The 144,179-nt window shown below is 32.2% G+C and overlaps 5 protein-coding genes across 6 annotated transcripts; 2 read left to right on the top strand and 3 right to left on the bottom strand.

Annotated features, from left to right (window-relative positions):
- The first annotated feature begins 41,405 nt into the window (after positions 1–41,405).
- LOC134686851 (DBH-like monooxygenase protein 1 homolog) lies at positions 41,406–60,443 on the top strand. The gene is made up of 11 exons (XM_063546662.1): positions 41,406–41,817; positions 42,409–42,555; positions 42,856–43,035; positions 44,436–44,519; positions 45,050–45,220; positions 45,902–46,004; positions 46,638–46,804; positions 51,822–52,010; positions 53,433–53,492; positions 58,024–58,269; positions 60,240–60,443. Exons 1-11 carry the CDS (start codon positions 41,509–41,511, stop codon positions 60,318–60,320), a joined length of 1,737 nt encoding a protein of 578 aa, XP_063402732.1. The 5' UTR covers positions 41,406–41,508; the 3' UTR covers positions 60,321–60,443.
- A 3,460-nt stretch (positions 60,444–63,903) lies between these two features.
- Positions 63,904–79,325, bottom strand: LOC134686847 (synapse-associated protein 1-like). Its single transcript, XM_063546659.1, has 8 exons — positions 78,813–79,325; positions 75,548–75,630; positions 74,323–74,469; positions 72,868–73,007; positions 72,231–72,322; positions 70,847–70,912; positions 69,207–69,377; positions 63,904–67,537 (listed from the first exon to the last, which is right to left on the bottom strand). Exons 1-8 carry the CDS (start codon positions 79,084–79,086, stop codon positions 67,401–67,403), a joined length of 1,110 nt encoding a protein of 369 aa, XP_063402729.1. The 5' UTR covers positions 79,087–79,325; the 3' UTR covers positions 63,904–67,400.
- Positions 79,326–79,393: 68 nt separating this feature from the next.
- On the top strand, positions 79,394–89,159 carry LOC134686850 (proteasome assembly chaperone 1-like). 2 transcript variants are annotated; one of them, XM_063546661.1, is made up of 6 exons: positions 79,394–79,591; positions 84,420–84,526; positions 85,238–85,449; positions 87,398–87,596; positions 88,317–88,453; positions 89,021–89,159. In XM_063546661.1, exons 1-6 carry the CDS (start codon positions 79,500–79,502, stop codon positions 89,093–89,095), a joined length of 822 nt encoding a protein of 273 aa, XP_063402731.1. In that variant the 5' UTR covers positions 79,394–79,499; the 3' UTR covers positions 89,096–89,159. The 2 variants fall into 2 exon arrangements, with proteins under 2 accessions (XP_063402731.1, XP_063402730.1); XM_063546660.1 differs by having other exon boundaries at positions 79,395–79,591; positions 84,417–84,526; positions 89,021–89,158.
- Positions 89,160–92,099: 2,940 nt separating this feature from the next.
- Positions 92,100–103,626, bottom strand: LOC134686846 (uncharacterized). The gene is made up of 6 exons (XM_063546658.1): positions 103,575–103,626; positions 98,591–98,982; positions 97,715–97,867; positions 95,987–96,113; positions 94,116–94,307; positions 92,100–92,438 (listed from the first exon to the last, which is right to left on the bottom strand). Exons 1-6 carry the CDS (start codon positions 103,587–103,589, stop codon positions 92,256–92,258), a joined length of 1,062 nt encoding a protein of 353 aa, XP_063402728.1. The 5' UTR covers positions 103,590–103,626; the 3' UTR covers positions 92,100–92,255.
- Positions 103,627–113,110: 9,484 nt separating this feature from the next.
- On the bottom strand, positions 113,111–121,403 carry LOC134686845 (uncharacterized). The gene is made up of 3 exons (XM_063546657.1): positions 120,818–121,403; positions 115,158–115,382; positions 113,111–114,150 (listed from the first exon to the last, which is right to left on the bottom strand). Exons 1-3 carry the CDS (start codon positions 121,272–121,274, stop codon positions 113,480–113,482), a joined length of 1,353 nt encoding a protein of 450 aa, XP_063402727.1. The 5' UTR covers positions 121,275–121,403; the 3' UTR covers positions 113,111–113,479.
- Positions 121,404–144,179: the final 22,776 nt, after the last annotated feature.

Here is a 144,179-nt window from a genome sequence, read left to right as displayed (position 1 = left end):
CCATTACTAATTTATCCTTCGTGTGGAGATGGTTCCATTATTAAGTTATCTTTCGTATGCAGATGGTTCCATTATATATTAAGCTATCCTACCCTTGAAGATGGTTCCATTATTCAGTTATCCTGCGTGTGGAGATGGTTCCAGTATTAAGTTATCCTTCGTGTGGAGATGGTTCCATTACTAAGTTATCCTTTGTGTGGAGATGGTTACATTATTAAGTTATCCTTCGTGTGGAGATGGTACCATTATACATAAAGTTATCCTTCCCTTGACGATGGTTCCATTATTCAGTTATCCTGCGTGTTGAGATGATTTCAGTATTAAGTTATGCTTCGTGTGGAGATGGTTCCATTACTAAGTCATCCTTCGTGTGGAGATGGTTTCATTATTAAGTTATCCTTCGTGTGGAGATGGCTCCATTATATATTAAGTTATCCTTCCCTTGGAGATGGTTCCATTATTCAGTTATCCTGCGTGTGGAGATGGTTGATTTATTAAGTTATTTTTCGTGTGGGGATGGTTTCATTATTAAGTTTTCCTTCGTGTGGAGATGGTTCCATTATTAAGTTATCCTTCGTGTGGAGGTGGTTCCATTATTAAGTTATCCTTTGCGGGGAGATTTTTCCATTATTAAGTTATCCTTCGCGTGGAGATGGTTCACTAATTTAGTTATCCTTCGTGTGGAGATAGTTCCATTATTAAGTAATCCTTCACGTGGAAATGGTTCCATTAATAATTTATCCTCCGTGTGGAGATGGTTCCATTATTTAGGTATCCTTCGTGTAAAGATGGTTCCATTATTAAGTAATCTTTCGTGTGGAAATTGTTCGATTATTAAGTTATCCATCGTGTGGAGATGGTTCCACTATTACGTTATCCATCGTCTGGAGATGGTTCTATTATATATTAATTTATCCTTCACTTGTAGATGGTTCCATTATTCAGTTATCCTGTGTGTGGAGATGGTTCCATTACTAAGTTATCCTTCGTGTGGAGATGGTTCCATTATTAAGTTATCCTTCGTGTGGAAATTGTTCGATTATTAAGTTATCCATCGTGTGGAGATGGTTCCATTATATATTAAGTTATCCTTCCCTTGAAGATGGTTTCATTATTAAGTTATCCTCTAATCCTTCTTGTGGAGATGGTTCCATTATAAAGTTATCCTTCCCCTGGAGATCGTTCCATTATTAAGTTGTTCTTCGCGTAGAAATGGTTTCATTATTGAATTACCCTCCGTGTTTCTTTGGTTAATAGATATAAGAAGATGTGGTATAAGTGCAAATTAAACAACTCTCCATCCAATTTACTTTTTATAAATAAACCGTTATAGGTCAAAGTACGGTCTTCACAACGGAAGCTCACACCAAACAGCGAGCTATAAAGGGCCCCAAAAATTACTTGTGTAAAACCATTATAAGGGGGAAACCAACGGTCTAATCTATGAAAAAAAACCGAGAAACACTTATGAACCACATCAACAAACGAAAACTACTGATCATCATATTCCTGACTTAGGACAGGTGCAAATAATTGCAGGGCAGGTGCAAAGACTTTCAGGGGTTAAAAGAGGTAGTCCATTGCGTCTGTACTTCAAGCGTAATGGTTAAATCAATAAATTATCTCATTGGCTGTGACCTCCTATTTTGATTTATCGGTTTGATGTGTCTAAATTTTAAATTTATTTTGTCGTTCCGGTACTGTCAAGCGTTTTACATGCTCTTAGTTCTGTTTAACGAAATAAAGTGTCATGTATATTAGAACTACCTAGTACTTATTTAACAATGACAATCAATATACTTTAAATCAACAAAATCATACAAATCCATGACGTAACCATGAAGTAACCAAGAATGTTTCAAATTAACAAGAATCAATTTAAAAGACGTTATAATTTGATAATATATAAATAAAGACACTTCAAAAGCAGACACTACAAACTGCTCAGAGTCTGAAAAGACCAAATTTTGTGCACGACCAGTAAAGTCGAGCCCACATTTTACTCGACTAGTCTCGACATTTTCTGGACCGTACTAAACCGTACTTAATTGTACTCGAATAGGTCTCGACGACTTTACTTAATTAGTCTGATTCAGTACTTGATGATCTTGATGTAGTCTGAAATGGTCTCGACCAATGCTTGACCAGTCTTGACTTGTCTCGACTAGTCTCGATTCAGTCTCAAATATCGACCTGTATCGACTAGTCTGGAACTTCAAATTTAGTCTTGACTGGTGTAAATCAGCCCATCTAACTATAAATTACATATAGATCTTATAAAATTTTAGTTTATTTGGTATTTTGGTTCATTGCTGTAAAATTTAAGGATTTAGTTAAAAGGTAAAACAAATGATTAAATTCAGATAGGCACCTTTAATTATTTTTATAACTATTGTCAAATTTAAGAATTGAATTAATCTAGGTAAAAAGAGCTAGGATTTGCAGTTCGGACAAAATTCAGATCTAGTATACTTTAATTCTATTTTATAACTTTTTCAAATCAACTTGGATTTTCATCAAACTATGCAGCTATCTTAGTAAGATATTGATCTTACTGAATTCCAGGTCATTATGTAGTTTGGTGTATTGCTGTCAAATTTTAGAATTAAAAAAATCTAGGTAAAAAAATCTAGGACTTGCAGTTAGGACAAAATTCAGATAGTACACTTTAATTTTTTTATAAATTTTTCAAATCATTTTGGATTTTCATCAAACTTTACAGCTATCTTGGAAATATATTGATCTTACTGAATCACAGGTCGTTATGTAGTTTGGTGTATTAAATAAACTGGAATTTTGTAAGATCTATATTAAATTTAGTTAGATTGACTGATTTACACCATTCAAGACTAAATGTGAAGGCCCAGACTACTCGAGACAGGTCGATACTGGTTGAGACTGAATCGAGACTAGTAGAGACAGGTCTAGACTGGTCAAGCCTTGGTCGAAATCATTTCACCTAGATCATTAGACTAATTAAGTAAAGTTGAGACCTAGTCGAGTACAGTTAAGTACTTTCGAGACTTTTCGAGTAAAATGTGTGATCGACTTTATTGGTCGAACACAAAATTTGGTGTTTTCAGACTCTGAACAGTTTGTAGTGAGAATGATTTTGAAAAGCACTACATGGATAAAACAAAAGAATTCCAAGTATCTTGAAAAAAATCAAAATCAATAGGAGCGATCTTAGAAAATTGATGAACCATGGGAATGTCATAGATTGATTTCGATTTTTTGATTTTTTTGTGTTTTAACGCCTCTTTTAAGCACCGCATTTACACTATTTCGTGGCGGCCAGTGTTATTGATGGAGGAAGCCGGAGTGCCCGGAGAAAACCACCGACCTTCGATTGGAAAACTGACAATCCTAGTCAATTAAGATTAGAGTAGAGTGCACCCGCACGACCGGGGTCGGAACTCACAACCTCAGTGTTGACTGGCTAGTGATTACAGTAGAAGCTACTTAGACCACTCGGCCACCAAGGCCCCGAAATGTCATAGAATATCTCGTACTTTTTCTAAAAAAGTTCATCGGAAGGTACCACGACCTTGTTGATAAATATTCCGTATCAAGTTCACAAATTATACACGATGGTCTTGACGTATAGAGTCTGGGTACTGTCGTTGTTTGTCATCTTAAATACGTGTTATAGTATTATATTATTGGTCGTTGTCAATATTACTTTTACTGCTCAGTCTGTTTTTGGTGATATCAATTTGACGTGACTATGCTCATACATCCCTTCATTGTGTTATTGTTCTATGATAATATTTGACTTCTTGTCTGCATTTTTTCTAATGTACTTTGTCTATATGGTATTCCGTTTCTTTGATACATAAGTTATGACGTGGCGCTGTACTTATACATCCCGTCATTGTGTTATTGTTCTATGATAAAAAAAATAATTTTGTCTTTCATTTTTGCTTATGTGCTTTGTCAATATGCCTTTTTGTGCTTCTTTGTTACATATTTATTTGTTTTCATAGTAATAAAGATTATACCATAATGTTGACTGCTGTACCCCGATTTTGTTTACAATTTTACATATTATGTATGTTTGTTTTGTTCACACATCGTTGTCAATAAAATGAAATTTTACTTTGCCATTTGATTTTGGACTTTCCGTTTTGAATTTTCTTCGGAGTTCAGTGTTTTGTGAGTTTACTTTTTAATAACTGTAAGGATACATGTAAGTTCAAACAGTCATAAATTCAGACCTCGATAATAGTTCCTTTAATAAGTCCACATACATTGTTTCTTTTCCAGCAAAAATTTAGTAAGTTAATGAAATTCATTTCTCTTAAACAAGCATACCCATAATTTAGATAAATGCAACAGTAGTATTCCAGTGTTGAAAAATCATAAATCGATTGAGGGAAAAAATATCTGGGTTACAAAACAAAACCAAGGGAAACAAATCAACTATGTGATAAAAACATAGGAACAAAGGAACACCGAAGCGCGAACTGCACAACTGTAAAACGGTTATAATTTCCCCTTCAAAACACATTCATAGTTTATAAATTAAAATTTTGATATTCAGTTGTACAATATTTTTAGACATACTTAATGATAGCATTCTTTTAACATGTTTAAATGACTAATGCATTTTGAAGTTATCAGCAACAATTAACGTAGTAATTTCATGTAAGAAGGGAGATTCAGTTTTTGTACGTCACGAGACAGGAAGAGGTGTCGAGAACATCCATGGGTACGGATATACAGCTTTTTCTGGATTTTTAATTTACTAGTAATTTTAAACGGAAGATGATATCATAAGACAGTGTATTGCAACTATAATTTCCCAGCTGATATTGCATTAACCTTACAAATCATCCTATTATTTCCATCTTTGTCGAAATTAAAGAACTAGCAATTAATGTACATTAAGTAAAGAAGATACCAAACTGTACAGAGATAATTCATGATAATCGGTCTATTTGCATTTGAGAAACATTACGGAATAAGACTAATTTGAATAAATCTTGAGCCGTGTCAAAGAAGCTGTCTCAGGACTAGAACGCGTCTTCGGAAGGCCTTTGGACGCGTCTTAGTCCTAAGTCATGTTTACGAAAGTCTCATATGTCCTACATATGGTTCTAAAGTGAGGATATATACATACAGTCCTTGGATGGTGTAAACTTCCCACTAACACCATACACCATAACACCATACACCATACACCATTACACCATACACCTTGTACCATTACACCATACACGTTACACCTTTGCACCATACACCTTACACATTACACCATACACCATTCCCCATTCTATCTACACGATCCGAAATTACCCATAAAGCAATTAAATTTCAAATATTAAGATTATTATGTATTGCTTATGTTTACAATTCGATAAAATAAAATAAAAAGAACTTCGTTTTCAACCAATGAAATGTCGTACACCATCATTCACACCATTCCCGATCGCACGTTACACAATCACACCATTCCTCAAACACCATTACACCATTCCCCTTACACCATACACCATAGCACCATACACCTTACACCATTGCACCATATGCCATACACCATTACACCATACACGTTTTTTTGGGAAGTTTACACCATCCAAGGGCTGTAGGTGCCTTAGGATGGTCTTAGGATAGTCAACGATTTATATTAAGTAAAAGGACATGAGCAGTTACTTAAATTTACCAAGTATTTTATTTTAAGATAAAACTTCACAACTCAATTCAATACTTTTGTCTGCAAAAATGCTTCAGAAATATATAGACTTCTGTAATTTGTTAATCGACTAAAGTAAGAATCTCCAACTGTGATGTATGTAGAACGGACGCGTTCCCCATTTACCATACTTGACATGTCTAACTTTATCTTCTATTTTTAGTTTCACAATAATGCTTTTTGTTGCAGTATTATCTTTTATAGCTGAAGCACACGTAGACATAAACATTGCAGTCTGTTCATTTATTTTTAGTGCCGATTCCAATGTTGATCCCCTACTTGTAAATATTGTAGAGGTGAAATAGTATGCTTGATACTAGGGCCATAACAATACCAGTAGCGGCGTTGTAAGAGTTACCATCGTTAGCAATCACTTGATCAAATATAACCGTATTCCAAGGATCAATATCTTTAAAAGAGGTTCCAAGTCTCACAGAGAACGATATGCTATTGTGTTCTTCAGGGTTTCCCCTGGGTCAATTTTTTTTTTCGCCACCTCTTTCGCCAAAACAATATATTTTTCGCCACTTTATTATTTTTTTCGCCAAGTAACACAATTATTTTTTTCTTTTAAAAATTTCCTTTTTTCCAGCCCCCCCCCCCCATAATAAGAAGTGGTTTTTACAACAATACAAAGCATCTTATCACTTGGAATTGATCCCTTTTGTAAGGTGTGGTCATTACATTGAAGGGTTACTCTCATGCAAACCTTTTGAATAGATTTCTTCATAACGACAGTTTCCTTTTTCTAGACCATCGTTAATAAGTAAAACTATACGCTTGAAACACGTGTGTAAGTGAAACTAATTTGAAGTACAAACTCAAAATAATGATCTATTTGAAAGTTGAATGATAAAGTTTTAAATCAGAGACCTTTCTTGCATTAGAACATTTTCGTCATAAAAACATTTTTTTTTCTGACTATCATTTCAAAGAAGGAGAGGAAGCGTAAACACGTGCGTCGTAAAATAGTTAAATTATTCCCTTTTGTGACATGTGACAGAAGCCATTTAACCTTATCATTTGTCATATTATACAATCAACACCTTTATTAATTAGTCCTTTGATGTCGATAGCTATGAATGCAATCAGCTGATTATTGATTTTCTGTCAAAATCTTAACGAGTTCAAGGTGAATTCGAAGTATTGAATGATCGGTAAAGTTAGAGAAGACCGAATAAAGTAAATAAACAAGATGGCTGAAAATAAATCGTTATATATATTTCTTTCGCCAAATTCTTTCGCCAATGACGAATTTTAATCGCCACAATTATTATTTTTTCGCAAATTGCGAAAATGGCGACCGCCAGCGGAAACCCTGGTGTTCTTTGTATTCTGAAAGATAATGACGCATAAGAAAATATACGGAATTTCGAAAATAATTCAATTATCTTAGGGAAATCATAAAAATGCTGATATTATTTTTTTCCGAAATTGACTTTTGTTCTATCAGGAGATTATTCTGGAAATATGTAATACGTTGTTAATCGTTGATTAAAGACATGTTTCATCCACAAAAAAAAAATGCTCTCAATGATAAACAATTATCAAAATATACTACATAAAGTCCAACTTGCATTTTGTCATTAGTGCAGGAAATTGTTGAATATGTTGTACTTGTTGATTAACAATCATTTCTTGAATGATTAAACGTGTCAATACCAAACAATATATACTTGTCTTGAACCTGTTGATTGTTAAAAGACAAACGAGAACAATCCTAAAAGAAAAACTGGTTACTTGTCACGTCATTGTGGCTCGGTAAATATTCACGTTCCACAATTACAAGTTGTGATAAGTTGATTTATATAAAAAAAAATTATAAGAGTTCATTTGCAAATATTTTATGCATGTTGGGAACAAAACATCAATTATAACTTATAAAATATTTTGTAATAGTTGATCAATTGACTATTTTAATATGCACATTATAAATTATGCAAAAACTGATTAAGGTACCAGACTAACAACTTGATTCGCCATTAATGCGTTCGTCTAAACATATAACACAACAATGGTACTTAAATCAAAACAGTACGAAGTCCTAATCAAATACGAAGTTGAAGACCATTTAAAACTGAGAAATATGTTAAGCTGTATTGTATAATAGACTATGTTTGTTAGCTTTTTGAATGTCCTTCAATGTGTGAAGACCATTTAAAACTGAGAACATCGTGAATATGTGTTATAATATAGACTACGTTTGTAACCTTTTTTTATGTCCTTTAATGTGTTAAGACCATTTAAAAATGAGAACATCGTGAAGATGTGTTGTAATGTAGACTACATTGGTTACCTTTCTGAATGTCCTTCAATGTGTGAAGACCATTTAAAACTGAGAACACCGTGAAGATGTGTTGTAATGTAGACTACGTTGGTTACCTTTTTTAATGTCCTTTAATGTGTGAAGACCATTTAAAAATGAGAACACCGTGAAGATGTGTTATAATGTAGACTACGTTGGTTACCTTTTTGAATGTCCTTCAATGTGTGAAGACCATTTAAAACTAAGAACATCGTGAATATGTGTTGTAATATAGACTACGTTGGTTACCTTTTTGAATGTCCTTCAATGTGTGAAGACCATTTAAAACTAAGAACATCGTGAATATGTGTTGTAATATAGACTACGTTTGTTACCTTTTTGAATGTCCTTCAATGTGTGAAGACCATTTAAAACTGAGAACATCGTGAATGCTGTATGTGTTATAATGTTGCCTACGTTTGTTACCTTTTTGAATGTCCTTCAATGTGTGAAGACCATTTAAAACTGAGAACATCGTGAATATGTGTTGTAATGTAGACTACGTTTGTAACCTTTTTGAATGACCTTCAATGTGTGAAGACCATATAAAACTGAAAACACCGTGTACAATGGTGAAGATGTGTTAAAATATAGACTACGTTTGTTACCTTTTTGAATGTCCACGAATGTATGAAGACCATTTAAAACTGAGAACACCGTGAAGATGTGTGGTAATGTAGATTACGTTTATCACCTTTTTAAATGTCCTTTAATGTTTGAAGACCATTTAAAACTGAGAACTCTGTTAAGCTGTATTGTAATATACATTTGTAGACTACGTTTGTTACCTTTTTTTATGTCCTTTAATGTGTTTAGACCATTTAAAACTGAGAACACCGTGAAGATGTGTTGTAATGTAGACTACGTTTGTTACCTTTTTGAATGTCCTTCAATGTGTGAAGACCATTTAAAACTGAGAACACCGTGAAGATGTGTTATAATGTAGACTACGTTGGTTACCTTTTTGAATGTCCTTCAATGTGTGAAGACCATTTAAAACTGAAAACATCGTGAAGATGTGTTGTAATGTAGACTACGTTGGTTACCTTTTTGAATGTTCTTCAATGTGTGAAGACCATTTAAAACTGAGAACACCGTGAAGATGTGTTATAATGTAGACTACGTTGGTTACCTTTTTGAATGTCCTTCAATGTGTGAAGACCATTTAAAACTGAGAACACCGTGAAGATGTGTTATAATGTAGACTACGTTGGTTACCTCCTTCAATGTGTGAAGACCATTTAAAACTGAGAACACCGTGAAGTTGTGTTGTTATGTAGACTACGTTGGTTACCTTTTTGAATGTCCTTCAATGTATGAAGACCATTTAAAACTGAGAACATCGTGAAGATGTGTGGTAATGTAGATTACGTTTATCACCTTTTTAAATGTCCTTTAATGTTTGAAGACCATTTAAAACTGAGAACTCTGTTAAGCTGTATTGTAATATAGACTACGTTTGTTACCTTTTTTATGTCCTTTAATGTGTTAAGACCATTTAAAACTGAGAACACCGTGAAGATGTGTTATAATGTAGACTACATTGGTTACCTTTTTGAATGTCCTTCAATGTGTGAAGACCATTTAAAACTGAGAACATCGTGAAGATGTGTTGTAATGTAGACTACGTTTGTTACCTTTTCGAATGTCCTTTAATGTTTGAAGACCATTTAAAACAGAGAAATTTTTTAAGCTGTATTGTAATATAGACTATGTTTGTTACCTTTTTGAATATCATTTAAATTTTTTAACGTAACTGTTGTTAGTTTCTGTGAGTAGCTTTATAGTTTCGTTGTGTAAACTCGAAACATTTTCGTGCGTTTGATCTATTTCCTTCCTGTATGCATTTTCTTTTTGAATAATTTCGTTAAGATGTGCATTCACTTGATTACTTATCGATTTCAATTCTACATGGACTTTCTTCATTTCATTCTTGTGATGAATTTCTGCATTAATAAACTCGTCTTTAAACGTCATCACGCCTTCTTCTATTTGATTTAATTTTTTTCTGCACTCGTTGTCTTTTTCGATCATTTTGTTACGATGTTCATTAATGTGCTCACTCATTGATTTCAATGTTGCATTAACGTTTCTCATTACCTCCTTGTGTTGAACTCTGTTTTAACAAAATCGTTTTTAATTTGAACAATTCTTTGTTCAATCTTGTATCCATAGAATGCACTCAACAAAACTAGTTCAGACAGTAGCAAAATGGTAAGATAATTCTCAATTACACACATTCTTAAAAACACAATATTTCTATACCAGTAATGACACGGGTGAGTGACTTGATGTTTCCACACACACATATTCGTTTAAATATATAGTCTTGATCACCCAGACGCATTATGATTATAGCTTTTGGATTATTGTATTTTTGGATTTCGTCCCTAGAGGGCGTTTTAAAATTTAATAATCACTTTGACCAACACTTCAAGAATATGGACATCCCATGTGGCAGTGGTTGACCATAGTTGTAGGTTTCAGTCTAAAATGAGACGTAAACAAGCATGGAAACTAGACAAGTATCTACAAAAATCAGGAGTACAGAAGGTTCATGTTTACGAATGTCTCTAAGAGGACAGTTAAAAGGTAGTTATTTTACACATGTATAGGTAAACGGGTGTAGAAAAAGTCATGTAAGTTGTAAAAACTACATGTAGTATCATAAAATAAAATGTTTTAAAGTAAGTTTTGGACTTTGAAATATCTAAACCCGTGTATCGATCACTGAAATGCACATTTGTTATGATTTGGGACAAGAAGACAAGTTATTATACCGTACATAATTTATATAGTAGTTTATACTTGATTAGCTTATACAGAATCGTGTGTCATGGTTTAATTTCTATGTTTTTTTTGGCAGGAGCGATTAATTACCCTAACAAATTGAAGCTTACACCGAACAACCCTATTATTCCCCAGGGATTTACATCGACAAATTGAAGCATTCATCGAACAACCCTATTTTTCACCGGTGAATAACCCTTGTCGTACTCAAATTCAATGATAAAGAGTTGACTCCATTTAAAGTATGACGTCACTTAACGTCATATAAACAAAACATATCTGGCAATGGCAAGATGAGAAGTCCACCATTCGAGTCACGAAGAAACAAGACATACACGACTTGGAAAATTGTAAACGGTCCTTTTCAGAACAATCTATATTTTACATTAAGAATCTACCTTTGTCCTTCTTTCCTACCTACATTTTGAACATACGCGAAATGTCAATCATTTTGTCAATAGACACAAAATAGTTTTCGAACGTAAGTGTTTTGACAATCTGCTACAATTTTTCACTTTTAATACTAATATGTGCGTTCAATGTAATAAAACAATTATGGCCCATTGTGACGATCAATATCCAAAATTGTCAAGCCCTCGTGTAATGAATGTAGGACAGAAAGTCACAGGACAAAAAGTCACAGACAAAAAGTCACGGACAAAAAGTCACAGGACAAAAAGACACAATTCATTTTTTCTGATTATTTTCTTTGAATAAAAACGCTTATTTCTACAAAAATATTTTTGTATTTTTCTTGAACTATTGTACATAAACCAACTTTGTAAATAAGATTTATCAAAAAAATATCAAAGATAATTAAATAATTGTTTAAAAAACAAAATGTCAAAGTGGCTTGGCACTTAAATGGCTTCATGGTGCCAAGAAATCTTTCTTTTGCACGATAAAAATTAAACAAATCTTTATTTTTCAAGTATAATGACACATTTCCTAAACTTCAATATGAATATATGTATTAAAAAGTAAATATTTCAAGATATTTCTCTTACATATTCAAACAATTGTTAACAGATTATTTGTGACTTTTTGTCCTGTGACTTTTTGTCCTACCAAATTTGTGACTTTATGACCTGTGACTTTTTGTCCTCTGACTTTCTGTCCGTTTACCTCGTGTAATAACCCTTACTTAGGTTGACCATTGTGGATATTCACATCCTTAGCTGGCCATAATTATATGATTTCCTTGTATTATGTATGGGCTTTACTATTTAGAATGGATAGTGTGGTCATAATTTTCATAAACAAAACATGCAAAGTAGGAATTCAAATGATGTACAAAAACATTAACCTTCATATATAATTATATTTTTTTTTGTCCATTCAAGGGGAAGCTGTAATCATTCAACCGAGCTGACTGTAAAACTAATCATGTAAGTATGAACACTAATGAAGGGTTAGAAACAAAAAAGCTTATATAATTACAAAATATACCATGTATATTGCTGGATGGTAAATAACTTCCTTTGATGTTACAATATACCTAATTCAGGTGTAATGAAATGCAGACTTGCATGTATTGTTCTTCGTTATGTATTATATCAATAATTACAAACCTAGCTATTGCTATCATAAAATCACAAAACATGATTGAATAAAATGGAGACAATTTTCCATGATGAAAATATAAAAAGTTGTACCCTACAAGCAACACCAATTTGTTTAATGAATACATCTTCGAAAACATAAACAAAATCATTATAAATTCCTGTAACATACATGTAAGAGTGATACCATGAAACTACTTTAAGGGGACGACCTTGCTACAATCGTTATAATTTTGAATTTCTATGAATGCACATTGAAATGTATACAACTTCAAATAAACGTATGAAAGCTTAGGTTCTTCATCTTTGTGAAATTAACAATTACATGTAAACAAAGTATAGGTTTAGCTTTATAACAATTGTTAATTGTCATAAAAAGGCTGATTAGTATTGAGAATAAATTAAACAAATATGATCAACAGAATACAGTATATTATAACTATCTAAGCATAAAGTATATGCATTGAGTTGCATTCTAAATAGTAAAATACTGACATATTAAAATGTTTTCAGATCAATAGTCTATTGAATAGCTGGAGAAAAATAAATGTATAAACAGTAATAGAGAGACATCACAGATAACTGACTGTCATTGTGTAATTTGTATTATCAACAAAACATTGAGAATGGAAATAGGGAATGTGTTAAAGAGACAACAAACCGACCAAAGAGCAGAAAAGAAACGAAGGCCACCAATGGGTCTTCATTACAGCGATAAAATATCGCTTGAGCTGGCCCCTAAACAAAAAATTGTACTAGTTCAGTGATAACGAACGTCATACTAGACTCCGAAATATATAAATGAATAAAAATTACAAATCTTACAAGTTAAGCAAAGGCCAGAGGCTCCTGACTTAGGACAGGTGCAAACCTGAGGTGGGGTTAAACATCTTGTGTGAGATCTCACAAAATGACAAAAAGAAATCTTTGGTTTTATTCCTAAACATACATGTATGACCAAATGTTTTGAACCTTGCATATATATCTAAAATTTCATGTTATAAAAGGAAGGAAAATTATATTTCAGTAAAGGACTTTGTTATCCAGTACACGTATTTCGTCTTGGAAAAAGAAAAAAACCCAGTCCTGACGATGGTGACAGGTCAAATTAATCTAACAGATATACAGCATCCCAAGAATTATCAACTTTATTAGTAATGCCTCTCTGTTCTTAATTAAATGCATTTCTTATATAAGGGTTGTGTGATTTTCTAAAACGACTTTATTGTTTTTAAATGAGTAGAATGTTGAAAAACAAATGACAAAAACTCCAATTGCTGAATAAAGTGCAAGTACTTTTTTTTTAAAGTTTTTAATCGATAATTTACATGGTGTTTGAGTGTATTGAAATACATATTCCTTTCAATATACATGATAAATGTTTCTTGTCTATTACATGTATATAATTTCTTTAATTCTGTATGTGATAGGATTATCAGGAAAAAGATAATATTTGAGTCCTTGGCTGTAGTAAATTTTGACAAACTAACATAATAATATATGATTGATTATATTACAGACAAAGAAAATTCAAAGTACATTAAAGCAGTTTATCATCAGACCATGAACATAAATTTCTATTTTAAAAGGTATTTGTATTTTGTTTTCTTTGCTTTTTTCCGACATAAAACCCCTAATTTTTACAGTATGTATCATTAGGAATAAAACAAATTGAAACAAGAAACACTATTTATCGTCTTTAAAATTTGCATTTTAATTTATACTAAAACCAAAGAAAATGGGAAAAGAGCACTATCAAACGTACCTTAATTTTACTTTAAAAAATGATCATTCAATTAAACGCTCATATTATAAGAATAATCAGATATGTTATGATTGACACTGAGACTTATATACACCAGAGTTCAAATATTGTGTATTCAATTAATAGGTCACCTTTTGACCTTCAACGATGAGCAAAATCTTTAGCATATGGTAAGCTTTTAAAGGCTTTGACATGGCAAAAAAATATTAGGTTTGACAAACTCATATTTCTAAGGTCCTGTACGTTCAAGTATAATGATGGAAAAATAAGTGCCATTCCAGTTTATGTCATGGCCACAAAGACCATCTAAGAGTTTTCCAAATGCCAACTTTGTACAGTCAAAAGACAGAGAGGATTCCGTAGGAATAACACAATCTACTTGGGTTTTGAATATATAAAATTGAGAATGGAGACTGGGAATGTGTCAAAGAGACAAAAGACTCATTAGTGACGCTCGAATCAAAAATGTTTAAAAAGCCAAATAAAGTACGAAGTTGTAGAGAATTGAAGACTAAAGGAGACCAATACGTCTTCAACGCAGCAAGAAAATTCAGCACCCTGACACAGACTTCATCTGGCCCCTAAACAAAATCTTGTGCTAGTTCAGTGAACATGGATGTCATACTTAACTTCAAAACATATAAATAAACTATGAGGCTTGTATGCTTGCCAATGAGTCAACTATCAACCAAAAAAACAAACATGACATACATGAACCAATGACAACCACTGAACTAAAGGCTCCAGATAGTACAAGGAGTAAATAATACAATTAATTTGAAAGCATGCCATTTATGACTTTATTTGTAAATACCTAGTTATCTATCTAATTGCCAACCATTGCAGTAATACATAAAAGGCTATCAGAACCTATGATGCTGAAAATATGTTAAAACACTTGACCAAACAAATAACTAACTCCTTAGAAAAAAAACAATTAACCAAAAACAAATATAGCAGAAACATAAATGGTAGAGCAGGATCTGCTTGGTTTTTGGTGGGGTTTGTGTTGCTTTGGTTAGTTTTTCATTGATCTGTTGTGTATACTGTTGTTTGTCTTTCGGTCCTTTTCTTCATTTGCCTTCAAGTTGGCTTTTTAGTTAATTTTCAACGTATGAGTTAGTATGTCTCTTTAATAACTTTCGCCTCTCTTATTTTTTAATATTGACAACATCCGTGCAAACTTCCTCCCCATTAACAACATCAGTTCACACTACCTTCACACTAACAACTTCAGTGCACACTTCCTTAACATTTACAACATCAGTGCACACTACCTTCACATACAAAACATCAGTGCACACTACCTTCACATACACAACATCAGTGCAAACTTCCTCCCCATTAACAACATCAGTTCACACATACCTTCACATACACAACATCAGTGCACACTTCCTTCACATTAACAACATCAGTGCACACTACTTTCACATTTAATTTAACAACATAAATGCACACTACCTTCACATTAACAACATCAGTGCACACAACCTTCACATTAACAACATTAGTGCAAACTGCCTTCACATTAACAACATCAGTGCACACTACCTTCATATTAACAACATCAGTGCACACTACCTTCACATTAACAACATCAGTGTAAAATTCCTCCCCATTAACAACATCAGTTCACACTACCTTCACACTAACAACTTCAGTGCACACTTCTTTAACATTTAAAACATCAGTGCACACTACCTTCACATACACAACATCAGTGCACACTACCTTCACATACACAACATCAGTGCAAACTTCCTCCCCATTAACAACATCAGTTCACACTACCTTTACATTAACAACTTCAGTGCACATTTCCTTCACATTAACAACATCAGTGCACACTACCCTTACATTAACAACATCAGTGCACACTACCCTTACATTAACAACATCAGTGCACACTACCTTCACATTAACAACATCAGTGTAAAATTCCTCCCCATTAACAACATCCGTGCACACTACCCTTACATTAACAACATCAGTGCACACTACCTTCACATTAACAACATCAGTGCACACTACCTTCACATTAACAACATCAGTGCACACTACCTTCACATTAACAACATCAGTCCACACTACCTTTACATTAACAACATCAGTACACACTACCTTCACATTAACAACATGATTTTACACTACAGTTACGTGTCCAATATCAATGTACATTGTGGTTACGAATAAACGGACCAATGAATTTGTCAGTCGCAAACACGACTTTAATGTATTCTTCAGACACGTGTTTAACATGGAGTCATTTAAATAGAATGATGTTTGTAGACAACAGCCGCACCAACACATAATTGACTTTGAGTCATTGTCTGAAATCAAATTGACATTTCAAATTAGTTTTTATACACCGTAAGATACACAGCTCCATTCATCATACCACCGGTTGCACCAATAAATACTGTTGCATATCGAACACCAATTGGTGGTTCCTCAATCGCAATCCATACTGCTTCGACGACACCCGCACCAAACTGGATCACGTGGATCAACACATACAGGGACAGCTTTAGAGCAAGACGTCTAGCGTTGACAGCTGATTGTTGTCCGAAAGATGCATTCATCGCAGTTGTTTGTCTTATTATATAAATCATTATTATGGTGTACAAAGCCGTAATAAAGACAAGTGAAACAAGGAATAACAGTCCAATTTGTAGAAAATGGGAGGTCAAAAATCCACGCTCTTCTTTCAATAAACAACTGAAAAATTAAAAATTGAAAACAAATCAGTAAAACGAATGTTGTTATTCATGCAAAGTTGAATTGATAAAATTGTGTCTTCATGAATTTTAAACTTCTATTAATCAAATTGATCATTTTGTCAACATTTAACAATTCAACCGAAAGGACAATGTTAAATACGAGCCTTGTTTTGGTCCCTGAAATATCAAAAATAGTAAACTTATCCTAACCTTTCAAATTTATTTCAATTTTATTGATAGATGAACAGGTTACTTTAACTGGATACTTCAGTGCATAAAGTTGACGAATGACGACACTATGACGTCATACGCATGTTGAAATATTGGCGTCCGGTGTAACAATTATACGCCTGGTATATTACATGAGTTTTTGATTTTGTAAAATGGCCTTTTCACGCATATGTTTTGGTGAAATTCCATATATATTAGCAACTCTTTTATCCAAATAGATATGTTAAAAACATTCACACTTTTGTAAAATACATCTTGTGGCAAAATATCTTTTATGGGTAAAGCTGTTGCTCATATCTTAATATGACACGATTCCAAAATGAGTATATTTTGACAGTGTTGTTGTTTACCACTGAATATAAGAAATTTAAAGCCTTAATACTAATATTTAAGACAGAATTCAAAATTCAAATACTGATGTCTGACTGAGTAATGTCGTTTGCACATCTGGAGGATTTTATTGAATAGATTGATTATATTAACACATTTGTAAAACACATTTTAAATCTACTTATCTTTTTGACAAAGCCTAGACTAATATCGAAAAGTTAATTACATGATCTCAAAATGAGGCCATTTTTGCAGTTTTTCAGCTTTGTAATCAATTGAAGAAGTGTTAAGCCTAAAAAAAAATACGTAACACAATATTCCAAACTGAATACTAACATATCTCAGACTCGTGTCTTATGAACACACGAAGGATGTTATTTGGTAGATTTACAATGATGTTTTAATTTTTATTATATTTCATTTCCAAATTTGGAATCTATTTGTGACATAGACTTTTAAAATTATTTTTTTACTTCATACGTCTCTATATTACAACAAAAAATTGTCATTAATCAATCGTTTCAAAAAAAATATTCAACATCTATATTTTCAATGACAAGTTAATATGCTGTCCATTTAAATCTGGAATTAATTCATTCAGCATCTTACATAGGAGTGACAGAATTTTTTATATAACATGGGTCAAATATCAGAGAATAACTGTACTTACGATACTGGGTTTCTTTCAAATTGATTAAAGAATGCTGCTACGGTAAGTAAAACCAATGGGATTCCAAAAGCAGGACACAAGAGATAAGCATCCCACTTCCCTAACGGCATATTTCGACTTCGCATCACAAGATTAAATGCATACATGGCTGTTGTTACATTTAAAATCACTTGTGAAAGTTGAAACTCCATGATGAATACCCCGTAAATTGTGCATTCCAACTGGCTGATTTCAATGTCTAGGAATCTTTCTAACCAATCATGAGTTCCATATGCTGTTTGAGAAAAATAAAACAGGATGTCACAGATAACGGTATATAGACTAAATCTATCGATGACTTTCCATTTGAAGAAATTTCCCTTTTTTGTCTTCAATAGGACAATAAAGACTATAGAGGAAATAACTATACTACAAAATGTAATAACGATCATTGGTATACCAACTTCTTTTGGTGTTGAATAAACATTATCAGTGCCATTTACCAGTTTGGTTCTGTGCATCGTTCTTCAGCTGTCGATTTTTTTTTCGTACAATATGATCGATTGTCTTGGATATGAAGAGTAATTAAAATGCTTCTTCCACTGTCTTCACATATATCCGGGTTTAATATGAGTTGCGTACATGGGCAAAAACTAACACAACATCTTCATTTATATATTGGCGAGTACAATTGTGCGATGTTAACATGTTTTATATCACCTTATAATAGATCCTGTTGGGCGTTGTTTTGTCTTATCGTAGCAAATTAGAATCTCCCATTTTAATGTGATCGGTAAACATGGATACAATTTTAGGAAATGCTGATACGATAAAACATTAAAAAATGCACTATCTATGATATAATGTACGTGTTTGTGTTTAGAATATTAAAAGTTCGAATTCCACAAGAGTTATTCCCTTATCATAATAATTATAAAGTAAGAAGTATTTTTTTTGTGTTCTAGGCTAACCAGAAAAATACTTCATTTCTTTAGAGAAACCTATTTAGGTCGTTTGATATAAGTCAGCATGTATTCTTTCAAATGCGCTTAGAACATTTCTTTAGAGAAACCTATTAAGGTTGTTTGTTATAAGTCAGCATATATTCTTTCCAATTTGTTTAAAAACATTTCTTTACATTTCACGACGTATAATCATAATAAAACTAAAACAATATTAATTGTATTCATAGTTAGTTCTTACCACGTCTATCAAAAATTATAAATCAATATTAAGGAATATGGCTTGTCATGTTTTGGATTTTTTTGTCAGATTTTCAGAATTCTCTGTTTTTTTCCATTTAAATGCCTTGAAAACATTTTCCCGGTGACCCCCATTTTTTTTTTAAATTCTTTAACATGTATAATGATAAGCCATCTGTAAAAGTCTTATAAATTTTAATTACTTTTTAACAGTTTTAGGGAACTTTAACTTGTCAATGATAAAGCTATGAAAAGTCAAGAGACAATATTTTCCCGCCAAAATTTGAATGGATCATATCTCGAAAACAAGCACGGTGACCTATATATTTTTTTTGCTTTTTGGATTACTTTATTAATTCCCTATCAATATACACTAGTGTTTTAAAAAGTTAATAACTTTGTAACTGAGACGCGAGCTCCCTTAAGAGAATTTGGATGACTTATTTAACATTCAGTCAATGACAATGCATATTGAATTTGAAATCTGAAAATGCACCCTTAAAGCAGTTGCCCTGCTTGTATTGTCAATTGACGTTTCAAATGTTTGTCATACACATTCATTGTTTGAATTTTTCAAGCAATTCATTGACTACACATACGCATTTGAAAATTTGGTTTCAAAAATTGTTAATAGTACCGTGCGTTGTTGTAATTAGTCAACAACTAAAAAGAAATTTAAATTGAGAGTTTTGTTGGGCTGTTTAAAATAAGGAATCGTATTAAGATATGTAATGTTTCTAGTGACCGGTTATTGATATGTTGCAGTTACACCTTATTTCAGTCTTTATCGTAAATAGTATTTTTAACATCAAACTATTCATCATGATTCGTAGAAATAATAAGACCAATCAAGTGGTAAGGATCTGATTATTGTTAAGTTGTACAAAATGATGTTATTAGCTTTTTCAAAATCACATTTAATTGCGAGATTTTTTTGACTATTCGAAATAAGAAATCGTGTTAAGATGTGTAATTTTTCTAGTGACCGGTTATTGTTATGTTGCAGTTACACCTTATTTCAGTCTTTATCGTAAATAGTATTTTTAACATCAAACTATTCATCATGATTCGTAGAAATAATAAGACCGATCAAATGGTAAAGATCTAGTTATTGTTTTGTGTTGTACTAAATACAATATTTACCTTTTCCGTCAGCATATTTAATTGTGAGTTTTGTTTGGCTATTCAAAATAAGAAATCGTATTAATTGATGAATTCTTTTTTATTACAGGTTATTGATATGTTGCATCCACACTTACTTTCAGTCTTTATCGTAAATAGTATTTTTAACATCAAACTATTCATCATGATTCGTAGAAATAATAAGACCAATCAAATGGTAAAGATCTAGTTATTGTTTTGTGTTGTACTAAATACAATATTTACCTTTTCCGTCAGCATATTTAATTGTGAGTTTTGTTTGGCTATTCGAAATAAGAAATCGTATTAATTGATGAATTCTTTTTTATTACAGGTTATTGATATGTTGCACCCACACTTACTTTCAGTCTTTATCGTAATTATTATGTTGATGTATCAAACTATTCATCATAATTCGTTATTACAAGATTAATAAAGTGGTAAAGATTTAATATTGTTCAAAATGCAGTTGTATATTATCCAAAAAAAAAAAACAAGATTGATCTAGTATTTCTGCTCCCGAAAACCTTAATTAAATAAAGAGTAATTTTTCTTTTTGATTTAGTTTTATTATTATAAATATGCAAATGCAATGCTATGATGAAATTTGCTTCTTTGTTTTGATACCGTAACGAAGAATTCTAATCACTGCCAAAAGTATCTCAAATGAAGGAGGAAGATACTTACAAATCTTGTATATTTGAATAGAAAGAAAACAATATGTTCCCAATAGTTAGACTGTTCTGTTCTATATCGGGGGTGACGTGTAATTAAACCGGGTAAATCCAACGTGCATTGAAAAAAGCAAAATGTCATCCGATCAAATCTTGATTGGATGTCAAAATGTAATAACTACAACAGACAACATACAACAACCTTAAGTACGATAGCGAAAACAAAATGTGTTCAATAATACGATTTCAAATACAATGTCAACAAAATGGAGACAATTAAGAAAGTAAAAAAAAAACCTAGAGGTTGATATAGACCAACACACACAAACATTGGTTTGAACTTCTATAAAACTTATTTAACTTACTAAAATGCACAAATACTCATACGACATGAAGTAGAACATACATTTATAGACATCAATGTGTCAAAATCACTTGTTCTAAGTAGGCATACACAAGAAAAGAATACTGTCAAGACTGTTGAAAAAATTTAAAAAAAGGAATAAGGGAAAATATAGATTTCGAAAGAGTGAAAATGTTTAAAGAATACATGTGTAGTTTAAACTTTTATCAAATTTTATAATATTTCTAATATAGTTCAAAAACTTGAAGTCAAACAAAAATGATACATTTTCTAAAGTGAAAAAACAAACTGCTAAAAATATACATACGTGTTAGGTTTAGACTTTCTATCTTTTTCAAAACATTTCTTATATCATTTTTCTTCATCATACATAATTTCTTTTCTCACTGATGATCTAAGCAGAAATAGTCATCAAAGGTACCAGGATTATAATTTAGTAAAACAAAATTACAGAAAGCGATTTGTTGGTTCATAGATATTGATCTCTATCAAAAGAGGGGCAAAAAATACCAAAGGAACAGTCAAAAACATAAGGCAAATTGAAAAATAAACTGACAACGTCATGGCTAAAAAGACAAATAACAGTACACAAGAATCAACATAGAAAACTTAAAACTGAGCAACACAAACCCAACAAAAAACTGCGGGTGATTTCAGGTGCTCCGAAAGGTAAGCAGATCTTGCTTCACATATAGAAGTCTGCATACGGACAGTTTAATTACAATATCTGCACAACATATTTGATAGATATCAAGTAGGATACAACAGTTTAATATGAAGGAAAAAATAATTTATCTATTTTACCTATGTAAATCAATATTACAAGAAGTTTGGAATGCCAGTAAGAAAGAATAGATAGCAAAACTAGACATCATGTCAATGAAGCGATAGTTGAAACTTACATCAGTGATGATATTGGTCCGTTATTTTCTGAACATATTCAAGACAGATTGTGGGTTGGCAGATCTTTAATATTGTTTTAACCATTTTTAAATCCTAATGTCATGTTTCAACATATCTGTATTATTTCGATAAAACGAAAACTGTGTATATGCTTTTGTTATCCCTTTGACCATGGAGGATCACTGGACAATATTGTCTGCAAAATTGGAATGAACTGAGTTCGAGACAACGAGAGTTAAATATTAGTTGTTTATCTGGGTTTTTTCTTCTAATTCTATGATATTTCAAAGTTGATATATAAATCGTGAATGACGAAAACAGAAAGTTGATTTGTTGGTTTATATATATATATTGGTATATACATTGTTGGGTTGATGTTTAGACGAGTTGTATATACATTATGTACACAGCCATGTATCACCATCATTGATGGCGATCCGATGGATACATCTGTTGTAGAGTTGTCACTGACTCAGACGTACTTATGAATATAATTATTTTCTGTGACTGTATCTTTAATACATCAATTTTTAGGATCCTTTACTATAGATAATTTAGCTGATCTGTAACAATAACATCTTCATGCCTTATATATCATGTACTGTAGTACGCCGCTAGATTTAAACTGACGTGGAAAGGTAACACATGGCCAGCGGAAGCTCTATTATTGTAGAGCTCAGGTGGTCCTGTGGTCTAGCGGGACGGCTGCAGTGCAGGCGATTTGGTGTCACGATGTCACAGTAGCATGGGTTCGAATTCCGGCGAGGGAAGAACTAAAAATTTGCGAAAGAAAATTTACAGATCTAACATTGTTGGGTTGATGTTTAGACGAGTTGTATATATATATTTATATACACGAGTCTAAATTGAAAACTAAGTTCAAACCTATGATTGCGTTGGATAAAAACCGCATTTTTTATACGTGTGCATGTAACACAAATTTCGTTGTAGAAGGGTCTAAAAACAGCACAAACAACATTTTCCAAAAGACCAAAAAAGTGAAAAAGTATATTAAAACAAAACGCATTTGACTAACAGGTCGAACAACCCTGCTGACTGCCATTGGCGATTGCCAAATAAAATTGATCACAAGATGTAACAAAATGAATCTTAATATAAATTTAATACTAAACAGAAAAAGTTTTTAACTTGTGGCCACGATGTTAAGCCACAAACATACGGTGTCAGTATATTTTTAGTATACCAGATCCGGATTTCGACAATAAATGTCTCTTTAGTGATGTTAGGGATCGAAACGATATTTGGGAGGCCATATAAAAAGTACCCTCATTTTTAGATAAATTCTTGAATTTTAAAAGTCAATATAGGATGAACGGATCATATTAATCGGAGGGAAAATATGATATTTGCCCGAACAAAAAATATAAACGAGTCTAAATGAAAACTAAGTTCAAACCTATGATTGCGTTGGATAAAAACCGCAATTTTTTATACGTGTGCATGTAAAACAAATTTCGTTGTAGAAGGGTCTAAAAACAGCATAAACAACATTCTCCAAAAGACCAAAAAGGTGAAACAGTATATTAAAACAAAACGCATTTGACTAACAGGTCGAACAACTGATGTTCTTTAACCCTGCTGACTGCCATTGATGATTGCCAAATAAAATTGATAACAAGATGTAACTAATTTGATCTTAATATAAATTTAATACTAAACAGAAAAAGTTTTTAACTTGTGGCCACGATGTTATGACACAAACATACGGTGTCAGTATATTTTTAGTACACCAGATCCGGAATTCGACAATAAATGTCTCTTCAGTGATGTTAGGGATCATATATATATATATAAAGTGCCTAGAAAATCAACCTAACGATGTTAGAGTAGATTTGATTCGTAACTTCCTCCCCGGCGCCAGGGCTGGAACCTGTACTTTGTTTTCTAACTTCTACGACATTGTGCAGAGCCCTTATCCCCTCTTCTAACTCTAGCTTATAAAAAAATAAGCTTTCGTTTCGGAAGGTGTTACCTGCATATATATATTCATTTACATGTATATAAGTACGTCTGGGTCAGTGACAACTCTACAACAGATTTATCCATCGGATCACCATCAATGATGGTGATACATTGCTGTGTTTCCGGGTGCGGGAATTTATCGCTACATTGAAGACCTGTTGGTGACCTTCTGCTGTTGTTTTTTTATTTGGTCGGGTTGTTGTCTCTTTGACACATTCCCCATTTCCATTCTCAATTTTACTGTGTACATTATGCATATACAACTCGTCTAAACATCAACCCAACAATGTTACATCTGTTTATTTGCTTTCGCAATTTTTTTGTTCCTCCCTCGCCGGGATTCGAACCCATGCTACTGTGATATCGTGACACCAAATTGTTGCACTGCAGCCGTCCCGCTAGACCACACGACCACCCGGGCTCTACCAAAGTACTGACAATTTTTTTGTCCGTCCCTCAGCGGGATTCGAACTCACACCTTTGAAACACTACAGCACCAATCGCTCAGCCTCATGCTTTCTCCTCTTACCGGAATTCGAACTCATGGTACTGAGATATCGTGATACTAAATCGCCTGCACTGTAGCCTTCCCGCTAGACCACACGACCACCTGGGCTTCACAAAAATAAAGCTTTCAGTGACCGTGTTTTATATCTCCTCGTCAGTTTTGATCTAGCGTCGCACTACAGTACATGATATATAGACATGAAGTTATTGTTACAGATCAGTCCAATTATCTAAAGAAAAGGATCCTACAAATAAATTCAAGATACAGTCACAAAAAATAATTATTTTTATAAGTACGTATGAGTCAGTGACAACTCTAGATCAGATGTTTCCATCGGATCACCAGAAATCATGGTGATACATATATATATATATTGGTGCAGTTGTGTTAAAAAGACAAATAACAAAATATATAGATATTGAGATACAGTTGTGTATAGTATATTATGTATAATACAGATTGAATAAAGGATTAAAGGATTGAATTTCAATGGACATTGCTTATAACAAAGATGAAGTATAATGTTGAAAAACTGATGTCAGTATAAAGTTAAGCCTATTATCAATATGACATATCAGTATAACTATGATTTTCTTGTTTCTTAACCAGACAAATAAACATATATATTGTGTACCGTTGATTTTCATTAATGATTGACCGATGTATGTATCCATTCTCAAAATTACTGATTCCTATGAATAAGCTTGAAACTATGGTTGTTAATGTTTGTGTCATTTTGGTCTTTTGTTGATAGTTGTCTCATTGGCAATCATACCACATCTTCCTTTTTATGTTGATGCTGTATAATTTTTATTATTGCATATCCATAAGGCTTTGTAAGATTAAAGTATTCCTATCTTATTATTTTGAACAATAACATATTTTGGAAAATAGACCTCTTTGTGTTTATTAGAGGTCTTAAAAAGGTGCGAAAAATACCAGAGGGACAGTCAAATCGATAGATCGAAAATAAACTGACAACATTACGGCTAAAAAAGGGAGAGAAAAACAGACAAATAATAGTACGCAAGACACAACATAGAAACTAAAGACTAAGCATCATAAACACTATCAAATGAGAAGACAGGGCGATAGTTCAACAATTGTCTGCTTTATGATTCAACAGAAAGAACTTAACCGACATTGGTAATATCTGTTTATTTCTATTTGACTACTGCAACTTGGGGTACACGTAACCCATCAGTGGATGTATCCAATTTGATGCTATAGTATTAGTAACGATACAATTTCCCTGCGCTACTGAATTTTGTTTGATACAATTCTTACTTTTATCAAAGTCGGAAATGACGCAAAACAAACTCTCGTGTAACAACACTAAGATTGTGATGCAAATGAATGCAATGAACACAAAGTGAAAGTGAAACTGACAAGTCCGAGACTGATGCTACCGATGTCTATTTGACATTGGAATAGTTTATCAAACGGTAAATCGACCTAATAAGCTTTTTAGTATTAAATTGACTACAAAATATGAGACTTCTTCAGATTTGTGGATTTGTAGCGTCTGACTGAAAAACTATTAGAACTGAACAATAAATCAACAACACCACTAATAGATATTTTCACAATTCGACATACGAGGATATGTAAAAATAAAGTTGAAATAATACTTAACGGTCGAAGAACCACCACTTTCTTGACTTCATATTGACAATGTATAAAAAAAAGTTCCTAACAACGATCGTGCAAAGTTATAAAGTTTTTACGTTTTGTATGTATCAGTTTATTATACAAATTTATATTTAGACAATAACTTTTACATGTAATATGCTATTTGTCAATTCCCGTAATTGACCCTGTAATTAGAGATGCATTTTCTTAGTTGTCTCCCTTATGAATGACATTATACACTTATTTCCCGTTCCTGAGGGAGATATGAAGATTTGTTCACCCAAGAATAGTCATATGTCACGAGGGCTTTGCCCGAAGGAAATGTGATTTTTCGAGAGTGAACAAATCTTCATATCTCTCGAAGCTTAAAGAAATTAATGTTTTAATCCACTGCCTATGCTTCGTTTTCTTACTGAATATACTATATTAATTTGTATACGTTTGTTTTCTTATCTGCTTGATTGAATAGCTAAACGCGGATGAACAGTAAATAAATAGTCTTTTTATTTTTACACTTGAATAAAATAAAACACAGTAATGACTTATCTAACGCTATTTTAATTAAAAGACTCTCAAAACGGTATGCACATTAACCGCGCGTAACGTCATAGTAGAGGTTTCTCAACATCTTACGAACGAACGAAAATCGCCCTAACTTGACGTAACTTGCCGTAACGAGCCAAGAGGGAGCACTAATTTATCTTATAATTTTGAATTAACGGCTGTGCTCTTCTTCCCTTTGAAATGTCTTTTACGTGTAAAATATGCATGCTTGATTTTTTAAAACCATTTTGAATCAAATAAATATTATATTTATTTGATATTATATACTATATAATATACAATTTACTGTTTAGTCAACACAGTTGAAAGTCTTATTGATCTATTAATTTAAGTGAAGAATATTTAATCAAAGGACAGTAATTGTACAAGAATTTTCAAAAACATGATGACAACATCACTATTTAGTATATGTGGAAAAGGTAAATATAGATTCATGTATATGGATCGAAAGGGAAGTATTTTTTTTTATCTTAGCTAGAAGCTGATTAACGGTAGAAATTCTTTCGTGGACACGAGGTAAAATAAATCTAGGAGTGAACGCCTTTCGATTAAAATTTGAAAAGAAAACATCCCGATAAGTTCCGGGATAACTTCTTTGTCCCAACCACTTATATCCAAATGATCTCTTCTTATTGATATATTGTGATAAATTAGTAGACTTAACAAGAAAAATAAAGGAAAATACTGAAATACATATTTTAACTTATATATTGTGGTTTTTTTGTAGGGATGGCAACGAGTACTCGAGTACTCGGGTACTCGATCGGAAGACCGAGTACTCGAGTACAGTTTTAGTACTCGGATACTCGTTTGTCTGCTATACATCTTGAAATATTATGTTCTCTTCACATTTCCACTCTCTTTAGTTGCGTTGAAATATCACATTCGTAAAACTAAATAAAACAATTAAGAGCATACATATGTTTATCATAAGGCTTCTATATGTTATAGTAGTACCAGCAAAGTTCTTTTCTCCCAAGGGAATGTTTTCGTGTGCACTACTTGTAACCAAAACAAATGTAAAGTCTGGAAATTGTTGACCATATCATATTATTAAACAATTCATCTTAGAACAAAATCAGAGTGAAATGCGGTAAACCATACGCAACTGATAGGAGACATTTTTAACGGTGTTTGTACATAGATTAATATTTTCTTTTTTTTTTTTTTTTTTCAACTTTGAATATTTTATTTCATTCCTGGTTGTGAACAATGTCCCTTAGCGCTACAACAATGACGCTAAGGTTCCTCCCTGTGTTGTTAATTGCTAATAAAACCAGGGGATTTGATTAGCAAAATATGTACTTTATATTTATATCTTTTGTTAGTTGCATTTTACAAAGTATTCATACGAGCACACAATACATACATATTATTCAGTGATCTTATATATATAAACAATCATATAAGAAATAAATTATAATAATAAAAAACCCAAAAGACGGATTTTTGTCCGTCATTTGTTTTGATTATATAAAACTAGTTTAACCGAAAGTAGAATGATCAAGAATGATCAAGCATGGTCGACCTCATGGCTAGACGAATAATTTCATAAAGTGGTGAGTAATTTATTGCAGTCATCAAGTGACTTATCAAATGTGTAAATTTCTAAACTTATAATAATCGATTATTTCTGGTAAGTAATAATGAAATATAAATATTGAAGAGATCAAAGAAGGAGCTATTGACCCCTGATCTTGATTGATTTGTAAATTATTGATTGATTGATTCTTTGTTATTTTTAAAAATACTGACTGAAGTATTTATATTAGATCTAATTCTCCCAAAAATAGATATAATCAAAGTTTGGACATTTTCCTCTGAAATTTTTTCAAAAATAGACTTTCTGGATGATATAACATTTGTGTTTCAATCTCATTTTTTAGAACTGACAACATGTTCACAAATTTAGTTCTCTTTTCTGATAAATAAAAACATTTATAAATCACAAAACAAATCATTGTTATGACATGATTAAGAGAATTATATTCAATATCTTCAATTTTATATCCAAGCACAAGATTTTTAAGACAAAAGACATGTTGGTCTATACTGAAATACATAAATATGTCATAAATTATTGACCAATAATTTTTTACCCATTTACATTCAAAGAAAAAATGATTATAGTTATCACATTTGGAACAAATCTCACAATTTGGATTATCAGATATTTTCCAGCGGTGCAAATTAGAATTAATTGCTGTAATATTATGCAGTAATTTCCATCTAAACATTTTCATTCTGTTATCTTTTAAAAAATGGAACGTAAAAATAAGGTTCTTCTTTATAAAATAAGTAACGTTATCAAAAGTGAAATGATTTTTCCATACATAGAATCCTACTGGGAGCTCTTTATTAGATATAATTAAAATATTATATATTTCTTTGAATGAAATTTTGTCCAGATTGTAATACAATCCATGGCTATTCATCTTTATATCATTTTGAAAATGAATTTTAGTATTTAAAGATGTTTTACTCTTTAATTTTTCTTTCCAAGATTTGGGTATGGCTTTACGTAAAATACATGTTTCTGCTATCCAATTTTGTTTCCTTTTAAGTTTGTCTAAGATTTGTTTGGAAATTTCTCCTTTATCGTCGATTATATCGTTTATAAAAATTATATCTTCTTCTATCCAATGTTTGAAGTACAAACTTTTGCCTTGATTCTTAATATATTGATTTCCCCATATAACTTGTTTTCTGATATCTAAATAGGTTTCAGGTTTTTTTGTCTTCCCGCCACCATTTTTAATCCAGCATTTTAAGATTTCTAAATAAAAAGTAGGCAGGTTTTTTATGTTTTCTAATGATTTATGAGAACCCAGATTCATTTTAAATATAAGGTTTTTACCCCCAAACTCACTGAAATAATAGGTTGGAATAATTTTCCAGTTTGCCCAAGTTTCATCTGTAAGTCTTTTTACCCAATTTATTTTCATTGCCTCAATGTAAGAATCTATATCTGTCATTTTTAACCCCCCTTCTAAATAATTTTTTCTTAGCACTGAGCGTTTAACTTTCTCACTACCACCCTCCCATAAAAAATTATATATCATCTTCTTAAACTTAGATATAGTTTCTTTGCACAGATTTATTAGTGATGCAATATATGTTATATTAGGTATGATAAGTGTTTTGATGATAGTGATTTTACCAATCATGCTAATTTTCCTTTTTTTCCAATCATTAATTATTCTTTCAGATTTTTCCAACTGTTTTTCTGTATTAAGTTTTTGACATTCTTTCTTATCAGAGCCAAAATAAATACCAAGACTTTTTACGTTATTTTTCCAATTAATATTTTCAAATTTGTCTTTGCAATGTTTAAGTTTACCTAGCCATATACCTTCTGTTTTGTTTCTATTGAGTTTGAGTCCTGAGAGCGATCCAAAGGTTTCAATAATATTAAGTGCATGCTTTATTTCATTTTTAGATTTTAAAAAAAGAGTTGTGTCATCTGCTAATTGTGAAATTTTTAGACTATGAGTTTTTTTATCAATTTTGATTTGTATTCCTTTTATATCATTAGAGTCTCTTATTCTGCAAGCAAGTAATTCAACTGATAAAACAAACAATAAAGCGCTTAAAGGACACCCTTGTCGAATTCCGCGCTCAATATTAAAGGTTTCTGAAATCCACCCGTTATTTAAGATACATCCTTTTATGTCATAATATAGGGTTTTAACCCACTTCTGAAATGATTCATTAAACCCAAATTTCTTTAATGATTCCAGCATAAAATCCCACTCCAGTGAATCAAATGCTTTAGAAAAGTCAATAAATAGTATAGCTCCTTCAATATTAAAATTTTCAGAATAATCTATGATGTCCTGAATTTGACGCACATTGAATCCTATATAGCGACTTTTTATGTATCCATTTTGGTCTCTATGGATTATTAATGGTAAGATTTTCTTAAGTCTTTGTGCTAAAGTATATGTTATTAATTTCACATCTATATTTAATAAAGTTATTGGACGGTAGTTATCCAGGGACAAAGGGTCATTTTTCTTATAAATTAATGATATTATCCCAATCTTTTGGGTATTAGATAAAGATTCTTTATCATAACAAGTATTAGAGACTTTCAAAACTATGTTCTTCAATTTTGGCCAAAATTGTCTGTAAAACTCGACAGTTAAACCGTCTTTCCCAGGTGTTTTATTTAGTTTCATTTTAAAAATAGAGGATGTTAACTCTTCTAGTGTTAATTTACCATCTACTTGTTTACTTTCAGAAGATTAATATTTTCATGGATTACTAATTAACTCATCACACAAGCCGTAAAACTTATTTTTGTTTGTTAATCAAGACTTCTATGTAAACGTGATTGGTATGCGATTAACACTTAAATTAATTTGATTACACAGTATTTGAAATATACCTATAATTGTTTAATTTACAATTAAAAGATAGGCGAATATATGAGAGCGGCATTCAAACTCAAAAGTCGAAAAACTGCTGACAACGTCGTGGCTAAAAAAAGAAAATCAGACAAACGAATGGTGCCAAATAAAACTAATCAACACAAAACAAGTAATACTGAGAGGCACGAAAAAGCACAAGTAATTTGAAGACGAATATTCTTGATGACTAGTTAATGAACAAGTCGTATCATAAAAAATACCAACTTCCCAGGAACAGATTATACATATTTATATTGTCTACTGTGTCGGACCTTATATTCAAATATTTTTTTTTTATTTAATTGAAATTTGGTTCATGTACACGTACACAAACAAAGATTGGTATTATGATAGATATGGTATTTGTAGAAACGGCGGTCTGTAATTCATTGTGAAATTGTCACAAACAAAAACCCAGAAGAGCAAGCTATGTTTGTAAATCGTTTGACTTATGGTTATGAAAGGTTATAACAAAAACACTGCATCCCACCTTAAATGTAAACTTTTTACTAGACGTTTCAGATTCATCCGAGTACTCGCGAGTACTCGAGTATCTTGACCGAGTATCCGAGTAGTAAATTTCAGATCTTTTGACATCCCTATTTTTTTGTTATCATGGCCTTGCTTATTCTATGTGTGTATGTTTCCTCTATAGTAAAATTATGAGTATATACATATTTTTTGGCTTGTTTATTGTCTCCGTTAAGCTTCTATGGCATACTGTGCATGTTTCCTCTATTTTTCATATTTCTAATTTTTCTTTTTAGTTAGGGGTGTAATATATTGAAATATACATTTTGATAACTATGTGACTACCAGTTGTGTTAGGGCTGTAGCACTCATACTTTCAACAAGAACACACAAAACTCTATTTCTAACGATAGATCGAGTGCACCTTTGAATTTCTTAAACTGATTCCCAATAAATATAAGAAATAAAAAAGCTATGTGACGACTTATCTTTTCAAGATACTCTCCGATACGAAATAATGAAACTCATAGTAGCTTAAACCGATTGGGCCCATAGAAGGAACGTGTGGGTATATGAAATATTATAAAAATGGTGTTATCTCGATCACTTATCAATCCTTTACCAAACGCTAATTTCGCAATGAACTGAATGGAATATTTGCCACTGAACGTTAAACATCAAACAATCAATCAAACAATTGCAAACTACATTGTACATGTGTTGATTCTTTAATCAAGGACGTTATCAAAAAAATAATCTTTTTGAATGGATAAGGGAGATAAATCGAACGCATATATACGACATGTCAACAAACGGAACTCAACGTAAGAAAACGAAACAGTCAACAACAGAAAATAAATTGGAACACGGATGTTTAACGACAACAATAAAATTCTAGGTTGCAAAAAAGGAGATTTAATTGTTAACTATTGTCTTTTAAACACACTGCAGTATCGTTAGACATTTATTATGGATTTTATTATAACAAAATTACTGCTCCATAACGATACGTTCGTAGTGTTTCGTCCGTTCGTAAGATGTTGAGAAACCTCTATTACGAGGTCCCGATCTACACAGAGGAATATGATGTTCATAGGGAAAATGAAACTTAGAGGGGAATATGAAGTTTTGTTCGACGTCACGTGTGATAGTTTCAACCAATCAAATGTTGATTTTACCATCAAAAGCAACATTTATTTACAATGAGAGAGCTAGCAGAAAGAGCAAATCTACATGTGCGTAATGTGAGAAATCTTTATGATTATAAGGTTTTCAAGTCTTTTAATTATATTAACTTGTTGTTTAACTAAATACTTTTGACATTGAAAATTATTTTTCATGAAAATTAGTTAAACCGCCTATACATCATAATTTCAATTCACCAAACTTTGCATTGGCAGAAGCCAATTTTATCCGGTATGGAACCAGTCTACGATTGACAAAGGGAAGAACTAGTAATTTAAAAAGTGTGAAATAACAGAATCAAATCGGCAATTGGCAAATGGAATATCTATCGGGCATCACAAGACATTAACTTCCTGTCATAACGGAAACCTGAATATACCAGCCCACTGTCCAAACCAGCCGTTTTTTATAGTCCAATAAACGTATTTACACTTTCGGTATTTAGCTGTATCCTGCCTCCAAATGACCTTAGATCGACTCCAAATCACCTTTTGACGTCAAGCAACAAACAATTTTAAATTGTGACGTCAAATATTTTAAATTATGATGTCAAAGTTTACGGGAACCTGTGTGACTTTATGTAATGGCGGACAAATTTGCATACAAGTGTAAATACGTCTATAGCCGGCCGGTTTATACAGGTTTTACTGTACCTAAATTGTTTATTTGTAGTCTTTCGTTTTCCGTAATCTGTCTATCTGTTGCATCTGGGTTTTTTTAGTTCTTTCTTTTTTTTGTCATTGTTGGATTTCAAGTAAGTATATTAAAAAAATGTTTAATATTTTGTATTTAGGGAGGATTGTAAACTGCAGAAGAGATGTGTTTAGCCTTCATCTTCTACTATCCAAATGCTGAAATAAGCAACTGTCAAATATTGCCATTGTATGATCAACTCGGTTCAAACCCTGGTCATAATGTTGATATGATGAATAGTTGGAACTGACGGAACCAGGATGTGAAGGCCAAATTTCAAGATATTATCAATATGTCAAATGTTTACCATATATGATATGCAATAGTCCCACACATCCTGATAGCACAAAGTTATTTATAGATTGTTGTTGTATGTTGATATGGTTTTTATGATATAGTTGAAATTAACGTCTTACTAATAGAATTACATATTTTGTACACATAAAAAGGACTTACGATCTTTTCAAATTCACTGTTTTTTGGCAGAAATGGTATGAATGGGTTTATATGATACTTCAAATTCAAGTGTTAAATGTTGCCTTCAGTAAAAACATGTTGTCTTTGATACGGTTGGTTTTGTTAAGTTATTTTGTACAAACGACAAAGAAAAAAAAAAGTATTTAATATCTTTATTTATATTTTATTGTGTATTGATTACTGTTTATAGGAACAATTGTGTATCTGTTCATTTGTTTTTAATAGGCAGTTATTTTTTTTTATAATATATCATTGTGTGCATTGTCAGAAAATATTTTCTTTTTCATTATCAACAGAATATGTACGGTGAACCGGAACCTCGAACAAAAATACACACCACCTCCTAGACAGTGCACAAGTAGCCAATAAAGGAACAGATTGGGTTTTTTTTATTTTACGCAAGTTAACAATAGTCTTATCTTTTGATGGATTTATTTAATGCATAAGATTCTGTTTCGAATTGTAATAAAAGAGTTAAAATTCAAATGTGTAATTTTATTTGTTTAAGATCATAACATTTGTGAACGGTTAAAATTTTATTTATATAGACATTGATCTTTCCGAAGGTTTGAATAAATTGAAAGGAGAATTAGTTAGAAGAATCATTAAAGAGATGAACTTGTTTCAATCTTGCTTAAACTGGCCTACTCTTTGTTTTGTATGCAACTTTACACTAGTTGTGTACTAGCAGTGCTACTATATTGGGCAGAATTCTGGAGAATGACAAAATAAGACATCAACAATCTCTTCAGTTTTCATAACAGTTACATTAGAAGGATCTTAAGGATATTCTGGCCGCGTAGAATCACCAACAAAAACCTCAATGAATCAACAGGATCCAACAGCATGGAGACTCTTTTGAAGCAAACAACAGATAGAGATGGACTGGTCATCTGTTTAGAGGACTAGCTGAGGACTTGACCAAAGTCATCCTATGATAAGCACCAGAGGATACAAAGAACGACCCAAAACAACTTGGAAAAGAACAACAGTTGAAGCTGAAATGTAAGAAACATGGAATCAGCTGTGACGAAAAAAAAAGAAAACACAGAACTGAGATGAGTGGACATATCTATTCCTTGCCGTACGTGCATCCGGGCATAATATTAAAAAGAACAAGAATTAAGAGAGAGAAAGAATAATGATAATTATATGATGTAGCAATTTTACAGAGTATGTTTTTGGGCGAAAGTTTGACATAAATCATTTATGCAATTGTTCTATTCTAATTTTTACAATATCTCTTTAGCAAAAAATGAAATGGTATCAAATCTTAAAGAACGACGAAACAAAAATAAATTGTCTCCCGGTCGGCTATAAGATGAAAATATCTCCCTCGGTTCAACCTATCAAAATCTGACATTTTAACGTTTTTATGTAGAATAAAAGAAATATAGCATGTGCATAACTTCGTGCCACATTTTTGTTACGGTTCATAGAAATAATTTTAAAATGTCACCATAAAATAAATGCCAATAGTTTACAATATCAAACCTCATATCTTATACATAAACTTTAATGTTCTTACTGATGTTGCTTGACTTTCAGATGTGACGTAGCTTTCAATTTGTAGTTCTGGCTTGTACTATTCTGGCTCTGATGTGTTTGTCTGCTCCTCCTTTAGATGTTACAATGCTGTCCCAGTAAGTGAACAATGAAGTGTAATCCAGGTGTGTGCCCCTGAATGCTATTACAGGAGGCTCTGAGATGTTTAGAGGCCTGACTGTTGATTTCTCGATGTTGATATACAGTCCAATCATACTTGCATTCTTTAATGGTTATTGTTATACCGTGACTTAAGTTTTAATTTTTACGGCAAATTTCCATTTCGCCGATATGCTTTTTTTTTAAAATGAGCAATATCCAAAATCTGAGCTGAAGGAAAATGTTTTCTTTATATATAAGTTTACAATAAAAGAACAAAATTGGAGGAAAACCCCTCACTGTACCATTTCGTCAGAAAATAGTTTTAAAGTAAGGAACACAATGCTTATCCCAATTTTGTAGCTATAAGGTATCATCTAAATCATGTTAACAACATGCCTGTACTAGAAGGTTAATCAGCAAATAGATCAAAAACAAAGGTGAAACGTATATACATATACCTATACCGTATTATAATCTACAAAAGGGTCATATGGTAAAGTACGAAACTATTCAAAAGCTATAACCAATAAATAGTATATTTATAATACTTAATCAATACAGAAATAATACGATAAATAAGATAAACATCAATTACTTAAACACAGGTTCTTGCCTTAAAACATACACATAAAAGACACATAAAGGAAATAAAATAAATGAATTGCAGAAGTCGTAATTGCCACTGTTATCCTCAACTTCGCACATACCTTGTAACCACCGGCTGGTTTCCAAAAATCTACCATTAGCCGATGAACAGGTTAGTTTACCTTTCTAAATGATTCTTTGAAATCGACTTTTGGGAGGGTTGAGATCTCACAAACATGTTTAACCCCGCCGCATTTTTGCGCCTGTCCCAAGTCAGGAGCCTCTGGCCTTTGTTAGTCTTGTATTATTTAAATTTTAGTTTCTTGTGTACAATTTGGAAATTAGTATGGCGTTCATTATCACTGAACTAGTATATATTTGTTTAGGGGCCAGCTGAAGGACGCCTCCGGGTGCGGGAATTTCTCGCTACATTGAAGACCTGTTGGTGACCTTCTGCTGTTGTGTTTTTTTATTTTGGTCGGGTTGTTGTCTCTTTGACACATTCCCCATTTCCATTCTCAATTTTATTTGTTATCACCTAACTCAATTTGCACATGACCCCAATTAATGAAAATTAAACAAGCCCAAAGGTTACTTATAGCTTCGTTTTCACTGCATATTTGTGCCAATCAGGAATATATCCCATCTGCTATGCTGGTGTTTTTTTTAGAGGGTAAGGTGATGTTTCATTTTCTCGCGGTAGGTCGTACAGTAGAAAAAAAATAAAAATAAAAGAAATAATAAAAAAATGTTTTAATTAATTTTTGTGTAGATTTTAATGAAGAATATATGAGAGTGTGATACATTGACTTGGTCGGAAATTTGTAGCGTCATTTAAAGTGTTAACGATTAACAATCTCAATAATTCTTGACCATATCTACACGAAACAAATCATATACATTCATTCACGATAAAACTTTGCTAATGTTGGCAATTCTCTTAACACGATAATTTTGCTAACAATGTTTCATCGCCTAATCAACGAAAATCGACGTTACTAAGAAAGAAAGAAAACTGATTTTAAAAATGCCCGTATGTTCGGATAACAGAGTTTCATACACGTATTTTAACAGTTATTATTCATGTTATCTTTTATCTATTTGTGGAAGAGAAACGCATGTTAACAAAGACTTTTATCTACATTCCAGTTACCAATTTGTCTCGTTATTATTCAATGTTATTCATTATTTGCTTTTTGCGGTGTTTTTTTTTTATCTCGATTACTCTGTAAATCAAAGGGAGGCAATCCTCGTGTAATTTGAATACACTTAAAAGTACTTGACAACGATTCTATTAATGAACAGACGTGAACTAAAATGTACTTAACAGTACCGGATTTAACGCTATGCGTGTTTTCTAGATTACCCGAACCAGTACCGGCTGGTACCTGATCGATCGCGATAGTTCGTGTATTGAAAATGTACTGAACAAATGAAAAAGATCTTGACATTTGTTTTTGCGGATATTTAGGCATTTTAGAGTTGTTCAGTTTAAATGATCGTTTCAGTAGTAAAACAGTTACTAGTGAATTCACAAGGCTCCGTCCAATGACCGTTACTCTTTGCATATATAATATTATATTATATGTTACTTTTCAGATCCACAGAGACACAAAACTAATGACATTCTACAAAAAGATCTTAAAAACTTAAAAGTATTGGCTATACACAAGGAAATAAGGTTCAACGAAAAGTAATGTTTTGTTTAAAGCATAAAAAGAAGAGAATTAAAATTATATGCTTTAAATGGACACATTTTGCAAAAGTCAAACATAACCGGTACATAAGATAGCGACTATGAATCTTAAGAAGACCTAAAAATAGACCGTTCATGGTTTTACCTAAGCGAAAAAGTAGAACTAACACTAGGTTTTCTGATAAGGAATTAGATATAATGTCATCAAGAATGCAAAAAAAAACAGAATATAGTTTTTTGTTCAGGTCAACAATAGAGTATGTAGCGAAAAAAGGGACACATACACACCTACACATGCCAACCGACGTGTAAGAATTCAGCAACAATCAGCAACATTTACAACAGGATATTTCATATTAAACGAAGATGGTTGTTTCCCTCATTTGCTTTCCTACCTGAAACTTCTAAATCTCAAGCAGAAAAAAAGGTGTTTGTGTGTTCAAAATTAATTTATAGAACCAAACAAATATTCAAAGGCTGCACTTTGCAAATAAAGTTGTTTCACACACCAAGTTTATCTAAGGATTATCTCCCCTTGGGTTGATTCAATGCTAAACATATGGAAATTTATGGAAAAACAACAGCCTTTCCTTTTGTACTTTCATATTTGTCAATTTAGTATTTGATAGATAGAGGATTATTGCGTGCAGTGCTAGCAATCATTTCCTTTAAACAGACTCATAAATTTAGATATTGATTAAAATAAATATAAATATGGACCTATTCAAATACACCTTCTAAGGTGCGCTCGAATTTAGTGACTCTACGCGAGGTGTTTTGAAATTTAAAGGTTGTTTAGGACTTTGTAAACAATAAAAGCTAGCTGATCATAGAAAAACAAGTTAGTAAACTATGTTTTAAATTTTATAATAAAATTTTTTGTATTTAAGCCTGTGGATTTTCTAAAAAAAATCTTGATTTTATTTCACCAAATTCCCTTTTTCTATTAAACACAATGAAACTATAAATAATTATGCTTTGAACAAAGTTTCCCTTGGTATATGTACAGAATGGCTCAACTCTATTACTCGTTATCTTTGTTGTTTCGAAACTATTACAGTTTGAAAAGTTCATAATTTACAGGCCACAGAAGGGATCATAATTCTTTAGAGATATATATAACATTTATAGATAATTTGTTAAGTTAACTACTGGTTGCAAGACAAGATCTCTATATATTTCATCTCATAGAGACATAACTTCTAAGTATTTAACAGTATCAATTAACATGAATAATAGCGGCCAATTTGAATTAAAACAAAAACAAAGAAAAGGGAGAGTCTGCACAAACATTATGTACAAATTTAAATTGTGAAAAGTGTAGGTGTGGGGGGGGGGGGGGGTAAAAATGTTCAAAATTTGCCGCATGTACCTTAAAATAGTTAAACAAAACAAAACAAAAACAAAACAAAAAAGATAATACATTAACCTAATTTGACTTTTGTAAATGAATCTTTTAACATGTAAAATGTCCTAAAATAGACAGATATTTATATTAAATTTGAACTATTTCTTTTGAAAGCATTGAGGCGATTTACAGCTTACTTTATGTGAATGCTTTGCATTTACAAACATATTTATTTTTATGGAGGAATATGTACGTTTGTTAAAGGTTCGGTTTACTTGTACTAGCGAAATTTCAAACTGTGAAATCAAAGATAACACTTATCTGAAGAGAATATTGATAGTAATACACATTCCATTTGTAACGTAAACAATCGCTTTGACAATCCAAATTCCGATAAACTATAAAGTATCCTTAACTAATAAAAAATGAACTGAGGAAACACTTGTGTGTTAGTCAATTACTATAACCCCTTTATAGACATTATATATGAATGAATGAATATTTTCAATTTTCCACAAAAAAATGGCAGTGAAAGTTTCCTGCTTATTGTCCCTTTGTTTTGTTTTTGATAACGTCTGGAAGTTAAATGTACAAGGGAACTACTGACTGTTTTGGAAAACGATACGCAACACACGTAATCTTCGAGACACACATGAAGACTAAAGGATATGTTGGTTTTGGGCTTTCATCTGATGGTTGAATGTTTCCTTCAGATCTTGTCATCAGATGGGTTGACAGCAATATATAACCGCTTCATTTAATTTTTGCAATCATAAAATGAGATTGTTTTTGAATAGATGAAGATTATTTTTAATATAGATGCATAACAGTCGATAATATTATAGTTTAAATGTCTAGGTTGGTACCAATGTGAAGTGTATTGAAACTAGGAAAACATGGAAATAACAAAAAAGACTACAATACGTTTATTTGGAATTCCCTGAGCTTGTTTTCCAGAAAATGCAACAATCATAATTCATAATCGAATTTAGAGAGTTTAGTAACAGAGGTTTGAAATTATGCGATACAAATACCTTGTAGTTATAAAACAAGCCTTAAAATACAAAAAACTTAATATGCCTGTCATTTTGCATTTTGTGATAACATCTTTCGGACATTATTACTCAACAAGTCAATTTCCCTGAATGTTACAGAGGAGAATGTACACTAAGGAAATATGAATTCGTAATAAAAACACATGCAACCTGCTAGGAAGATTAGAACAAAAAACACAGAAGAATATAAACGGAAGTTAGAAATCCTTTTGGTCTTTATTGCAAAAAAAAAGACTTTTTGATTTACCAGAACATTCGCAACCTCAATCATAACAGCAAAAACAATATGAAAGTGCATGAAGGAAGATCCACATAGGGTGTGATATGCACCAATGAGAACAGTTATGCTATACGGCCATAAAATTTAGGAGTGAGGTCCCTTTATATAAAATACTTTTCATGACCCACGTACGATAGTAGAGGGGCATCATGTTTTTTGGTCTGTGCGTCCGTTCGTTTGTCCGTCCGTCTGTTCGTTCGTCCATTTGTTACACTTCAGGTTAAAGTTTTTGGTCAAGGTAGTTTTTGATGAAGTTGAAGTCCAATCAACTTGAAACTTAGTATACATGTTCCCTTTGATAAGATCATTCTACTTGTTTTTTACATTAATTTAGAACGATTTCAAACAAAAACAAAATTATGATGCAGATGTACTGTAAAAAATACTGCTTTACATATACAAACAGTTTCTTGTTTATAAAGGTAATTGTTCACATGCTTCGATCTTTATTCTACATTTTGATCTGTTAAGTTATCTCTAAAGATAAAATTGATACTTAAACATTCCATTTGTAACGTAGTAGACAAACGTAACCTTAAACAATCAGAACAATCGTGTGATAAATGTGTGTGACAGTTAGTCACCATAACCCCTTATAAACATCAGATATCGTCTCAAGTTTGCATTTTCTGCAAAGAGATGGCATTGAATGTGTCATATCTATTGTTTCTGTTAGTTGCAATATGTTTTGGAAAACCTAGTCCAGAGGATAAGGTTCCGACAACAACATCAAAACCAACTCCTACCGAGAGTTTTGGTAACGTGTGGAAGTTAGATGTGCAAGGGAACTTCTGGTTATTTTGGAAAACGAATGTGACACACATAACCTTCGAGACACACGTAAAGACTAAAGGATATGTTGGTTTTGGACTATCGTCTAATGGTAAAATGTTTCCCTCAGATATTGTCATCGGATGGGTTGACAGCAATGGAACAACACACTTTAAGGTTTGAGTTTGATAGAATTATAAATTAAATCATAATTCGAAAAGAGAAATAGATACAGAGGATAAGCCAAGGTTAAATTATACGGTTTTGAAATACTAGAATTAGGAACATTTGCATTATTCAGATTTTCAATTTGACAATAAAACTTCAAGGAAATGCATTTTTTTAATAAATTTTGTAATCTGTGTTTTTATAAATAAAAAAATATCGTAGATACCAGATTGTCAATTTTATTCGCAAGAGGAGGGTTTCATCTACAAAAGACTCGTCAGTGACGTCAAAAAAAATTAAACTTTAGACATCGAAAAGAGGCAAAAGAAACCAGAGGGTCAGTTAAACTCATCGAAATTAAACTGACAAAGCCATGCGCTAAGTCTTATTTGGAAAAAAATTATCCTGATTTTTTTTTATTTGAAACGAAATACTCAAAACAGACTCAAATGTTGCCTTGTGAAGAATAATGTGTCTTCAAATTTCTAAAATACGAGCGTTGGACGCTGAAATCAAATTACAACACAAAATAACATGCATGTTAATTGTTAATCAAATAAATATCTAATATAGATTTAATGACAATGAATTAATTTGTAGGATTGTCATACAGAAGGACATTATGCACCGATAATTGATTCTAGTCAGGACTGGTTTTTGTTACTTGGCAAAGAAGATAATTTTGGAACAGTTTTAAAATTTACTAGAAAGTTGGATACTTGTGATAATAACGATTATCTTATAACGGTAATAAGTACCATATGATTTATAGTAATTGAGTCTTTATCAGCTATCATAAAAATAAGTACACCATATCAAATGATTTTGCAGCCCATGAAGTTTATACCCATGCGAGATTTACATATCTACATATTTGCTTATATAACCTATCAGAAAAAAACTCAAAAAATTATTACACTTGACAAATCGTTAAAGAGCATCTTTTTTTCATCAAATAATAATCACGATGTAATCTATGCAATCATGACTGTCCTACCCGTTAGCAATTCTTAGATATTAAAATTCAACTTGCATCCTATACTTCAGGAGAGTACTATCAAAGTAATCTATTCATACCATCCTGATGATCCTGCTTCGTTTAGTTCCTTAACTTGGCATGGTGCAGAAAGACGAGGGGCCAAAAGTTTGATGTTGCTATCATCTGTAAAAGCAAATGAATACATTCCACCCTCTGATGCAGAACAGTTTGATTTGCTTCACAATAATGTAAGAAACGATAACAAACATGCTTAAATTTAGTAGTTATCACTTATATGCATTAATACCTAATACTTTGTTTAAGGCCCGTTGGATACGACCATGCAGTTCTTCATAAGAAAACAAATATTTTATAATTATTTCTTATGCAAGATACTATCAACAGATTTAGTTTACTGGAAAATTACTTCTTGGTCTATTTTTGTTCCTTTTGTGAACGCCAAGAATTTTGAATATGACAATAACGTAACTTTACAAAAAATTATCAGTTTGTACAATTTACCAGACCAGAGTGCAAACAGTTATGATTGTAAACAAAAAAAATACCAGATATACTTTGATGGCAAAGTACTAGTCATGTGTCACAAGTTGAGCAGGATCTGCTTACCCCTCTGAGACAACTGGTATCAAACCGGGGATTTTTATAGGATACATTGTTATCATGAATTGACCGTAACATACTTCGACAAACACGATAACAAAAATGTTTTTGAAGCTTTATAAATTCATAGACAAATATATCTTTACGACAAGACTGTAGAATAAGTTTTAACGTTATATAGAATTTAAAGAGAGACAGAAAGTCCCAAAAGTATAGTCTTACCTAGAAGTCGAAACAAACTGACAATGAAATTGTAAAAACCGAGAAAAAAGAATCAGAAAAATAATAGTACACAGAGCACAATATAGAAAACTAAAGTATAGGGGTGCTCGCATTTGTTTAAGAAGGGTTAGTATATTCTTCTCCAGATGTGACCTTAACGTTTTTAGCATACACGTGCAAGTATGACACCACTGACGAGTATAATTCAAATTTTAGAAAAAAAGACGGAATAGTGGTTTTCATATACTTTCAGTTATACACTTTGTGTTAAAATACAAGATTTTGATTGGTTAATACAAATTGGACAATTGACCCTATCCATTTGCAAATACTCTATTACCATCCAATGAGACGCTTGCTCAAGCGTGCACTCTGATAAATACGGATGATTGTTATGTACAAAACGGCATAGTTCATAACTTTTAATTTCAAATTTAAAAGACTCTGTAATAACAGTCCATTAAGTAAAAAAACTAAATAAAATATATCTGAGAGGTTGATAGAGCAGATTGTAAACCCTCGAAAAGACATTGTCAACGTTTGCCTCGCCTATGCTGATAACCTTTCCAGAGGTAACACTCTGCTCTATCACCTTATCAGCTATGTGTTGTTTTTATAGTGACAAGTGTTATTCACATGACTATTTCACTAAAAGTTTCCCTAAGAAGTTCATCATTTAAACCATTTTTGTGTTAAAATACAAATAAAATGGGAGGGCACACAAGTCCTCGGGTATAACATCAACACCGCCAACAGGTTATAGTTTTGTATATATGAAGATATGATTTTCTTTTGAATATTGTAGTTCCATGTACCAGCAAGGGAGACGACTTATCAATGTAAAGTTTTTAAAGTTCCGCACAAACCCCAGAAGTATCATATGATCAGGGTAGGTACTTTTACTTGTTTCTTTTCAAAATTCATACATGCGTAATGCTATTAATCAAAGTGAGTTTCTCGTTTACAGTTTAGTTAATTTTAAGGTAGTTGAGGATGTTATTTTATCACTCTCCAAAATAGGGCAGCATTCTGCTTTATCCGAGTCGATTCGTCCGTCTCATGAAAGTCTTGTGGCATTTTTACCAGGAACTTCATACCATAGCTACCCGAAGTTTTATATTATTCTTTATGTGAGCACGTTATACAGTGAATTGTATTTTCACATCTATCAATCAAAAACTTTCGTCTTACCGAAAATTTAAAATATCCTTACACATACAGCTATTTATGAAATTAATATGAGATTTGGATGTTTCTAAAACTTAAAATCACTTCTTCCTGAAAATCAATATTATGCTTTAAGTGGATATGTTTACCATATGATGCGTTTGGCATCAGTCGTACATATTGTATATGTGTTTATTATACTAAGTTCCTGCCACTGAATTTGACTATAGTTGATTTATTTCATTATTTCAGTATGAACCCGTAATAACTCCCGGTAATGAAGCATACGTTCATCATATTTTGGTTTATAGCTGTCCGACCGCTACAGATGCAGACGTTGGCAAGGTATATGAATGCTATAGACATCGCCCTCAAAATCTCAAGTGTAGTGATGTGGTGATTGCATGGGCCGTTGGTGGAGTAGTGAGTAAACTTACTGATACATTTTATAGATTAGATCTTGTTAAACGTTAATGTTGAAAACAATGCATACACATTAAAAAATAAAAACACTATCTTAAATAATTTTATTCGTTAGAGAACTTTTCTAGATTGTATAAAGCTCTTCGCGCAGATAGATGCTTATACATACTTAGCCTTCAAATTTTGAATTGAGCGGTCCTGGTGATCGTTACTGAAGAAAGCGTTTTTATCATATTAACTTTGGGAAGCGTTATCCAAACTTAAAGAACATTTTTGTGGGATTCAGTTTAAAGTAAATATATTTACATATTTAAAATCAAAATTTTAGCGCAAGATACATGTGATCTGAACACTGTGCTTATTAAGTTTGAGTAGTGAAGTTGTTTCTACGAAATTTGTTAGCGAGAAACAATATCATTCGATGATAAATTGATAAAGGATTATGCAATTTTCGAAAAGAAAAAAAAAGAAATTTAAATAGTGATTATTCGTAATACATGTATTTATATTTATGTTTTTGTGTTTCGTACTACTTTAATTTGTGGAAAGCTTACTATACTAATGATTTTGCTTGCTTATTTTTGTCTTCTAATATTCAGTCACAGAATTTAAACTATATATCTTATTAATTTTCTTAAATACTTTCTTTGTCTCAATTCAAATTTTGATATATTAACGTAGGCATTTGATTTTCCATCGAACGCTGGATACTCTTTCATGACACCTGGTGACCCACAGTATCTTGTAATGGAGACTCACTTTAATAATCCAACAATGAAGTCGGGTAAGATTCATAAAAAAATCATATTTTTACTTATTGTGTAATAAATCTTTTGTAACTAATTCAGAGAAGCCGCCATTGTTAATGTATGTAATCAGCTTAATACTATACACCTTTGTGCTGGCTTTATAATATATTTATTTGTAGTTACGAATCTGAATCCGAGGCATTTGAATATTCAAATTATAATTTAAAGAAGCAGGTTTGTCGTTAGAATCGTATTGCATTACATTTTGTGTTATGTAATACCTCAACAAAGTTTGTCTTTCGTTACCTTCACAAGGGTTGACTTGGGTAAAGAAATCCTGATTAATAAGAGTTTCTCACTGGGTTTCAAAATGTTCCCTCTTGAACCATATCAGCCTTGTGTTGTTTAATAAATATCATCCCAAATTTTAAACATTATCATGTCATCCTTTCGTTTTGACATCAACTGACCAGATGATTTAGCCTTAATATCATCAACTCATACTTTTGTGTGTGTTTTTTTTCTTTCCATTAGTTGATGTTTCTGAACTTTAATTTTAGTTATATTCTTATTAGGGTACTCTGACATCAAAATCATGCTTCAACTGAACATTGATATGTATGGACGTGCCTCATTTTTTCTTTAATTTCTTTTTATTAAAAATGCAGGTATTGTTGATAGTTCCGGCTTAAGGATTACAGCTACGCACACAATACGTCAGTATGACGCTGGGATTTTGGAAGCAGGTGCTGTTGTTAATAAACTTCAGTTTGTTCCTCCACATGAAAAAGATTTTTTATCACGACATTCATGTAGTCAACAGTGTTTACAAGAGGTAAAACCTTTTTTTTTTTAAGTTGCCATAAGACAGATGACGCCATACTAAAATGCACTTCATTTATTCGTTTCTAAATTGTGCTAATTCTTGCTAATGAATACAAGATTTTACATATCGTCTAACCTGTAAAGTTATCGTCATATGTTTCCGTCTAAAACACACTAGGCCTCAGTGAACTATACTCGGTAACGAATAAAGATCGCCAGAACTCCTTGCATACAATTTAATGAAAATCCCATAAACCTTAACTGATTCCAATTATAGATCATGCATATTTTAAGGGTTTTCTTCTCGAAGAACACTCTGAGGTGCGTTCTATGACAAGGAAAACTTAAAAAATATGCATAATTTGACTTAAATACCGTCAAAAAATATTATCTTTTATAAAGATTTGTAAAATTTAGTATCCTATTTTACAGACAACACTAAAGTGGGATATTCCTTTGGAATGTGTTCAGGTCTTAATACGCACTACGGCTCATTTAGAAGAATGTGAAATAAAACTCACTAATAACCTAGATATAAACCTTTTTAAAAATTATTATCCATACACAATAACAATATTACTGTAACTGTGTGAAGTAAGACAGAAATGTATTGTGACCATCCGATAACGGTGTATGACAAATGCAAGACACATTGTAAGTCATTCATTGTACCACTTAGTTTAGGGAAAAGGGGGAGTTTTTATTGTCTCTTTGTAATGTCATTATTATCGAGGAGAAGTGGTAATTTTTTTAAGAATTTTAATTGAATCGAATGAAAAATTCAGAAAGATTGTCTTTTGAATAGCAATACATTTTATTAACAGATAATCAGGCTATAATTATATACCTTCCGCACCCGACCCTTTTGTGAGTTACGTTATTGTTATTCAATAGAGCATAAGATTATCTTATTACTAGTAGTTGATCATTTGATAGAGTAAAAAGTAAAAATAAATTTTCAAAAGTTAATAACTGACACGAAGACAAATATAAATGTGTGTAGGTCACAGCATCTTTTCCTATTCAGTGTGTATCATGATGAACATGCGTGAAATATTTGCCAAATCAACCTATTCAGTGTGACTCAATGAGATTTTAATATCATTATGATATATTTCTATTCTGAATTACTATATACGTTGAACCACAAACGTCAAAATCATTCAATCGCGTAGTGGTATTTTAAACTATTTTTGAATTCTCATAAATTCTACCTATAACTTTTGGACTAGTTTGAATATCGGTCTATTTCTGTAATTTATTCTTACATACTTTTGATTTTTTAACACTGTACGCTTACATTGCCTATGTAAATTTTAAAACTGTTTGTATGCACATTGAACGACAAATTTATGTGACGTATAAAATTTTCTGACGTCAGACACTCAAATCAATTAATGTGTTCGTAGATAAAAGGTGTTTTTGTGTTCGGTTAAATTGTCCCCTTTTAAAATTGTTATACGATGATGACTGATGTACCCATATTTTGACTATTTTATTAATTGTGACTGTTTATTTAACGCATCATGTAAATATAACGGAATTTGATGAGACTGTTATTAAAGTGAGAGAGTTAGTGCTATAGAACCAGGTTTAATCCACCATTTTCTACATTTGAAAATGCCTGTACCAAGTCAGGAATATGACAGTTCTTGTCCATTCGTTTTTTAAGCGTTTTGTTATTTGATTTTGCCCTGTGATTATGGACTTTCCTAATTGATATTCCTCTGAGTTCAGTATTTTTGTGATTTTACTTTTTACACATTAATATGTTAAATCTTGCTTTTAAGAAAGTCTACATTAAGATTTATTTCATATATAAGATAGTAATTCTTTATTGTCGCGATAGAGAAACAAAACTTCACGTTAAATGTTTCTAAAATTAAAATGCGAACAATGACGGTGACGTTTACACCATCATTGATTGAACTTTAAAAAATAAATTGTCAAATCGGAAACAAAAAACTATCAGAAGAATAAAATTTTGAAGAAAGTTATAGATTGCATTTCTATCAAGGAAAACAATGAGCTCGCACAGATCATTATTGTATGCCTTGGAGCATATATCATTGAAACATGGTATCGGCTGGGTTGATTTTGAAAAAGAATGACCTGTCGTTCTAAAAGAAAATAACTCCATATAGGTATGACACGGGTTATGTTCTTCTCATATATGTTATGATGGTATGATACTGAACCTCTAACGGGTAGGATTGTGCCTGATATGCATATGATGCAATTATAATCTTTCAATCAGTTTAATTTATGTCTGGAGCTGGCATGTCAGTTAACTGCTAGAAGTCTGTTGTTACTTATGTATTTTTGTCATTTGGTTTATTTTTTTTGGTTACATCTTCTGACATCAGACTCGGACTTCTCTTGGACTTAGTTTCAAATGTGCGTATTGTCATGTGTTAACTTTTCTACATTGGCTAGAAGTATAGAGGGCGGGTTGATATCTCATAGATGTGTTCAAAAAGTAAAATCACAAAAATACTGAACTCAGAGGAAAATCAATTCGGAAAGTCCATAATCACGTGGCAAAATCAAATAACAAAACGCATCAAAAACGAATAAACAAGAACTGTCATATTCCTGACTTGGTACAGGCATTTCGCAACCCAGCAGCATTTTTGCGCCTGTCCTAATTCAGGAGCCACTGGCCTTTGTTAGTCTTGTATTATTTTAATTTTAGTTTCTTGTGTACAATTTGGAAATTAGTATGGCGTTCATTATCACTGAACTAGTATACCATATTTGTGTAGGGGCCAGCTGAATGACGCCTCCGGGTGCGGGAATACTACAAGAACTATTACTCAGTGTGTCTATTTATCTAGGACTCAAACGCATATTCATTTATGAAGTATTCTATATAACACAATTTCTGCATTTCTAAACACACTAAAATATTGCCGTAAAGAATTTTGTGCAATTTTCAAAATTGGAATTTTGGTTATTATTGCCAATAACACAGCTCTCCATATCAGTCTTATTGGTGTAGCATTGAAGTTAACTACTATATGTTACAGTGCAGCCTTTGAACATGAGCAAAACCAATCCCCTAAAGTAAGCTATAAAAGGTCGCGTAATGACCAATGTAAAACAAATAATAATATAAAACTAACTGCCTGGTGTCATTGTTAGTTTTATATTGTGGCTTTTACGGATTTATAAATGTCTTGATAAAGATAAAGAGCCTTTATTACCATGAATAGAAATTCTTTATCTTATCTCTGACTGTATATATTATCACTCAGTCTCTATAAATAAATTCGTTGTTTTATCCCTAAGCCTGTATTAGTATTTCAACACTGCTATTACATATGCATATACGATTTCACAGACCTCAACCCAAACATTTAATTATTCTTTCAGAGTTGTCTTCATATCGCGTAAAGAAATTATAGCATCTGTTATTTGCATTTTCACATCTCAACGATTCTAACATTGTGAATGTTTATCTTTAATTTATTTGCTATTCAATTTAATTTGTTTTTTGACGGCGACAAATTATAGTTTGCTACGATATTTTACCATTAAGGGAGCACCGCTTAAGTTCAAGATAAAAGAGGGATGGCGTTTTGTCTTTAGACAAAAATGTTATGTTCTTTTTTCAGCGCAAAGTGTGAACATGTATTTTGTCGTTTTACGACGCTATCAATCAAATTGTTTGTTTTTAAAAAAAAAAAAAATTTCAAAAATATAAGGTATGGGGAAAATCTACATTCATAACATTTTTCTGTCTTCTTTTTGACCGCAATATTTTTTCATCAAATTGTGGATCAGAATCCTTTTTTGTTGTTGGAAATAACCATAATCTCGCCCAATTAATTTGAACGTTAACTACTTTGAGTACTGGGTAGTAAAGTAATGGATTAATGATGATTTTATTTTTTCTATTTCTATCAAAAATAGGGACAGTTTTGAAAACACCTTATATTTCCTTTTTGTTATGTTTGTTCAATGAAAGTTAAAACACTTTTATAGTCAGGTCCAGAAAGAATTAAATACTAGCTCAACGTAATAAAGTTTATAAAAAGGTACATGTATAGGCGTTTAATGAAATTTTTCCAGGCAACAGGCAATAATTGATTTTACTCTTTTAAAGGCAGATAGGTTACAAATGAGCAGTCAAGCAGTAATTGAAAGGGTTATTCCGGTTACAACACAGGACATAGAATATTCTAGTGTTCCAATAGTATTGATCAGATAAAATATAACTATGCACTTATCTATATACTTGTAAGTCATTTTGAAGTTAATTCCTGATCATTTCAGGATGTACTTAGGTGATCTGAGGTAAAATAAATAAATCAAGAATTAAAAATTAATACTTTAAGCTGGAAGAGTGTTAGTTAAGGATCACAATAAGCTAAAAATAGTGATAGGTCATGGAGCCCCTTTTCCAGATATTTGTTTACAAATATGGCGGGAAAAAGGCTGCCTCAGACTTTAACCTTTTATTTTCATTGGTAATATTTAGGTCTAAAATCAAAAGAAAGAAAATCAAGAATCTGCCTTAATTTTGTCTAATTACCAATTATAAACTATTTAAAAGTCTTATGTTAAAAGATAAATATGTGTTATGGGACAAAATATTTAAACTTGTATCTTTTGGAAAATACTGAAGAGTCCACACATTTGACTCTTATTCTAAAACCTCACCGAAGTACATCCTCAATCAATTACTATTGGTGATTAAATAAATTACTGCGTTTAGTATTATATGAATTTTGTTATTGCATAGGCAAGCATGTTAGCTAGCTATAAAACCAGGTTCAATCCACCATTTTCTACATTAGAAAATGCCTGTACCAAGTCAGGAATATGACAGTTGTTATCCATTCGTTTGATGTGTTTGGACTTTTGATTTTGCCTTTTGATTTTTGATTTTCCTTTTTGAATTTTCCTCGGAGTTCGGTATTTTTGTGTTTTTACTTTTTACTATGATACATTTACTTTAATTTTCTCAATTATATCATTTGAATAATTTTTTGAAAGAGGAAATTCACATACTTATGTTTTAGGCTTTGGTGACAAAACAAAACAGTATGAAAGCTTTTGCAACACTTCTTCATTCCCATTTACTTGGAACAAGTATTATTGCTCGTCATATTCGTGGTGACGTAGAATTAGAACCTTTGGCACAAGACCTTTCTTATGACTTTGACTACCAAGATACTAGAATGTTTCCAAAAGAGAGAGAAATTAAATATGTAAGTACTCAATATTTGATTCTAATGCAATTTGGATGTAACAATTGTTTTCATTGGCTAAAAGTTGCCGTCAAATCCACAGTTGACCAGGCGTAACTAAGGAGGAGCCCGCCATTTCGAATTGATTGAGTCAACAAATGTTCGATTACTACTATATAATCGAGAATAAAACAATAACTACCTCTAATTCGCCGTTTTAATGTAATTTTATCCGAATTTGAAGCGTACAAGTAACGTAATAACCGCCAGTTTGTAAGTTTTCATTTGTATGACGTCACGTTTAGCCATGATGTCTTTGTGCCAAAATCATTCGTGAAGTTTCGCGGATTTTTTTCTTTTTGTCAAATTTATACATTTGTTCAAGTGTTATCGGGTTTTTTTCTTTTTGTAATGCATAAGAATCGGAATAACAGTACTGTAGTTGAAGAGTTGCCACCGTCAATTTTGATTTGACGGTCTCAAATCTCCGTTTTACTGTCTCCGCTACGCGTCGCCAGTAAAACTGCATTTGCGACCGTCAAATCTACAATTGACGGTGGCAATTCTTCAACTACAGTACTGTTATTCCTTAAATCTTGGCGCATGTTGTGTGAAAAGATCAATTTAACTATACTCAATATTAGAATATTATAGTTTATCTAAAATTACACGTTACAGCCATGTTAAAATGAACATTAATCATTTTTTACTGTTAAATTTCTTTTCTTGTTTGTGTTGATCAAGCATACATGAACGTACGAGTGTGAAACGTCGTGTCAGCATTTAGGGAAAAGTGTATATGTGACTAATTCAGACAAATGTAGCTATGACTATGAGAACATTTAAGTAAAAAATAAATGCATTCGGTAAGTAAAGGCAACAGTTGTATATCAGTGTTCAAAAGTCATAAATGGATTTAGAAAAAACAAATCTTGGTTACAAACCAGAACCAAAGGACACAAAAAACCAGGATCACCATGGTGCAACAAAAATTAACGTAACACACACAAAAAATGAACTATTTGATAACAACTGCCATATTCCTAACTTGGTAACGGAGTGGTTAATCTTCATTTATGTTATTGTTTCCTAACCATAAAAATATGTATAGTATGTATGTATTTCTGTACCGTTTTAAATTTATAAATGAATTGACTGTACTCTATCCTCCAAATCATTGCTCATAAAACTAGTTTAGACCAGACACATTGATACTGAATAATTTCTTTTATCACATATTCAGCATCGCGTTATGATATTATCATAGTTTTGTAAATACGAACATATTTTTGAGATAAAAAAGAGATAAAAAGAAAATATGAAGTAGCAATATATATATTCAAATGATTGGCATCTGTTTACGTGCGACAAATTTAGCAACCCAGACAATCTTAATATATAGTGTTTTACTTTTTTCCAATAGATCTTGTTTTATTTTTTCAGGGCGATAGATTAATCATTGACTGCCATTACGATTCAACAGAAAGAACTAAACCGACATTGGTAATATATGTTTATCCTTACTATAACTAGCTATATGGGTGGGGCAGATATACATAGGTTAATGCGTGATATACATGCACGAGACATTGCTGTGGAAATAAAAAACAACCCTCCCCCATTATTGTTTACTGATATTTGGTTTTAAATGTCGGCAAAAAAAATCAACATGTAGCGACATGAATAACTTTAATCCAAACGCAAAGCTATCATGAACTCTACGAAAAGGGTAAGAGTATAAATATTAATATTTTATGGTCAAGGTCTATTGTTATCTCTATTTTTAAAAATTCGGTTATCATGGTTATAGAAATATGTTTTGAATTAAGTATTTTCTTCTTCTTGTATATATTCCATCGTACATTCTTTTATGTCGGTTTTGATTATCTACTAACCAAAATATAAGCTAGAGAAAAGTAAAATCACAAAAATACTGAACTCAGAGAAAAATCAATAAGAAAGTCCATAATACATGACAAAATCAAATAACAAAACGAATCAAAAACCAATGGACAAGAACTGTCATATTCCTGACTTGGTACAGGCATTTTCAAATGTAGAAAATGGTGGATTAAACCTGGTTCAATAGCGCTAACCCTCTCACTTCAATAACAGTCTCATCAAATTCCGTTATATTTACATGATGCGTTAAATAAACAGTCACAATTAATAAAATAGTCAAAATATGGGTACATCAGTCATCATCATATAACAATTTTAAAAGGGGACAATTTAGCCGAACACAAAAAACATCTTTTATCTACGAACACATTAATTGATTTGAGTGTCTGACGTAAGAAAATTTTATACGTCACATAAAGGAGTAGGTTCAGTAAGACCCCCTTTTGGCCCCAAAATATAGCCGTTTTACAAAACTGTTAAAATGTAAACTTTTAGTTATTTATTGGATAGTAGACTGGTTCTGCTACATAAATATGGGCTGTTTTTGACATTACAATGCACATATATTGGGTACTAGCACCATTAAATCATGCTAAATTACTGAAATCTTAACAATTCCAGCATTTTACTTAAATTTAAGACGGTTTCCGTGTAAAACGAAAGTGGCCGCATCCGTGTTCATCCAAAATATTGAAATGGAAGTTGTATTTGATGATAATACATAACATTTATAAAGATTGAGGATGAACACAGATGCGGCCACTTTCGTTTTTGACAAAAAAAAACATCTGAAAAGTGACATTTTTTCGCATATTTGGTAGATTTTTCATTTTTGAGCTTGAATCAGATCGTTTTTAATGACTTAATAAGTTAAAATCTTTCACATTAATTAATTGAATCATATGAAATAGACACTTAAGTGTTTAAAAAGTGGTAAAAATCTTTCGTCAGATGAAACTGAAACTTGAGGCCAAATCGGTCCTTACCGGACCTACTCCTTTGTCGTGACTACAAGGAGCCGGTGTCGCTCACCATATATTTTTTATTTACAATTGGTGCATGAAATAATGCAACCGTTCTACTTTTTTGCTTTATGCTTTAGGTTAAGAGACATAAGTCAATAAATGCATTTCCCCCCTATATTCTATTTTCTACCATTTTTGACATGATGGTTGGCAGGCAGGGTTATCGGACACTTTTTTTAACAAGCAACCTTATGATAAATGTGGCCAAGCTTATTTAAATTTGTCTCAGTTGTCTCTGGAAAAGACTTGCAAAAGACTAAAAAAATATCAAGAAAAAATATTAAATTTGACTTTAAAGGGCAATAAATCCCGTTGGACCATTTTGATCATGTTGACCTTTTTGTAGATCTTACTTTGTGAACATTATTGCTGCGTATAGCTAGTTTATCTCTTTCTTTAATAATATTGAAGATAAAACCAAAAACTGCAAAATTAATTAAAAGTACATATTCAGGTGTAGCAACCCTACAAAGGCTTGTCTGATACACCTGAAAATTTCAGGACAGATAAATCTCAACCTGATGAACATTTTGACTCATGTAAAATTTGTCCTAAATGCTTTAAATTCAGAGATATATGTGAAAAGCTCCATTAATCTCTACGTTCTATTTTTAGTCATATCGGCCATGCTGGTTGACAAGCAGGGTCATCGGATACATACAATATGTAAACTAGATACCAAAATATTGATTGTGATAAAGTTTGATTTAATTTCTCTCAGTAGTATCAGAGAAGAAGTGATACGAGAAGCTCAAATATTTTCTCTTGAGATGAATTATATAAAGTGTGCTTCATCATGCTTTCAAATTATAATATAAATAAGAAGATGTGGTATGGTTGCCAATGAGACAACTTCCCACAAAAAGACCAAAATGACACAAACATTAACAACTATAGGTCACCGTACGGCCTTCAACAATTAGCAAAATCCATACCGCATAGTCAGCTATAAAAGGTCCCGATACGACAATGTAAAACAATTCAAACGAGAAAATATAAGGCCATTTTGTGTAATAACATTTGAATGAATCAGACGTGTATTTCAAATAATGTCTCTTGACTAATGCTCGATACCAAATTTTTGGAAATCCATAACATAACTAAAGTATAGATTACGTTATATGAAAAGTATGATTTTCTAGTTCACTAAGCTCTAAGAATATAAATTATTAAAAAAAGAAACGACACGAGCAGCCTTTAATATTAATAACTATCAAAATACTTCAAACTTATATAAAGTCCTTCACTATGAATTCAGGCAAGCAAACTGCCGATCCCATCATATACTAGCTCAATCAAGATCTACAGTATCTACAAAAGGGGTAAAATATATACTTGTCACCATTGTTCCCTTGTCCCCATCTAATGGTGTTTATATATCTCAACTTGTACGATTCGCTCGTGTATGTAACAATGTTTTAGATTTTAACGAGAGAAATTTATGTATTACTGAAAAATTAGTACACCAGGGTTTTCGATATCACAAACATTATGAAAACATTTGCTAAATTTTATCATCGGTATAAGGACATCATTCATAAATATAGCTCAACATGCAGACTTCTTATACGTTCAGGTATTTCACATCCAATTTTTTATGGAAATATTCTTTATAAAGCACAAAGGTGTCAGTATTCACCTCAGAAACTTAACAAAACCTTTGAATAGACTTATTAAGAAGGGATATAATTACGATACTGTTGTCAAGTCATTGAAGATTGCATATTTTGGCGTTAATATTGAGTCACTGATAGGGTTTTTGCGTCGGAACTAAACACATTTATTCTAAAAACAGTTGTTGGCATGACACGGGTTATGTTCTTCTCATATATGTTATGATGGTATGATACTAAACCCCTAACGGGAAGGATTGTGCCTGATGTTCATATGATGAAATCATAATCTTTCAGTCAGTTTAATTGAAGTCTGGAGCTGGCATGTCAGTTAACTGCTAGTAGTCTGTTGTTATTTATGTATTATTGTCATTTTGTTTATTTTCTTTGGTTACATCTTCTGACATCAGACTCGGACTTCTCTCGAACTGAATTTGAATGTGTGTATTGTTATGCGTTTATTTTTCTACATTGGTTAGAGGTATAGGGGGAGGGTTGAGATCTCACAAGCATGTTTAACCTCGCCGCATTTTTGCGCCTGTCCCAAGTCAGGAGCCTCTGGCCTTTGTTAGTCTTGTATTATTTTAATTTTAGTTTCTTGTGTACAATTTGGAAATTAGTATGGCGTTCATTATCAATGAACTAGTATTTATTTTTTAGGGGCCAGCTGAAAGACGCCTCCCGGTGCGGGAATTTCTCGCTACATTGAAGACCTGTTGGTGACCTTTTGTTGTTGTTTTTTTTATTTGGTCGGGTTGTTGTCTCTTTGACACATTCCCCATTTCCATTCTCAATTTTATTATTGTCATTTTGTTATTTTCTTTGGTAACATCTTCTGACATCAGACTCGGACTTCTCTTGAACTGAATTTTAATGTGCGTATTGTTATGCGTTTACTTTTCTACATTGGTTAGAGGTTTAGGAGGGAGTTGAGATCTCACAAACATGTTTAACACCGCTGCATTTTTGCGCCTGGTCCAAGTCAGGAGCCTCTGGCCTTTGTTAGTCTTGTATTATTTTAATTTTAGTTTCTTTTGTACCATTTGGAAATTATTATAGCGTTCATTATCACTGAACTAGTATACCATATTTGTTTAGGGGCCAGCTGAAGGACGCCTCCGGGTGCTGGAATTTCTCGCTATATTGAAGACCTGTTGGTGACCTTCTGCTGTTGTTTTTTTTTAATTGGTCGGGTTGTTGTCTCTTTGACACATTCCCCATTTCCATTCTCAATTTTATACTAATATAACCATATGAACAATAATCAAATGGTTGGTAATCATAACGATCTGCTGCTACGTTGATTAACGTAGACAAACTTCGTATAAATTAACTTTCTAAAACAAACCCCTTAGATAATACTTAATCATGCTTTTGACGAATCTGTTTTGTTTGATTTCTTCTCTGGTCCATTGTTTGACTATCTCTTTTACATGGGTAGTTTATATTGGTCATTGTCAATTTGTATATAAAAGTTTAAAAGTTTCTTTTCAGGGAGGATTGTCAACTGCGGAAGAAATGTGTTTAGCATTTATCTATTACTATCCAAAAACTAAAATAAGCAAGTGTCAAAGTATGCCTTTGTATGATCAAATCGGTTCAAACCCTGGTCATAATGTTGATACGATGTATAGTTGGAACTGGCAGAACCAAGATGTTAAGAACAAATTCCAAGATGTTATGAATAAGACAAATGTTTACCATAAATGTGACAGTCACTTGCATCCAGGAAACCCACATGTATGTATATATTGTTTTGTATGTAAAATTACTTCGATAATATCAAAGTAAAAAACCTCTTACCAATAACAACAATTGATTACTAAACGCAAATAAGACTGTTTGAAATAACCGGTATAATTTGGTTGATATGACAACTAGAAATTTAAGTGTAAGTGTTGCTTTCAGTAACTGCATGTTGTCAACGAAACGGTTGGTTTTGTGTCATAATTTGTGTATATGGCCACAGAGGGCAATAATTGTTTCTGTTAGTTCTTTATCACTTTTTGTCTCAATAAACACCATGCCAGTTAGGTTAATCTTTTGTGTATGCAATGTATAGTACTAGTCTAAAAATATCTCCAAATTTCAGAACGATTGAAGTTTACAAATTTAGCCAATACACATCCTTAACCCTATGGACAAGTCAAGAGATGTTCCGAAAACTGTAAATATGCCCTTTTTGCACTTGACCTAATCACTCTTTCCATATCAAGATCAGTTAAAATGCAACATCCAAAAGTTTATTTCACCTCTCTTCTTGAATTTCCACCATCCAAAGAAAGAAATGAAAGAGGAAGGGAAAGAAAAAAATCAAGAAAAAATAAACACTCGAATTCAAAGAAACTATATGGACAACGAAAAGTTGGGCCATTAATTGTTGACTTTGGCCTATTGCGTCATTGTGCAAAAAAGGTTTTTCAAAAGAACCAGGACCAAAATAAAAACGAATTAGCTATATACCATATATTTCCTATATTTGCTTAAACGACGCCTTTTCGTCCAATCACTCCATCTACAGACCACTAAGCGCAGTATTGATACAAAAACTGTGTTGTTGTTTAAAAATTCCATTTTAAACGTCTGTTTGTACTATTTGAGCCTAATGCTAAGTTATTGCTTTACTGCCGTATACAACGTATATTCGTTTTGTCATAGTTCCATTTAAGAAAAGCTTAGTATATTTTGTATCAATGAAATTGTTTTTATATAATAAGTACATGTATAAATGTTTATATGGGGACGAAGTACCCTATAACAGTAGATAATTCAATAAAAAAAAAAGAAAATCGGGAAAATTTCTTTTTCATTGTTCTAAAATGAACCCAAAATCGTTCAATTATTTTTTTGTCGTGTTTTTGAATTTCCGGATCGGCGCAGAAATCTACTTCCGTTTCCGGTCTTGTTTACATGAGACTTTGAATAACATATATATTTATCAGTCTAGGAAAGGAACTAATACTAATTCATTTTTAAAAAAAATGTTTGTTATCAAACAAATGTAACCTGATGACAGCGTTTTTTTGTTTACATTCAATATGACGTCATAAATTAAATAACGTCACAACTAGATTCCCTAACAACAGAAACAAAATCGGAAACGTTACGGTATTTCCGTTTCTCTTTTTAACATTGTTAATTTAAAAAAAATCATAGACTTCGTCCCCATTCACAGGTAATTCCTGCCTCATATTACTACTTAAGCCTGAACCTTAAAATGGACCATAATTGGCTAGGTGTCAAATTCATCGTTTCGACTCAAATCTCATATTCTATTTATAGCATACGAAAAATTCTATTCACATAACAATAAATTAAAAAAAAAAAAAAAAAGATATAATGCACGGACCCATTATTATGTATCAACATTTCATTCTTTTTGTACACACTTTTGCATTTCATTAACTAATGAACTAATTTACGTAGAAAAGAGAATATTTATTTCATCTCCTTTCTTATAAATTTTTTAAACCAAAAAATCAAAAACTTATTTCAACTTTTTTTCTCAACTTCGTTGCCAATGTCTCCTTTTTTTAAAAAGTTTTAACAAATATATAGGCGAGATTTGTGTATACTTGAAATTGATTCCAAGACTTAATTCTAATTTTATGGTGTATTAATTTATGTGTGTTTGTTCATTTGATATTTTATTTATCTTCCTTATTTTATAGTTTATCATTATTAACGTTATCAGAACATTTTTTCTTCAGTATCAACAGCATGTTTTCCGTGATCCAGAACCTCGAGTTAAATACACACCACCTCCTAGACAGTGCCCGGGGAGTCAGTAAAAGAGCATAGTAATTTTTAATATGTTTCTTGCAAATATGCAATACTAGTATTATCCTTTTATGTATTGATTTAAAACATAAGATTCTTTTCTCGAATTGTAATAAAATGAATTAAAATTCAAATGTCTTATTCCTATTTATTTACGATCACATTTGTGAAAGGATGGAAAATGTTTTGTATTGACGTCAATCTTTCTTATTTAACTTTCCTTACTATTGGTTTGCGTCTGAGGTATGAACAACACTGAAAGTCTGAGGTTGAAGGTATTTGTATCCTTTCACAACTACATTTTTTTTTTGTCATGTGATTATAGACTTTCCGGATTGATTTTCCTCTAAATTCAGTATTTTTGTGATTTTACTTTTTACAACTGAAAGTCAGGACTGGGAGAACAAAAAAGCAGCGTACTGTATCGTAATAAAACAATGTTAAATTATGGAACAAAAAGCCTATCTTAATTTTGTAATTATACGGTGGCATCTGAATAATGTAAACAAAAGGTCGACCAAGAAAGTTAACTCATTAAGCAGATCAAGAAGACTAGAAACTTGTGTACAAAAGCTGACAAAACATCAGAGGAGAACCAATTAAGTGTTTTACTACTTTTCAAGTCACAGCTGTCCATTCGTTTTTGATGCGTTTTGTTTTTTGATTTTGCCATGTGATTATGGACTTTCCAAATTGATTTTCCTCTGAGTTCAGTATTTTTGTGATTTTACTTTTTTCTGTATAAAGACACGATGTTTTTTAAATATTACTCACTATTTATTACTTAATACAATGCCATACATAATAGACGGCACATTCTTGCATATTTTGCTACACTTAATACACATTAAAAATACCAAATAAATCGTATATTAAAAGTAATTGTTTATTGATTTGTTAAGAATTTATGTCTGTTTGTTTTGTTCACAAATCGTTGTTAATATAAAGGAATTTTATGCTACTGTCATACAAGTAAGAGGTTTAGCTAGCTATAAACCCGGGAAAATTCACTATTTTCTACTAACGAAATACCTGTATCAAGTTAGGAGCATAACAGTTGTTTGATGTGTTGAGCTTTTGATTTTGTCATTTGAATAGGGACTTTGAGTTTTGAATGTTCTTCGGAGTTCAGTATTTTTGTAATTTTACATTCTGATATACTAAGTCTTACGAAGAAATTCAAGTTATCAAACTATATTTGTTACTTAAACACACAAAATTGGAGAAAATCCCAACATCGATGCATTTAAATAAAGCGTAATACAGCATATAAATTTGAAACACTAAGAGGTGATGTCTTTATCCAAGTTCATAATGACATCATAACAGTGGACAAACCGGCTGGGTTAATATGCATAAACCACTTTAGTAAAGATATCCAATCACAGCTCTTATTTCTTAAATGACGTATAGAAAAATCCGCCTGTTCGAAACAAATCTGTCTATTCATGCGAACCCCATTTACAAGTCATATTGAACGTCCCCATGAAAGCATATGGTCCAAGCCTCTAAACTGATACAGCCATCTTCGTTTTTGGAAAATGATAGTTAGAGGAGAACAATCAGAGGAAGTAGCACTATGTTGTTAAGCAAAGCACAGACAAAGGGCCGTTACTCTTTCGTTGTCATACAAACAACCATCCTGATACAGTCATATCTTTGTTTGACTATTCGACTGTTTACTATTCACATCCACAAACACGCATAGAAAATATGATTATCTCTAAAAAGATCTTCAAAACCTAGAAGTATTGGCTGAACACTAAGGAATGAGGTTCCATAGTAATGTTAAATGTTGAGCATAAAAACAAGAGCCAAAAAATCAACTGTTTAATAGATAAATTATGCAAATTGGGTTTATTCATTGTTGAAGGTCGTACGGTGACCTATAGTTATAAATTTCTGGGTCATTTGGTCTCGTGTTGGCAATTAGACAACATTTTAACGTTTTTATACTGGGGATTCATTTATTTTCGTGGATATCAATTTTCGTGGAATGCCGAAAACTTACTTATTCGTAGGTTTTTGATTACGTCTGGCGTACTAAATTATAATCCTGCTTGGTACCTTTGATAAATATTTACACCACTGGATCGATGCCACTGCTGGTGGACGTTTCGTCCTTGAGGGTATCACCAGCCCAGTAGTCAACACTTCGGTGTTGAAATGAATATCAATAATGTGGTCATTTTTAAAAAATTTCTGTTTACCAAACTTTGAAATTTTCGAAAAACTAAGGATTTTCTTATTCCAGGCATACCTTTTATAGCCGACTATGCGGTATGGGCTTTGCTCATTGTTGAAGGCCGTACGGTGACCTATAGTTGTTAATGCTTGTGTTATTTTGTTCTTTTGTGGATAGTTGTCTCATTGGCAATCATACCACATCTTCTTTTTTATATATATTACCTTAGCCGTATTTGGAACAACTTTTTGGAATTTTAGATCCTCAATGCTCTTTAACTTTGTACTTGTTTGGCTTTATAAATTTTTTGATATGAGCATCACTGATGAGTCTTATGTAGACGAAACGCGTGTCTGGCGTACTAAATTATAATCCTGGTACCTTTGATAACTATTTACACAACTGGGTCGAAGCCACTACTGGTGGACGTTTCGTCCCCGGTGGTATCACCAGCTCCAAGGACCATTGCTCTGCACAAAATCATCAGACTGGAACAAATTTGAACTTGATCTGTAACTGGTCATGATACAAATACATTCCGATTACCAAGTCAACATATTCAAGCATGACAAATAAAGGTGGAAAACTGAGTATTTTAAAGATTTATTTTTTAAGTTCAAGGACCGTATCAAAATTCGAACTTGAGTTGTAACTTGTCATGATAAAACAATACACCAAATGTCAAAATCAATATCATCAAGCAATTAGAAAAAAGTGTGGAAAAATGATGGCCGCATTGATGGATGGACATATGGAGTGCAAACCTAAAGTCCCATCAAATTCATCAGTAGGGAACAAAAATAAAATCTGTTATTTTGTTAACGTTTTTTGGGTCGTTTTTATTCTTGTCTGTGGTGTTGTCAATTTTTCGGAAATTGTTATTATTGGTTCCTCTATATTTTCTGGCGTCTGTTGATATTTCAGCTTAAATATTTAACAAGGTTTTTGCCATAGATAGTAAATATACTTTTTTTTTAAATGATGTTGATGCAGGATTCTCCACTTCTTTCTAATAGCAGGGGATGTAAAACTCAAGTCATATACTTTGTTGTATTTTTTATTTACATATTTACACATAATTAAATTCATTTCACTACATCATAAGGTGATTTGTGAATACTACTGTAACAGAGTTTTAACATTTCAGGTTTAAATAATATCAATATACATATTGTATATAGTATTAACCTACTCTTATATATTAGACTGGAAATTAATTCATGAGACATCATATAAATATTCATATTATATTTTTGTTGTTTGTTTGCCTAATAAATTTGAGGGGCCAAACGCTTTCTGTGTCCAAAAATATATAAATGATTTTGAATGAAAAAAAAAAGTATAGTAAGAATTGGCTTAATAATCATTGTATCAAAGAAACACAAACCCCTTTTTTTTTTATTAAAAACAATCAACCAACTAAATGTGAAATGATTGGTAAGCATGTTAATGTGTTGAGTCCACCTCATTAAAACTGACATGTTTAAAGCAGTCTTCATAAAAGTATTATACAAAGCTATTTTCAGTCATTGCATGGATCAAATTATATGATTTGGAATGAGTTAAAGTCACATTTGCCATGTTTCTGTTTATTGTTAGTACAAAAACTTTCTGAAAAATTTCATTAACAACACCACAAACAGTAAGTGAAATTGACAAAACAGTTCATACACTATAGCTATCAATATACCTGAACTCCTTAGCGCCTCAAAAAGAAGGAGGTGATTGCTTAAGGAAAATACAATTTCTCGCCAATACTTAACTTATTATGAGTAGCATTTACTTTTTATCCCATCTCTTAAAAATGTAAGCAACTGTTATAGCAACTGCATAAAAAGTGGAACAGTAACTGTTCTTCTTTTTACAAAAGAAAAAGCTGATTTATTTCAGTAGAAACATGCTACAACATAAATAAAAAGTCATCAAGTATTACAAGGTGACTTTTTAAGTTAAGACACAACATGCTTACATTAAATGGAGAGGTATATAGCAATTGTGGACCCAAGAGTTTCAAAAGGAGGGTGAAATGAGGTGGGGCTCAAGTCACTTAAAAGGTAAAGAGGAATCAGCAGTCAAAAATCAGGAAAAATGCACTAAAAAAATGTTTGGCCAAAAGGGTCTTTCTTGAGTTTCCTCCTCTCAAAAATAATAAGACAACAATATATCTATAAATACACACATCAATATGCACTGTAGTTGTATAAAAATAATAATAAATGAAAGTGAATTATACAAAATTTAACAAAATATAATATCAATAACTAAATCTACAACAAATTTCAACAAACAATTGCATAACTTAATTTTCTACATAATTATTACATGTTTCATATCACATCTACCAAAATACCAAACAGAACAGCACTATCTAATAAAACAGAACAATAAACAGAGGCAGTACAACCCTATGATCACTTAAATAAAAAAAAATAAAGAACACAGGTTATGGTTGATATACTCATTAAAAATTAAACCTGTTTTGTCAGCAAATTTCTTGATGTTTCAAATAAAGTTGTTTTCAAATTTTTTGAATTCAATGACAACTACTGGGAAATAAAATAAGAATAAATGCTTGCTAGCAGTTATCCACAACTTAAAGATTATAAAAATAAGTAGTTATGGTTTGCCTGCTAATAATGAAATATTCCCCACACAGACCAATAAAAAAGAAAAGTAACAACTATATCAATGTTGAGCAAGGACCTTACAGGACATTCTGTAAAAAGCCACAGAGAAAATTATTAAACAGAAATATTGAAGTCAATATCATTAAAAACCTTAGAAAATCAGATTAATAGGAAGCCAACATCGAATCAAAATGTAATTCATTCTGGGAAACATTTCCAAATACATAGACTGAAACATTGTGATTGGTTTTCATTGTCCTAAATAATAGATGTCCAACAATATATAAGAAAGCTATTTGTATGTTCCTGTACTATGAATCAACCACAGCCTTAACAAAGGAGAAGGTCCAGTAAGACCCCTTTTTGGCCCCAAAATATAGCAGTTTTACAAAATTGTTAAATTGTAAAATTTTAGTTATTTATTGGACGGTAGAATGCTTCTGCTACATTAATATGGGCTGTTTTTGACAATACAATGCACATATATCGGGTACTAACACCATAAAGTCATGCTAAATTACTGAAATCTTCACAACTCTATCATTTTAGTTAAATTTTAGACGTTTTTCTTGTAAAACAGAAGTGGCCGCATTCGTGTTCATCCTTAATATTGATATGTAAGTTTTATTTTATGATAATACATAACATATATAAAGGTTAATCTGAACACTTTCATTTTTGACAAAAATCATCTGAAAAGTTACATTTTTCGGCGTATTTGGTAGATGTTTCATATTTGAGCTTGAATCGGATCATTTTTAATCATTTAATCAGTTAAAATCTTTCACATTAACGACTTGATTCCAATGAAATAGACACTTAAGTGCTGAAAAAGTGGTCAAAATCTTTCGTCAGATGAACCTGAAATTTGAGGCCAAAATTGGTCCTTACCAGACCTACTCCTTTTGAAATAGTTAATTAGATGAATTTATAGTAACCTACTATATACCGAAACAGTAAAATAGATGAGTGTATTAGGCAATCCAACGCAAAATGCTTGACTTACTTCTTACCTATCAAATGCATCTACATATGTTTAGCAGATAATTTTTTAACTTTATAAGGTTTCAAGTTGTAAAGGAAAAATTTGTATACATTAAAATCTCAATAATATAAAGAAACATAAAAATTGGATTGCCATAGACCACATTCATGAAATTAGGGCTGTACCATTAACAAGTGTGTGAGAGGATAGGAAAGGACTTCTAAATATCCCTACAACTAAGAACCATTTTTTAGATAACTTGGCATAATGGTAATAGATGCATACTGAAAAAAAGACCCATGACCCACAATCAAAAATTAAACTTTTCTAACTACCCTCCCACATATACATTTAAATGGAATAGCCCTTACTGTGCATGTGACAATGTCAATGTCACACTGAGACTGACTGACTTACTCATCAGATAGCACCTACCATACATTAATAAGATTATTCATTTTCTTTAAAAAATAAAAAGAATAAATTGGTATAAAGATGTCTTTAAATACAACAGCTCCTATAGGTTTCAGTATTAGTTGTTATCAATTTACAACATATATCCACCCCAATTGTTTAACTCGTTTATACAAAATACAAAAACATTCTATACCACGGTTTACCTATCCCATATGTCTTACAGATAAGTTGAAAAAATGAATTTTTGCACTAATCTCATCAGTTTTAATTTATAGATTAAAATGCATGAATCTTTACAAAAAACCCACTGTCTTATAATGTTTTTTTTCAAATCATAAACATTTGGCATGATATATGTTAAAAATCATTTCCTTTAACCGAACGAACTACTAACATAACTGATTAACATATACAGCATATACAATAACAAACATATATATCTTTTCAAAGTAGTTAAATTTCTCCACCATAAGATGAAATCATATGAAATTAAGTATACATTTTCAATATTAGAGCGATATACAAAATTATATGACACTAAATCAATTTGATGACCATTTGCAAATTAATTTTTTGTTATTTCTAATGATTGGATCTAACCAAATGTTGGAAATCAGAAAATATATAATCTAATAAATTCCTTGCCCAAATCTATGATCAATCAGATTGAATTAGATGTTGGATTTAGGGGGAAATAAAAGTTCAGTGCAATTTGTCTTTTCATTTTCAGGTCTTTGTTTCAAACATATCACAAATTCCTTTATCACAACATATGAATGAGCATGAAGTTCAGCATGAATTGCCCCATTATGAAGATACAAATTTCCATGTGATGAAAATAAGCTCCCCGATATGATATCAAGATTTAGTCTATGTTTTACATGTTATTGGTTTCATTTTCAATTTCTTGTAGGATTTCATTTTCTAGTTCATCATCTAATATTTCTCCTTCTTGGCCCACCATTTCATATTCTTTCAATTCAGCCTGTAGTTCATTTTCCCATTCATTGTCATCTAAACAAAATAAAATCATCACACAATGTATTACTGTAAACACAGAAATTATTGCATTTAGGTGAAATAAACTTACATGACTTATCATAGATACCAGGATTAAAATTTTGTATTTATGTCAGATGCACATTTCGTCTACAAAAGCCTCATCGGTGATGCTTGAATCAAAACTAAAAAAAAAGACCAAATAAAGTACGAAGTTGAAGTATTGAGGACCAAAAAGTTCTAAAAATGCAACAGCATCAGGTTGTTAATAAAAAAAAATATTCATGATTTCATTAGTAATCTCTCAATTTTTTTGCAGTCACATTTTCTATATATCAATTTTACAAGTAATTATATCAGGAGAATGTAGTTCAGTGAGTCATTTGTGTGAGTAGATGTTTGTTAAAATCTCCCATATATTTTTTTATTAATTGTTTTCTTATAAATAAGGCCATTAGTTCTTTTTTTTAAATGTTTAATCTTTTTCCATGTCTGAACCTTTTATACTGACAAAACATTATTGCTTCTTTCTTATTGTTGAAAACATCACAGTGTCCTATAGTTGCTGATATCGATTTCATTAACATATGGTGAATAGTTGTCTTATTGGAAATAATGGGCACATTTTCCTATTTTCAATTTAACTGTTACAAAGAAGACAAACTTATCAAGCTTAAGGATGTACTTAGGTGAGGTTTGGGAATCTGTGTCAAATGTTCGGACTCCTTGGTGTTTTTCCATACAATACAATGTAAAACATTTTGCCCCATGACACCCATTTATTTTTTCATATAAGACTAATCAGCTCATGAATGGTCATTTACCAAAATTTTAGAAGATTCTTGATTTTCTTTCTTTTGTTTGGAGACCCATTAATACCAATGCAAATATAAGGTTAAAGTCTGAGTGAGTCTTTTCCCGCTGTATTTAAAATCTCAAATATCTCGAAAAGGAGGTCCATGACCTATCACTATTTTTAGCTTATTTTTATCCTTAATTGATGTTCTACCAGCTTATAGTATCAATTCTAACTTCTTAATTTATTAATTTTCACATAACCTCACCTAAGTACATCCTTAAAGGGTCTTTTCTCAGTAACTGTTGGTACTCCATTTAAATATTTTTACGTATATTAGATAGTACATATGACACAGTCAGAGGCAAATACTAATTAAAGTCACTTTTATTTTCTTGTTTAGGTAAACAATTTCTTTATGTAGAGTTGTCTACCTTTTTCATTCAAATTGTTTTAGTCATAGAGATAAGAAAGACATATTTTCTTCTTTTCTTTAATTCTTAAATATCTCTCGACAACTTTAACATTTGAATCAGACAAAATAACTTAAACATTAGACTCTTAGCCATAGTCTGGTAATCTATTTTTAGTATGTAATTTTTTTCCAAAAAATATTTGATTAAATGTTATGATTATATGAATTTTTCAATTTTAGACCAAATGCATGCCTACACTTTGATAAAGAATAGTCTAATAAAATGAAAGTGAACTTTTAAGTCATTTGGTCTCTGGGGGAGAGATGTCTCATTGGCAATTATACTACATATTCTTATTTTCATAGATATAAGGAATTTAGCCTCTTTCTCAGACCAGGTCATACAGTTTCCATTTTTTAAGTCAAGTGTAAATTAACCTTGCTTTCTTAATTTTAAGGCAGATGTGTATTACCTCCCTTTTTGTCATCTTCTACATGGAGTTGTTGCATTTCTTTTTTCAAATCTTCATCATTGAGAGCATCAGCTTGGAATGTATCACTAACAAATTCGTTCTCTGCGGGACTGCAAGGAATGTCATCTTCTACTTTAGATTTCTGCTGGATTGCCTGTGGAGGTGTTGATTCTGTTAAAAATAGAAGAGAGAATAAAATTATTATTATTATTATTTACAGTGCTTATATAGCGCTTCTCTAAATAAACATTTACTCAAAGGGCTTTACAATGCATAAAAAACAATGATACAAGTACATATATATATATAAACAAAATTTGAAAAAAAATTAAAAAAATAGGTATGTGTCAATGGTTCAATAGAATCAAAATAAAGACCGTAAAAAATACAACTCAATATATGAAAATTTTAAATTATTCATCAAAAATAATTTTAAAATATAGATAAATGTTGATTGTTACTTATGTCAAAATCATTAAAGATGACCAAGAGTTATATTTTCCTTGACCAATACACAAGCCATCATTAACTCACTACATGTACTACAAAACAACACGTACCAAAAAGTCAATATACTGTTAACCTTCTTTTTTTACTTAATTCTTGCAAGAAAAAATCATAACATGATTTTAAATCGTATTTACATGAAATTTGTATCTTTCCATAAATATATCAAGAAATTAAAAAGATCATGAAAATAAATTGCAATGAAAATGACTACAAAGAATTTAGTGCTAAATAAAATATACATGAAAATGAGTTGGTTTTCTGTATTCATGATCTAGTGTTACAGCAAAACAAAAAGTGGAGTTCACTGTACACCTATTATACAAACTTTCAAATTGTAATGGCTTTTAACTTGTAAAAGAAGATCCACTGGAATGCCACACAAACTTGACATATTTGCCATCACTATATAAGTTCACTCCTTTCATGACAATATTTCAGTCCAACATTAAAACTTATTTACACTTTTGATATTTAGCTGAATTTTGTCTCTAAATGAATGAAGATCTGCTCTATATAACCTTCTGACGTCATGCAACAATCAATTTTAAATTGTGATGTCAAATTGTCTAAATTGTGATGTCAAATTGTCTAAATTGTGATGTCAAATTTTCTAAATTGTGATGTCAAATTGTCTAAATTGTGATGTCAAATTTTCTAAATTGTGATGTCAAATTGTCTAAATTGTCTAAATTGTGATGTCAAATTGTCTAAATTGTCTAAATTGTGATGTCAAATTGTCTAAATTGTGATGTCAAATTTTCTAAATTGTGATGTCAAATTGTCTTAATTGTCTAAATTGTGATGTCAAATTGTCTAAATTGTGATGTCAAATTGTCTAAATTGTGATGTCAAATTGTCTAAATTGTGATGTCAAATTGTCTAAATTGTGATGTCAAATTTTCTAAATTGTAATGTTAAAATTTACAGGAACTTGTATGAATTCATGTAACATCGGAAAAATTTGCATAAAAGTGTAAATCTTCTATAGATTCTGTCAGAAGTACATGTACAGTAGCTCAACTGGAATAAAATGTAAACTAAAACATGAGATCATGGTATAAAAGCCAAAGGAAACTGTGATGCAAATTTTAAAAAAAATATACAAATTGTTGGAATACAGTTAGTGATACCTTTTTCTTGGTTTTCATCTGAAGACTTAAATGACCCTGTACTGTTAGACCTACTTCCCATTGAACCTGTAAAATAAACATGATAGTGTTGTTCTTGTTTAAATACCCCAGAACAGTGGGATGTTCTTTCTTATAAATAAAAACAAAGACTCATTCTTATTATTCATGCAACTATCGTCATGAACATGCATTCAACACTTGTCACTGGGTATTAAGCAATCAACAATCAATAATCCTCAAATTCATTTCGAAAATTTCTATACCATTAAAGTATGTCAATTGGATTGAAACTAAGTTACATATCGACATATTAATGAAGATCAGATAGGGGTTAGATGTCTTTCTCACATACTGTGGATTCATTATTATTCGTTGGATACCAATTTTCGTGGATTCCGTGGGCACAGTTTTACCACGAAATTTAATGTTCAACGAATGATAAATGTTCTATAGGTTTGTATGCAGACTTCAGCAAAACCACGAAAATAAATATCCACGAATATGCAAGTTTTTCTTAATCCACGAAAATTGGTACCCACGAAAATAAATGAATCCACAGTAAATGTTGCAGACTAGACAGAAAAAGATTTGACATCAGTAAATGGTTTATTTACAAGGACATATGTTATTTTTGGTGCCCTTTATAGCTTGCGTTTTGGTGTGAGTAAGGCTCCATGTTGAAGACCTTACCTTTACCTATAATGGTTAACTTTTATAAATTGTGACTTGGATGGAGAGTTGTTTCATTGGCACTCATGGACACTTATATACCACAACACCACTGAGGGTCAGATTCTGTCACACTAGTGTGTCATTTCTTGAAAGTATTTGTATTCATGAGTGTCTTTTCTATTGAGGTGATCATTCACACTAAATGTGTCAGCCCATTAAGATTTATTTAATTCATGTTAAATTTTCAATTTTCAATCTACCGGTATTTTACTTGTTGTTGAATACTTGGTCTGCAATTGAATTTACAACTTCAGAACATTAGTTGACATTATAAAAACTTCTTGGATTGTGGATGGCAGCCTAGATTATATATGCCAAAAAACAATCAAAATTATGGAAAAATTAACTAAAATTGATGTTAAAATACAAATAATGTTTATGTATGGGATCATAGCTTCACTAATTTGAAGAGAAGGTGCCAAAAAAATGTATTTTTTGTCTAAATAGTATTATCATAAGTATTTCTGTGTGAAATGTGTAATATTTTGGCCTGATTAAAAAAAAGCATCAAAATCTTAGGACCAATTCTAGACCTTAGTGAACATCCTCATTTATCCAAGATACTGTACATGTAAATTCAGAAATTATTGCGAGGTTTTTATTATTGTTAAAAATCCCTCTAGTACAGTAATTATCTTTTTTCAATAAATACCTGTTTCTTGTGCAAGTGATGTCAGTTGTGTAGATTGTTTGATAAGTGAAACTCTGTAAAAATAGTTCCTCCAGAAAATATCTTCTTTCACTCTGAAATAAAGTAAAATTTTCTTTAAAACATAGTTTGAAGCAATTGATTTAAGACATTCATGTTAGTTGTAGAATTTGTCTTATATAATGTACTTAGCCAAAAAAATAATTATCTGTATCCTTACATTCTATCTGAAAATCAACAAAAAATCTAGGAATAAGCCATCACTTGTCCAAATATTTGAAAGAAAAATTATCTCATGAAAGTAAAATAAATGTATTGAAAGGCTTAGAAATAAAGTTTTCACATGATGTAGGAAGAAAACCTTCCATTAACCATTGTTAACCATTTAAGACTAAAAGGTCATGTCATTCTTGTCAGACATACTTACATGTACACCTTTCAAAAATTAGGTCCAAGCGATTTCCTTTGGATTACTTTAAGTTACAACATGTAATGAATCTCAATACAAGATTCAAACAAAAAGTTCAGCATTCTCAAATTTTTTTTGGAAGCCTAGGCCTTGAGTAGCTAAGGAAAGCTGCAAATCAGACATTTATAGAACAAAACGGTTTTTGAGAGTTTTAAAAGTTACAGAACTTACTGTTTTGGTACAAGATCAAATCTCATTTTCTGTAAATTAGAATCTTCTTGAAGGGTTGCCATGGCAACAGGGAATGAAGCTTCAAATTCAAACTGGAACTGAACACCGGCAGGAGGATTTCTGACAAAATTTCTCTTGTCCTAAAAAATTAAAAGAAAGCTTAATATTGTTCTTTGTAAACATTATTATGTTATGAATTTTAATATGAGGCAAGCATTACCTGTGAATGGGGACAAAGTCTGTATGAATTTCTTTTTTTTGTAACTTAAATATTTGTTAAAAAAAGAAACTGAAATACCGTAACGTTTCAGATTTTGGTTCTGTCATGTCTGTTGTTAGGGATTTTACTTGTGACATTATTTAAGTTATGACGTCATGTTCAATGTAAACAAAGAAACGCAATGCATCAGGTAACGTTAAATCATATCAAAGACAAAGAATTATTAAAAATGAATATTGGTATTGTGTTCCTTGAGTTCCTATATTTTACTAGACTACTCAAAGTCTCACGACAACCAGACTGGAAGGAGAAAGTAGATTTCTGCGTTCTGCGCAAATGCGGGAATAAAAAAAAGCAACACACTTTTTTGGAACAATTTTGAGTTCATTAGTACACTGAAAATTTTGGGAAATTTTCACGTTTTTTTTTCTACTGTAAATGTAAAGTAAATGGAATTAAACATGTGCCAATAGTTTATACATGTATACATTGTATATAGAAATTTTATGTCTCATGCTTACTTTGCAAGAGATGATATTGGCCAATTATCTATTTTGTGTGCCTTAATTTATAATTGGAGAAGTTGCATTGACCAATTTTAACAGGAATAACTCTTCTTGTGCTAGTGCATGATAGTTATAATATCTGGGGTCCCCATCCCACACAAACTGTTTTGTTTTAAGGACTGTTAATTTTTATTTAGCTCTTTTTGTCATGGTGTTCAGGTGTTATCAGTTTTTCTTTCAATTTCTGTTGATTTCTCCCTTGATGTCTTCTGCCCTTTATTCCTTAAGGTCAATATACAGTAAATTTAGAAATTATTTCCATAGTCTTGTAAATTCAAAATGTAACAGAATCAGGTTTGAAATAATAAAAACTTTCATTCATTATTTCAGTAGAAATTTCATTCACTAAACTTTTCCAATCACATTAATTAGGTCTTCTATTTTGACCACTAATCAGTGATTTAAAAAATAAATGCATGCATTAGCTCCTGAATTTACAGTATTATAACTGGAATGTTCTCGAGATATATCTCTTTTAGTTAACATCTTCATGCAACTAAACAGGGACAGAGGTGCACTCTGTCTCATATTGTGAATATAAAATGATAAAATTCTGCTGTTAAAGACCAAACATGTACAACAAAGCCCCTTTCATCAGATTGAGTCCCTGTGGCTTACTCAATAAGCTACAACACTGGAAGGATAATGTACAAACAGAGGAAAACATACTGTTGACAAGGCCATGATCTGTGATTTCATTGTCTCTTCTTCATTATAACCAACCCATGGTGGTACTGCTGCTTCTGATCTCTTAGCTTTCTCTTTCTTTTCTGTAACAAATTTGTTCTGCTCCTTGGCAAAATCTCCCATTATAGTCTAAAAAAAGGGTAAACCTACATGTATATATAAATATTTATAGTGCAATCTTTTTTAAAAATAATATATGTCTTTAAACAATATGTTTGTGGTCTAATAGTTGTAAATACATGTATGAGTGTTAAAAATGAATAAAAATTATCAAAATGACATCATTTGAGATTTAATGGTTGTAAATCTGACATCTATTAATTAATTCATGACCTGATGACTATGTTTAATATTCACCATGTTCACACCTAAGATTTTGAAGTGGCACATTATTCATGTTTTTAATTTGCTACTTTTCTGCCAATGTATAAAATGTATAAGGAGATGTGGTATGAATTTATGAGTGCCAATGGGACAACTCTGTATCCAAGTCACAATTTGTAAAAATTAACCATTATAGGTCAAAGTAAGGTCTTCAACATGGACAGACAGTATTAAAGCTATTAAAATAATACTATTTCATAGAGAAAAGAGATAAATAATTTTGACAATTAATATATCTGATGCATTTTAAAGCATTAAACAAAAGGACTGTGGTTTTAATTAAATATAAATGTATCTGCAAAAACTTTTATATTTTATAATTTTATCAAACATTTTTTATCATAATTCAAATCAGCAATGTCTGAATGTCACATATTCAACCTCGATTTCTATACCTTATCAAATACTTTAATTCAGAAATAATTGTGAAGTTTTTATTACTGCGAAAAGAGCGGTAGAGTTGTAAACGCAATAATTTAAATTCTCATTTTGAAATATTTTATATATGACCTAATCAGGATTTTCACAAAATCGATAAAATAAAAAATCGCATTTCAGTCTTAAATGACAAAATCACAATAATAAATGCACGCAATAATTTCTGAATTTACAGTACCATGTATATACATTTGTACATGTAGCTTGAACATGTTGAAATAGTGATTTATTCCAGTGGTTCATCCCTACCTCTCATCATGTTCATTATGGGTGTACATTTTGAAACTATAGTGGTCATCCTGATAAACATCAATTAACTACAGCCGAGAGCATTAATTCACAGGGTCCTGACTGTTAAAGTCTTTCAAAATTGTTTGATACATACCTTATCTTCCACTGACTTGCCAATAAGTTTGGCTTTATCTGCTACAGTTTTGCCTGCTTCTTTGCTAAAACTGTACAGGTAACCTACAAAAAAAATCAAGATTAAAATTTGGATACATGAGTTAATAAAATTTATGTAGAATTAACAATGCAATGAAGTGTACATGATGTACTTATGTAGTCATAAGAGACATGCAAAGTACAAATGCATGTACATGTATACACACATCTATTATATCATTATATAAGCATGAAACGGTCATCTACTTTTAAGTTTACTTTTCAAGGCTTTAAAAATGCTAAAATCATCATTGATACCTTTATCTACTGTTCATTTAAAGTATTTTGATGAAGAAATAATGTGGAAAGAGCTTCTTCACTCAGTGGTGCTTTGTGAACGTAGAATCCGGGTCTGTTCGCGCCCATTCACTTTCGCACCCTATCATGTTCGCCCCCTTTCACTTTCGCACCCTACATGTTCGCACCCAAAGTTGGTTCACACCTTACGTGTTAGCGACCAATTTTCATTGGTTTTGTGTTTTATAACTTTGTAATCAAGTTTTGGCAAGTAGTATTCTTATTTTACTAATTGTTTTCATTGTCTCAAAATAAAGTGACACAGCATTTTTTTTGTTGTGTTGAATAAATTGGATGGTGTATTGTTAAAAAAATAATAATCCTTTCTAAATAAAGTGGGATTCTGTCAACATTTTATTTTGTGTTGAATAACTCCTAATCAGGAATTGAAATTGGGCGCGATCGTGTAGAGTGGGAACGGACTTTGGGTGCGAACGTTGTAGGGTGCGAAAGTATATTCGGCGCGAATGGACCTGATACCGAAAAGTTCAAAGATTTTAAGTATTTGTTTATGGTTCATCAGTCAGAGCTCAGACATCAATAAGTCTGAATCTGCTTTTAATTCATAGAGGTCTAAACTTGTAAGTTTTAGGATTTGTCTCCCTTTAATGTACATGTAAGACAAATTACGACTTGAATAAGTCCAATATTGTTAAACAAGAAATAATTGACCAGAATCAAAAGTTGCAAATATCCACTCTTACAAGTCAATGAGTGATCAAAATTGGTTACTTTCAAGACCCACGCATATTTATAAGGAGGTCATGCATCTTAATCAAATAATGACAACATTGAAAGCCAATGCTTTGTCTTCTAAAGAAAAATATGAATGAGAGTCTAAATCAAAGAGCTGAATAGCTCTGAGGAGAAAGACGGCCCTTGTTTCTATTTAATTATGTTTTTGGAAAGGGGGGGGGGGGGGGGGGGTATCTTTTGATAGTTTTCATATGAAGAACGAAAAAGAGAACAGCTAGAACATGTAGAAAGGTTGACAATATTGAAATCAATTGTTGTTTATGTAATTTCATTTCCTTAGTTTAGGATTCAATTTGGGCCAATGGAAGTGATCTGCATCTTTTAAATCTAAACATTTGATTAAAGTTGATAGCTAATTATCTCAACTGAATTCTGTCATTTCACAACAACTGCAATATTTTTTGAAATCTTGATTGTGTACCACTGAACTGCAGGCTAGGGCCATTTTCCATTTTTTGTGACAGTACTCTTGGATTTTTAAGTTTTTTCTTTAGAAAAAATTTAAAACTGAATAGATTTTTCAGTCCACACTTTCTAGTGTGGACTGAAAAATTTATTCAGTTTTAAATTTCCATTGTTAAAGTTCTGAGTTACAACTCTCATCACAGGGAAACAGGTACTAATAAAAAAACAATATGAGTGATGTAAACTGTGTGAAGCTTGTTTCCAAATCTTAATTTTGAAATATTTGTAAATAATAAATATGTTTAAACTACAAAATGCAATTTTTTTTTTTTTTTTTTTTTTTTTACCATTACAATGATTATGTAGGTACACAAAAATTTAGTTTTAATAGAAGACTACTAATCCAATGAAATGTCACATTTGAAGTGTTTAAATACATTAACTTTTATTTTAGTGGATAATTACTCATCAATAGAGGTGCTCCTGAATTGGAGGAAGATTCTCAGAATTTTTACAGAAAAAAGTGGTCTCACTAATTAGCGATAAGAAGAATTTCAGCGACAAGAAGCGACAAGAAGAATATTTCTTTCTTGTCGCTAAATAGGCTTCTTGACGCTTCTTGTTGCTTTTTGACGCTTCTTGTCTCTAATTAGTGAGACCCGAAAAAAGTAATAAAATCGTTTCTTTCCCCTGTCTCATGTAACCCCACGATCTTTGTTTATTTTGAAAGTTGTTGACCTACAAATTAAAGTATTGCATGTTGATGTGTAAATCAACAACAGTAAACAATATTATGTTTAAATTTAACAAATACAAATTTGTAATTGGTGCACGATCTCTAAGAATGATTTAAATAACCAGTGAACTGGTGAAGGATATCCCTGCTTCTTCCAAGAATGACGTCACTATAAAATACAATGTAGGTTGGATATATTTAGAATATCTCGTCATACTAATTTTTCCGGATTGTAAAATACACGTAAATAGTGTAAAGGAGAGTTCAAGATATGATAATTTCGTGAGAAACAAAAGGGAAATGTGTAAAAAAGTGTTTAAAGTCAAACTATTCATTTCTGGGTCTCCTTCTCTTCAATCTAAGTAAGATTTGTTGGGGGGTTTTCCACACCATAACATGTATAAAAACAAAATGAATGATGTGAGGGAGTGTCACTCTGGTCAACCCCAAAGGGGATTGACGGCTTGAAGCCGTCTTTCCCCAAAAATCGGAGATAATGTTAACTAACCTTACAATGAAACCACTTAGAATCACACTTAATGAGGAAAAACATCTGTGTTTAGTAAGGATGTTCAATTAGATAATTAAAAAAAGATAGCTCAAGTCCTTGTGAACTCTAGCTCATACAGGTTTTTGCTGTCATAGGTGGTGTAGTTTGGCCACAAAGTAACATTAAGTTTTTTCCCCAACATAAAAAGACCTAAACAAGTCTGTCATTTTCCGACTTAGATAAGTCTAAAATTGAAACTACATTTTTATAATAAATACATGTTTCGACTTATTTAAGTCAAAAACAAAAATCGCCTTGTTTATGTCTGAGCTCTGACTGTTCATGTTTTACCATAGTCAAGTTAACATCCGGTATTAGAACAATAGTGATAACGTCTATTCATAAAAAATAACTTAAGATTGATGTGTATGTTTTGAATTTACTTGTATTCTTGTTGTGTTATATAATTTTCCCTGGGCCAGTAAGGGATCAAATCATAACAAAACAACAGAATTGTCATACTTCCCCATTCTTTTGCTGCATTCAATGCTTTAGAAGATACATCCTCTAGTTTATGTTTAGCTGCATCCAGAGAAATGTCGATATCACCATCTCCTTCTTCTTTGTTTTCTGATTCTTTTTTATCTGGGTCTGATGTCAACTTTTCTTTCTCACTCTCAGAATCGGGGTTCTTTTCATTGTTTTCGTTTTTGCCTTTGTTTTCTTTGTTTTCTTCGTCAGATTCAGCTTCTCTCTCTTGGCTCATTCCCAACCAATTTGTCATAGAACTAAACATTTTTGTTTTTGTTATTTCATTCACAGCTGACGGAATTATCGATTTTCAATGTTTACAACAAGACGGAAATGATGTCATCCGTATTCGAAAAAATAAGTACTGTTAATTTTCGAGTTGAAATCAATATCATTTACAACACATTTCTTCCCTAAATTTCGTAATCTAAAGGAAGATGGGAAAATAATAAAGGTGTTATAACAATTTAATATATCGACAGAAGTAAAGTTTTGACTACAACATAAAAGTTATGCAGATAGAAGCTAAGAGGTCAGAGCAAAGTATTTAAATTAGCTTTCAATGACCTTGACACTTCAATAAAAATTAAAAGTCTCGATCATTCATTTGTTTTTCAGAAGCAAGTTTTTGTGTATATTGACAAGAAAACATATCACTTTATAAAAACATTACAAAGCATGGCAACATTTTTTGGAGAAGTGCTCCCAGTTATTTCTAGAGCAGTTGAAGAAGACGATGACAACGACAGCGAATCCGAATGTTTTGAAAGGTTTTATACAGATAGTTGGAAATTCTAGTCTGTTACTAACTATCGGAAGCAGACCAACTCGCCCTGTTGAAAATCGCCCCAATTTTTCCCAAACATGACCAACTCATTTTTTTTTGTATTTTCTAAACAATTGCATGACAAAAGCATAATTAATTCTTTATATATCATAGAAAAGTTGATTAACAATTATCAAATGATCAGGGGGATCATGATCATGATGATTATGACAAGATTATAGAAATTTTATATGCTTTTTGTCCCTGTCGTAGCAGAGAGGCATTCAGTTATATCCCATTGTACATGGTGTACGTCCACACTTACATCCCAAAGTTTGTTTTATCTCAACCAAATGTTTTGAAACTTATACACATGCAATGCTTGACACCACAAAACACAGATCGAGTTTTGAATTTTAGTGGCGTCACTTTTACCATTCTATAGTTCTAGGTCAACGACTGTAGCCAACGTACACCCCACAGGGTAACATTTATATTTTTATTTTTTATATTTTCAAACTAAGTATATATATAGACATATAGACTTCTTGAAAAACATATTCATTATGAAGTGCTCCTTTGAAGGAGGGATTTCCTAATACAGATACAGATATGGACCATAATTTGCTATTGGGCTCCGTTTCCTATAACTATAGAAAAGTGATAAAATGTGAATTACTGTAAGAAAAGTTGCAACTACATCTAAAGATGCCATTATTTTTATCAACATACAAGTGTATGCTACACTTCCCTAGAAAAAAAATTTTTTTTTACGAATTTCAAAGATTCTACAACCGTATTTTTGTGTCGTTTCTCGCGTTATTTATTGCTTCCGAAGAGCATAACGCTGACTGATTTATAGATAATCGTCACCGGCAAATTCGTAACTTTTGCTTTCAAATAACAAAGAACATCGACCAATAAGAATAGTGAGAAGAAAATGCCGAGAACTATAAGTATTTATGTAGCAGATGTAAGAACAGTGGCGTGATTTTTGCGTCCGATTTCATAACGCAATTTTTAGATGATGTAATCTGCTTTGTTGTAATAGAATTCTTAAAAACAATATGCAAATATGAACTCTCGCGAGATGTTCAAACAGGTAAATCCGAGATGATTTACATTCTTGTTTTGATCTTCGTAATAATTAAGTAAGAAAATTACGTTGCCGTTATGCGTTACATTTCACACGAAACAGAAGTCCAATTATTTATTAAAATTGTTTTTGTCCTTAAGTTCTAACCATTTCCGGTCATACGTGAAACATGTGACTAGCATGTGATCACGCCATTACGGCCGGATGTACGAAATACTAGGTCTAAACATTGTTTTTGTTTCCAACGGGATGTTAGCAAACATAATCTGTAGACTTGTTTCGTCTTGTTTAAAAGGGGAAAATACAATTGTCAAAGAGATTGCGCCGGTGGTCTGTTATTTTTCCTATGTGCATAATGTTACATACGATCCTGTGTGAAAATAAATGCCCAATGACTTGACAAAATCGATTTCATATTTGACAGACGTTAGAACACACTTCGTTTCCCGATAATGACGTGAAGAGTCCTTGGAAAAATCAATCGAAATTACGTCTCTTATCATTGTACCAATGCTCGTTGGATTGATTTAACTTCAGCAGTAAATATTACTGGATATTTTAGGTGAATAAATATAATTTAATAAAAAATACATGTTAATATACCGTTACACTTGGAATGTACAAAGTTGGAATCCTGTCACAGTTTTTAATTAATATTTTTTATTCATGTTCTGCAAACACTTATCAGAAACGCAATAAAGGAGTAGGTCCGGTAAGACCTCTTTTTGGCCCCAAAATATAGCAGTTTTACAAAATTGTTAAAACTTAAACTTTGTCTTAGTTATTGGATAGTAGAATGGTTCTGCTACATAAATACGGGCTGTTTTTGACAATACAATGCACATATATTGGGTACTAGCACCATGAAGTCGTGCTAAATTACTGAAATCTTCACAATTCCAGCATTTTAGTAAAATTTTAGACGGTTTCCGGGTAAAACGAAAGTGGCCGCATTCGTGTTCATCCAAAATATTGAAATGGAAGTTGTATTTGATGATAATACATAACATATGTAAAGATTGAGGATGAACACGAATGCGGCCACTTTCGTTTTTCACAAAAAACATCTGAAAAGTGTTATTTTTTCGCATATTTGGTAGATTTTTCATATTTGAGCTTGAGTCGGATCGTTTTTAATGACTTAATCAGTTAAAATCTTGCACATAAATTAATTGAATCATATGAAATAGACACTTAAGTGTTTAAAAAGTGGTCAAAATCTTTCGTCAGATGAAACTTAAATTTGAGGCCAAAATCGGTCCTTACCGGACCTACTCCTTTGTCAAAGGAGAAGTAAACTTTTAGCATGCATGACTTGAAAGGAAGTACTTTATTGATTTTAGCCCACTAAAGTAGGTTAAAATGTGGAAACCCTGTAGATGGTGTACATGTCACAAGTATCACATTGTGTCTATTTTAAAGATTTTAATTCCAAGTTAAAAAGATTTTTCTTTACTGGATTTAAAGAATGTTACATTGCCAATGATTTGGAATAAATTGTATATAACTGGAAAATCAAAACCAAATATAAATACATTTTTTTTGCTTAAACATCATGATTCAACGATTATGGTATCCTGTATCAATGGAGAAAATATGGAAAATTCTGAATAAAATGTACTAATTGTTTTCAAAACAAGCACATATTTAGGAGTTTTATAATACTGTTACATTTAAGATGGATTTTAAGAAAAAGTATACTGTTCAGATTAATTTAAGCAGATTTTGCAATAAAATAAAACTAAAAAAATGCTTTCGGTTTCTTCTGGTTTCCTGTCAGGTTTAAAAAAAACTTTAATATAACATTGAAAATAGATTTTAAATATTAACATGAAGCAAGTAACACTAGTAATGGTGTTAATTTATGCCTTTTGAATTATATTGTGCAAAATAAAGAAAATAAAGATTGGTTTCCTGTTTGGTGTCATGTCACGTAAACGGTGAATCAAAATGTATTAATTTTTTCTCGAAAAACTCAATTGTTCCATTCATACTATTCTAACACCAACACAACCCACTAAATAAAAGTTTAAATTTTAGAACTTATAAAAAAGGATACAAAAAGAAACCAAAGGCCGAATACCAAATTATGGTCCATATATGCCCCTTTACAAATGGAAAAATTGCCTAATTTTTTGTTTCCGTTCTCTATCTTAAATGTACCTCGACCAAATGTTATGAAACTTATACACAATGCTTATTACTACAAAACACAGATCAAATTTGAAGTTTGGTTGCATCACTTTGACCAATTCTAGAGTTATGCCCCTTTACAAATGGATATATTGCTGAATTTTTCATTACCATTCTCTAACTTAAGTTTTCCTCAACTAAATTGTATGAAAGGTATTTGAGCAAATTTGATGTTTTGTCACAAAATGGGATTTTGTATTTTTTTCAAAATTTTAAACACATAGGTTTGAATAACATCTTATTAAAAGAATGATACTTAAAGAAGTGATTTTTGGGAAGGAAATTGAGGTCTGATACTTAAACAAGTGATTTTTATGTCATTATCCTAGATTCAGTACAAGGTCATCACCTGAAATGACCTGGTCATCCTAGACAACACAGATGTTGGTTCTGATAAGTTTAGAAACATAATTAGTCCCTGAATCATTAGTATTCTATGTTTAAAGCTATACTTATATTAAATCACTTCTTCTAGTGATTAATTTGTACTACTTAAATAGGTGATTATTAAAGAAAGACAACTCTAATTTCCAACCTGTATGGAAATAATGTTACTTGAATCAGTGATTTAGAAAATCACTTGTTTAAGTAAGTCCCCTGACTGTTTACTACCATACAACTCTGATTAAGTCCCAATTATGGTCACTTTAAGTTTAACAGTAATATTGTGTTACATGTATGTCCCTTTTTAACATTATATGTGAGCAGGGGCATTATCTGTGTCTCATGGACACATTATTCATTTATTTAAATGTTACACCAGTCAAAGCAACAATCTTCTTCAATTTTAAATATTTCTTATAAACTATCATAATGTTTTTGGTATAACTTATTTTTTTTTTTTATCAATTTCTACATTTTCTTTTAAGTAACAGTCATCAACTGATCTATATAAACATTTTTTCCAAGTAAAAATAAATGTATGATACATGTATAAAGGTATTTTACCATTTGTTTCCTAACATATATGTGTTTTTAAAAACAAAGTAGTCACTACTGTAACAACTAGCCAGTCAACACTAGCCTAAACGCAGTGCTATTAGTGGTGTTAAAACACCAAAAATCAAATCAAATCTTAAAAACAAACATATTTTCCTTCTGTCTGTAATATAATGTAACTGCTGAAGGCCTTCAAAAACTGCTCCCCTAGAAGCCAATTGCAAGAGGCTTATAAATCTAGGCAGTGGTTTGAAAAATTAAATTTTCATTGTCCATGAAATTATACTTTAAAAAAAGAAAAGGAAGTTGACAGCTAACACTTAATTTTGTAACAAGACCAATGTACATGTAGTAAAGACAAATTCAAGAATTTGTTTTTATATATCTTGTTTTATTAAAAAAAAAAAAAAAAAAAGTAAATAACATGAATAATGTCATGCATTGTCATGAATGTACATGAAAGATAACTCTACCATAAAAAAAATGTGACTCTGCGATTCAACATTATATGTGGAGATTAGTAAATGGGGATGAAAACCTAATTTGCAACATATAGTATATTTATCTTTTAGTTATTAATTGTTTATCTTTTATTTCTCAGTAGAGTTACAGCCTTATGGACCCGTGCAGCTAAACAGAGTATGTCAGAATCAGGAGAAGGGAAATTACCATGTGAAATACTTATTATAGCAGTGGGACCAGCAGCTACAGGTCAGATATATACAAATTTCCTTATTTGGTTGTGTTTTCGGCAAAATAAATTTTATATTGGCGGCATATATAGTAAAATAAAGTTTTTCCATCCTGTTTTATAAAACATTAATTAACCTCAAGTATGTCATGCTCTGAGGTAAAAATTGAGAATGAACATGATGGAAATGGGGAATGTAGACAATTCAAAGTTGTAAACATGTTTAATCATTATACATATTACAGGGATCTCCATGGATGAAAATGGGGAATGTAGACAATTCAAAGTTGTAAACATGTTTAATCATTATACATATTGATATTATACATGTATTGACTTCTACAAAGTAAGTCAGTGGCAAAAACAATTCTGTTTATATAGCTATAACAAACATTGAAAATGGGAATTTTTTTTTGGCATTTCATAAATAATTTGCACAACTTCAGACATTTATAAGTTGCACAAAATGAAAACAAAAAGCTTTAGGTCTAGATCTGAATTAAGACAAATGAAACATGATAAATAACTTTCTGTTTAAGACTCCTTTGGACACGCTTGGTTTTATCATTGCAACTAGTTTTGTTGGTGGTGGAAGACACAGTACATTGAGAAAACCAATACATTCAACAGGAAAAATGGTGTAATCACTTGATAAATTAAACATACACAGGGCTAATAAGGTATCACATAATATCTCACTTAATTTGATTTTTTTTCTGAATCTTTTGAAGGTTTTGTACAGACATATGTTATTCATAAAAACTATGAAATAATTGCTGGATTATTTAGTGGACTACATGAAGATGATATTAATACACTTAGTCAGAAAACACCAACAGATAAATCCTGCTTCCTATACAGAAAGAAAGACTGTCCAAAAATACTGGTGTGTCAATGCAACATAACAGTTACACCAGAACAAGCCTTCTCATTTACAGAACAAGTAAGTCATTCCACTTGTGTGTCAATGTAACATAATAGTTACACCAGAACAAGTGAGTCATTCCACCAGTGACTAGTGTGTCAATGTAACATAACAGTAACACAAGAACAAGTATGTCATTCCACTAGTGTGTCAATGTAACATAAGTTACACCAGAACAAGTGAGTCATTCCACCAGTGACTAGTGTGTCAATGTAACATAACAGTAACACCAGAACAAGTAAGTCATTCCACTAGTGTGTCAATGTAACATAACAGTTACACCAGAACAAGTGAGTCATTCCACCAGCGACTAGTGTGTCAACGTAACATAATAGTAACACCAGAACAAGTGAGGCATTCCACTAGTGACTAGTGTGTCAATGTAACATAACAGTAACACCAGAACAAGTCAGTCATTCCACCAGTGACTAGTGTGTCAATGTAACATAACAGTAACACCAGAACAAGTAAGTCATTCCACTTGTGTGTCAATGTAACATAACAGTTACACCAGAACAAGTGAGTCATTCCACCAGTGACTAGTGTGTCAATGTAACATAACAGTAACACCATAACAAGTGAGTCATATCACTAGTGTGTCAATGTTACATAACAGTTACACCAGAACAAGTGAGTCATTCCACTAGTGACTAGTGTGTCAATGTAACATAACAGTTACACCAGAACATGCCTTCTCATTTACAGAACAAGTAAGTCATTCAACTTGTGTGTTATAGTTTCCCTTAAGGTGGTACCCAACACTTTCACTAAAATTAATTTGGCTTGTTTAATTTTCATAAAATTTTGTCAAAGTATTTACTTTGACCCTTTTACAAAAATATAAAAAAATTAAAAATTTTGAACCAACCGTTTTGTCAGAAAAAATACACTGATTATATACATGATATAGCAATTTGACAACCACCAATTTTGATCATTGAGAAGCTTAATACTCCTTTTACAACACAATTTAATTATAACGTTTAGCTGACTTTACAGAGTTATCTCCCTGTAGTGTTAGGTACCACCTTAAACAAGCTTTCTCATTTACAGAAAAAGTTTTTCATTCCTTTAGTACATGTATGTCATAGACTCATAGTTACTAATACCCGAAAAAAAGCCTTCTCATTTACAAAACAAGTTATAAGTCATTCCACTATATATATTTAGTGTGTAACATAACAGTTTAATACACCAAAACAAGCCTGCTGATTTACATAACAAGTTATAAGTCGTTCCACAAAACCATGAAAACAGATATGATAAATAGTAACAAACAACAACCACTGAGTTATCGGCTCCACAATTAACATTTTACATGTACTTTTAAACATTTCAATGACAGTTTTTCATAACATAATCATATTGGATTCAAACTTGTGTGCATCACTAAAAGTGGTTGAAATAATAATGTATGATCAACACTAGAATGTTAAAAGTTCATAAGCAAATACATTTACCTATAATGTTAAATATTGATTCAAAAAGTTGAAACTTTAGATAGGAAACTTTCTAATTTGTGTATTTTCCTGACCTGTACATTTCCTTTGTCACATACAATGCTCATGTTATAAAATCATTGTAAGAACAGATTGTTAATGAGGTCATTTACATCAATTGACCACTGGTTAACCAGTGTGATTCATTCATCAAAAAGCTTTAGATTGGTGTATTGGATTGTGCTTAATATAAAAAAGAAGATGTGGTATGATTGCCATTGAGACAACTATCCACAAAAGACCAAAATGACACAAACATTAACAACAAAAGACTGTAAGACCTTCAACAATGAGCAAAGCCCATACCGCATAGTCAGCTGTAAAAGGCCTCGATAAGACAATGTAAAACAATTCAAACGAGAAAACTGACGGCCTTATTTATGTAAAAAAAAAGAATGAAAAACAAATATATGTAACATACATGTACCTGTTATGTTTTATATTTTATTTCTGTTTTTTTTTTGTAGTTATTTCCATCCATCAACTTAGAAGATGCTTATGTATCCGTATTGTGTTCAGCTCATACAAGTGAATATAAAGCAGATATACCAATATCTGACATGGAGGTACCATTCTTACGATCTCTCAGGTCCACAAAGTATCTAGGAACTCCATTAGCACCTTATGTTGATCAACCAAATATAGTAACAGGACTACCTGCTCAGTGTAGGTATAGTTTGTATTACAGAGATCCCTCCTTTTTATTTTCAAAGTTAAAGATCATACAGAAATTGGTCAAAGAAGCTAAATAAGGATCTATTATTTTATTTGTACATAAAATTGAGAAAGGAGATGTGGAATGTGTTAAAGAGACAAGAACTAGACCCAAGAGCAGATAACAGCAGAAGGCGACCGATAGGTCAACATAGAAAGAAATCCCACACCTGCAGGTGTTCTTCAGCTGGCCCCTAAACACATATGTGTACTACTTTAGTGAAAATGGATGTCACACTAAACTCTGAAACATATAAATGAATTAAAAAAACAAGACAAACAAATGCTAGTGGTTAATGACTTAGGACAGGCACAAAAAGGTGGCAGGGTTAAACATGTTTAGTGATCCCTATACCTTTCGCCAATGAAAATTGATTGATTTATTGTTGATGTTTTAATGCCACTTATGAGCATCACTTTTGTACTATTTGTGGCAGCCAGATTTTATTGGTGGTAGAAGCTTGAGTGCTTGGAGAAAACCACGACCTTAGTGTAAACAATATTTTATTATGAAAAATCAAGTATAAATCATAAACACATTCACAATAAGGATCCAGAAACCACAACCTTAGATAGGAAAAATGACTTCAATCCTAGTCAATTAAGATTGGAATTAAGTGCTCTCTCTCTCTACCACCTTGTATATACATACTGTATGTTTGTTTGTTTTAGGTTTATCTTATTGTCAAGTAAACAAAGTAATAGCAGTACTATATGCATGTTACACAGATAGTATACAGGTAGATTCTGCTACCATGAGATGCTTTCTACCACTGATACAGTCCACACCAATCAAAGATATAGTTGAGGTAATTAAATAAGTACTGAATAAATATTAATTTGAGTAGTTCTATCTGTGGATGTCACTGTGTACATTATTATTTACCAAAAAATTAGCAATCAAATTATTCATTATTCATGTTATTTATAGAATATCTTGTAATGAAAATAATACTTTTGGAGAAGATGAGGGAGACTATAGATCTTATTATAAATGGAAATCTACAACACTTGACCTGATAATATAATGCACAAAATGTCAATCGCATGACCAATACATCATAATTAATTCAGAGCCTTCAAAATGTTTTTGAATTTTTTTAAGTTTTGCATTTAAATATTACTTTGTAAGGTTCATTTTGGATAATATGATAATATGAGTCTCTGTTAAAAGTTGTCTTATGCTTGATTGGCTTTGATAAGTTTTATGTCTAATTAAGATCTCTCCAAAACTAAGTGATTTAAAGTCATTATGTAAATATGTAATCTTTCCCATTGTTTTAATGCTTCATTGAAAGTTGTTTATATAGTTTTGAATTATGCTGATAAAACTATACAAACATTTATACTGACAAGTTTTATTCTTTTTTTTCCAGAAAAATCCAAAGGCAGATGAAATGTTGAGGACAATTGTAGATTTACATACCAAACATAATACATTATATTTATAAAAAACAGTTGTGTTTGTACTTTTAAAAATGAGAAACTTTACAGGTGCCTAATGTTGAGTAGAGCTCATGTTGAGTAGAGTCGGCATACCATTCCAGGAGCTCCTGAGATAACCCCAGGTTTTTGGTGGGGTTCGTGTTGCTCAGTTGTTGTTTATGTATACTGTTGTTTTGTCTTTTGATCAATTTTCGTTTTTATGCCCCACCTCAATAGTAGAGGGGCATTATGTTTTCTGGTCTGTGCCTCCATTTGTTTGTTCGTCCGTCTGTGCATCCGTTCGCTTCAGGTTAAAGTTTTTGGTCAAGGTAGTTTTTGAAGAAGTTGAAGTCCAATCAACTTGAAACTTAGTACACATGTTCCCCATGATAAGATCTTTCTAATTTTAATGCCAAATTATAGTTTTGACCCCAATTTCATGGTCCACTGAACATAGAAAAGGATAGTGCGAAGTTCAGGTTAAAGTTTTTGGTCAAGGTAGTTTTTGATGAAGTTAAAGTTACATCAACTTGAAACTTAGTACACATGTTCCCTATGATATGATCTTTCTAATTATAATTCCAAATTATAATTTTGACCCCAATTTCAAGGTCCACTGAACATAGAAAATGATAGTGCGAGTGGGGCATCCGTGTACTATGGACACATTCTTGTTTTGCCATGATGTTGTCAGTTTGTATTTCGACTTATGAGTTTCAATGTCTAATTTAATATCTTTTGCCTCTCTATGTGTTCTATTCATCAGACCAATAATACAAAAGATACATGATTGCTCTAGTTGAGATATCACCATCACTTGGATCTATTGTAAATTTGTAACATGTTTTGGTATGGAGTATACATTTTTTCTACCAATAACTACATTACATAGAAGTTTCATTGCTGTTTCTTAACTTTTATTGAATTAGAAAAGACAAAAAGGAAGTGTTCATTTGTATGACTCATTCCTAAAAAAAGAAGATTTCCCTACAAACTGCTTAAGAGTATGCGAAGAACCTTATTTTGTGCTCAATCTGTAAGCCGATTTTACTTGAAAAGACTCAACATAATCTTGACAGTACTTAACTTTTATACTCGACATTGGTCTCTACTTTCATGACTTAAAAAGATGTGGTATGAGTGCCAATGAAACAACTCTCCTTCCAAGTCCCATGTATATTTAAAAGTACGTTCTTCAACATAAGAAGATGTGGTACAAGTGCCAATGAAACAACTCTCAGTCCAATGTATCAAGGTTAACCACTCTAGATCTTCAACATGGGGCCTTGTTCACACCAAACAGCAAGCTATAAAGGGCCCCAAAAATGACGTGTAAAACCATTCAAATGGGAAGACCAATATTCTAATCTATATAAAAAGCAAGAAACGATAAACACTAATGAACCACATCAACAAACGACAACTACTAGTCATCAGATTCCTGACATAGGACAGGTGCAAACTAATGCAGTGGGTTTAAAGGTTTAAATACCGTATAGCGGGTTATTTTCATGGGATGTAAATTTTCGCTTATTTTCGCGGATAGAACAAAATCGCCAAAATAAATTCCGCCAATTTAAAAGTGTACATGCAAAGGTAATGTTAAAAATGTTGAATCCGCTAAAATAATAACCGCCAAAATATTTTGTATACCTTATTCAATGAAAATCGCGAAATTTTACACCCGCGAAAATAACCCGCTATACGGTAGGTACCAACCTTCACCCTTATCTGAAACAATAGTGTAACATCACAACATAGAAAGACACTATAAGATATCATTTCAAATGTCTTAACTCAATCAAAAGACATATTAATTCATGTGAAAATACACTGAACAAATAAATTTGATCTTTTGGTAGGATGCCATGTTAATACGAAATCCATAAATAATGGCAACAGTGGTGAGAAATTCCAGAAAACCTGATAGTAAGGTGTACATGTCTAGCTGGCAGGTGTCATTGACCTTGACGCCATGTTTATGGTTCAATGGTCAAAGTTAAATTTTTGAGTTCTGGTCTTTTTTCTGATACTGTATGCAATAGGTCAACTAAATTTGCTGTATGGAAATATATTTGATGTACATGTCAGTCTTTACGGTTTTATTTGACTGATAGATATAGGAAGATGTGTTATGAGTGCCAATGAGACAACTCTCCATCTAAGTAACAATTTACAAGAGTAAACCATTATAGGTCAAGGTACGACCTTCAATAGGGAGCCTTGGCTCACACTGAACAGCAGTAGAGAAATGGTTATATCAAAGAATGTGTCATCTTTCTTTTTTAGGTCAATTCAAAGTACTAAGACCTTGTTGATAAATATTCTGTATCAACCTATCAACTAATACATGATGGTCTTGAAGTATAGATTCTAGGTACAGACGTTGTTTATCATCTTAATTTCATGTCACAGTGTTCTTTTTATTTAAGAATTGAATGCTTCTTGTTGTAAATTCATTGGGGTGAAAAAGTGTTGACCGAAGTACATTTTGTATGAAGCAGGGAAGCTTGTGATTGTGCTACGGTCAAATTTGTATTCTTGTCTTTCTTTCTTTTTTGTGTACATGTGTTTTGTCTATAATTTTCTACATTTAATTTTGTTTTTTCTTCGTTGACATAGCTATTTGTTTTCATAGTGATTAAGATTATAGCACTATGTTGACTGTTGTACCCAAATTTTGAAATTTTTACTCATTATTTGTATTTGTTTTCTTCACACTTTTTTGTCAATACAAATTAAAGCAATTAGATGCAACTGTCGTACTAGTGAGAGGTTTAGCTATCTATAAAATCAGGTTTAATCCATCATTTCTACAAAAGAAACTTCCTGTACCAAGTCAGGAAAATGACCATTGTTTTCATGCTGTGTACGTGTATGAGCTTTTGATTTCAATGCCATTTGAATTTTCCTTGGATTTGTTTTGTAATGATATTTAGTGTATCCAATGCATGGTTATATATACTGGTAAATAGTTTTTACAGAATCCAGTACAGGCATTTCGAGTGTATGGCAAATTAATAAATTAAGCATTTGTCAAAACTGTATGTTAGTTTAAATTATAAAACAACATTGCAGGGAAATATTTTCACTTCTCCATTAAACTATATTCACAGTTTCTGTTATTCAGTATGCCAACACAATAGATGTCCTTCTTTATATCACACAACTCATTATCAGTTTAATTTAAATCATTACTGACTGAGCTTGTGCTAATCTGAGGAACGCTTTGACCAAAATCTTTCGATCGTCAGCCTTAAAAATGTCAAACATGTTTGAGTAGTACAGCTTTCCTTTGTCCTCTTCTCTCAATCGCTCTCCTATATGATTTAAATAATATGGACTGACTTCAAGACATGTCATTATGATCTGTAAAACAGAATAAAAACATCTTATTAGATACCTATCAATTTGAGTAAAGAGAAAACAAATATTATGTAACAAAACAAGAGTGTACATGCTGAAATGTCTTTAGATATAAGAAGATGTGGTATGAGACAACTCTCCACCCAAGTCTCCCATTTAAAAGTAAACCATTATAGGTCAAAGTACGGTCTTCAACACAGCCTTGGCTTGCACAGAACATCATGCCTGCTTTACTAAACACTGTATTTGGTTGAAAGTATGTGCCTGTCCCAAGTCAAAGGCCTGTAATTCAGTGGTTGTCGTTTGTTTATATGTTACATATTTCTTTTTGGTTATTTTTTTATGCAAATAAGGCTGTTAGTTCTCTCGTTTAAATTGTTTTACAATGTCATATCGTGGCCTTTTATAGCTGACTATGCAATGAGCACGCCGTACAGTGACCTATAGCTGTTAATGTCCGTGTCATTTTGGTCTCTTGTGGGCAGTTGTCTCATTGGCAATCATACCACATCTTCTTTTCTATAATTAAAGATAAAGGTTTTACTATCAGTATCACATAAGCGTAACACTTAAATATCAATTTCAGGCAATGACATCAAGGTCAAATACTGTAAACCAACTTATTTTCGCGGATATTTTATTTCGCGTTTTACTCATTCTTGACCAATTCGCGGCTATTTAATTTCGCGATTTTCTGATTTATTTGATGAAGTTTAATAAGGAAAGATCCAAGATTCACATATTCGCGACGATTTATATTCGCGTTATTTTTCGACTCGCGAGAGTCGCGAATATAGATCGCTCGTGAAAATAAGTTGGTTTATAGTAAGTCATGCACTGTCATTGGTCATTGATCAATGTTCATGATGTTAAATTTTTGTGTTTTGGTTTGTTGAACATTGACCAATGAGCCATAACATTGAGGTCTGACAGATTAAACCTGCACTGCATACAGATATGTAAGCCTTACAATCATTCATCAATTAAAGGGGTACCCAACAATATGACTATAACAGATTTGGTAGTTTAATTTTCATAAAATGTTGACAAAAATATTTACCTCGTCTTAAAAAAAATCAAAAACAAATCCCTTAATCTGCACAGTATAATTTACACCCAAGATCACCCTTTGTTTTTTAATCTGTTGATGTTTCAACGTCTATTGTGTTTCCATGATGTGTTTTGTGTACTGATTTTCTTATCTAAGTTTATTAATTTTATTTATGGCTATTGCGTTTGTAACTTTACAAAACACTCCAGGGAGATAACTCTGTAAAAATCAGCTGAACATTTTAAGCACGTTCTATTGTTAAGGAAATATAAGGCTTCTCAATGAACAAAATTAGTGTTTGTCAATCTGTTATATATCAGTTGAAATTTTTCGATACTAGAGTGTGTGGTTCAAGTTTTTGAAATTTTTATAATTTTGTCAAAGTGTCATTGTAAATATTTTGTCCAAATTTTATTGAAATTAAACGAGTCAAATTTAGTTAAGTAAATGTGTCTGGTTTCACCTTAGATACATAGCAGTTTGAAAAACATTTATCTTTATCATTGAGATTACTAATATGTAGTATGTTATTAAAACTTTTAAGAATCAACTCCTTGATCTGTTAAATGACCCATTAATTTCAAGTAAGTACATGTATAAGTGTCCAAGGTCAATACATGCATCCATACCTTTGATCCAACTAATATCATTCCAAAACTACATGGCTTAAAAGCCGATCCTTTAACTTCCAGCAACAGCTGACCTGCATGCTGAGCTGCACCTTTTATATCCCAAGGTTGAAACTTAGAGCCAACAAATTCTCCTTGTTCTGGGTTAAGTCTTGTGTGCAAATCATCCCTTGAGTCATCACATTCTTCTAACTTAATAAAATACATTCACTTTAATTTCATTTCATTTCAAATTTAGATTTCACTCTTTATATTTTACACTATCTCCGTCAAAAAAGAGTTTGTGCTAATTTCAATTACTTGTAGCCGCTATGATATTGAACACAACCTTGGTGATGTATACCAAATTATCTTGAAATTGTTGGTTGCTATCTGTCATATTTGTTTCTGTTAATTGTTTTGTTATAAAGCATGCTCCTTGTTTTTTCAATTGAATTGTTTACCATTTTGTTCCCCCTGGGCTTTTTATAGCCAACTAATTCAAAGAAGACATCTATGTATATAGCCATTATGTATGCTCATTTGACTTTGAGATGAAGAATAAACTAAAGGGTCTAAGGACCCTGTGTCGTCCACATGATATATTATTTACAATTGATGAATGAAATTTAATGCAACCATTCTACTTTTGCTCTAGTTTCAGAGATACAAGTCAAAACTAGCATTTTCTGCTATATTCTATTTTTAGCCATGTCTGCCATGTTGGTTGGCTGGCAGGGTCATCAGACATATTTTTAAAAACTAGATAACCTGATGCTGATTGTGGCCAATTTTGGTTAAATTTGTCTCAGTTGTTTCAGGAGAAGACTTTTGTAATGCTTACAAAAATTTACAAAAAAATGTTTTTAAATTTGACTTTAAACATGTTAAAGGGCAATAACTCCTTATGGGGTCAATTGACCATTTTGGTAATGTTGACTTATTTGTTGATCTTACTTTGCCTAACATTATTTCTGTTTACAGTTTATATCTATCTATAATAATATTCAAGATTAAAACCAAAAATCACAAAATTTTCTTAAAATTACCAATTCAGAAGCAGCAAACCAACAAGGGGGTTGTCCGATTCATCTGAAAATTTCAAATCAAATAGAAATTGACCTGATTATTATATTCACCCCACGTTAGATTTGCTCTAAATGCTTTGGTTTCAGAGATATAAGCCAAAATCTACATTTTACCCCTATAGTCTATTTTAAGCCATGGCTGCTGGGTCATCGGACACATTTTATTAAATAGATATTCCAATGATGATTGTGACCAAGTGTAAACATGGCAAAGTTCTAGTTTCAGAGGAGAAGATTTTTTAAAAAGTGAATGCAACGACCAAAAAGAAGACGACAGACGCCAAGTGATGAGAAAAGCTCACTTGGCCCTGTGGGCCATGTTAGCTAAAAAAACACTGTTTCTTTGCTTTTTGAGTGCTGTTTTTTTGTTGTTGTGTTGAATGGTTTTACACTAATAAGTTCAGAGCCTTTTAAAGCTGACTATGAGATGTGGGCTTTGCTGATTGTTGAAGGCTGTACAGTGACCTATAGTTGTTATTTTTTTAGTCTTTTTGCCTCTTGTGGAGAGTTGTTTCATTGGCAATCATACCACATCTTGGTTTTAGTATTGATTTTGTGTCATAGGTGTATTACTGTATATCCTTTAATTTGTTTTCTTTTATCACATATTATATATATTATATCATGCAGTTGAAAATAGTGAACAATTCAAGCGACTCATCCCTACCAAAATTTACACAGTACTAATGCTCCCCCTCTCTCATGGATAGATTATGGACAAATATACAGAATAGAATGTGATCAAGCGAATGAAAATTAAATGTGACACCAATGTACAAAATATGAGATATATATATAACCTACCTCTGCAGTAGAAACAGTAGCATAGCCCTGTAAAGAACCAAATGGAATTTTTATTGCTTGGAATTCCAAGTCGGGGAATGCAGCGACAGGACATCCCTCTATGATAAATTCTTTTTTAATACCATCACTGAAATTTATACAAAATATGTGAGATCAATAGATAAATCTAATTTATTGAATTTTAAGGACAAATTTTGAAAAAGGTAAAACTGTCTGTCAATATTGTTCAACATTATGATCAGTATCTTAGAAAAATCATTGTATTGCTGTTTTCACAAAACTACAAAAGGCAGATTATTTCTTTAAATTCTTAGTCATGTTAGTTGAATCCCATTATCTTGAGTGTCACTGTTTGAGTTTTTTTTTACAAATACTGTAATTTCTGTTAATCTTAGTGCCCAGTACCATTAAGTATTATTTGAATCATTTTTCAGAAAAACAACTGTTCAATTATCTTTTTTTCTGATTTTTATTACCATGTACAAGATATTTTAAAAGATTTTGAAGTTGAATTGTATTTAATTGCTTACATCATCCCATACCAAATATTTCATGATTCCATCTCAATGCTGAACAGTTCTGCCAAATGTTCATGAAGCAAATGAGTGAGATTTGGTCAAAATTGAAAAGATGAAAGAGAAAAAATTATAGATCAAAGGAAAATGTCGCCAAAAAAAGCATGTACATGCGTGAGACTTGGCAGCCCTGGCTTAACCACAGTTATATTACTTTTTCCCAATCATTTTTTTAATGAACTGAATGACAGCTGGAAAACCTGTAGAATTTGACAAAAACATCCTTAATAACATGAACATTAACTGTACCATGGAGCTAGTTTTTTTAATCATTAATACTGAAAATGTCAAAGGGAGATAAATAACTGAACATACTTATTAATGTCATGTGAAAATCTATTACCCAAAAAGTCACCATGGTGGCATTTGTTACAATGTTCATGTATATATATATATATATATATACAATATATGCTATACAGATTTAGTTAACAAAAAAATGTACATCATAATTATCTTTATCATAATCAAAAACTAACTCCTCACCTAGAATTCTCAATTGATTGATAAACAAGAATGTGTCCATAGTACACAGATGCCCCACTCACATAATCATTTTCTATGTTCAGTGGACCGTGAAATTTGGGTCAAAGTCTCATTTGGCAATTAAATTAGAAAAATTATATCACAGGGAACATGTGTACTAAGTTTGAAGTTGATTGGACTTCATCTTCATCAAAAACTACCTTGACCAAAAACTTTAACCTGAAACTTGCACTATCCTTATCTATGTTCAGTGGACCGTGAATTTGGGGTCAAAAGTCTAACTTAGTAATTAAATTAGAAAGATTATATCATAGGAAACATGTTTACTAAGTTTGAAGTTGATTAGACTTCAACTTCAACAAAAACTACCTCGACCAAAAACTTTAACCTGACATGGGACGAACAGACGGATGAACGAATAGACAGACAGACAGAAGGACGAACAAACAGCCAGATGGACGAACGGACACACAGACCAGAAAACATAATGCCCCTAATACAATCGTAGACGGGGCATAACAAATCAATTTTCAGTTCAAGTTATTAATAATCTTTAAATGATCATGATAATTAGCAAATTTTAAATCCTTAGAGTCCACCAAATGATTTGAAGAATGTTTTGAATTATGCAATTTTAGTATTTATGTATAACTAAAGTAGAACATACCATCCTAAGAAACTGCAAGCTTTGCAAAATTCTCTCAACACTGGAACAAACAGTGATTCATATGAAGCTTCTTCCACACTTACAAAATAGATTAGTTTCTTTACAGCTTCCACAAAACTTTGTCCATGAGTATGAACATTCAGTTTTAACTGCCTGAAAATAAAATTAATTTTATTTCAATATTTCTTAATCATGTTAGTAACATGTTCATCATGTTCATTTTTTGATATTTGGAATAAAGAAAAAGTATGAGATCAGTCACAATTTTTGTTTCCCAGAAATACACTTAACTTGCAAATGTCATGTTATCTGCCACGGATAATATATTTGATATTTGGCTCATGTTTTGCAACATGCATATACATGTATATATATACACTATATATATAATCCATTGATCTACATGTACATGCAATCTTTTGATACCTGTATCTTGGCATTGCACAAGATCATGCTTTTGACTATTAATTCAGTTTTTTACACTAAATCCATTGGATGTTGGATGTGCACTAATTGATAACTTAGTCTTAGAGGCATGAATTGGTTTTTTTAGTAGTTATTAGCATGGTTAGTGGCTTTGAACTAGCTGTCAGTAACTACATGTAGTTAGTACTCCCAGGCCATACAGTAACATATAGTTGTTAATTTCTGTGCCATTTGGTCTCTTGTGGAGAGTTGTCTCATTGGCAGTCATACCACATCTTCTTTTTTTATATGTATACAATCTAAACTCATTAAACATTTATTTCAAGCATCAAGTCAAAATAAGAAAACAAACCCAATGACACTATCATTCTTATTTTCAATAAATTGCACTGCACATGTCATTGTTTATTGTATATTTTAATAGCCACTTACTCTTAGAAATACACTTACGAATAAGTCCCTGCTGTTGCAAGTTTTTGAAGATGACTTTTAATATCACCAAGTTCGCGTCCAATTGAATCAAGATCTGCATGTGACATTACTTTTAACTGTTCAAAAGAGAAGTCAATGTTTATTTTTTCAGATATATAATCAGCTGCTTGTTTTAATTCTACATTAAGAGGTGGAACAGCTGTACAAATGTCCAGCAACTCTTCATGATTTTTTGGCGCATCATCCCAACTTAGATGAAGCCTGTCCAGTATATAAGAATTCCACTTGCTTGTGTCACGAGGAATTGTTGTCATCTTTTGAGATTTACAGCTTGATCCACTCGAATTGAGTTCACAGTCAGACTCTTCGTCAGATTCATTGTGATGCCGTTTTCTTGTATGTGTGTGTGGGTACGCACTGAAACCCGGACCGGACCGGACTCCGGACCCGGACTTGGGTATGAAACCCGGACCCGGACCCGGACTGAACGCCGGACCCGGACTGGGTAAAAATTATGAATTTTCTTATAAATACCTTTTCTTTTTTTATTAAGTGAAAGGAAGATAATTTTTGGAGAACTGTAACACATTATATTAATTATGAGATCATCAAATTTTGCCCTTACTCTTGTATAGTCTAGCATGCAAGTTAGACTTGCAATGATTCTGAATCTTCAATTTACAGTTGTGCAACTACTTTAAAATATGTATCAATGTTTACAAATGACTTTAAATATATATATATATATATATGCATCAATGTTTACAAATGACTTTAAAAAAAGCCATGGTAATATTTTTTTTTATAAATTATAGGGAGAAAGTGGATTTTCTTAAAATTATTTTTTCCCTTTTTTTGTTCATCTATCAGAGACATATAATACAATTATTATGTTTCTGAATCTATCCAGAAGGAAGTTTATTTTGGCAGAAATATACAAGATGCATTACATTTATAATAATTATGAAAATGAATCAGACCTGTATAACCAGACCTGATACATACCGTGACAGTAGTTTATATCGGCATTAGTGACGCGATGCATGAACCTGCATTACGTAATTGTGTAATAAGTGTATAAAAGTCCGATAGGAAATGGCAATAATACCATTAGTCATGCTGGTAAATTAGGGAAGGACCGAATTATAAACAAATGTAAAAAGTTTTATGACCAAAATGATATTTTGAAAACTGTTTTTACACGGAACACCGCTAGTTTGACTTTGAACTATGAAATGATTTAAGCAATAATCTTATTTATATTCTCAGACATTTATTTGTTTCATAAACGTAGGAAAAAATATTTTAAAAACGACTATAGTTGGCAGGAGTCCTTTTGTGCCAGTTAATGTTTTTCAGGGGTATCCTTACCGCAAGAAGTACAACTATAAATGGAGTAGAGGCATTTTTCAATAAAAACGTTGAACTGTTTATGGATCCCATCCTTCAATATTTGTAGGTCCCGTTTACAAAATTACAAGCGACAAACTACTACATATTTTTTTTATATTAAATTGTGAAACTCAGCAGCAGTATGAAGATAACATGTTTCAGAGTAAATGGGGAATGTGTCCATGGAACACAGACGATGTACCCGCTTGCATATCATATATCATTTTTTTTTTTTTATTTTTTACGTAGTATAACAACTCCAGAAAGGTTTCATTGACATTACCAACATTCGAACTTGATCTCTTTGTTGTGTATAAGTTTCCTAACATTTGGTAAAGTCAAACCTTTGTGTATGTTAGAGAACGGAAACGAAAATTTCAGCATTTTTTTCCATTTGTAAAGGAATTTTACTTTAGAGTGGTTTAAATGACACTTAAAAAAATTAAACGTGATCTGTGTTTTGTGGTAATATTATTAAGAATTGTGTATACACAGTGTGGGAACAGAACTGTACGGTTTTCCAATATTTTTGTCGTTCTGGAGACTGTCAATTAAGCATGGATCCGACATTTTGAAAATTACAAGTTGCTTGATGGAAACTTTGATGAACTCTAATATTACTTTATGACGTTTCTGCTTCAAATTTTGATAGCTTAATAATTTTCTATGTAACTATGAACCAATTAAATAATAAAAAAAAACGTGTTTCTTAGAATGGTGGAGATCCGAGTAGAACGATTAAAGCTGTCTCACATCAGCGATCAAAACTGTCAAATAAACATCGAAAAACCAATCGTTTCTACCAGAATTTTCACGTGTACCTTTTCTGATATATAGTTTCTCCTGTCTGAAAGTTTCAAAGCCATTGTTCAAGGAGAATTCCAAATATATTCATTTTCTCTATGTCAGATATTTTTATTGACAGTACAATCGCTTGCAAATCTACTGTACAATCACTTGGAGCATTCATACACAATCGATCGACCGAGTTTTATCAAAAACATCGCATATGCATTTCATTGGTTGTTCCTTGTCTGTCCTAAAATATTCATCTATGGTATTTGAAATGAAAATGAACTCAAAATTACTCATTTTGCCAATTACGATTATACCAAGGAACCTGTTTCAGGTGTCTATATCAGAGACAAAACTCGTACAATAAGTATACAAGACAAAATAAAGGTACAGTGCAAATGTAAAGAAATTACTAAAATGTAAATAATCCTCGTACAAAATAAAAAAAATATTTATATATACATGTACCGAAAGGTGGCTGTATGCTCTTGAAGGATAAGCATAGTGAAGTTTACTTAATTTATTATTTTCCATCAATTCAAAAATGGTATATCTATGTATTATAAGCTATAACTTCTAATGGAATTTCCGATGTATTACATGTGTAATCAAATGTTCAGACAGCAAACTTAACGACAATAAACAGTGTTCATATAGTTAGTCGTCGTAATGCAATATACGCCGGTATAGTAAACTTCAAACTAGTCCGGGGTTATGTCAGGTCACAGTCCGGACTCACCTGTTCAACATTGTGTATTACATGGGTGATCGCTGCTTAAATGCCGTTTATTGATTTTTCCGATGACTATCGAATAATTTAAGAAATAGAAAAATGAATAACGGAAAAGCCAAAAGCAAATCGGGAAAAAAAATCTTTCAATTTAACAAATAATTTGGTATATTTATATACAATCCGTATACTCCCAGTCCGGGGTTATTTAAGGTCACGGTCCGGACTCGCCTAGTATTATTTTGTTGATTCTCGGGTAAACGTCTTTTATTAATGTTTCAGACGATAATCCAGTAAGCAAAAAAAAAGAATGAATAAAAATGATAAAGTTCGTTTCATCAAATAATTTGTGAAGTTTTATATCTCTATCGATGTCTATAGTTTGCGAATACACCTAGTCCGGGGTTACTTCAGGTCACCATCCGGACTCGGCTAGTACATGTAATTGTTTCGTTAAATGTCGGATAAATATCTTATAATTGTTTTCTGTATTACATGCTTGATCAAAGGTCCCGTCAATATACTTTACGACAATAAACAGTGTACATACAGTTAGTCGTCGTAATGCAATACACGGTACTATAATACTTGGATGGGTACTTAAACAACTTATACAGCCACACAACATAACGACACCAACTTCAAATATGAGAATGCTCGCACTTACTGATCACAGCTAGTACATGGCCAACAACTAAAGGTAAAAAGCAATCCATCATGGTTTATATTTTGGTTATTTAAACACTGAATTACCAACAGCCTTAAAGTATCTTGTAAGTAATTCCTGGTTGTGTCTTCTTTTTTCGTTTTCTTTCAATTAACCCAATATCCTAAAGCGAGTCTGTGTAAAACTTTGTCAATAATACAATATGAGGAACAGTAAAAGATCATAAGAATTAAGAAGAACAATTAAAAGACATACAAATTCGTAGGAACGATAAGTCTTAGAGATTATAATAACTCGGATGAACAATAAAAAGTCACAAGGCTTCTGAGGAACAGCAAGAGGTCATAAGAATTCGGAGGAAAAATCAAGTCATAAGAATTCGGAGGAACAATAAAAAGTCATAAGAATTATGAGGAACAATAAGATATTATAAGAATTTGGAAGAACAATAAGATATCATAAACATTCGGAGGAACAATAAGAGATCATAGGAATTCTTATGATACTAGTTGACAATTCTGATATGTACAACTCGCTTACGAAAGAGGTTTATATTGATGAATTGAAAGTGATATTCACCTGCAATTTACCTGTGCACAATCGGCGCAAATGAAAGATCGAAACTTTTAAAAATCGGCGTAAATGTCAAACACCCAATAAAACACTAGACTTTCATTACACAGTGACATAACAACGCTACATTGATGTTCTCATGAAAGTGAACTAATATTAAAAGTGATTCATTAAGACTGCCAAAACAAGAAAGATCTAATTTCTTGTCCAATTGCATGTAAAGCACAAGTTAAGGCTAAATTCGTAAATTTCGATAAATGTTTATGAAGAGGGAGAAAATAACCGTCATATATCATGTATAGAAGTAAAACATTGAGTCATAAGACAAAAAAGTCGTAATAACTCAAAATTTATTTTTACAGTTTCATAGAGAAATATAAACACACGGACGCATTATTTAGAAAAGCAGGAATTCTATTTTTCCCTTTATGTCTAGAAGAAGAAAACAAACAAAGAAATATAATCCTCGAATGTTTCAAACTGTTGCGCTTCACTCTTCCTTTGAATAAAAATTTAATTTGCTTTCATTGATAATAAAAAGATTTTATTAATTTCCATAAAACAATAACGACAAGGGAATTATTTTATCTCTTCCTTACTTTACTTTAATCTTTTTGGTCAATTTTGCACTCGGAATGTGGATTTTTTTAAACTATACTATTACTTATTATATGACAGTATAAATCTTAAAAAAATATTTCTGAAAGTGGTAAAAAAAACCACAGTCCGGGTCCGGCATTCAGTCCGGGTCCGGCGACCAGTCCGGGTCCGGGTCCGGGTTTCATACCCAAGTCCGGGTCCGGAGTCCGGTCCGGTCCGGGTTTCAGTGCGTACCGTGTGTGTGGACAATCCGATTTCATCGGGGGAAATTATGTAAAGGGGAATGAAACGTGAAATCAGTATACGAGTTTCTCCCAATAAAGGAACACCTCCACAAATACGGAGCACAAATCGGCACCTTGTAAAATCGGCACTTAGTCAAATGTGCACCTTTTAAAAGAAAATTAGTTATTTAGTTACTTCTTCGTGTTAGGAAACGGATTGAATAACTGAATGTATTTATAAAGTCCCGCGAACAACTTTGCGCAGTGTCGTTTTCTCAGGCTTGCCACTATTTACATTCAAAACATTCTCTATATATGCAGTTTTAAAAACTATGTACAGGATGTTACTGTCTTGATATTAGAATAGTGTGCCTTCATGGCAGCTCTTAATCCCTCGACTGTGTCTGCTGATGTTGGCAATTGGTCAGTTCCAGTCCGTAATGGCCCTTGGCACGAAGATTAAAGAAGGATTGGTTGAATGCGCGTGCTAACGTTGTGACCTTTCTTGGTCCGGCTATCGTTTGACGTCAGATGTTAGTACCGATCTATATATTCATTAATAGGTCGTGTTGTATTTTATCAGCATGCATAGCATATTTTGTTTCCTGCGGTCTGCAAGGCTTTCCCATTTTAATGATTTTACCATGTTTGTTTAATTTAACATGTTTAAGACTGTGTACTTTCTGTAAAGTTGTTGTTTACAAATCGGGCTGCTCTTTCCTGCACTTGTTCAATAACCTTTATTTTAGTCTGATTTGTTGGGTCCCTTAAGCTGGGGTCACACATCCACGATTTTTACTACCGTTCTTGACCGGACCATTCCCGATTAAAATTTATTAAAAGTCTGATCAAGATCCTGTGAATCGTGGATGGAAATTCAAACTTAAATTAAAATCTGTAAAAAAAATAATTTGATCACGACAACAATCAGATAGTGTTCAGGAAGCACCGATATTCAACCGTTTCTAAGCGAATTAGTCCCGATAATCCCGTTCTAAATCCGCTTCTAATCTGATTTGTATTTTTCGCCAGGTAAAATTTGACCGAGTCTGTCACGACTGCGTCCCGAATCTACCGAATGTAATCCGACTGAGATCAGACAGTGACCAGACAGTGAACCGACGCTGACGGAAGATATCCGTTCGAAAACTGTCGGCATATTCGGGATGATCAGGTACTGTCGGAACGTAATCCTATCACGGTCCGCTCTATCGCATTGCAAACGGCTTTGTCTGGTCTCAGTCGTATTGTATTCTGTAGTTGTCGGGACTCTGACGTGGGTATCATTGACGAATTTCGTATTAATAACGGGACTGTTTCGGAACGGTTTCGGCAAACAACGGTTCGCAATCGACAAGATCTGGATGCAATCTGGACTCAATCGACAGAAAAACAGCTATGAAAAATTACTCTAGATCATTCCCGTTCCACAGGACACCGTCCAGAATACACAAGACATTGTTCGGAATTCGATCCGATACAGCAGAATCTGTCACGACATAGCCACACATGTAATCCGACTAGACAAAATCGGCTGAGTTGCCCCGATTGTTACGGGACGCACCTAACTGTCGGGATGCTTTGCCGAACTATTCGGATCCTTCCCGATCCGTAGGAATCTGTTACGAACTAAAACGAATGCGTTCAGACAATGATAGGACATTCCAGATAATTGAGGATACTAATCCGACTTTTTCACTTTTCGTGTCGTATTGCTGTCTGATCTCAAACGGGAGCAATAATCGGCAATGTGTGAACCCCGCATTACTGTGAATGCATATTCAAATAAAGGTCTTTCTATTGTTGAATATGCTGCATCTTTTACCGTTTTAGTGCAGTCAGTTAGGTTCCTTCTTATGAAGCCTAGTGTTTTGCTGCCTTTACCCAATGTCTGTCCCAGGTTAGGTTATCGCTATCGTTAAGTACTCCAAGGTATTTGCTGACTTCAATGATGTCAAGTGTGTGTCATCGTAGCTTGTAATTAGTTGGTATCACAGGATGGCTTGGGTTGTATTCTGATAACAATGCAATTTTTCGCATTGAAGCATATTTGCCAATTATTTTCCAAGTCCTCTAATGACATTATCATGTCTCTCTGCAGTAGTTCAATTTCTATTTGGTTGCTTATGTTCCTATATAAAAGGCTGTCGTCTGCAAATATTTTGGTCTCTGATAATGTGGCTGTTACTTGCATTCAACTGACACCCAATATTATTTTTACCGTTTATCAGCTTTCTATAGTATATTCACATGGTTCCTGAAATCAATTACAAGTTATAATCTGTTTGCTGTGTTAACAATTTTCAGGTAGTTTTTGGTCTTTAAAAACCCGTATGAAAAGGAAAAGAGGAAGTTTGCTGCAACCTTGCGATAAGGTTGGCTGTGATTTTTCTTGTCGCAAATCTTCAGAAATTTCTCCACTGTCATAATAAAAAAAGAAAATGTAGTCCGATTTCCAATGCGATACAAGAGACCAAATACCACAGAAATTAACACTTATAGGTCACCGTACGGCCATCAGCAAGTAGCAAAGCCCGTATCACATAGTAAGCTACGACAGGCTCTGAAAAGACAAGTGTAAAACAATTCAAACACGAAAACAAACGGCCTAATATACAAAATATGAACGAACCAAAAGAGAAACTAACGGCATAATGTACATATGTAATTGTCTAATGTTTGAAGGTGTGCAGTTTCCCAAATTTGACATATATGATTTGAGCTGAGTCTAATAGGAAATCGACCTTATTGAAATGAATATTATTACATCTGTTAACCTTTTTGGGTTGGAAAATCTCTCCGAAAGTCTGTCACTGTTCCAAACTAAATTGGATAGCTATAAGAATCCGACAAAGCAGCACACAACTCATCTACGCCTTTTGGGTAGCTGATTGTTCAAATATCAAAATCTTATACATGTACATGTATACGTGGACTTGCATAAGATCGATTTCTATACGACGCAGCTCATTTTATATATATCCAGATTTTTTTGCAAAGGTTTGGTTTAGTGCTTCCCTCGTTCTCTTGACCTCTTAGGGTTTGTCTAACATAGTTGTCCTGGGATTCGTTCATCTTCTTCTTGACAGGACAAGGTCTCTTGTCTGTCTGTACTTGTTCCAATTTTTCTTGGTGTTTTGTTTTTAAGCAGCATTGTATCTTCGATGTATGCCGCGTATCAGTCTTCAAAATGTGTTGAGATCCACGGCACATGATTTTTAATACCTATAGTTTTCTGTAGGATGAATTCTTTATTCTGTGTTTCTAATCTTTTTTATTATGATCTGATAGCAACTGATAAATCTTATGTAGACGAAACGCGCGTCTGGCGTATTTATAAGCTGGTACCTTTGATAACTATTTGATGTTTTTGCTTTCATGTCTATATTTGCTATGACTACTTGGTGATCATTTATTCCAGGATGTACTTCGATTTTACTTACAAGTCTTGGATTAGTTGTAATGAGTAGCTAGGTCCAGCGTGTTTTGTACTTTAGATCTTGAACATGTGTGTTGTGGGGTGTGTGTCGCTAAGTCTTAGTTTTCTATATTGTGTCTACTGAACTAGTATTTGTCTGCTTTTCTTTTTACTATTATACATTGGTACCATATGGGTCCAGGGTTCTGTTGGATATTCCCAGAAAGATAAGTCAATTAAAAGAGTTCAAATGACTTCGTTGATGTTTTCGAGATGCATTTTTTTAAGTTGTTCCTTTTTGCGAAGACCAGTCGACATGTTCCATCCTAAAATAGAATCTTGATGTAGCCAGATCTTTGATGTTTGAAATAATGTCAACTCTATGTTTCTGATCTCATACCTATATAAGCCATTTTGTCTTTATATGTATAATCTGATGTACAGTAGTTGTCGTTTGTTTATGTAATATATACGTGTTTCTCGTTTCTCGTTTTGTTTATATAGATTAGACCGTTGGTTTTCCCGTTTGAATGGTTTTACACTAGTAATTTTGGGGCCCTTTATAGCTTGTTGTTCGGTGTGAGCCAAGGCTCCGTGTTGAAGGCCGTACTTTAACCTATAATGGTTTAATTTTTAAATTGTTATTTGGATGGAGAGTTGTCTCATTGGCACTCACACCACATCTTCCTATATCTATTATGAAATGCAAAAATAAATTTGTACTGTGTATATTTCAAATTGTTTTGGATTTAAATGGTCGCCACGTATAATCTCCCTTCATATTTTTAGGTATCTATATACGAAGCTTCCACATTGGAAATTATAATACTTTTAAGAAGTTAGCCAATACCGTCACCGCCGGATCACTATACCTATGTCGAGAAGGTGAAAGGAGGTAGAAATCAGACTGACTATCTGTCCATCCCCTCTAATAAGGAAAGGGGTAGTCACTTCGGATTCTTTTAACAACCTTTCAATCATGAAAATATTTAGGGACAATGCACGGGGTTGAATGATCATATGTCGATAACTGAACAATCTGGGTAACACATAAGGAATAGGGTGGTCAATTTGTCCCTGCAGATAAGGGATGTTTGTGTGTAAATAACAATACATAAACTGCTTGATAAATGAATAAGGTGCTGACAGTTAACTTGAAAACTCAATATACTTCCCCACAACACTTACTTAAGAGGAAATCTTGGATAATTGTAGATCTGTTCTATGTTCCTTTGAAATTTCAGACACAGATGAGGAACTGGATCTTCCACCACTGCATTGCATACCTAAACTACACAGGTTTCCTTACAAACAAAGGTATATTGCTGGGTCTTTCAAGTGCTTCACGAAACCTCTTTTAAATTTTTAACACTGCCAGATTTATCAGCAATCAAAGCCGGGCTTAAAAGTTAATGTGAAACTGCCTATTCTAGAGGTGTTGTAAATCAAATGACATCATGAGGATACTGAAAAAAATCAAAAGATCTTAAATAGTACATTCAATCTAAGACTTTTTCATCTTGCAATAGTATTACAACATTTGACTTTTCTATACTATACACAAGTATTCCTCATTCCAAAACTAAAAGACAAGTTGAAAGACTTGGTATTGCTTTATTTCATAAAAAAGAATGGCCAACGTGGATACAAATATGTTGTCTTAGGGAGGGATACACCCTAAATCACTCTGATTCAATAAAAACAAGAGTGCACAAACTGAAATGTCTCGCCTTCTTTACTAATCATTGATAATATGTTGATAGTCCTAAATATAAAGCTTTATTACAACTGTCAGATAAACTTAACATTGACCAAGAAAACTAAACATTGACCAATGAACCGTGAAAATGGGGTCAAGGTCAAATAAAACCTTCGTGACTGACATAGATCATACAATATTTCCATACACCAAATAATTAGTTGACCATATAGTATTAAAAAAAAACACCAAAACTCAAAAACTTAACTTTGACCACTGAACCATGAAAATGAGGTCAAGGTCAGGTGACACCTGCCAGCTAGACATGTACACCTTACAATCATTCCATACACCAAATATAGTAGACCTATTGCATACAGTATAAGAAAAACAAATTAAAACACAAAAACCTAACTATAACCACTGAACAATAAAAATGAGGTCAAGGTCAGATGACACCTGTCAGTTGGAAGTGTACACCTTACAATCATTCCATACACCAAATATAGGTAGACCTATTGCATACAGTATAAGACAAACAGACCAAAACACAAAAACTTAAGTATAACCACTGAACCTTGAAAATGAGGCCAAGGTCAGATGACACCTGCCAGTTGGACATGTACACCTTACAGTCCATCCATACACTGAATATACAAGACCTATTGCTTATAGTATCTGAGATATGGACTTGACCACCAAAACTTAACCTTGTTCACTGAACCATGAAATGAGGTCGAGGTCAAGTGAAAACTGTCTGGCGGGCATGAGGACCTTGCAAGGTACACACATACCAAATATAGTTATCATATTACTCATAATAAGAGAGAATTTAACATTACAAAAAATCTTAACTTTTTTTTCAAGTAGTCACTGAACCATGAAAATGAGGTCAAGGACATTGGACATGTGACTGACGGAAACTTCGTAACATGAGGCATCTATATAAAGTATGAAGCATCCAAGTCTTCCACCCTCTAAAATATAAAGCTTTTAAGAAGTTAACTAACGCTGCCGCCGCCGCCGTAGCCGCCGCCGCCGCCGGATCACTATCCCTATGTCGAGCTTTCTGCGACAAAAGTCGCAGGCTCGACAAAAACCTGACATTCTTTATCGAGAACATATTTGATACGTTTGGAGGACGTGTTTTTCATCAAACAATTGGCATTCTAATGGAAAGCAACTGTTCCCCTTTTCTTGCCGACTTGTTCCTTCATTCTTATGAAGCTGACTCCAACAAGAACTTCTTAGAAAGAAAGAAAAGAAGTTAAGCAATATCCTTTAACTTTTACTTTCCCCTATATAGATGATGTTCACTCACTCATTCAATAATTCAAAATTTGGTGACTATGTTGAAGGTATCTATCCCATCAACTAGAGAAAAAGGATACAACAGATACAGTTAAGTCTACCCCATATCGAAATTTACAATGAAGGTCGGTTGACAACAAAATTTTACAACAACAGATGATTTCAGCTTCCCAATTGTGAACTTTCCATTCCTGCAGCGCCTGCATACAAAGTATGTATCTCCTGATTGAAACGACATTCCCGGGCTTGTATTTCTTATCATGAGTTCCTTGACAAGGAAACTATTAAAACAAGAGTTCCAAATGGTAAAGTTGGAATCATACCTTCATATTATTTGCGACACCATCAAGAGTGGGTTGACTGTTACGGAATATCCGTTTCACAGATGATGTCCCTTATGTCGGAACTAAAATCCTGTTCCCTTTTCAAAAATTATACTATGTGATGGGTTTGTAATAACATGAGCATCACGATAGTGCCTGCTTACCCTTCTGGAGCACCCGATATTCCCTGATATAAAATTCAATAGCACAAAGTAGAAACATTCTTTTTTGCAAGAAAAAATCATTTCCCAGCAAAAATTTTAATAGCTGTTGCATATCAACAGCTCATAAAGGTGTTTGTAAGAAAGTCTCGTGTGATTCCTTTGAATAGGTTGAGAGGAGTTGCAGACAAATAGTGTCACCCCTTTTCATTTCATTATTACAAAGTAAAAATGACTTCTTTTTTAGTTAATCTTTCACAGGAAAAAAAGTTGGTACATATCAACAGTTCATTATAACATTAATATTATTTATATCAATCATAATAATGTATCTGAGCCTTCTGGTTTAATTCCTTTAAGGTGGTATGGGTGTCTTCCTCCATCTTGAATTGTAAAAAAACAGAGAATCAAAGGTCCATATTTTCTATCAAGCTAGCAAAATTTAATGTGAATTTTCATTTAAAAGAACAAAATTGAATTCATAAGAATATAACCTATAAATATTAATATTATTGCAAATGTTGATTATTTTTGGTTGTTTTTAAATTGTTTCGAAATTTGCATTTTAAGGGGAGGTAACTCTAAAACAGTGCATTTTCTGAAGGATTCTTCATGAAATTTTCCTATTTTGTATCTTAGCCGTAAACAAGAATGTGTCCCAAGTACGCGGATGCCCCATCTGCCCTATCATTTTCTATGTTCAGCCAGGACCCTGAAAATGGGAGAAAATCTCTTAGACTAATTTGGGATTGAAATTCGAAAGATCATATCACAGTTTACTAAGTGTCAAATTGCTTGGACTTCAACTTCATCAAAAACTACCTCGACCAAAAACTTTAACCTGAAGTGGGATGAACGGATGGAAGGACGCACAGACCAGGAAATATAATGCCCATAAATAGGGCATAAAAACGTACGGTGACCTTATCTTTTCTTTTAATATTTTCAAAACATTCTCTGAAAGCTATCTTTTCCTCAAGTATTTAACAATTCTATCATTTTGTTTAGTTTCTAATCACAAAATTGTGTTTTTTCCTGTATAATCCACACAAAATGTGTCATTTTGTCAGGTCCTGCAGCTTGAGAAAATGCACAGTAACCTATCATTTTTTATTTTATTTTTGAACATATATCAATAGATACTACGTTTTGGCAAAGTATGAACAAATTCTATCAGTTTTTTTAGACTCCCATACCACCTTAAGTTGAGAAGGAATTGTAGATAAAAGAAATTGTGACAATGACACACACGCAACACTATGGTCAGTGATCCCCATGTGTTGAATCTGCTATATATACAGGTGACTAAATACAACCATCCGAGTGAACATTTACATTGACATGATTTTAAAATTCATCTAACATGCTAAAATTATTTGGAGAACTCAATATGTGTATTTACAATGACACATTGTGTTGGGCCAATGATTGATTATAAACAAAATAAATTTCCATTTACCATATAATTTATAAGCTGTTCTTAGTAAACATGGTAAAAATATAAAGTTAACACAATCAAATTGAAATTATAACAAGTAAATAACAAGTTTCATTAAAATGTGTGCTAAGCTATACTTAATTGCAATAGAAATAAAATGCTTCCCTGAGCACAGCTGGATACGACTGCAGAGGTCCAACCCTGAACTGTTGGGGCAAAAATGGACACAAAATTCATGCTTAACATATGTCTGAATTTGGATTGTAATTAAATATTTCACACATAATAGGTTTCTGACACAGAATATTAACTGTTACCAAATAACTTAGAATTGGTTTATATGATTTGAATTTATATTCAATTTTTTGCTATTGTGCAACATTCAATCAAATTAAAAACCGATCTCTCATTGCTCCCGTTTTCTGATATGTCGCGTGGGAGATCTAACGAAACCCGCTTTGAGGTCACATGTGAGTGAACTGGAAGTTATAAATTTATAATAATATGCAAATGAGTTGATGACCTATCAATGAGCCAATCAAAAAAGTTTATGCATTTTTTGGACTGACGATTTCTTCGTAAATAAAATGAGTTACATCCCCTTACCTCAGGATAAACTTTCAAGATTGTCAAAGACTCATTTTCATTGGTTGAAAAAGACACACCTACGAGGTCACTCACATGTGACCTAAAAGCGGGTTTCGTTAGATCTCCCACACAACATATCAGAAAACGGCAGCGATCAGAGATGGGTTTTTAATTAGATTGTTTAACACTATGCTGTTGTGAATAACCCCAGCCCCATTAAAAAATACCCTCTTTTATTTTTTGGCTTTTGTGCAATGCTTTTGTGGGTATGGACACCCCCCCTCCCCCCAAAAAAATATAAATAAAAAATGAAATCTGGTATGAGAAAAAAAATTGTCCTCCCCCCCCCCCCCCCCCCCCCCCCAACACAATTTTTGTTCACCTCCCTTAGTGTCTGGCCAACTGGCAAAAAAGTCTAAACACATTTTTACCTTGAAATAACACAGTAGTTACTATTAATATATATATCTTCATAACCAGTTTTAGATTATTGCTACTGGTTTCACATTTGTAAGATATTGCTACCCAATTTATATAAATATAAATATAAAACCATAAGGAGTTTCTTGGAACCCTGTGTCTTATTTCCCCAAACATTTAGACAAATCAATAGACAGAAGTCAATGCAATATTTATTTTGAATAGATCGGCATTGTCATTAAAAAAATAATGAAATTGTGTCATAACATTAATTAGATATCAAAACAATATTTCAAACATTCTCTTAAATTAAATATAAATTAAATTTTAATATGGTTGACAACTGATAATGTATAAAAATGAAAGAACATGTAGAAATAGCTTTTTAAAAGATGGACAAAATTTGTTACATATTCTATTTTTTTACTACTGTGTAAAAAAAAACATGTTCTCCTGGTTATGTACATTTTTTAGTCTTTTTAACACTTTTTTTCAACAACTGCAATGTTATGTACATAAACAAGAAAATTCTACATCTGTAATAATCTCAAATTTCGCCTCACTACTTTCAAGCATGACATCTGTTGAAACTTTTTTTATAGTCAGAGTAAAGCATAAACGGCTTTTTATCTTTAACATGTTTATTTTCTTGTCTAAACGATGGCCTGTAAGTAATTTGCTTTGTTTTATCAAACACTTGTAACTCCTTAAAAATTCTGTGAATCTCACAAGTAAAGGCAAAATCTTTTTGAAAAACAGAACTGAGTTTTGGCTTTAAATAGCTATGATTCAGAACCATCCAAATTTGTAAAATAGCTGATAAGTTGAATTTTAGACCAGTTTCATCCCATAAAGGAGATATCTGATGATCACTGCTTAATAAAATATCATTTTCATAATCATACATAACCACAAGGTAATGATGAGGTGTTAACACTAGTGAGGGAATTAATGTATGGCGTTCTCTCCCTCCTGGTGAATCTCTGTTTGCTTCATAAAATGAAAATGTAATAGCTTGGCTTAATATTTGCTCAGCACATTTTTCAAGTACCATCTTGAGTTTTAATTCACTAATATCTATTGATCCGTCATTCTCCTGCAATAGGTCTTTTGTTGACAAATCATCATCATCTTGCATCTGAGCTTCAATATCATCTTCAAAAAACCAGAGTGGTATATTTGAAAAATTTGGTGGTACCAAAACTATGTCAGGATGTCCATACCAAATGTCTTCACAGCCTGAAAAATAATAGACAGCATAATAGAATGGAACTAGAAGAGCCACTGGCTCATAAACCCTTTTTCATAGTTCATGTAGTTCAAGTTAATATCATATGCATACATCTAAGGGATTCCTAGGAGCCTGAATCAATCATCTGAAATAGAACCTCTTCTGAAATGGCTCTGACAAAACACAACTTAAATTATTCATTTTCTAAGCAACAGACATAACAGTGGTTAAACAAATCAGTTAAGAGAATTAAAGAGATTTCAAAATAAATTGATGACACATGCACGATTTACAATGTAAAATTGAGAATGGAAATGGGGAATGTGTCAAAAAGACAACAAGCCGACCATAGAGAAGACAACAGCAGAAGGTCACCAACAGGTCTTCAATGCAGTGAGAAATTCCAGCACCCAGAGGCATCCTTCAGCTGGCCCCTAAACAAATATATATACTACTTCAGTGATAATGAATAATGAATGCCATACTAAACTCCAAATTGTACACAAGAAACTAAAATTATAATAATAATACAAGACTAACAAAGGCCATAGGCTCCTGACTTGGGTCAGGCCAAAAATGTGGCGGGGTTAAACATGTTTATCAGATCTCAACTCTCCCCCTATACCTCTAGCCAATACAGATACAGAAAAGTAAACGTATAACAATTCACACATTAAAATTCAGTTCAAGAGAAGTCAGAGTCTGATGTCAGAAGATGTAACCAAAGAAAATAGTATATATTATAATTCATTATTACCATGATTTCAAACATGACAAATGTAGTAAAATTGGGAAAATAAACCTATGAAAATTGTCAATTATTGTACATGTGATCAATTAAAATAATAATTATATACTTAATTAAAGAAGTAATTTTTTTGAATGAAAATAGCAGTACATGTACATGTATGATACTCAAAAAAGTTATATTCATACATGTCATTATCCCAAATTGACTCTGTACCAAGATTCTACCAAGGACCACTGCCTGACACAAAAAGTTTGATAGTCATACCTAAGCCTGTTTGTCCACAGTTTATTAGGGAAGAACATTCCAACGGCTTTAAACACGGACATTTTGGAGGTTGTACTGAGAATTTATTGCTTATAAGGTATCTGTTACCATACACTAGTCGAGACAGCAAGTGGTTTGTCAGGAGGGTTGCCACATAAGCTTCATTTTGTTTGTCAAATGCATCTCCAAATGGCTCCTTTTGCTTCAAACACTTTTCGTGATAATCTGAATTAAAAAAAAAATATAAAGCATTATACATGTTATACATGTTATAATTTTTTAGATAATAATAAAACTTTTATAATGATAATAGAAATCTTTCAAACTTATTTTTTTCTTTTGAAAAATTTATTTCATCATTAAACATGTAATACAAAAGAAGGACAAAAGATACCAGATGGACAGTCAAACTTAATAAATTAAAAATAAACTGACAACACCATGGCTAAATTTACTGCCTAAAAATGAAAAAAAACAAACAGACAAACAATAGTACACATGACACAACATAGAAAACTAAAGAAATAAGACAGCAACCATTTGATTTTTTTTTGGGGGGGGGGGCTATGGATTTTTTTCTGGACAACCTTTTTTTCCGCCTTCATCCAAAAACAATCTTTTTTTTTGGCGACAAGTCGAAACAATTTTTTTCTTTCAATTTTAGCATTACAGATAGTGGCAGCTGAGGTTGAAACAAAACATATTTTTTTCTCAGAGTCAAAAACAAATAGTATTTTTCTCCAAAAACTGGAAACAAACTTTTTTTTCAGAAAAAATCCATAGCACCCCCCCTCCCCAGAAAATCAAATGGTCACTGCCTAAGCAACAGGAACCCCATCAAAAAGTAGGGGTGAACTCAGGTGCTCAGGAAGGGTAAGCAGATCCTGCTCCACATGTGGCACCCTTCGTGTTGCTTACATGAATGTTATAACAAATCTGGTAAATAGTCACATCCATGAAAGGGTAGAGGATTGTAGTCACGACGTAAGGAACATATATACAACATCATCTGTGAAACATAACTATCAACAAAGAAGTTGGTTCTGATTATTTTAGTACCATCATGTTGATCATTAGTATTCTATATTTAAATTTATAATCAGATTAAATCACTACTACTAAAATCATGTAAATAGATGATGTTTAAAGAAAGACAACTCTTACTTCCAACCTTTATGGACATAATGTTTCTTGAATCAGTGGTTTACAAAATCACTCTTTTTTAAGTAAGTCCACTGACTGTTCATCATACCTTTTATCATTTTCCAGAATTCAAAATTATTTTAAATTTAAATATTTCCTTGTTATCAGTTGATTGAAAATAATGATATAAGCAAAATTGCACGATTATCTTATAGATATAGATAAAGAAATGCCATACACTGGGTTATTTTCAATTATTTTTGTGGGTAAGGGGAAATTGAGAAATTAAATTTAGTAAAAGTTTTGTCATGCGTTTGGTACTTTCTAATAGTGAAAGCATTTGGAAACTATTTATCTTTTTCTGTTCTTTGAATTTATATCTATACTATTAAACGAGAAGACCTCATTTTGGGTGTCGCTTCTCTTCTTTCCACAATTAATTGATCAACACGCCTCTGTGTCCTATAGGTACAGTGCATATTGCCATTTGTCATCCATTCATATGATTATTCAGATTGAGTTATTTTTGGAGAAAAACGAGAAAAAAGGCATCCGGATATTGTCCCGTCATTGGACGAAATTTTAAGTCGGATTAGACTCCCGGTTTGCGTTTTTCTGTATACTTGGAACATACTATGCAAAAAATAAAGTGTATTTTCAGAATTCTATCTGCTTTCATTTTCAAGTTTACTATCCACGGCAGTCACAGAGTTTATTAAATAGAGCGGGTCTGTATACTATATGAATGATCACTATGGATCGATTAGTAAACTTAGAATTGAAAGTAAATGCACTATATTTATATAGTAATGAATGTTCATAATAAACAGATAAGCGCTAAAAATATTCATGTGAACTTTTGATACCTTTTCTGAAATTCTCCAGTCATTAAATCTTTTACAAAATTCATTGATTATAAAAAAAAAGAAGATAAGGTATGATTGCCCTGTTGAGACAACTCTCCACAAGAGACCAATATGACACAGATATTAACAATTATAGGTTACCGTACGACCTTCAACAACAAGCAAAGCCCATACCGCATACTCAGCTTTAAAAGGCCCCGAACTGACAATGTAAAACAATTCAAACCAGAAAATAGCGGCCTTATTTATGTACAAAAAAAATGAACGAAAAACAAATATGTAACACACAAACAAACAACAACCACTGAATTACAGGCTCCTTACTTGAATGTTCATAACATACTAAATGTATGTTCATATTGAAATTGATAGAATACCAAAAAATGGGAATATTGGAAATAAAGGAGGAGGGATAAAAAAACTAGAGGCTCTAAAGAGCCTGTGTCGCTCACCTTGGTCTATGTTAATATTAAACATTGTACACAGATGGATTCATGACAAAATTGTGTTTTGGTGATGGTGATGTGTTTGTAGATCTTACTTTACTAAACATTTTTGCTGCTTACAATTATCTCTATCTATAACAGTAATTTCTGTGGAAAATATTGGTGAAAATCTACAAATTTTGTGAAAATTATTAAAAATTTACAATGAAGGGCAATAACTCCTTAGGGGGTCAATTGACTATTTTGGTTATGATGACTTATTTTTAGTTCTTACTTTGCTGTACATTATTGCTGTTTACAGTTTATCACTATCTATAATAATATTCCAGATAATAACAAAAAAAACAGCAAAATTTCCTCAAAATTACTAATTCAGGGGCAGCAGCCTAACAACCGATGATCCAATTCATCTGTAAATTCCAGGGCAGATAGATCTTGACCTGATCAACAAGTTTACATCGTGTCAGATTTACTCTTAATGCTTTGTTTTTTGAGTTATAAGCCAAAAACTGCATTTTACCCCTATGTTCTATTTTTAGATGTGGCGGCCATCTTGGTTGGTTGGCGGGGTCATCGGACACAATTTTCAAAATTCAGGGGCAGCAACCTAACAACGGAATGTCAGATTCATCTGAAAATTTCAGGGCAGATAGATCTTAACCTGATAAACAATTTTATCCCACGTCAGATTTGCTCTAAATGCTTTGGTTTTTGAGTTATAAGCCAAAAACTGCATTTTACCCTATCCCTATGTTCTATTTTTAGCCATGGCGGCCATCTTGGTTGGTTGGCGGGGTCACCGGACACAATTTCTGAACTAGATACCCCAATGATGATTGTGGCCAAGTTTGGTTAAATTTGGCCCAGTAGTTTCAGAGGAGAAGATTTTTGTAAAAGTTAACGCCGGACGCAGGACGACGACGACGACGGACGACGGACGCAGGACGCCAAGTGATGAGAAAAGCTCACTTGGCCCTTTGGGCCAGGTGAGCTAAAAACAACATTTCCTGTCCCCAATAACCTATAGCTATGACTTATGGTACTTTTGCTGAATTCTCCAGTCATTCAATATTTTACAACTTGAAAATTGTTCCAATAACACTTTACATACTTTAAACTTCGCTCTGAATGCCCGCGATTTCGCGGGTGTGTTCTAGTATATATATATAGTAGAGCCCAGGTGGTCGTTAGGTCTAGCGGGATGGCTGCAGTGCAGGCGATTTGGTGTCACGATATCACAGTAGCATAGGTTCGAATCCCGGCGAGGGAAGAACATCTAACATTGTTGGGTTGATGTTTAGACGAGTTGTATATATATATATATATATATATAAGCAGCCATATGGATGTATGTGCCTGTCCCAAGTCAGGAGCCTGTAATTCACTGGTTGTCATTTTTTTATGTGTTACATATTTTTTTTTTCTTCTCTTTTTGTACATAAACATGATAAATGAGGCCCTTAGTTCATTTTCTTACAATCTCACATATATGTAAAAGTCCTCAAGTTTTGAGATGTCAATTCATGCCTTTAATGATTTTTCCCAGCTTTGCTCAATTTTTTTTTATAAGAGTTCAATGTTTTGTCTTAAATTCCTTCAACAAAGAAACTGATTGAGCAAAGATCTTAAGTATTTGCACAAGTATTTGCACAAAATTGCTCCTTGGGGGTTGGTACATATAAATGAGCAGTGTTCTGAAGATAACAGACAAATGGTATTTACATTGTCCATGAAATTACACTTAAATGATTAGTATTTAGACATTTGCAAAGGGCAGATAATTTAAAATTCTATTAGAGCAAAGAAATCATAAGAATTCAATAAAAGAAGATAGGATGACTTTTTTACTTTCACAATTAAAAGAATCTGAATGTCTAAGGGACATAGCTCAGCCAATATTTTTTTTACCTACAAAAGTAAATAAAATTCACTTGTATAAGTATCCTACAAAGGAGTAGGTCCAGTAAGACCCCTTTTTGACCCCAAAATATAGCAGTTTTACAAAATTGTTTAAATGTAAACGTTTAGTTATTTTTTGGAGGGTATAATGCTTCTGCTACATAAATATGGGCTTATTTTGGCATTGCAACGCACATACATGTATATCAGGAACTTGCATCATTAAGTCATGCTTAATTACTGAAATCTTCACAATTTCAGCATTTTAGTTAAATTTTAGACGGTTTCCGTCTTAAATGAAAGTGACCGCATTCATGTTCATCCTTGATATTGGAATGTAAGTTGTGTTTTATGATAATACATAACATATAAGGTCGAGGATGAACTGGATGCGGCCACTTTCATTTTTGACAAAAACCATGTGAAAAGTGACAGTTTTTGGCATATATTTGATAGATTTTCATACTTAAGCTTGAATCGGAGCATTTCTAATAAGTGAATCAGTAAAAGTCTTTCATCTTTCACAAAAAATAAATTAATCAATTGAAATAGACATTTAAGTGTTCAAAAGTGTCCAAAATCTTTTGTCAGATGGACTTGAAATTTGAGGCCAAGTAATCAAAAATAACTTGTACTTGTAAATTAAGTACCCCTGACTGATATTGTCATTTTAAGGCCTTTTAAAGCTGCCTTTGCGGTAAAGGCTTTGCTCATTGTTGAAGGCTGTACGGTGACCTATAGTAGTTAATTTCTGTGTCATTTTGGTCATGTCTCTTATGGAGAGTTGTCTCATTGACAATCATACCACATCTTCTTTTTTTATATGGACAATTAGCCATGTACAAATGTATTATCTTGATGTCAATAAATTTTCACTACTGTCATGACTGTTAAACATCATGTACATGTAATACAATATATCTATCATGTCTATGTTAGCGTAGAAAGAAGACACTTGCAGTTTTCGATGATATTCAGAAATAATATAATTCTAAGTTTTGTGATGTTATGTTCCAAATATCACAATGTATCAGGACCTCCATGATTTAGTTAAACTATCAAGCAAATTTGACAAAATTATTTTGTGACAAATTTTTGTATATAATATATTGGTCAGGACAATGTCAGGACATATGATAAGTTTAACCCATCAACATTACATTATTTTACAGTGATTAAATTATAAAAGTAATTTTTGTAATGTTGGTGAAACTATTTTTTAGATTGTAATAATCTTATTCTTTTTTTCACATGTGATACTGTATAGAGTTAGGTATAGATAGCATATAAATATTCCAGATCTTACCAATCTCACTCAAAAACTGTCGGAGTGCTGAGAGTGCTTGGTAGTACATGTAGTCTTCAGTCCCAATATTGTCTACAGTGGGTGAATCGAAGAATCCAACACCAACCTTATCAATGGATTGATGTAATGCATTGAAGCCTTCTTTAAATACATTAGAAAAACTCTCACATAAAACAATATCATTTCCTGTACAGCTATACAATTCATGTTCGAGGCGAGCCTCTGAAAAGCTTACCCCAATGTTACAGTTTTTGATTTGAAGAGGTGCCAGTTGTAAATCGTCATAATTGTTCAAAGCCGACTTCAAAATTTCCGTCTGTGATCTACGTTTGGATGAAAAATATCTTGAAGAAACATGATCATGATGCTTCATCGAACGGAGCTTAGAAATTTCATTTAAGCCATAACAAAATACTTTTGTTTTCTGAATAGTGGATAGAAGCTGCCGCGCAGCCATATTAAAGATTTAGCGAGGTAATATCTTTCTTATTATACAAAGAAAATGGATGTCAATGTATTTTCACACTGTAATATTACAATATATATAATATATTTGGCGATAGTAGACACTTATGCATCGGGGCAATATAAGTAAAGGGAGGGAAAGCAACGATAATATGGTTTCTTTTTCCTTTCCTATAAGCCTCCTATCTTAGGAACACCTCTTAATAGGTAATGGGGAATATACAAACAGTAATTTAAGACATGAATTTAAAAATGAAAACAAAAATACATAGGTCCAGTAGAATAAATAAAATAAATAATGCAAGATGATACTGAAAATAAAACCAATGGGTATGCAGATGATATGATCAGAGGGGACTTTATAGTAGAAAACAAACATGTTTGGAAACTTAAAATGTAAAACTGGCCAGCTTATTTAACATATGTATTCTAGACACAGAATAGCGAGTAAGTACATAAAATACGAAAAGTGTATTCTATAGGGACTCTATATAACATCCCTTCCTAAATTTCACATAATTCAATTTGTTTTCACTTGCATGGATTTCCGGTTTAAAACATCCCGGTGACATGCCAGGCCTGTGAACAGTATAGATAAAACATGTGCAACACAGGGGACGTTATAACTTATTCTTTCATTAAAAATTTTCAAGTCAAACTTTTATTTGTAATCCCGGCCTGCCGGTTCACACAAAAAAATCTTTACTGCCGTTTAACACGTACTTGATCTGTGATATGATTTGTAAAATTTTGTAGAAAGGGCCATTTAACTCTTTTGTTAGTTACTTTAAAATCTCTTTTGACGATTGCAACCATTCTAATGAATTAAACCATTGTAAGAATGCCATCATATTTAGTGAATATAAATTCTATATATATCAAATTCACACAGGAATTATGCAAAGAGAAATGATAACTCCTCATTCGACTAATACAAATGTATATGATTCGTGTTTAAAAATTCTATCTTCATGCCTTATTATATCATGTATTGTATAACAACGCTAGAGTTAAAAACGACAAGGAAAGGTCGCAGCCGGCCATTTTACTAAAATTCATAGTTTTGGTTAGTATATAGAAATATACTTTAGATAGTAAAAATGACAAATAAGATAAGCTATTCAAATGAGTCAATATGGCCCAAATCTTTAAATGCCCCCTTATAGGAGTTTTTGCCCTTAAAATATGATAATGTTTTGCTGAATCTGTAGTAAATAGAAATAAACTGTCTTCTGCAATACGATTTTTTGGCATTTTTGTGGAACTAAAGCAAACCGAGATATTGATATAGTTATCAAAGGTACCAGGATTAAAATGTATACGCCAGACGCGCGTTTGGTCTACATACGACTCATCAGAGACGCTCATATCAAAATATTTGTAAAGCCAAACAAGTACAAAGTTGAAGAGCATTCAGGATCCAAAATAACAAAACGTTGTGCCAAATACGCCTAAGGTAATCTATGCCTGGGGTAAGAAAATCCTTAGTAAAACTGAAAAAGATCAAGAAATGTAAACGAGATCAAAAATTGATTCAATATGGTAAAAATCATCAACTCAACCCTTTTAAACGGGTTATTGCTCTTGTAAGACGATTTTACACATTTTTCATTTTTAGAAAATATGATAGATATAATGTACAAAAAGCTAAAATGTGTTAAGTAAAATAAGATCTTCAAAATATTCAATCTAATCGAAATTGTCTATAGTACTATCATTACGGACTCATTATAAATGTTAACTTGGTTATATGAATTGTCTTTGGAAAAAGTTTGTTTCCATATTCCAATTATTATAAAATAGTTGAGATGTTCATTAAAATACGCCGAAGTAGCTAACATTGGCAACTAACTGGCTTTATGATTAATTTCACAAGAATGACAATTTTTGTCAATGGAATGTTTTTTTTACATTATTTTTTAAAACCCATAGAGGATAAAGAGAAACCACAAGATGAATGTCTCTTTGTAAAACTATAACATTACGATGAAAAGGAACCAAACTCATCAGATGGATACTATCCGCACAATAAAACCAAATCAAAGATGCATTGATTGTTGATTTCATCGCGACAACATCAAACAGAAAGAAATTGCAATCTTCAAAATGACAATAAGCATAAGTACCTATGAGAATTAGAAAGCATATAACACTTATTGTGGGGCTGTCATATTGTAGCAGACATTTGGCACCATCTGAATGCCTGGATTTTTGAAACAATACATATTGAAATTCCACTAAATGTAGATATAGTAATGTTTGGTCTTTATGGTAACTATAAACTAAATTTTATAAAAGATAAAGTCATTTTACTAGTAAAGTATTTTATATACAGATCAAAGAGGCAAGAGGAAAAAGCTCATATAGAGGGACTTAAAAACTATATCAAAGAAAATTTAATTTTAGAAAAACATATTTCCTCAAAAAATATGAGTGTGAAAGATTATAATATGTACTGGAACCCCTGGGAATCGGGATAAAGTCATTGATTAATTTGATAGTGAATTATTATGTATAGATGTGCATGAAATGTAATTTCCATTATCGCTATTTTGTGCATTTTTCCTTTGATCTTTTTTTGTGATAATTTTCATATCATGCTTCTCGCTTGAGATGGAAAAATTATCGCTAGAAAATAAGGAGGCCACGTGGCGTTGCTAACGAAATTGACATGAAATTGACAACGTCGTCATAGGTAAAATAGCGATAAACAGATTATCATTGCTTTTCTCACTTTCGCTGTACCAGCTCAAGCGAGAAAATCAATTTCGTTGAGATGATCAACGATAATCTATAATTATCACTATATATTTTTTAATGAAAATGTTATACTTCATCGATATTCCGTTATATCATATTGTATTATTAATACTTTTTTGTTTACTCTTATTTGCTTGATTATGCTTATTTTTCTTGCTTGCTTTATTATGTGCCACTATAGATAGTTTATGTAAATGACTGTTAATCCATGTTGAATAAAAAAAAAATAATAATAATATTTGAAAATTCAAATGACGCCAGCCCCTCCCCTCTTTCCCCCTAATTCAAACACAGAAAGTAGGGTTTTGCATGCCCGAGGTTCCCCATCTATTCCTTTCTTCACTACGGGTGCCACATTTGGCGCAGGATCTGCTAACACTTCCGGAGCACCTGAGATTATCCCCGGTTTTTGTTGTGTTCGTGTTGCTTAGTCTTTAGTTTTCTACGTTGTGTCTTGTGTACTAGTATTTGTCTAATTGTCGTTTTCTTTTTTAAGCAATGGCGTTATCAGTTTATTTTCGATCTATGAGTTTGAATGTCCCATTGCTATCTTTTGCCTCTCTTTGAAGCTCTACCAATTCACTTCATAGGTCAAAACGGTCAGATAACGTCTTATGGGAGTTATTTCTCTTAATTTTTTCCTTTTTATAAATGTTTGCTCATTATCTTAGAAACTATAATTGATAGTCTGCAAAAATGATCAGCAGGACAAGTTCTACAAATTAGTCTGATGGTCAAAATCGTCAGTAAACTCCGAATTAGAGTTCATGCCCTTTGATGACGATTTTCACATTGATCTTAAAAAATAAAATACATAGGAAGAAACTGCAATTAGCAAAAGCGTACATCAAGACATTATATACAAACATGACAATGAAGAGGAAATTGTCAACGACTCTTAATTGAAGTGAAGCCCTTTATTGGGGACTGTTTTTTTCATTTTTGTTTGCGTTTTACCTCCAATGAGGAAAATTATGATAGATGAATAGACAATTTAAATTGCATAAAAGAGGGGCGAGAGATACAAGAGGGACAGCCAAATGCAGAGATTAAAAATAAAGTAACAACGCCACGGCTAAAAATAAAAAGACAAACAAGGTCATGTATTTCTCTGACTGTTTATGACGTTTTTACACTAAATCCATTGGATGTTGGATGTGTACTGATTAATAATTTAGTCTAAGATGCATGATTTTTTGTATTAGTTATTAGTGGTTTTGAACTAGATGTCAGTTAACTGCGAGTACTTTCAGATCTGTATCTAGTGTCTTTTTGTTGTTTGGATGTACAAGTGCACAGTCACGTCCACTTGTGTTTTTTCCATCTGATGAGTTAAGCTTTTTTCAACTGATTTGTATGGTTCGTTCTTAGGGAGTACTGTTATACCACTGTCATAGGTTAGGGGATAAACTGCGATAAACAGATTATCATTGGTCATCTCAACTCGATTGCTTTTCTCACTTTCGCTGTACCAGCTCAAGCGAGAAAATCAATCTCGTTGAGATGATCAACGATAATCTATAATTATAACTATATATTTTTTAATGAAAATGTTATACTTCATCTATATTCCGTTATATCACATTGTATTATTCATACTTTTTTGTTTACTCTTATTTGCTTGATTTTGCTTATTTTTCTTGCTTGCTTTATTATGTGCCACTATAGATAGTTTATGTAAATGATTGTTAATCCATGTTGAATAAAAAAAAAATGATAATAATATTTGAAAATTCAAATGACGCCAGCCCCTCCCCCTCTTTCCCCCTAATTCAAACACAGAAAGTAGGGTTTTGCATGCTCGAAGTTCCCCATCTATTCCTTTCTTCACTACGGGTGCCACATTTGGCGCAGGATCTGCTTACACTTTCGGAGCACCTGAGATTATCCCCAGTTTTTGGTGGGGTTCGTGTTGCTTAGTCTTTAGTTTTCTACGTTGTGTCTTGTGTACTTGTATTTGTCTAATTGTCTTTTTCTTTTTTTAGCAATGGCGTTGTCAGTTTATTTTCGATCTATGAGTTTGAATGTCCCATTGCTATCTTTTGCCTCTCTTTGAAACTCTACCAATTCACTTCATAGGTCAAAACGGTCAGATAACGTCTTATGGGAGTTATTTCTCTTAATTTTTTTCCTTTTTTTATAAATGTTTGCTCATCATCTTAGAAACTATAATTGATAGTCTGCAAAAATGATCAGCAGGACAAGTTCTACAAATTAGTCTGATGGTCCAAATCGTCAGTAAACTCCGAATTAGAGTTCATGCCCTTTGATGACGATTTTCACATTGATCTTAAAAAATAAAATACATAGAAAGAAACTGCAATTAGCAAAAGCGTACATCAAGACATTATATACAAATATGACAATGTAGAGGCGTACTAAATTATAATCCTGGTACCTTTGATAACTATCAACGACTCTTAATTGGAGTGAAGCCCTTTATTGGGGATTGGTTTTTCATTTTTGTTTGCGTTTTACCTCCAGTGAGGAAAATTATGATAGATGAATAGACAATCTAAATTGCATAAAAGAGGGGCGAGAGATACAAGAGGGACAGCCAAACGCAGAGATTAAAAATAAAATAACAACGCCACGGCTAAAAATAAAAAGACAAACAAGGTCATGTATTTCTCTGACTGTTTATGACGTTTTTACACTAAATTCATTGGTGTGGATGTGTACTGATTAATGATTAAGTCTAAGATGCATGATTTTTTGTATTAGTTATTAGTGGTTTTGAACTAGATGTCAGTTACCTGCGAGTACTCTTAGATCTGTATCTAGTGTCTTTTTGTTGTTTGGATGTACAAGGGAACGGTCACGTTCACTTGTTTTTTTTCTCCATCTGATGAGTTAAGCTTTTTTCAACTGATTTGTATGGTTCGTTCTTAGGGAGTACTGTTATACCACTGTCATAGGTTAGGGGAGGGTTGGTATCCCGCTAACATGTTTAACCCCGCCACTCCCTGTATGTATGCGCCTGTCAAAAGTCAGGAGCCTGTAATTAAATGTTTGTTGTTTGTCTATGTGGTACATAGTTGTTTTTCATTCATGTTTTGTACATGAATAAGGTCATTAGTTTTCTCGTTTGAATTGTTTTACATTGTCATTTCGATTTATAGCTGACTTTGCGGTATAGGCTTTGCTCATTGTTAAAGGCCGTACGGTGACCTTTAATTGTTTATTACGGTGTAATTTTTGTCTCTTGTGGAGAGTTGTTTCATTGGCAATCATACCACATCTTCTTTTTTTATAAACATAAAAATAATAATACAGAAGACACAACATAGAAAACTACAAACTAAGCAACACGAACCCCACATAAAACTGGGGGTAATCCCAGGTGCTCCGGAACGGTAAGCAGATCCTGTTCAACGCGTGTTGCTTATGTTAATATAAACCCGGCAAATAGTCTAATTCGGTAGGTCATATTCTTGAAAAGAGAAGGGCATTGTAGTTACGACATTAGGGACATATCCGATATCATCTGTGAAACGGTTATTTCATAATGGTCAACCAACTCGTGATGGCGTCCGTCAAATTTACTAGGGGATGATTTCAACTTTACCATTTGAAACTCTTGGTTTAATAGGTTCTTTGTGATCAACAATCCTCTATCAAGGAAATCATGATAGGAAATACAAGCCCGAGAATATCGTATCAATTGAGAGATATATACTCCGTATGCAGGCGCTGCTGAAATGTTGGTAAATAGAAATTGAATGTTTTCACAATTCATCTCTTATGTCGTAAAGTTTTGATTTCAACCGACCCTCATAGTCAATTTCTAGATGTAAGTCAATATATGAGACAGACTTACTGTATTTGTAATATCCTTTATCTCTTGATCGATGGGATAGATGCGTTCAACATAGTCACCAAATTTTGTATTATTTAGTGAGATAACATCATTTATATAGTCAAGTTTAAGGTTATTGGTAACTTCTTATCTTTCTTCCTAATAAGTTCATGTATGAAGTCAGCCTCATAATAATAAAGAAACAAGTCGGTAAGAAGAAGGGCACAATTGGTTCCCATTGGAATCCCGACAGTCTGTTGAAAACACGTCCTTTAAACGTAACAAATTAGTTGTCAACTAAAAAATCAAGCATCTTGATAATGTCAGTTTCAAAGAATTCTTTGTTTGAATCAGAGTGATTATTTTCAAAGTAGCATTTATCATAACTCTTTATTGAAGATTTGGCATTAAATGAGGATTTTGTTTACCGTCTTTTGTGGTTTCAGTAAAAACTAAAGAAAGAACAGAGAAACTAAATAGACTAATATTAATGATCATCAAACAAGATCAACAAAGCAGAGAATTTAATCATGATTTTTTTCTTGTCAAAAATGATAATGACAACGTTTGAGACTTTCCTATGTTTAATTTGCATCTATACCAAGGTGTGCGACACTTGCTCTTTAGAACCTTTAATCTATTTTCCCAAAAGGAGATGTCAATCTGATGCGAATTATTCAAATTGCGCATGCATTACTTTCTTGTTTTGAGTGTGGAAAGCTTTACATATTGGAAATACCAAAGCAATATGTACACTTGTTACTATTACTGGTTTTATAAAAATGTACTATTTACTGACGGTGATATCATTGTTATATCCGCTACACTACTGACGTGTTTGATGATTCGGTGTAGAGATAACAGAGCCATCAACTGAACATTTTAAATAGAGTTGTACATGAAGCGTCAACCAATGGGCGTTTAATATGTTAGCAACAACCACTCAAACCTTTCGCCAGTTGAACTTACATAAAAAGGCAATCGTGTTCTTACTTGAGTAAACAAACTCATCATAGATACCAGGACTACATTTTGTATATACGCCAGACGCGCGTTTCGTCTACAAAAGACTCATCAGTAACGCTCGAATCAAAAAAAGTTAAAAAGGCCAAATAAAGTACAAAGTTGAAGAGCATTGAGGACCAAAATTCCTAAAAGTTTTGCCAAATACAGCTAAGGTAATCTATGCCTGAGGTAGAAAAGCCTTAATTAGTATTTCAAAAAATCAAAATTTTGTAAACAGTTAATTAAAGAATATAACCAAATCAATGATAATTCATGTCAGCACAAAGGTGCTGACTACTGGGCTGGTGATACCCTCGGGGTAATAAATCTACACCAGCAGTGGCATCGACCCAATGGTTGTTAACAAACTCATCATAGATACCAGGACTATATTTTTTATATACGCCAGGCGCGCGTTTCGTCTACAAAAGACTCATCAGTGACGCTCGAATCCAAAAAAGATAAAAAGGCCAAATAAAGTACAGAGTTGAAGAGCATTGAGGACCAAAATTCATAAAAGTTTTGCTAAATACAGCTAAGGTAATATATGCCTGACGTAGAAAAGCCTTAGTATTTCTTCAAATGTCAAGGTTCTAAACCCATCTAACCATGATAACACTATAGAACGTACATAACTACTGTTAGATTTGTTAGGTATGCTCCCAAACGAAAGTATCAAACATGACACATCCGACGGATTTAGTTTAGAGACATCATAAACAAGATGAAATAAGCATGAACTTGTCCTTTACCACAATTCAAGAGTACATTGTTTTAACTTCAAGTAGGTCATGTTTCACAAAAGTTTATCACGTTTTCATATCTGTATTGTTTAAGTTGAAATCAACGATCTTACTATGATGTTAAATTGATAACCTATAAGTTTTTACAAGATCCCCATTTGTAGACCACTGTTGTTTCATGTTGTTTCATGTTGTTTCATGTTGTTTCATGTTGTTTCATGTTTGTTGTGATTTTGCTTATTATGAAGTCAATATGAGTAGGTCACGTTTAGTCAGAACAACTTTTGTTGGCTACTATTCAAAGGTGATTCATAATACTATAAGAGATTTATTTGAGTTTTCAGTTCGTTATAATTAATCAATGACTTAATTTACATCGGAATTTGTAATGTTATGTGAAACTATAAATCACTTTAAAGAGACTTTGATTCTTCTTATTTATTTTGCATGAATCCATTTACAATGATGACAGGAATAAAAAGATAAGAAAAAAAATCTCTTTGTGATATGATACTTTATTTACTAGGTTATGTATATAAATTTCTTTGAAAAATCGTCTTTATCAGTACAATATCAATGTGCAACATGAACAATCAATGGATTATAATGTTTTAATTCGTCTAAGAAACCTATTATAATATAATTTAAAAGTACAAATTTGACGTTTAAGTTGCTTTGGTGCGAAATTAAAATAATCTATAAACGATATCAAATGTCCTTGTAAAGCTAACAAAGTAAATTGATACTTCTTGTTTTTAACTAGATTTTCTCTGAGTGGTGAAAGAACTTTGACACTCATTTAATAGAATAAATCTCAATAGATTAACATGCGCTTACATATTAGTTGCAGAAGAAAAACCAAACAAAAAAGCAATTTGTTTATGTATCTTCAAACCTGTTATCGAAACACGACAATACGACTTAAATAAATTAGAATAATGCAAGCAAGAAGATTGTGCATACCGACATAATCTCTTATAAAAATTACAGATTGGATACTAGTATTTGGACGATAAAAAATGAAAAAAAGGTTTATCGTCATATGATCTACTATACTGATCATACCGTTGTAATTTAACTCATATTTAATGCGTCCTCGACAAATGTACAACGCAATGTAATGTTAATTAATATATTTTTCTGTATACCTTTGTTCAAGTTAGGTGATACCACAATACAATGAAATATACTAATTTTTATATCTAGGCGAAAGACTTATCATGCTTATTATGAAGTTAAATATCTGATTATTTAAGTAATTCAAGTTCTTCCCTCAGTATAGAAATAGAGACATAGTCTATTATGTATAATAGTTCATTTCTGTAAAGTAAAATCGTTTCAGGCGTAGTAAATCTTTGCCAATTTTTTTTTTAAATGTATTCCTTGATTTATATTTCTTACAAAATGACTGAAAATGCTTACACATAACTTAAATTACAAAAATCAAAACTTGTGTGTTTTTGTCACCAGAGTATCATTAAATTTGATATATTGACCATGTATCTGGAGTTGAAAATTTCATAATTTATGGTTTAATCATTTTAAAAACTCGTAATTTTTAGTTGTTTAGGGAGAATTACACGATAAAACTACTTATAACATTTCAAACAACATTCGATAAGGAAATGATAAAATTTCGGACCTTGAAATTAGTACTGTGAGGCAAAATCACAGATTTTATCAATAACTCTCGGAAAATCGGAAGCAGGATTTTATCTTCAAACATCACTCTATTTATAACATAACAATCAACATTGAAAGGTGAAACTGACAAAATTTCCTTATTAGAAATAACAATTTGGGTTCATTTTATAGTAAGATTTGTATCATGAAACGAAAAAAGGAAACCGGAACAATTGTTAATTGTAATGTAAATTACGTCTTTTTGTCGATATTTTTTAGAAAAACAAAATTATCTAGCATTAAAACAACATCTTTTTTTTAAACTGAAAGCTTCAATTAAAAAAATGTCATCCAAAATGGGAAAAGTAAATAAACGCTACGCATAAACTCATATAGCATATAGACAAACACATAATGTATCAATATACGAAAACTAGCAGTTACTGAGAGGTAGCCAATATCTATAGTTTATGCATAAATACGCTCCCAAACGAAAGTATCAAACATGACATATCGGACGGATATAGTTTAGAGACATCATAAACAAGATGAAAGAAGCATGAATTTGAACCGCTAAAATATATCCAACGACCTTATTATGATGTCTAATTGATAACAAGTTTTTACAAGATCCCCATTTGTAGACCACTGTTGTTTCATGTTGTTTCATGTTGTTTCATGTTTTTTGTGATTTTTCTGATTATGAAGTCAATATGAGAAGGTCACGTATAGTCAGAACAACTTTTGTTGGCTACACTTCAAAGCTTCTTCATGATAATATAAGAGAATTATTTGAGCATTCAGTTAGTTTTAGTTCATCTATGACTTAATTGAGATTGGCATTTGTAATGTTATATTAAAGTATAAATTACTTTAAAGAAACTTTATGTTTGCATGAATCCATTAACACTGATGACAGGAATGAAAAGATGAGAAGAAAAATCCCCTTGTAATATGATGCTTTATTTACCAGGTTAAATATATAAATTTTTCAGTATATAGATATCAATGTGATGACGGACTTCAAATCCTGCAATAAATTCCATCTGAGGAAATTTAACATTTGCTAATCCACTCGTTTCAGGACGATAGGACTGGGGTTACACATTCACAATTTTTACTGTCGTCCTTGACAGGACCATTCCCGGTTAGAATTTGTCGAAAGTCTGATCAAGATCTTGTGAGTCGTGACTGGAATTTCAAAGCTTAATTCATATTTGTAAAAAAACATATACTTATCACGACAACAATCAGATAGTTTCAGGAAAATTCATAGTTCAACCGTTTTCATACTAATCTGTCTCCTTTATTCCATTCTCAGTCTGATTCCAATCCGATTCGTATCTTTAGCATTGTGAAAAACGACAGAATCTTTACCGACAGTGTCCCGATTATTCCGAATGCGATCCGACAGAGATCGGAAAGTGACCAGATAATGAACCTACTTTGACGGAAGATATCCATTGAAAACCGTCGCCATATTTGTGATGATCGGGTGCTGTCGGAACGCAATCCAATCCCAGACTGCTATACCACATTGCGAATGTCGTAGCATGTTCTGCAATTGTCATGACTCTGACGTGGGTTTTATAGCCGAATTTCGAAAACAGCGGGACTGTTCCGGAATTATTTCGGCTAAGTCGGTTCTCGATGAAAAATTTCTGCAGATCATGCCTGTCCAGAAAACATAAAACATTGCTACGATTTTGATCTGTTACAGCAGAACCTGTCAAGACCTATTCACGATTGTAATCCGACTAGACATCATCAGCTGAGTTTCCCGAATATAATAGGATGCACTTAGTGCGTCGCCCACGGACTACACAGTGCTGATTATGGCTCCCGTTTGAGATCAGACAGCGATTACGAATCTGTTACAAACGTATACTCCTGCGTTCAGGCAATGATAGGACATTCCAGATCACTTAGGATAGTAATCAGACTTTTTAACCTTTTTTGTCTTAGCGCTGTCTGATCTCAAACGGGAGCCATGATCGGCACTGTGTGAAATGTATGTCATGAACAACTGAAAAAAAAGGTTTTTACCATCAAATGTGCGTTTGTTTGGTGATTCTATTTGTTTTAATACGATAACAAATAATTGTCATCAATCTCATCATTATCTAACATGAATTGGATGACAAAACTACCAAATATGGTATATGAGAGAAAAGATTCCCCCATTAATGAGAGGCGTTCGATATATGACCTAGAATGGGAACAACCTCGCAGTAAATGTGGAGTATTCTCTTAATTTTGTTCCCTATGAACTAAAACAAGAGTTTTATCTGGAATTTTCCATCTATTTACGCCAATTTTGTCAAACGGAAAGAGATATCATCAGAAATGTTAGGTTTGAATTAACGTCCACTTTTGGAATCAGTTTCAGAACTGATCTTTTTCCTCCGTGTAAACTGTGAATAAGTAGGTTGCATTATCAAATGTGTAATTTATTTCAGTTAAATTCATTCATTAATATTAAAACTTGGGACTTTTAAGAGGCTGACATATATCATGTACAAGCTCCTTCTTTTCATAAAATCTTACTGTTGCATTCTATAAATAAAAATAAAATACAGATTATAACAGGAATTACAAAATGAATTCCTTTCTTTAAGTAAATTAAGAAAAAGGGTTGCAGTTTCATTGATCATCTCTAACATTTAAATTTTGAGTGGCTAACACGTTGTGTATCCATTTTTAATAACGAATATGGTGTTCTAAGTTGAAATAATGCATTTGCATAGTTTTTTTTTTATTCATAATCACATGTAAATAAACTCATAATAGATACCAGGATTAAATGTTGTATTAACGCCAGACGCGCGTTTTGTCTTCAAAAGACCCACCAGTGACGCTCAAATCCAAAAAAGTTAATAGGTAAAATAAAGTACGAAGTTGAAGAGCATGGAGAACCATAATTTCTAAACATTTTGCCAAATACAGTTAGTAAGGTTATCTATTCCTGACGTAGTAAAGCCTTAGTTTTTCAAAAATTCCAAAGTTTTGTAAACAGGTAATTTTTAAATATGACCATATCAATGATAATTCATGTCATCACAGAAGTGCTGACTACTAGGCTTGTGATACCCTCGGAAAGTTAAAACTCCACCTGCAGTGGCATCGACCCTGGGGTTGTAAATAAACTCATAATAGATACCATGATTAAATTTTGAATTTACGTCAGACGCGCGTTTCGTCTACAAAAGACTAATCAGTGACGAACAAATCTAAAAAAGTTAAAAAGGCCAAATAAAGTACGAAGTTGAGGAGCATTGAAAACCAAAATTCCTAAAGGTTTTGCCAATACAGCTAAGTTAATATATTCTTGAAGTAGAAAAGCCTTAGTATTTCATATAAGTGAACCAGACAACGTACATTTTATTTTCAAATTTAACATGTTTAAGATGAAAAAGGACGAATTTTCATTAATTATTTATCCATTTGTAAATAATATAAATAAGGAGATGTATGATTTTAAGTGGATACTAAACCAGATACGAAATGATTTAGCAGTCAATAACTATCAAAAAGTCAATTTAGGGATTTCAACGATCAGCAAAACCAAACAGAACAAAAAAGTATCTTTATTATTGAAATAATAAATACAGATTTGTATTGAAGTGACTTTATATGCATTATTTATACAAAACTTGCGTATCATTATATCTTTTATACTATTATTTTTATTTAGTTCTAAATATTGTATATTGGTATAGTCCTGTCATCAACATTTTTTTGTGGATTTTATGTCCATGAGGGATATCATAAGCTTAGTAGTATGTGCTTTGGTTTCGACATGGTGTATAGGTTACTTTTCTAATGCCCCGATGATCAATTTAGAATTAATGAACAAACTAAATTCCAACTCCACAAATGAAAACAGGGAGTTGACCTTACATGGATTTGGCTTTTGTTTTGGGGTTATATTTTGACATGTTGCTCTTAACGTGTTTCGGTACTGATCCAGGAATTTAAAATGTTTGCCCTTTAGTGTTTCTGAGATGACGGAATATTTAGAAAACTGACTTGTACGCATACACCTTTAAGTGGTGATATCTATTGGAGTCCCGGAGTGCAATCAGTTCAGTAGCCTCTGTACTAGCATAGTTTATAACCTACATTTTTTTGTTTTGGTAGAAACACAACGGATGTTGCATGCGGACCAGGATATGTCTAAACCTCCGAAATACCTTATAACACTCCCTGTGCTCATTGTTGTGAGTCGTTTGTCAATGCTCTTCAACGTCGTACTTAATTGGCCTTTTAAACATTTCTTGATTCAATGATGAGTCTTTTGTAGACGAAATGCGCGTCTGGCGTATATATAAAATTTCAATCCTGGTATCTATGATGAGTTTATTTATTGTAAACGAAACGCGCGTCTAGCGTAAATACAAAATTTCAATCCTGGTATCTATGACGACTTCATTTCGTTTTTCGTTAATTTAACATAACACTTTCAGTTCGTTTTCAACTTTGGCAAATTTAGAAACTATGTAGAAACTAACATCATAACTCCCTTATATAATTTTGACCTACAATGTTTAAAAGATTTGGCTATTATTTCAGGTGCCTTTTGCTTGGGACTAAACCGTTATTGGCTTCGAACATTCAAGACGAGGATTAATCTAGAAAAAGGAGTGACTGAAAATTATAAATTAATATTTTCATTCAGTCGATTAACATTACTAATGAACTTTTTAAAATTTCTCAAACTTTTTGAGGGCAACTTTCAAAATGGATTATGGTTAAACAAATAAGATAAAAGTAGTTACGAAACTACCCATAAGGAAATATAAATATATATCAAAAGTGCGGGGGCAAAACATTTACTACATATAAAACCAGCTCTGACAAATACTGTGAAATATCAACAGAAGTGTCGCTTTATTTCCTTAAAGACCTAAATGTAAGTTTTAGTTTTTTATTTTATTATTGATGAATACTTGTTGAACTTTGATAACTATAGATATAAATGAAATAAAATAAATACTTTAATTGATCAATATAAGTTATTGAAAATTAAAATGTAATTTGAGTCTGTCAAAATAATTGCAACCTCTCAACTATTCGGAAAAAGAAAATGTAGAGGTCATAGTAAATTTTATTCTATATCGTGAATATCAATGTTGAGGTATCATTTTTTGCATAATTGAAGCAATAATAAGACCAAGCATCAAATGGAGAAAACAATTCTTATCTTTTCACAAATTCGCTTTGCGTCTCATGAGAATTATTATTATATTGTTTTACATGCAATGTCATAAAGACATTTGTTTCTTTAAATTATACTGGGGTGATTTTTATCACTGGTATTGGGATAAGACGTGGCACGGAACTTGTCTATCCCAAATTCACCTATTTGGTTTTGATGTTATATTTGTTATTCTCGTGGTGTTTCGTCTGTTGCTTGGTCCGTTTCTGTGTGTGTTGCGTTTCGGTGTTGTGTCGTTGTTCTCCTCTTATATTTAATGCGTTTCCCTCGGTTTTAGTTTGTTACCCCGATTATGTTTTTTGTCCATGGATTTATGAGTTTTGAACAGCGGTATACTACTATTGCCTTTATGTATAACAGAGGGACGAAAGATACTGAAGGGACACTTAAACTCGTCAATCGAAAAAAAACCTGACAAGGTCATGGCTAAAAAATAAAAGGGCAAACAAATCGGAAGGGTAGGCAGATAATAAATATCTGACACTGAAGAAATATTTTAACTGATACAAGTATTTGCAATGAATTGAGTAGCGTGAAGGTTTTTAGTCACAGTCATAATAATCTGGCATTAATGGACTAAAGGGAAGACTTCTTATCACTGATATATGAAAATGACATGCGTTGACTCAAGTTAAGACTTCTATCACTAATCAAAATAATCTGGCTTGTATAGAAGGAGGTTGCATTGGAACCTTGAATCACTGATACAAACATCTAAAATGAAATGACTGAAGTAAAGTAAAAACTGATCACTGGCATAAAAATCTGACGTGCATTGACTGAAGTGAAAACTTCGCAACACTCTGAACTTAATAGAATGAAGTTCGGACCTTGAATCACTGATACAAAAATTTGAAATGCAATGACTGAAGTGAAAACTTTTCATACCTGATATAAGAATCTGAAATGAATCAATTAAATTTAAATTTCTTATCACTGATATAAGAATATGACATGCATTGACTGAAATCAATACTTGTGTCACTGATAAAAGAATCTGTCATGAACTGACTAAAGTTAAGACTTCTAATCGCTGATATAAGAATATAACATGCATTGACTGCAGAGAAAACTTATAATTACTGGTATAAGAATCTGACAGGAATCACTGGTGTCAACGTGATGATCTTAGCTACGAAAACGATTATCCCTTTATGGTGGACACACATTCGAATAAATTTTATAAGGCCGATTACTTTTTTTTAACAACTTATTTTCAGATTTGTATCATGTCAAGAAACAAATTTATATGCTTTCCAATTTAAAATTATTTTTCTAAATGATGGAAAAGCAACCTGAAGAATAAAAATCGAGATTGTAACTTCGTCTATGGATGATTGTAATATGGCGTAAATACAAAATTAAATCTTGGTTTCTCTGATGCGTTCATTTACAACTCCTGGGTCGATGATACTGCTGGTGGAGTTTTAATTCCTCAAAGGTTTTCACCAGCCAAGTAGTCAGCACTTCTGTGATATTTGTCAAATTGTTTTGGAATTATGACCCTCATGCTCCTCAACTTCGTATTTATTTCGCCTTTTGAACTTTTTTGGATTATAGCGTCACTGATGAGTTTTTTGTACATGTAGAGGAAACGCGCGTGTTGCGTAAATACAAAATTAAATCCTGACATCTATGATGAAATTTTCAGACTTGTTTTAATATAAATACTATCGTAACTCAAAATTTACGATGAGTTTCCTTTAAGAAATGAACATCTTATTTAGCAGTCACGATGCATTGGTTTCACTGAAAAAAAAGTAAGATATAAAAACATAACAAAATGACCGTTTTTATGGTTTATAAACAACGCAGTTTTTCAAAAAGAAATGACACGAGGGAGGATTAGCCGCATAATTTGCTACTATTATCAATATCTGGGTTTTTTCTAATGAGTATACGTAATTTGGAACTTTTAAAATTGAATCCGATTATACGAAGTAAATGTAAATATCAATATCCTCCTCGTGATAAAGTTTAAGATACAGGGCAAAAATTTCACTGAATAGTAATAAAATGTTTTAGAAATACGTAATAGTAGGCATGAAGTTATATCATTTCGATGTGTTTTCCTCGGATTTATGAATCTACTGAAGAGAAGCATCACTGTTATCAGAATATGACATGAACAGACGAAAATTAATACATTTCAGCACTGACATATAAATCTGACATGCATTGACTGAAGTGAAGACTTCTTACCAAAGACATAAGAATCAGACATACATTTACTTAAGTGAAGACTTATTATCAATAATATAAGAATCTGACGTGCATTGGCTGAAGTGAAGACTTCTCATCAATGAGATGAGAATCTGACGTGCATTGACGGAAGTGAAGACTTCTCATCAATGAAATAAGAATCTGACGTGCATTGACGGAAGTGAAGACTTTTCATCAATGATATAAGAATCAGACATGCATTGACTGAAGTGAAGACTTCTCATCAATGATATGAGAATCTGACATGCATTGACTGAAGTGAAGACTTCTCATCTATGATATTAGAAACTGACGTGCATTGACTGACGTGAAAATTGTTCATCAATGTTAGAAGAATCTGACATGAATTGACTGGAGTGAAGATTTCTTAACACAGATATGAGAATCTGACATTAACTAACTGGTGGTAACAGTTATCAAAAGTACCAGGATTATAATTTTATACGCCAGAATCGCGTTTCGTCTACATAAGACTCATCAGTGACGCTCAGATCAAAATAGTTAAAAAGCCAAACAAATACAAAGTTGAAGAGCATTGAGGACACAAAATTCCAAAAAGTTGTGCCAAATACGGCTAAGGTAATCTACTCCTGGGGTAAGAAAATCCTTAGTTTTTCGAATAATTCAAAGTTTTGTAAACAGAAAATTTATAAAAATGACCATATAATTGATATTCATGTCAACACCGAAGTGCTGACTACTGGGCTGGTGATACCCTCAGGGACGAAACGTCCACCAGCAGTGGCATCGACCCAGTGGTGTAAACAGTTATCAAAAGTACCAGGATTATAATTTTATACGCCAGACGCGCGTTTCGTCTACATAAGACTCATCAGTGACGCTCAGATCAAAACAGTTAAAAAGCCAAACAAATACAAAGTTGAAGAGCATTGAGGACCCCAAATTCCAAAAAGTTGTGCCAAATACGGCTAAGGTAATCTACTCCTGGGGTAAGAAAATATTCTTAGTTTTTCGAATAATTCAAAGTTTTGTAAACAGAAAATTTATAAAAATGACCATATAATTGATATTCATGTCAACACCGAAGTGCTGACTACTGGGCTGGTGATACCCTCGGGGACGAAACGTCCACCAGCAGTGGCATCAACCCAGTGGTGTAAACAGTTATCAAAAGTACCAGGATTATAATTTTATACGCCAGACGCGCGTTTCGTCTACATAAGACTCATCAGTGACGCTCAGATCAAAATAGTTAAAAAGCCAAACAAATACAAAGTTGAAGAGCATTGAGGACCCAAAATTCCAAAAAGTTTTACCAAATACGGCTAAGGTAATCTACTCCTGGGGTAAGAAAATCCTTAGTTTTTCGAATTATTCAAAGTTTTGTTAACAGAAAATTTATAAAAATGACCATATAATTGATATTCATGTCAACACCGAAGTGCTGACTACTGGGCTGGTGATACCCTCGGGGACGAAACGTCCACCATCAGTGGCATCGACCCAGTGGTGTAAACAGTTATCAAAAGTACCAGGATTAGAATTTTATACGCCAGACGCGCGTTTTGTAAGACTTCTTATCACTGATATGATAATCAGACTTGTTTGTTTATAAGGTTCATAAGTGTTTCTCGTTTCTCGTTTTTTTTATATAGATTCGACCGTTGTTTCTCCCATTAAGATGGTTTTACACTAGTAATTTTTGGGGCCCTTTGTAGCCTGCTGTTCGGTGTGAGCCAAGGATCTGTGTTGAAAACCGTACCTTGACCGATAACGGTTTACTCTTATAAAGGCGGATTTGGATGGAGAGTTGTATCATTGGCACCCAACCAAATATTCCTATATTTATTAAATCGACGGAAGTGATAAATCATTATTCCTGATATAAGTATCTGACATGAAATGATTGAAATAAAGAATTATCCCTGGTATATGTGTCTTTCATTGATAGACGGAGATTTAGAATTCATTACGTTCATATACGTATCTGATATAAATTGACTAAAGACGCTAACAAATCTAAAATGAATAGGCAGAAAAGTACAATTCCTATTAGTTCGACATTTGGTGAAACATGAATGACTGTGTTTAAATATGTATAGGAAGATATACACTTTTTGAGAAATGTTGATCATGTTGATTGCTAGCAAGCATCCGAAATGGTTTTACTTAGATTTTTCTTGTTTTCGCTAAGTAGTTATTTTATACTGTGTTTTTATCAATTGCAGACGAATCAAAGAGAACATGTACAACATTATTTTTATTGTTGTATTTACTGTCTTAGCAAGTACTGTTAATGGTTGTCCAACCGCATGTTCATGCCGTGGCAAGATTCTCTATTGCAACAAAAGAAATATAACAGCAGTCCCATCTGACATTCCATTGTCAACAGTCGAGTTGTGAGTATTACAATTAAAGATGTTCTTCTTATTAAAACAACAAATGCTACGTATATGTAAGTGTTTACAATTTCTATATCTAGACCAAACTTCACGTACCTTTTTTTCAGATGATGTGGACTAAATCGAAATACTTCTCAAATTATAACGCTGCTTACGCTTTTTAGTAGCCCCACACTATTCAAGTGAAGTTTTGGACATTATGAGATCATATTTTTGAACTGAATGTGAAAAAAATCATGCAAACACCGGCCACTGAGCATTCATTCGTCTTTTATCTGCCGATAATATATCTAGACTGACTTATAAAAGTACCAAGTAATTGTTTTCTATGATAACAATAGTTATGTAGCAGCCTTTTTTTTATTCAAATGAAACAAAGACAAATGTTTTTTTTTACATCATATTTTGATTGAAATGCAGTTTTTGCCTATTAGATTAAGCATGATGTACATTGTATTTGTCACAGACCTGTTTTTGAAATGTTGGGGTCTCAATGCTCTGCAACTTCAAACTTGTTTGGCTTTTTAGATATTTTGATCTGAGCGTCACTGATGAGTCGTATGTAAACAAAACGCACGTCGGTGTATGAATACATAAAACACCACTGGGTCGATGCCACTGCTGGTGGACGTTTCGACCCCTAGGGCATCACCAGCAGTGTAGTCAGCTTTTCGTTTTTGACACGAATATCAATAACTTGGTCATTTTTATAAATGCTGTTAGCAAAAGTGTGAATAATAAAAAAAAAAAACAAAGGATTTTCTTATCACAGATAAAGATAACCTTAGCCGTATTTGGCACACATTGTTGGGGCAATTTTGGGTCTTCAATGCTCTTCAACTTTATACTTGTTTGGCTTTTTAAATATTTGAAAGGTATTTCCCCTTATGCGTTTGAAATATGTGATTTGTATTTGTAACTGGTAAATCATAAGTGATAGAGACCTAGGTCAAAGGTCATGTTATAAAGTTGATTTAAGATGATTTATACCTCCTTTCTAAAACTGTATAACACATCAAAAACCTTTTTTTATGAAATATAAGTTGTAACATGCCGTAACTCATCAATTTGATTGAAAGGGTGTTTTGACATTAAAGTAGAATTATATATATGATGATATAACTTATCAATTAAATATAATATATATATATATATATGTAACAGGCATTTTCTAAATTTAGGCATTTTGTAAAATGACTGAATTTTCAGGCATTTTCTAAAATGCCTAAAGTTGACAGGCATTTTGTAAAATGCCTAAAAAAACCTAGTCATTTTATAAAATGTCTGAAATTTTTAATGAAAATTTCATAAATTGCCTGGTCTGTTTCAGGCAAATTGTGTAAATATGAAATACATGAAATAGATGATGGAAATATATTGTAAAGCAACAAAAAAGGGTTGAGAAAAATAAAGTTAAGATTTTTCTTTAAAAATGTAGCCTGCGGGTTAAGTTTTCATGTTTTACTAGTTTTAATGTCTGTAATTAGAAACTCCATAGAGCAACAACTATGAGTTAGTACTCACTCTGTATTTCAATAATGTTTTTCTTTCATTATCGCAGAAGGGCATGTTTTTCTAACACCAGAACAAAGATTTATAAACCAACTAATTGAAAATGATGATTCTAATCAGAAACGTGTTATATGGAACAGAGAAAAATATGAAACTATTTTGAACAAAATTAAGATTGGAATAAAAGGACATTCCTCGGATTATTATCATATGCAAACAAAGGTGTATTCCTTCTCTTGAGCTATAACTTATTTAAAGTTTTCAAAACAAGTGTCAATTCTGTAGACTCCTAGGAGCCAGGAGTCGGTTTCACAAAAAAAACCTTATTAATAAAATTGATCGTAAGTATACTGGATTGTTCATGACTTACGATCAATCTTAGTCGTAATTTTTTTGTGAAACTACTTCTGAATTGCTCATCTTTCAAAATATTGAAAATAAAAATAATATGCACTCCAGTAATATTTTAACAATTGGTCAAGTAAAAACAAGGACATAATCACATAAAAATGAGTAATTAACAACTTCTTTTACCATTAAGTTGTCTCATAGGCCTATTGAATATGCATGAAATATTTGCTACTGGAAATTTAGCATGCACCAATTCATTGAACTGGGAATTAAAGATGGAATACTACGTGGACTTTACACCAGGAATCAGTTTGAACTGTCTGGCAGGAACTTTATTGCTATTCAATCTGCAATTATGAGAATGAAAAATCCTTTAGAAAAGCTTTCAGTAAAGTTTCTTTATGTGATGGTCAGGGTTACACAAAATGTGGCTGTAGTGCTAGTGGCAAGACTAGATGTAACACTCAGAGTTGTCTTTGCAAAAAGTCAGGACAAATATGTAACAGTCGTTGTCATCCAAACATTACATGTAGCAACAAATAATTGTCAACATCAGTGTTTATGTAAATGATTTAATTACAATTATAAAACTGCAACTGTTTAAATTGCGTGCTATATTTAATGCTAGAATAGAATTATCTATTTGATATTTCAAGTCGTTAAAGTTTGAGTGCATTCAATTCAGGTTTAAGTCTTTTAGGCATTTTGTAAAATGCCTTACATTTTTTTCAGGAATTTTATAAAATGCCTGAAAAATAAAGTCAATTTGTAAAATGCCTACATCATGCAGGCATTTTGGAAAATGCCTAAAAATTTCAGTCATTTTACAAAATGCCTAAATTTAGAAAATGCCTGACACATATATTATATATATATATATATAGAAAAAAGGACTTTTGATTTGAGGCCTTTTGGTTTATGACCTTAACATTTAGGTCGCGGTCAGAGGTATTTTGGCGTTCTAGACCTTTGAATTTACCTCCTTTTTATACATCATAAAGCCAAGTTTTAATGTAGTTGTAGAAACGGAATAGATAAAGATAACAGTAGTATACTGCTTTTAAAGCTCGTAAATCGATGGGGAAAAAAACTAAATCGGGGTAACAAACTTAAACTGAGGGAAACGCATTGAATATAAGAGGAGAACAACGACACAACATTTAAATGTAACACACACAAAAAACCTCCAAATTTTGACTGTGATATCGTTAAACGGACCTGGAAATATTGATACGATCTAATTTATCAATCATATAATTGCTCTAAATAAATTCTTAAAGGTTACCTAACCAACACTGTT

This window comes from Mytilus trossulus, chromosome 10, assembly GCF_036588685.1.
Source record: "Mytilus trossulus isolate FHL-02 chromosome 10, PNRI_Mtr1.1.1.hap1, whole genome shotgun sequence".
NCBI lineage: Eukaryota > Metazoa > Mollusca > Bivalvia > Mytilida > Mytilidae > Mytilus > Mytilus trossulus.
The sequence above is the reverse complement of the archived record's forward strand: the minus strand, read 5'-3'. Positions and strand labels throughout refer to the sequence as shown.

Bases quoted from the DNA above. Each gene is read 5' to 3' on its own strand.
- LOC134686850 (XM_063546660.1), top strand. From the start codon at position 79,500: ATGGCAACATTTTTTGGAGAAGTGCTCCCAGTTATTTCTAGAGCAGTT. The intron at 79,592-84,416 runs GTTTTATACAGA...TTTATTTCTCAG, and splicing joins GAATCCGAATGTTTTGAAAG to TAGAGTTACAGCCTTATGGA. The intron at 88,454-89,020 runs GTAATTAAATAA...TTTTTTTTCCAG, and splicing joins CAATCAAAGATATAGTTGAG to AAAAATCCAAAGGCAGATGA.
- LOC134686846 (XM_063546658.1), bottom strand. The intron at 97,868-98,590 runs GTAAGTGTATTT...TTTTATTTTCAG, and splicing joins GCAACAGCAGGGACTTATTC to GCAGTTAAAACTGAATGTTC. The intron at 94,308-95,986 runs GTAGGTTATATA...TATTTTATTAAG, and splicing joins CTACTGTTTCTACTGCAGAG to TTAGAAGAATGTGATGACTC.
- LOC134686851 (XM_063546662.1), top strand. From the start codon at position 41,509: ATGGCATTGAATGTGTCATATCTATTGTTTCTGTTAGTTGCAATATGT. The intron at 41,818-42,408 runs GTTTGAGTTTGA...ATTAATTTGTAG, and splicing joins ATGGAACAACACACTTTAAG to GATTGTCATACAGAAGGACA. The intron at 53,493-58,023 runs GTAATATATGTT...GTTTCTTTTCAG, and splicing joins AAAGAACTAAACCGACATTG to GGAGGATTGTCAACTGCGGA.
- LOC134686847 (XM_063546659.1), bottom strand. From the start codon at position 79,086: ATGTTTAGTTCTATGACAAATTGGTTGGGAATGAGCCAAGAGAGAGAA. The intron at 75,631-78,812 runs GTATGACAATTC...TTTTTTTTGTAG, and splicing joins TGCAGCAAAAGAATGGGGAA to GTTACCTGTACAGTTTTAGC. The intron at 74,470-75,547 runs GTATGTATCAAA...CCCTTTTTTTAG, and splicing joins GCAAGTCAGTGGAAGATAAG to ACTATAATGGGAGATTTTGC.
- LOC134686845 (XM_063546657.1), bottom strand. From the start codon at position 121,274: ATGGCTGCGCGGCAGCTTCTATCCACTATTCAGAAAACAAAAGTATTT. The intron at 115,383-120,817 runs GTAAGATCTGGA...TTTTTAATTCAG, and splicing joins ACAGTTTTTGAGTGAGATTG to ATTATCACGAAAAGTGTTTG. The intron at 114,151-115,157 runs GTATGACTATCA...ATTATTTTTCAG, and splicing joins CTGTGGACAAACAGGCTTAG to GCTGTGAAGACATTTGGTAT.